Source organism: Homalodisca vitripennis, chromosome 1 (genome assembly GCF_021130785.1).
Source record: "Homalodisca vitripennis isolate AUS2020 chromosome 1, UT_GWSS_2.1, whole genome shotgun sequence".
Lineage (NCBI taxonomy): Eukaryota > Metazoa > Arthropoda > Insecta > Hemiptera > Cicadellidae > Homalodisca > Homalodisca vitripennis.
Window position 1 is genome coordinate 24,381,095 of NC_060207.1, and position 107,933 is coordinate 24,489,027.

The 107,933-nt window shown below is 32.1% G+C and overlaps 2 protein-coding genes and 1 pseudogene across 3 annotated transcripts; 2 read left to right on the forward strand and 1 right to left on the reverse strand.

Annotated features, from left to right (window-relative positions):
- Nucleotides 1–26,602: 26,602 nt before the first annotated feature.
- Nucleotides 26,603–30,262, reverse strand: LOC124355695 (annotated as a pseudogene).
- Nucleotides 30,263–41,211: 10,949 nt separating this feature from the next.
- Nucleotides 41,212–68,676, forward strand: LOC124358432 (calcium homeostasis endoplasmic reticulum protein-like). Its single transcript, XM_046810732.1, has 18 exons — nt 41,212–41,232; nt 44,911–45,087; nt 46,305–46,465; nt 49,446–49,681; nt 51,463–51,537; nt 51,855–51,917; nt 54,329–54,446; nt 56,221–56,436; nt 56,552–56,654; nt 57,258–57,461; nt 58,367–58,519; nt 59,352–59,512; nt 63,116–63,249; nt 63,402–63,575; nt 63,667–63,867; nt 64,055–64,193; nt 64,697–64,848; nt 68,598–68,676. Exons 2-17 carry the CDS (start codon nt 45,072–45,074, stop codon nt 64,829–64,831), a joined length of 2,289 nt encoding a protein of 762 aa, XP_046666688.1. The 5' UTR covers nt 41,212–41,232; nt 44,911–45,071; the 3' UTR covers nt 64,832–64,848; nt 68,598–68,676.
- A 16,757-nt stretch (nt 68,677–85,433) lies between these two features.
- LOC124358443 (tubulin alpha-1 chain) lies at nt 85,434–95,920 on the forward strand. Of its 2 annotated transcripts, XM_046810748.1 has the most exons (4): nt 85,434–85,583; nt 92,481–92,703; nt 94,054–94,355; nt 94,970–95,920. In XM_046810748.1, exons 1-4 carry the CDS (start codon nt 85,581–85,583, stop codon nt 95,792–95,794), a joined length of 1,353 nt encoding a protein of 450 aa, XP_046666704.1. In that variant the 5' UTR covers nt 85,434–85,580; the 3' UTR covers nt 95,795–95,920. The 2 variants fall into 2 exon arrangements, with proteins under 2 accessions (XP_046666704.1, XP_046666698.1); XM_046810742.1 differs by lacking the exon at nt 85,434–85,583 and having other exon boundaries at nt 92,466–92,703.
- The last annotated feature ends 12,013 nt before the right edge of the window (nt 95,921–107,933 follow it).

The window sequence follows — 107,933 nt, forward strand, 5'->3', positions numbered from 1 at the left end:
TGCGTCTTATAGTGTGAGTGAAAAATATATGTTTAAAAAATGATCTTTAATAGAATTATAACTATCGAAAAGAATGTAAAAAAAAAAACATAAATAATGTATGGTTTTAGGTATACATTGCCACTCTTTCCCGTACAGGAAAGACTGTACAAGGAAAGGCTACTACTCGTTGTGGAAAGTGGCCAAAAGGTTGAAACAGCCTCAATCCCCAATCCCTGTATTTTTAATCCTGGTGGTACTTGGGCGAAAAGTGAGATGGAAAAAGCTGAGTTGTTTGAAAACCATCTTTTAAACGTATTGAACTCTATCTCTTCTTGTAGACAACTATAATGTAGCCCTTCAATTAAGAAATTCCTAGAATCACCACATCAGCTTCCAATGCTGATAAGCTCTTTCACAATAAGAGAGCTGAATACTAAATTATTCCCCGGTTATGACCGGGATATATGTTACGAGAGCTCCCCAGAAAAGGAAATATGTTCAAGACTTTAGTACATTCCATCTCAATGGAAGGTAGCCGAAATAGTTGTTATACCGAAACCTGACAAACCTCGCCATTTTTTGTACAGACCGATGTCTTCTACCAATACCTTCGAAACTTTTTGAAAGATTGCAGTCATTGATTACTGAGCTAAATATGATTCGAAATCAACAATTTAAATTCAGATGTAAACATTCTAAAATTGAACAAGTACATAGAGAAGGCAATAAAATGGCACAAACTCTTAAAAGGTTATTTATATTTTCAGCAGAGTTTTTGATGTAAGCCGGGCAATCGACAAAATCTGGCATGATGGCCTTTATCCATGATACCATTTCTACTTAATAATTTCTACAAAGTCATTAAATCTTATCTATCTGAAAGATACTTCAGAATTAAATTTTAAAACTATTATTCTAGTTTACAACAATTGAATCTAGAATCCCGCAGTGGAGTGGATTGGGCTTTTTTGTACAAACTCTTCATAGCAGGCATACCAACGAATCAAGCTGCGTTAACTGCAACCTTTGCAGATTACATTCCAGTTTTGGTTTCTCATCAAAAACCATTTGTTGTTTCCCAGACCTTGCAAGACGTTTTGAATTTAATACCTGGTTGGCTCAAACGCTGGAGAATATAATGAAATGAAAATAAATCTTATATTACGTTTACTCTTAACGCGGAAAATTGTTAACATTTTTTCTTTAACAACATTGAATTAACTCGCAAAATTATCTGAAATATTTGGGAATCCACATTCATAGGCGATTAACATGACGAACCCATATTTGAGAGAATAGACTGCAACTAAATACCAAGTTTTTGAAAAAGTATTTGGTCTTGTGAAAAAACCTCATTTTTCCCTTGAAAATATATTGTTACTGAACAAAGTTGTTTTGAAATCTATCTGGACATATACGGGATTCAACTTACCCCATCTTTTCAAAATAATTTAAATCACTTTCGGTCATCGTATCCAAAGCGTGTTTAAATCAATTTGAGCCTTGTTGCAAAAAGCATTTAATTTTCATTATTTTTTCGAGAATCACACACACCAGTATATAATTCGTATAATGATTGAAGTTTACATTTTTCGTTACTGTTCATACATCATTATAGATATACTTTGCATTTTAACGTCCTTGATGTATAATCTATACAACTTAATATACAGAAGCTGTCAAGTAGTGTCAAGAATAATAACTTGAACTGTGTGGTGTGTCAAGATTGTAGTCTGGTCTGGTCAGTTGGGGTGGATTTGTTGTGTGTAACTGTTGTTTTGGAAATAGTCATGGTTAGGTTTGTGTTGCACAGGAAGTGAAATTAAAAACTGAAACCTACTTCCTAAATATGCCGTCCTAGTTATACATATACAGCAATCAAAGTTTATTATGATGCCATCATTCCGTCAAAAAGTAGCTGGATTTATACGTCAATTATCCAACCCATCTGAAAATAGGCCATTGGAAGAACACCAACCTAGATCAACGTCAGATTGTTTTATACAAAGGTATCTAAGTGGGTAAGTTATTTTTATTTAACTACATACTTAACTATTTTTATTAATTTCACAAATATTTATGGAATTTTAAGCACATGTTTACAAGTTCCACTTCTTAGGTACAATTTAATTTTCTTAAATTGGAAAGTAGCCTACTGTATTAAAAAATGTTTTTAGTGCCAACATTAATGAAAAAGTGAGGAAAATTTCAATAAATAAGAAAAAGTTTTGCATGAGGGAGTAAATGCTTTAATGTAGGGATTTCATCATCTTCCTAGGCCTACCTTAGACCTAAGTAATTAGACTAGGCTAGTGAGATTTAAATTGACAATTATTAAACAAATATGAGAAAACAGTAAAAAAAAAATTTATTTTCTTTATGAAGCTGTCAAAAACTTACCTAGAGGTAATATAAATATCGGTATTTATTTACAATACCGTGACCATGAAAAATGGACTTTTTTTCGTTATCTTTATATGCTGCAACACTTTTTTGTTCCTACACTTCAAAACTTTCCAGTGAATGAACAAACGTTTTTACAACAAGATGGAGCTACCAGTCATACGGCAAGAGTGGTTATGAATGAACTGTCAGCTTTGTTCCCGAATCGTCTTATCAGCAGGAATGGGGACATTTCTTGGCCACCACGATCGCCAGATCTCTCCGCATGCGATTATTTCCTGTGGGGTTATTTAAAAGCAAAAGTTTTTGAAACCCGACCAGCATCTGTAATGGATCTGAAGCAACGAATTCGTGATGAAGTGAATGCTATTCCTTTGAGAATGCTCCGAGACACTATGGATAACTTTCGTTCAAGACTGGATCAATGTCTAAATTCTAATGGGCATCACTTAAGTGACACAATTTTTAAAAAGTAAACTGTAAATCACGTTTGGGTGAGTTTAAACTAAATTTCCAGTTGTGTACTTTAGATTTTTAGTATTAAATGATTTTTCCAATATGCAGGTTCAAGTCATTACACCTCATTAAAAATCGCCGGTTTGACTGGCTCACTCTGTACTTGAAGACTTCAACTTGCTGACCAGAGTTTGGATGCACTCTGAATACCTCTCAGGTCACTTTTTATTGCTCTATTCTAATTCTATCCAACCTCTTTCATCTTCAACAATTAAATAGAGTAAAAAAACAACTGTGGCAGTGCTATTGGATATTTTTCTCTTCTGCAGGTGATCTATCTGTTAATAGTGTCAACTTAGTTAGTCCTACCATCTTGGATGTAAAAATAGTATGCTCGGGTCTCAGTCAGTCAAGGAATGCAGTAAACAAACCCAAATTAAACAAAAGCGAAAAATAAGTTAAATAATATCCTATAATTATTTGGAAATCATCAAAGATTTTGTAACTTTTTTGTGTCAACCTCAGAAATTAATTATTATTCTGCTTGTTGCATAGCAACATAGTTTTGCAACTTCCTATTTTCTGTTCTAAATGTTTGTTATGACGTTAGCATTTCATTATTCTAAAGTGTTTCCTATTTCCTGTTCTAATTGTTTGTCTGATCAATTATAGTTTCTTTGTTATTTATGAGATTTTATGTGTATATTAAAACTAATTAATTTTAATTGGGAACATCATAGTTTTTAATATTGATTGATAGTCTTGCATTTGATAGACAAATTTTAATATCGATACATAATACAATGATTGTACTAGGCTTAAGTGTATGACATTAGACCGCCCCATAGAAGAAGAAGAATCCATATAAAAAAACCAGATCCGCTTATTGTACTCTGCCCTAAAATAAGTTTTCTTTAACACATCTTAGTAATTATGACAACCAATAAGCATAATGATGTTTTAAATAGCTTAGGATAGACTAATTTCCTATAACAAAAATTTGGCACTCATTTACTAGACCAACTTTGGATATTATTTTGTTTTGTTTATTTATTTACGGTAAACACCCATTTTACAAAGAGAATCCTTACTAATTTAAACATGACAAAAAATGAGAAAGAGAACAAAATTCTGATAATCATACAATAGTAAAAGGCTATCAAAATAACAATTTTAGCAACTTATAACAATATAGATAACAATACAAGGATGACATTACCAATAAATAATAACAGACAACAGTAAAAAATTAATTATAACAACAAGCAGAATAATAATTAATTTCTGAGGTTGACACAAAAAGTTTAACAAAATCTTTGATGATTTCCAAATAATTATAGGATATTATTTAACTTATTTTTCGCTTTTGTTTAATTTGGGTTTGTTTACTGCATTCCTTGACTGACTGAGACCCGAGCATACTATTTTTTACATCCAAGATGGTAGGACTAACTAAGTTGACACTATTAACAGATAGATCACCTGCAGAAGAGAAAAATATCCAATAGCACTGCACAGTTGTTTTTTACTCTATTTAATTGTTGAAGATGAAAGAGGTTTGGATAGAATTAGAATAGAGCAATAAAAAGTGACCTGAGAGGTATTCAGAGTGCATCCAAACTCTGGTCAGCAAGTTGAAGTCTTCAAGTACAGAGTGAGCCAGTCAAAACCGGCGATTTTTAATGAGGTTGTAATGACTTGACCTGCATATTGGAAAAATCATTTAATACTAAAAAATCTAAAGTAACACAACTGGAAATTTAGTTTAAACTCACCCAAACGTGATTTACAGTTTACTTTTTAAAAATTGTGTCACTTAAGTGATGCCCATTAGAATTTAGACATTGATCCAGTCTTGAACGAAAGTTATCCATAGTGTCTCGGAGCATTCTCAAAGGAATAGCATTCACTTCATCACGAATTCGTTGCTTCAGATCCATTACAGATGCTGGTCGGGTTTTCAAAAACTTTTGCTTTTTAAATAACCCCACAGGAAATAAATCGCATGCGGAGAGATCTGGCGATCGTGGTGGCCAAGAAATGTCCCCATTCCTGCTGATAAGACGATTCGGGAACAAAGCTGACAGTTCATTCATAACCACTCTTGCCGTATGACTGGTAGCTCCATCTTGTTGTTAAAAAACGTTTGTTCATTCACTGGAAAGTTTTGAAGTGTAGGAACAAAAAAGTGTTGCAGCATATAAAGATAACGCTGTGAGTTAACTGTAATTGCATTCCCATTATCGTCCTCAAAGAAATATGGGCCAATTATTCCTCTTGACGATATCGCACACCACACAGTGACCTTAGCTGAGTGGAGAGGCCTTTCATGCATGGACTGAGGATTTTCTGGTGCCTAATACCGGAAATTTTGTTTATTTACAAACCCGCTCAGATTAAAGTGCGCTTCATCACTCGTCCAAGATTATGGATGAGCTCTGGTTCATCCTCAATCAACTGTAACATTTGCTCACAAAAATGCAAACCGAACACCATAATCTTGTACGTTTAGAGCTTGCACAATTTGTAATTTGTAGGGATGATAATTCAAATCTGTATGCAAAATTCTTCTTACCGAAGTGAAGGAAATCCCTAATGCTGTGCTATGGCGTCGGGCAGATCGACGTGGACTTCTTTCCACTGCTGTGCGCACTGCATTCACATTCTCAGGTGTTCGCACTGTTTTCATTGATCCCGCCTTTTTTTTTGGTTGTTGAACCTGACGATTCAAAATTCTGAATCCAGCCTTTAATAGCGTGGGCTGATGGCACAGGAGCACGAGGAGGCAGGCGGAAATAACAGCGAAAAGCACGTTGAGCACCGACGTAACTTTCACCGCCAGTGTAAAAGGCTTTAACAGCGAACGCACGCTCTTCACCGGACCAACGCTGCATGGCGACTAAATTTTCCCAGTAGGGAGGACAAGAATAGCGGTGACCTTCCACTTCTCCCCCCTCCCATCACGCAGCCGGACTCGTCTACAAATCGCCCGTATCACTGGCGCACCCTGTATTACAATAGATCAAGTCAGGTTTAAAGTGAGCAGAGTGTCTACTGGTCTGATGGCTTTGTTGGGTGTAAGATATACAGCACTGAGAATTACGAAACAAGTATTGAATTTAATTAGTGTAAATACACATTTGATAAAACAACAGTCTGGAATAATCTCGTACGAGTTCATTCTATTATTAACATCCTCAATAATGCCTCCACTGCTCATTTTGAAAGACGATTCTTCAGTGCGGTTACAATTGGATAGTTCAGCTACTATAGAGGATAAGTTCAGCATTGTGAATATCAGGTATTAAATTGTATTCAACCAGGATAATTACACCAAAGTTAGTAGTGGATATGGAGAATTTAAGTTTACTTTAAAGACTCTTGACATTTTGAAAATAAATATTTAATTTAGTCTAGCTCTCGAAGGTTAATAATTTTTTGCCTGGATTTTAACAAATGTAGGAACTCCATGAACATATTTAATAGTCAAGAGAAGTCTCTCCTTTCCTCTTTCGGTTCTCCAGTCCATTTCTGAGTTCATTCAAATATTAATATTCTCTAAAAGTTCGATCCCTATTACTTTATCTTTAATTTATCATACTCATCACTAACTGCTGACAGCAAATCTTGTATTTATTAGTAAAAATCCTTGCGTCATTTAAAGACTCAAAAATCATCTTGAGGGAATGACTTTTGCCATGAAATGGCTTTCAAAGTCTGTAGGTTTTGGTATACCCAAGTTAGTGTTCTAAGTCTAAGGCCAAAACTATTTTTCAAGACGTGCTTCATAATCCTATCTGCTCTTAACATCCAGTAGATTCCTTCGAGTTGTATAATATAACTAGCTGTTACCCACGGCTTCGCACACCGATTTTTCTACAGAAAAATTGGGACGTAGGAGAGCATATTTTCTTTTAAACGTCGTTAATACCCTTCTGAGATAAATGATAGTCACTGACAGATTACTCCAAGCTCATGATCTATTTAAGATTTAAATGTTAAAACAGTCTCAATATGCACCTGTAAAATAACTGTAATTTTTCTCCAATAATTCTATGATTTTTGTATACAATTGAACTATATTAGACCATCGTGGACAGGAGTCAAAAAGTCGGAATTCATTAGTGCGGAATTCAATGTAATAAATGATGGCGCTCAATGTAATTTTGAAACGAAAATAGGCATATCTTAGGTACATATTATTACAGTCTAATGATTATGAGCTTCAGATGTTAAGCGAAATTTGCGTATGGTTTTTATTTTAAGCTTTGCGCGTGTATCACTTCTGGATTAAATTAGTTATATCTCCGATGCCATGATTGAGCTTGCTTTGTTGTCTCGATCGAGAGAATATGTACACACGGAGTGTTTGAGAACCATACTTCTGTCAAAAAAAAAACAACTAAAGTTGGTTTTATAACATTCTTTATATTTGTAGCCAACGTAAGATAGTAATTTTTGATATCTGCATTGCTCATCTGATCAAGCATGAGCATGGTTTATATTAGATAAATACTGCAGTTAAAGGTGAATTTTTACGTCAAATTTGATAAACAATTTTTGGCCAAAAGAAACCAAAACCGTTTTTGGTAACCAAGGGGGTTTTGTCCAAAGGCCCAAAAACAAATTTTAAAGCCTTTTCCCTTTAACCTTTATTCCTTTTAAAAAACCCATTTCCTTAAAAAAACTAGTTTCACCCAAGGTTTCCACCAACCCAAAAAAAAAAATTTAAAAAAACCAAAATTTTTAAAATGGTTAATCCCCCCCTTAAAAATAACCCCATCAAAAACTAACCAGTTTTTAAAATTTTGTTAAAACTTTTAAAAATTTGGGAAAAATAACTTATTTTCTTTCAAAAATTTCAATTTTTTTGGGGAACCCCAATAAATTTTCCTCGGGGAAAAAAAAATTTTCTTTTTCTAGTCAAAAAAGGGAAAATTTTTCCCTAATGAAATTTTAAAACAAAATCATATCAGTACTGTTAAGTCAAGGTTTTAAGGGATGAAACTTCAAATTGTTTTTTTTAAGGGGTGAACCTAAAAAGATACCCCCAACCTTTTTTAACGCGGGTTTGCCCACTTTTACCCCACGGATTTTTGAAAATTTTGAAAAAAAACAAAAATTTGGAAAAATTTTTTGGGGTAAACCAAAGGTAAATTAATTTTGAAATTTTCCAGTGAAAAATGAAGGATTTTAGTTAAATATTTTTGAAGAATTTTTGGAAAATTTGTTGGGAATTTTCGGAAAAATTTTAATTTTTTTGGTGTTAAACTTTAAAAAAATTTCCCAAGGCAATTTTTTAAAAAACCTAAAAAATTTTAAAAAGGGAAATTTTAAAAAATTTTTTAAAAAATTTTTATTAAAACCTTAAAAATTTTTTTTGTAAAATAGACATTTTTTAAAACCATTTTTTTTTAATTTTTTGTTTGGGAAAATTAAACCCCTTCAATTTAAATAAAATTTCGGGAGACAAAAACACAACCCCATATCCGGGGTGATTTTTTAAAAAACCAATTTTTATTTAAAAAAAACTTTTTAATTGGAAATTAAAAAATTTTTGTTTTCCTTAATAAATAAAAAATTCCCCTTTAAAGTTGAATTATTTTTAAAAAGTAAAAAGGGGGCCCAAAATATTTTAAAATTTAAATTTAAGATTTTAGGTTTTAAATTTTACCCATAAGTTTTTAAAATTAAAAATGATTTAAATTCAAAACCTATTTTTTTTATTTTAAAATAAAACCCATTTCTTTTTTAAATCAACTTTTTTAAATTTAAAAATGGTACCTATTAGATTTTTTTGTTTTGGGGGAATTAAAATTTAAAAAAAATTTAATTTAAAATTTTAATTGGTTTTAAAAGGCCAAAAATTTATAAATTAAAAATGTTTGATTTAAATTTTTTCTTTTGGTTTTGTGCAAAATAAAAATTAAAAGGCCAAAGTGGAAATGTTTTTACCTAAAATTTTTAAGTCCTTTAAAAAATGTTTGTCTTGATTTAAAAATTTTTTCCCTTAGGGAACCCAAGTTTTTTGTGGAATGATAAAAGGGGTGGGGGTTTTCCCAAAAGGAATGTCTAAACTTTTTTAAAACCCAAAATTTTTGAAAAAGATTTGGGGTTTGGCAAAGAAAAGGGTTTTAAAATAACCCCCAATAATTCAAGCATAAAAGGTCAAAATTATTTTAAAAAAGGGGGAAATTTTTTAGTTTTTAAAATAATTTTTTTTTGTAAAGTTTTGGAATTTTAAAGGAGGGAACAACCCCAAATAAAAGGAAAAAAAAAAAAGTATAAAAAAATTTTGGTTTTTTAAAGGGCCAAAACATTAAAAAAAAAAAAGGTTTTTAAAATTAAAAAAAATTTAAAAATATTTGGGGCCCAAAATTTAATAATAAGTAAAAAAAAGAAGGGCAAAATTTTAAAGCATTATTGAAAAGTAAAAAAAAAGGGGCTTTTTTTGGGGCCTTCCTTAGTAAAAATTTTGGTAAAAATTTCCGCCAAAACCAAAAACCCTTAAAAAGTTGGTAAAAAAACTAAAAAAAAGGGAATTAAAATTTTTTTTTTTGGGAGCAAATAAAAACCCCATTTGAAAACCAAGGCCCACCCAAAAATTTTGATCAGTTTTAAAAAATAAAAAACCAAACAATTATAATTTTGAAAATTCTTACACGAAATTTGGCCAACTCAAATTTTTGAAACTTGGTAACTAAAAAGTTATATTTGGGAAATTCAGGGAAATTTTTTTGAAACATTCTTTTCCAATTTTTTATTTTTATCCCTTTAATGTTTTTTCTTTTAATTTTTTTAACGGTTTTTAAACCAATTTTTTTAAACCAAAAAGCCATTTATAATATTATAAAAAATTTTTACAAAAATCCCCCAAAAAGGGCCCCAAAAAAATTTTAAAAAGAGAAAAATGGAAAACCAACCCCCATTTATTTAAATAAAAGGGAGACAAGAAGGGTATTTAAAGTTTAAGGGGCTCCCCAAAACCAACAAAATTTTTGGTTTCAGGTTTTGAAAAACCCAAACATGGGTTTGCTCCCCAACTTTTTTGGTATAACCCCACCCCAAAAATGTTGTCACCAGGGCCTTCCTGAAAATTTTTCTTTTCAACTTAAAAGGAAAATTTATTTAATAATTAAAATTTTTCCCAAAAAAGATTTCAAATGGGGGGCCCCAGGTCAAATTTGGGTAAAAACCAAAAGTCAAAACCCCCCCGGAAAAGGGGGGCCTATTTCCCCCAAGGAAGTCAAAAGATTAAATTTTAACAGTTTCCGAAACCTTTTAAAATTTTTTAACTTTTACAAGGAAAAATTTAAATTATAATTTTGGGGAAAAATTTTTTTTTTTTGGTTGAATCTAAAATTTGGAAATTGGGTTTTTTTAAAAATTCCGGGGAAAAAAAAATGTTGTATTTTTAAAAATTTTGGGGAAAAAAATTTTTAATTTTTTGCATTATTATTTTAAAAGGTAAAATAATAAGTTTTTAAAGTTGTTTTTGTTTTTAATTTTAAATGAAAAAATCAAAATCAAATCCCAATTTTGCTAAATTTTTTGGGTTTAACCCCTTTTATTTAAAAAAAATTTTTTTAAAAAAGGTCTTTAATGTTTTGGGGAAAAAATAACGAAAATTTTTGTTTTAAATAAAATTTTTGTTTAAAAACCCCATTTTAAAAAAGAAAATTACTCTATTTATTTTAAAAATTTCCATCCCCTTAAAATTTGAACATAAAAATTGGGAACCAAATTTTTTTTAAAGGAATAAAACCCTTTTAAGAAAATAAAACCCTTTTAGTTAAAAGGTGTTTAATTAAAAAAAAAATATGAATTAAAAACTTTGGAATTTTCCTCTTAAAATTTGCTAAAATTTAGTTCAAAGGGGAATTAAATTGGGGTTTAACTATTTTTTAAAATCCCCAAAATTTAGAATTCTTAAGCCACCGGGTTTTTTTTTAATTTTTTGGTTTTGGATATATAAATTTTTTCAAAAAGGAATTCACTTGTTTAAGCCATGGGAAAATAAAAAATTTGGAGAAGGGTTCAAAAACCCCTTTAATAATTTAATTTTTTGGAAAATTTTTGTTGTTGCCAAGGAAATGTTTAGACCAACGGGGAAGAAAAAATTTGGGAAAAAAAGGGAAAAAATGGTATTTTTTTTTTTTTTTCCCAAAAAAAAAAAATCCATGACAAGTTTTAAACCTCCAAACCCAAATTAACGAACTTTTAAAAAGTCTCACCCCAAAAAAATTTTAATAATTTTTGGGCAAGGGGGGGGTTTTTCCCTTTTGGGGTGAAAGGGAGCTTGAAAAATTACTCTGAAAAAATTTGGAAAGACCAAAAAAACCAAATTTTTGTTTTTGGTGCCCTCGGCCCAAAAAAAACAGTTTGGTTTTTGTCGGTTCCCTTTTTAAAAATTCCTTCCCCGGCCCCTCCAAAATGATCCTGGGGAAAAGGGGGAAAAATTTTTTAAAAAAATTTCGGGCCCCCCGTTTTGCGGAAAAGTTTTTTTTTGGGGTTACTTAACCAAAAAACCAATTTAAAATTTAAAAATTGCCAAACGTTGGAAAAAAAAAGCTTGGGCCCAAAATTTTAAACGGGCCCAAAAGGTATTTGTAGTGGGGGAAAGGCTCACATAAAACCCAAAAACAATGGGTAAATGGGAAAACCCCCTTTTGGGTTTTTGGGGTCCTTTTCCCCCCTTGGCCCCAGAAATCCTTTTTTGGGGTTTTAATTGAACTTGGGGGCCAAGCCAAGTAAATGGGGGATAAATTAACTTGCATCGGGACGGTTTTTCAGCAACATTTTTGCCAAAATTCATTTCCCCCCCCTGACAAAAAGCCAAACCAGGGCCAAAAATTTTTTAAAACATTTAAACTAAAGCCCCTTTTTTAAACATGTGGGAGCCGCCCTTTAAAACCCGGATTTTGTCATTTGGGAAAATGGATTAAAAAATTGGGCGGGACAAGAAAAAGAATTAGAACAATTAACGAAAACAAAATTTTACCCCCCCATGGGGTTTTTTTCCCCCCCAAATCCCCAACCAAAAAAATTTTTTAAATTTTTTAAAAATAAAAAACCAACAACAAAGCAAAACGAGGAAATTGAACCAAAACAAAAATTTTTTATATATACAACCTTCGGTGTAAAATATCGCCCTTCTTTTGGGGAAAAAAAATAAATTTTTGGGCCCATAAAAACAAAAAGGGGGGGGGTTCCCCGGGGGTAAAAAGGGGATTTCAATTTTTAAATGGAAACCGGAAAAAAACCTTTGGGGATATTTCCTAACCCCTTTAAGGAAATATAGGACAGAAGGGGGTACCCCCCCAAAATTGTTTCAAAAAAACCAAAATTTAAATTTGGTTTTTGTTGGGTTTAAATTTAAGGTGAAATTTGTGGGGCTTTTTAAAACCTTTTTACCCCGGTTTTTGGGGGTGGGAAATAATTTAAAAGGGGCCCCGAGGAGGGGAGTTAACCTTAAAATGGGAAAATTTAAAAAATGGAGGTGGGTTTTTATATATATTTTGGGGTTTTAAATTTTTTTTTCCCAAAAAATTTGGGAGTGAATTAAAATTTTTTTAAATTTTTAAACGAAAGGGAAAGAAAATTCCCCTAACCAAAATTTTTGATATTTCCCCCTTTTTCCAAAAGGTTTATTCAGGGGGGAAGGGGGTGAAAACGATTTTGAGCAGGCTCCTTAAAAACTTTCACAGAAATAAAATTTTTTGGATTTTTCCAAACGGGGGCCTCTTTTTCCCCCCACCCTTTTAAAATATACCCTAAAGAGAAAAAAGGGGTTTGTTAACTTGAGGCGCTATTTTTTCTCCAAAATAGTTTTTTCCTTAAAATTAAAAAGCTTATAAAAACAGAAAAATTTTCCCAAATCAAAAAGGGCAAAAGTTTACAATCAATACAAAACCCCCCGGGATTTTAACCCAAACCGGGGGTTTTTAACTCAAGGAAAAGAAAAGTAATATAATTTCTTAAACCACAAACAAAAGAACCCACCAAAAAACCACCCCTCCCCAAAGTTAAAGTGAAAAAACTAATGGTTAAAATAAATTTTTAAAGGGGGTTTGGGTATGGGGTTTGGGTTTTTATGTTTTTTGATATTTGTTGGTTGGGGAAAGGTTTTTTTGGGGTTTTGGTTTTAAAAAGGTGGGGGGTTTAAAGGGTGGGGGAAAGTTTTTTGGGGGAAATGGGGGGGGGGGGGGAAATTGGTGGCTGTTTTAAAGTTTTTTTTAAATTTTTTTTTTTGGGGGTTGTTTAATTTTGGGGGAAAAATTTTGTTTTAAAAGGGTGGGTGTTTATTTTTTGTGTAAAACGAGCTTGGCTTTTAAGTCAGAAAATTTTAAATTTAAATTAATAAAAGGAATTTTAAAACCTTGGGAAAATTTAAACAAAAGGGGTTTAATTCAATTTCTTTTGGGAAAAGGGGGGGTTTCCCTTTTTTTGATTTTATGAATTATTTTTACGGTGGTATAAAAATTTTGCTAATTTGGGGCATTGAAATTCAATGGTTTTGTTTGGGAAAGTTTTTTAATTATTTTTTTATTAGTGGGAAATAGCCCGGTTTTGGAAACCCCAACAAAATTTTAAACTTTTTCAAGGGAATTTTCGAGTTTTTCGGGGTTTAAAAACTTAATTTAGTATAATTGAGGATTTGGTAAGTTTGGGGGAATTTTACACAAATTTAAAAGGGGGTTAAAAAGGGAACCCTTTTGGGCCGGTCCCCCTAAAATTTGGAAACAAAGTTTTAGTTCCTTTTTTTAAAAAAGGGGGGGTTGGAACCTGGGGGGGAAATTTTTTTGGGGGTGATAAAAGTTTTTGTGGTTGTTTTTTTAGGGGGGTTAAATTTTAAAAATTTGGGAGGGGGAAAAGTGTTTGGGGTTTAAAATTTGGGTTAAAAATAATTAAGTGGTAAAAAAATTTTGGGGAAAGTTTAGTTTTAAGGGGGTTTTTAAAAAAAAGGGGGGGTAGGGGGGGGAATAGTTTTTTGGGGGGGTTTTGGGTTTAATGAGGGGGTTTGTTTGAAGTTTTTGGGGTTAGGGGAATTTTAAAGGGGGGAAAGGGGGGGTTAAGGGGGGGATATTTAAAAGTTAATGGGGATTTTTTTGGGTGTGGGGGTTACAAGGGTTTTCGGGGTTTTAGGGGGGTTTTTTTAAAAGGGTGAATTGGGTTGGAAATTTTAAAAGGGGTTGGAAAGGTTTCTAGGATTTTTAAAATTATTGAAAATAATTGTTTTTTTATTTATTGTAATTATTGTTGTAAAAAAGGGAAAATTTTTTGGTTTTTTTAGTACTTTTCTGATAGTATAGAAAAAGCTTTTTTAAGCGGAAAAAAATTTAAAGGGGTTAAGGGTTTGGAATCTTTGGGCCTTTTACGCAGCAAAAAATTTTATTTTTAAAGTAAAAACCATCTCATTTTGGGTGTCTAAAAATTTTAAAAATTTTATAAAAAATTTAAATTTATACTTAAAATTTGGTTTTTAAATCCTAAATTCTTTTTTTCTTATTTAAAGCCATTACAGTTTTTAGTAAAAAAAAAAGCAAAAGAAAATTTTCCCCTGAAAATGTTATACTAAGATAGGGGTTTAGTTTTTAACTGCTGTATTGGGGGGTAGAGCAATTTAATTTTTTTTTTATCCAAAAAAAAATTTTTCCCATTGAAAATTTGCCCCCAAAATTCCTGTTTGTAAATTTTTAAACATTGTAAAAAATATTTTAATATTTTTCCCCAAAAATTAAATTGCATTTTTTTTAAAAGATTTGGTTTTGGACCACATGGGTCAAAGCATTTTTATTTACCTTACAGGGTAATTTTTTTAATGTCCTGTTTTCAAAAATTTTTTAACCCAGTTTTTAGCCCGTGCACAATCTCAGACGGGAAAAACCTTTGGGAAAACAGGAAAAATAATATTTTCCCACAAAAAAAAAAGGAAAAAGGAAAACCGAAAATATCATTATAAATTTTAAAAATACAAAAAATTTTTTAAGTGTTTTTAAAATTTAAACTTTTAAAAACTGTTTGAAAAAATTAAAAACACAAATTTTTAGTCAAACAAAAAAAGTAAAATTTTTAAAATTAGAGAAATTTAAAAGGGAATTTAAATTAGTAGCAACATGGGTACTCACCAGATCGGGATTTCTACGTTCTGATGTTTTGGGAAAAGGCTCTGTTTTTTTTTTTTGTGAGTTCTAAATCTCTACTATTTTTAAAAATATAGGTTTGCAATCCTTTAAAAAAAGTTTTTTAACATTTTTCACGCACTAGTGAGAGTGGCTTTGCCCTAACCCCTGGTTTAACCAAATTATTGGGGGTTTTTTAAAATCCCCTTTGAGAATAGGGGTCCCCCCGGGCCCAATAAAATGTGGACCAAAATTTTTGACATTTAAACATAACGTAGTGTCGGGGTTTCCCCCATTCATTCAAATTTTTATTGTGTAAACCTAGGATAGATTCTAAATTCTCCGTACACGGGGTTGTGCAAGTTTATACACCCTCTGGGTGGAACAAGTTTAAAAGATTTTCACTTTAAGTTTTTATTAAAATCGACTTTCCACACTTCATCTTACGAGAATTTTTTTTTTTACATTCCAAAAAAATCTATAACATTTTTTAAAAGTTAAAAGTTTTTTCACGTGGGATATTTCATTAAGTACAAAAATCCCAAACATGAAAATTATTATTTAAAGTGAAAAACTTAAAAATACCCAGAATGTAAAAAAAAGTAGAGATTGCGTTTTCAAATTTTTGGGTGAAATTTGACATTTTATTTATTTTAAAATGTGCAAAAAAACTGAAAACCAAACCGTAAAATTAAAACTATTTCTAGATTATTAGCATAAAAAACCCAACTTAAATTTAAAGGATAGTTTTGTAGTCCTATTTTTTGTAGTAAAAAAAGATAAAGCTACATAGAAATATAGGAATTTATTTTATTTTTTAATATAAATTGATTTTAAAGCTATTTTAATTTTGTTTCCTTTTGTTAAAGACATGACCACAAAAAAAAATTTTCCCCTATTTGAAAAAAAAAAAAAATGTAAAGCTCCTCTATTAAAAAATGAAATTCCCCTTTAAAAGATAAATTGGGTAAATTTTTATGCCCTATTGGAAAAATTTAAATTCTCTTTAAAAAAAATTGGGTCAATTTAAATTCTATTTTTAAAATGAAATTATTTTTTAAAGAAAAATTTGGTAAATTTTTTAAGCCCAAATTGGGAAAAATAAATTCTCCTTAAAGATAAATTGATCATTTTTTTATGTCTATTGGTAAAATGAAATTCCCCCTTTAAAAGGGAAAAATTTGGGTCAATTTTATGTCATTGGTAAAATAAAATTTCTCTTTAGAGAAAATTTGGAATAAATTTTATTTATTCCATTAAAAATTTAAAAAATTTTATATTTTAAATTACTGTCTAATGTCACAGTGGGGCTATATTTTTGTAAAAAGTTTTTTTATTGTATAAATAATATTTCTACATAGTATAAAATATAAAATTTTTAAAGATTTTATAACTAAATTTTTTTAAAAATGGAGGCAAAGAACGACATGAAACAACTGCTTTAAAACAAAGTGAATATACTAAAACATTCATTAATAATGTTTCCCCCTAAAAATTAAAAAAAAAAACTTTTGATTGATATTTATAATACTCAATATTTTGAAATTAATTATGTCCAGGAATATATAGCTTTTAATTTTAACTTACTTTTTGGGACATTAAAAACAAAATTTCATATCTCCACATTTTATTTAGTTTGTGTTTATTTACTTGGGGGAAAAAAATTTATATTTAATTTTTAAAATTATAAAAAAATAAGGATTCCTTATGTTATTTTTGAGATGTTGCTAGACTTAATTTTAAATTTTACCCTTTTTTTGTTTTAATTTTTCAAAAGATTTCTTTATGTTTTTTTTTGCTTTTTTATATTTGATGCAAGAAAAATATTTAATCTTTCCTTTTACGTAGAAAACAAAAGGGCGCACAGCCCTTGTTAATGATACAAATTTTTTTGGTGCTATTATCTCAAATTGCTGAATGTCTTTCTAATTTTATTTTGTAAATTTTAACACAAATGTTATTTTTTTTAGTATCAAAAGGGATATTGTTTGAAAAAATTTTTTTAACAGATTTTTAAAATTTTTGGCCATAAATAGGGAAAATTTGGTTTTATCATTTACAAAATTAAACGGTTTTTTTTTAAAATATTTTCTTTATTCAAAACTTAAAAATTTTTAAAGGGCCTAATTGAGAGAAAAGAATTTGCTAGCACTAAAAAAGGGATCCTGGTTTTTTAAAACCTGATAGTAAAACACAATATATCGGGGGTTCCAAAATATTATTTTTTTGAGAAATGAACTTCCCTTTAAAAAAAATTGCTTTGCCAAAAAAAATTTTAAAAAGATGTTCCAGAATTGATGTCGGGAAAACTTTAGTGCATTTTCCCAAAGGGGACCCCAAAAAAGGGGCTTCAAAAAATAGATACAAATTTGCTAAATACACAACTGAGGGGCAAAAGCCTCTAAAATTTGGGCAAAAACTATTCTTGCCATTGCATTCCAAAATTATAAATTTTTTCCCATTTCCCAGATAAAAAAGATTTATTTTTAGAAAAAATTAAATAAATGCTGAGGGTTTTTTGGGGGGGGAATTTTCCTTGGAAAAAAAAAAATCAATTTTCCTTTTAAAAATTTTAAAGGGGTACAGCCCTTCATTGTTCCCGTAAAAATTTTTTGGTATGGGGAAATTGTTCTATTAAGAGCAACAAAAAAAAAGGTCTTTTGGAACTTAGCTTGAATGTGTTTTTATTCAAAAATTCAATAAACACCATGTCAAATTTGTCAAGTTTTAAAAACGTTTAAAGCCCAAAATTAGAGTTTTAAGGTTTGAGTGTTTGACCTAGTAGATCAAAAAGGTAATTTTGGTTCAGTGACTGAAAACATCTTGCAATGGCAGTTTTTCAAAAATTTTTTTGGAAAATAGAACTTGATTTTACATTTAACACTGTTAAAAGCCTTTAATAAAATTATTTGAAAACGGGCAATCAACCTCCTGCATGGGTTTCTGCCCTGGGGTTTCTCTTAAAGAGGTCATTTGTTTTTTAAAAATTAAAAATAAAATTACTTTGCTTTTATTTTACCCTTAAAAATAAAAAAAAAATAATTTTCAGTTTAAATTAAAATTTTTGTATGTATAATATATTTATGCTCACAACCTTGTAACCCAAAGGATACTGTACCACAACAGTTAAAAAACGCGTAAAAGGGTTTCCCTTTAATTTCATTCATCCTGCAGGAAAATTATTTAATCAGTGCATTAAAAAGGGAAACCAGTTTGTATCTTCAACATATAAACACAGTTGGGAGGTAGCCCTTTAAAATTTTTTAAAGCTATGTACCGAGGGAGATCCCCCGATTCAAAAATTTAAACTTTTTCCTTAAAACCCATGGGGGCTCCAAAAAAAATCTTCCCCCCCAAAAAAAAACATCTTTCATTACGGGCCTGTTTTTAAGCAATTTTTTCAAATTTTTGGAAGTAAAATTTTTTTCTGAAAATTTCCCTTTTTTTTTTTTTGGGTTGATTAACATTTTTCCTTGATAAGGGTTTTAGAAAAATTAGAAAACTTTACAAAATCATCAAAGTCCAAACAAAACAACCCCAAATTTAAATTTTCATTTAAAATAAATAGGATTTGATATCCGGGTTCTCAGGGGGTTTTGCGACCATTAAAAAAAATTTAAAAATCTTTCAACATTTTCTCACACTTCATAAAATCGCTAACACAATTAAAAAATTACTGAAGTTTTTTTAAATTTAAAGTTAAAAGCCAAAGACACTGATGATTAGAAAAACTTGGTAATACATTAGTTAACATTATGGAAAAATATTTTTCCAGAAAGGGTTCAAAATAAAATTTAAATAACAAAATAAATCCTATGTTTGAAAAAACCCCCCAAGGCTTTGAGCATTTCTTTTTATTTCGCATCCCCTTTCCGAATTGATTTTTTTAGAAATAGACGGGTATCACCACCTATTCGATAGGGCAACTGACACTATTTTCCCATCTTTACTTAATATATTTTTACTCAACTGTTTTTATTTTGGGGTCATTTAAATATTCCAAAAAACTTTCAAAATCGAAAGGGCATTCCTACGAAAAGGGGCATACTTTTAACAGCATTTTATGGCCCGGGAGGGGGGGAAAGACCCCCCCAAAATTATATGGAAAATCTGGGGTTCCGATTTTTTTTTTTTTTAAAAGGGATGAAACTGTTTTTAGAAAGCTGAAAACTTTTGGGGGTTTTCCCATTTCCAGCCCACCCGCGGCTAAAGTTTTTTTTTCAACCCTTAAAATTTGCTCTAAAACTCCTTTTGATCAATTTTTGGAACTCCCTATATACCCCTTTTATCGATAAACAGGCAAACAAAGGCTTTTGAAACAGAATTTTAAATTTAAATCTTTTCGAAATTTTTGTAAAAACATCTATAACCGTCACAAATTCTTGATTCTGGGGAGACAAAATTTATTGGACCCCAAAGGCTTTCTGCCCCAACACCATGTCTTCTTTTTAAAAGTTTTAAAATTTTTAGAACCTTTTTTTTCCTTTTTTAGTGTCATCCTAGACTAAAAAAAAATTAACAGCTGAGCATTCGGGTTTTTAGTTAGGAAACATAAAAGGGGCTTTAAATGTAACTTTACTAAAGTAAAATTTTTTAAATAAAACTGAATTTTCCCATTCGGGTTTTAATATTATGAAAATACAATTTTGTTGTTTGAAAATAAACCCTTAGTCCTTTTTGGGGTTTAAAAAATTAAGAAATTTCCTTTTTTAAACTTGCATTTATAATATTTACTACAAACAAATTTTTAATAAAAATCTAAAAAAGTTTTTTTAAAAGTGGTTTGTTTTTAAAAACTAAAAATTTTCGTTCACATTAAAATCATAATCAAAAGCACATCGCGAAAATTATTTCCCTGTTAGGTTTGGTTTTTATAAAAATTGCACTTAGTTTTTTGTAGTAAACTGCAGTTTTAAAGGGAATTACAAAATAAAACTCTTTTCTTTCCCATTTATAAACTAATTTTAATTCAATTTGTAAAAAATAACTACCCAAAGTAAATAGAAAAAATCAAAATAGTTTTTAATTCGGGAAAAAACGAATTAATTACTAAAAGGGTAAAAGAAAAAAAATTTTGGTTACTTTTTTTAAATTTTATTAAAATTTTACCGGGCAAGAACCAATCTGTCCCCTTAAACAGCAGAAAGAAAACCCTTTAAAAATTTTGGGTTAAACACTTGGACAGTGTAGGGAAAATAAATTTAAATTCCCAAATTTTTATATGGGAAATACTTTGTTTAAATTTTTCTATACTAAAAAAATTGGGGCTAAAAAATTTTAAATGGCCTCAGAGGGTATTTAATCGGGTTTTATTTAAAGAAATTGGGATTTTTTAATTTTTTGGCACTTAGGGAAATTTGGGATGTGTCGCCCAGTTTTGTTTTGGTCATTTTTTTGCATACTCATAAAAATTTTTAATAAATATTTTTCAAAAAAATTTGTTGAACATACGGGATTTTATTTTTTTCCAAAAACACCTGTTCCCATTTTTTCTTTTTCAGAAATTTTCCACCTAAAGTGAATAACAAAACACTGCGGGCCCTTTTTGGGACATTTTTCCCAAAAAAGGCCGGGTGGGACTTTAAAACCCAATTTTTTTAACTTCTCTTAAATTTTAAAATATTTAAAACACATTTGACTTTTTTAAATTTTCCCCTTAAAATTTTCCCCTGACCTTAGTTTTTTTTTGAATCTTTCCCAAAAAAGGGTTTGAGAGAAAACATTTTAAAAAATAAACAGTGAAGCGATAAAAAAGTAAAGTAAAAAATTCTTTTTGTCCCCCCAGCAAAGTTTGGGGCTAAGAAGCCCTCTCGACACAAACCTAGGGACCAAGGGTTTAAAAGGGTTGACTTTCCGAACCACTAACCCAAAGGCCGAGCAGGTGGGCTGTTTGGGCAGGGACAATCACGATCATTTCAGGGGTTTTCACCCTTAAAGGGGGAAAGCCTTTGTTCACATTATTTGACTCATTTAATCTTGCAAAAAAACCACCATCCCCTCTAAAACAGCGCCATTGAAAAAGCGTCAAACAATAAATTTTTAAATTTTTTTAATAAAATGGGGTTTTTTAAAGAATTTTTTAAACAATAACCCTTTTTGAAAATTATTTAAAAAATCCCTTTTAAATAATAAAAATAAAAAAATTTAAACTATAAAAAAATCCCTTTGATAATTTTGGGAAAAATTTTTGAAAAAAATTGCTGATGTTTAAACTTTTAGAGATTTTTTTTAATGAAATTTTTTCACATACAGTTTTTAAAAAGCAGTCTTTTGACCAAAGTGAATTAAAATATAATTAATTTAGATAAATATGTAAAACAGTTGAAGGAAATAAAGAAAATTAAATTTTTTTTAAATTTTTTAAAAAAGGGGGAAAATGAAAAATTAAATTGTAAAAGAAGGGGAAATTTTAAAAAAATAAAAATGACCTTCTAAAGAATTAAAAAAATAAATTCTTAGAAGATAAAAAATTTTAAATTAAAAACAAGTTGAATGGTGAACTTTTAAAAACTACAAAAAAAAAAAAATAATGTTACAAACACTTTCTAACAACAAATATGAACGGGAAAAAATCTACAAGAACGGAGCTGACATTTTGATGACAAAAACCTTATTGTTTAAATATATTTGACATTTCCCCTCATTTTTTGGAACAGAATTTTCGGGAATTTTACCTTATCACGGGGCAATACAAAATTATCCGCTTATTTTTTTTCACAAAACTAAAATCAAAACAAAACCCCAATGACAAACAAAAAACTGAAAAAATAAATTGCACCACTGTCGTATAAATTTGTCTCTGCAAAATCTTATTTTTTCCCCCCTTGAAGATTTTCAAAAAAAAAAATTCCCACCATCTAAAAACAAATTGGATAAACCAAAGATTAAAATTTTTCAAAAATACAAATACGATTTAAAAAAGGGGGAACCTGTTTCCCCTTAAAACTGAGAAGGTATTACGGTTTAAATCCTAGGCCAAATAAAAAAATAAAAGAAAGGGTTTTATTGGGGGCACCCATACAAAAAGGGGCAGTAATAATGCAAGAAATTTTATTTTAAATTAAATTGGTACTTTATAACCAAATGCGGAATAAAAACTTAAGAATGATTTTTTTATTTTACACATAGTGCCTGGAAAAAGGGAAGGTGCCCAAAATATACAATTTTAGGTAAAGGGTTGACCGTTTCACCAACATTGTGGTCAAAAAAGGATTGCAACGCAGTGATACCTTCTTAAAAAAGCCCAATTTAAAATGGGGGGGGAATATTTTTTTCCGTTCATTTTTTTTTAAATTTTTCCCCCAATGAAAATTGAATTTTTAAACCCCAAACAAAAACATTTTGAAATTAAGGGTTTTTTCCTGCTTTTTAAAATTTTCGAAATGTTTTTTTTGGAACCGGGGGCTTGAAATTTGTTTAAAAAATTGAAATCCTTTTTTAAAAGCAAATTTTTCTGGGACGTTTAGATGCGAGAGTTCCAAGTGTTAACAAAACAATTCCCCTTCAGCAGCTCACATAGAAATTTTTTTTTAAAGCCGTTTTTTTACCCCCAAAGGTCTTTTAAAAATTTACAAATAAAAATTAAATTACAATCCCTTTTTCAGAATTTTATCAAAAAAGCATTGCGGGTATGCATGAAGAATGCCCAAACTGTTAGCTAAATAAAAATTTAAACAAACTGGATACAAAAATTTGTAGGGTTTTTTTTACACAAAGTATAAAACCCGGTTTTTTAGAAATTTGGGCCCAATTTCCCAAAAGGGCCGTTTGGTTACCGTTCCCGTTAAACATGTTCCAATCCCTTAAAAACATATAATTTGGTAAATTTAAAAAGTGAAATTTTACTCATGAAACCCCCTTTTTTTTTTGGGGACCTTTTCTATAATTTTTCCCTTAACCCAAAACGGGGCCCGTGTTTTGAAACCTAAGTACTCACCTCGGATTGGATATTTTTGGGGTTTAAAAACTTACCCCGCCTGATATAATTATTTTTAAATTGGTTTACAGAAAATTTTTCCCCCTTCACTACCCCCTTTAAATCAAAAAACTTTTAAATTCTTTTCCCAAACCTTACTTTTACGGGGGGGATTTTTAATTTTAAGGGGGTATTTTCCCTTCACATTTTGCCGGCAAAAAAAAGGGGATAAACATTTTTGTTTTAAGATGACCCGTATTTAAGCATCATTGGTTTTTTTCTTGTTACTTAGAAAAGTAATCATTTAGTAGGGAATTTTTCCTCCATATATTTTCCCAAAAATTTTTTTCTATTTTTTCCAAAAATTTTTTTCTCTTAGGAAATTTTTTAAAATTTAAAAAAAATTTCTTGGTTAAAATTCCCTCTTTCCTTTTTTTTTACCTTTTTTACCCAAAACCTTTTGGGTTTTTTTTTTCATTTTTATTTTTGGAAAAACCCATAATAGAACGACAGAAAAATTTTTTTTTTCCCAAAATAAAATCAATATGCCCTTACTAAAAGAAAAAAGAAAATTTGCCTCTTAAAAATTGAACACTGGTCCCTTTAGATCATGGGGTTTTTTCCACGGGATAGGTGCCAAATTATCTAAACCCCCTATAAAAAATGATAGATTTTAAACCTTTTTTTTTTAACGTTAAAAGACTTGCAAAAAAATTTGTCCATTTCACTTTTGGAAAATTAAAAATTTTTTTAACAGGGGTTCTTTTTTAAAAAAACGGCCAGTTGTTTCCCTTAGTAAAAACGTTACATATGGTTATCCCGTCTTAACAAAAAAAAATGCATTTTGGAAAAAACCTTTTAAAACTAATTAACTTTAAAATATTATATTAGAAAGTTCACTTTTTTTTAAAATATTTGTAACACTTCAAAAAATTTAACAATGTTTCACAGCCCCGTTCTAAAAATTAAAGTAACAAATCCCCTTATACCTTTTTTCATTACATAGTTTAAATTACTTTCTAAAATTTTGGTATTATTATTCACTACATATTGAAATTTCCCCGAAAAAATTAAATTTCCCCAAATTTTCTTTTGCTAAAATTCTAAAATGAAATTAGGGTTTAAAAAAAAAATTCTGATAAAATCTTGCTAAATATCTTGTAAACACAGCATCTACTGTTTTTTTCCTGAAATTTTGTAAAAAAATTTATATCGTTTGGGGTTTTTGACATTTCTTTAGAAAAATGTGTAAAAAAAATCTTTTTTTTTTACCAAATTTTTTTTTAAAACCAAACAAATAACCCAAATGTAATCGATTTAAAAAAAAACCTTTTTTTCCCCGGGTTTTAAAATTACACTACAGTTTTGTTACTAGAAAAAAATCAAATTTAAAGTTTATTTTAAATCTCGTAAAGAAAAAACCCTATAGTGAACGAGATAGGAATTTAACCTTGCTGAAATTCTTTTTAAAAACTGATAAACATACTTTAAGCCCGAAAAAAAAAATTATTTCACTTCAATAAAGCCACACACGGGTTAAAAATCCTCTTTTTAAAACCCCAAAAAACCCTTTAACGGCAATACAAAGTTTTTTTATCCCAAAAGGGTTTTCACATAGTACGGGGGAAATTCCCGCTAAATCCAACCCCGTGAATCCAACCCGGTTAATCCGAACGGGGTCCAGGGGGAATTTATTTATAACGATAATAACAATTATAGGAACAAATTTAAATTTTAAAAAAAAAAATTGGTGCATCGTTTCGAAACCATAAACAAAAAAAACTTTAATTAAAAAAGCCCTTCAGTTTTTTATTAAGAAAAATTTTGGTGTACTTTCAATACAAAAATTTAAAGAATTTAAATACATCCCAAAAATTGAAATTTAAGGGGTTAATTTATGAGTTAAATTACTGTTTTAAGAAGTGAAAAAAAAAAAAAAATGGACGTACGGGTACTGATATTATTATTGAGTAAAATTTTAAATTTTGTTAAAAACCCATAAGTTTTTTTTAATTGTCTTCTTCGCATTGAAGAAAGTTTTTTGGGATGAACTCACATTGCTTAACAATAAAAACCTCACACACTAAATACGGTAAAGGGTCCCTTATTTTCGCAAAAAAACGTTTTTTGGCAAGAAATACAATGGGAACAGTCAGAAAAAAATGTTTTTTAATAAAAAAAGGGTTTATAATTTTATAACAAAATAAAACCCATTCTCAATTTTTAAAAACCCATTTTCTTAATTTTGGCTAAAACCAACAAACACATAATCCGAATAGGGGTTTGGGCCCCCCAAATTTGGTTTGGGTTAACGGACTCTACTGTATATAAAGTTTGACAAGATATTTCTCTTTTTTCAAAGAATCGAGAAACATTATGGGATCTGGATTATTTTTATACAATTAACACAAATGATATCTTAAAATACATGTACACAGCATGTATTTTTATAAAATTCTCAATCTTTATTCAAAATAGAATGTAATCAAGACATTATATTCTACCATTGGGTAATGGGTAGAACTGCCCCATTCGTTGGCACCCAGTTTGGTACAGACCAGTCACCAGTGTCTCCCACCTAAAACAGAAAATAATAATTTCCAGCTTCTGAATAAGTTAAACCCTGGTAAATAGAAAATTCATAATAATAAGTTTTTTTTTTAGAGTTTGTCTTTTTTAAAAAATATAATCAAACCGTACCAGTTTTTTAATATTAACAAAAAGAAAAAAGGAATAAGTTCAATTTACATATGATCAAATTCACCTTTGTCTTTTTTATTTTTTCGAGGTACTTATCTCAAAGATTTGAGTTTGGTGGATTTCTAGATTTTGTTACCTATTGGTATGCTAGTTTCTATTTCTTAACAGTGTCCGCCCCTCCACTCCTTTCTAGCAGGCTAACAGTTTTTCCCGTATAAGATATTTAATATAGTACTCAATAGATTGTCACCAGTTTTAAAGTGATAAAAGTGAATTGGCAACAATTGACTCGCAACCCAAAAATGAAGAGACAACTAGAATGTTCGCTACTCGTTGAGAAAAATTGCACTGAAATCCAAAAATATCCAATATATTGTAATTTTATGGTGTACTTTCAATCAGTGGGACCCTATATATATAAGATTGTTTTTCAATTAGGAAGCAATCCCTGGCTTTAAGCCCTAAAATTCAAACGTAACAAGAAAAATTGCTAATTCGATTTAAAAAGTAAATTTCAGATCTTAATCCAAAGCTAAACTACTTAATAATAGGATAAAACTGACAAAAATAATCATTGTTACAGCAGAATATATATTGTTTTAATACATCAAGTAATTTAATTACTGTAACTTCTAACTGTTTTTTTTAAAACACATAAGTTTTTATGTAAAGCTCACTATTTAAAAACTGAGACAAACCCTAATACTGATTGTTTGTTTAGGGATAGAAATCTTTGACAGTGTTGTTCTCTCTTTAAAATAACAAAATATTTTGAAGCGAGTGCCTACACTATGAATGATAGAACCAACAAAACATGGTGTACTTCACAACAGTAATGTATAACAGGGTATCAAAACCTGAGCAGGCCATTCCTCAGTGGCGGGGAAAGTGGTGGGCCTGCAGCAGGCTGAGTAGGGGGAACTACATCGTCAGCCCAGTTGGTATGTCCAGTGGCAGGCACAGGTCACCTCAGCAGTTTTCTGGTCCATGGTCTCGGCTCGGACTCACGTACTCAGTTTCTGCCTTAGGCACGACCACAGGAGCCACTACCTTCCTTGGTGCATGCTCCCTCTTTCTTTCTCTTCTCAGCCTGAAATAAAAACAGCTTGCTCATAGTCAAACTTAAAACATTAAGCAATTCTATCTCTTCAATTTTAAGCATCTCTCTAAAAAATTGCTGACAAACTGTTGTCATAACCTGGTCAAGAGTTTATACAAGTAAGTGTATAATTTATAAACATAGACACAGATAACTCAAATAAATAGCCTATAGTGGTGTAATATGGCATTATTTTCAAATTATTTATGAGTGAAAAAAACCAATTTTTGTGAATATTTTAAAATTAAATGTTTATATAGTAATTTTGTTTCAATTTGTACTGTAAAATTGTCTTCATTGGGTTAAACAACTAACTTATTCTAAACAAATACAATAATCTTGCTAATATTTCTTTGTTTACATTTCAAAAACACCGTTGGATTCAGTAATAAAGCTTGTCATATCTGGCATAAAGCGGTGATAGGGTAGGACAGATGTCATTAACCCTTCCCAACGCATATTACAGCAATCTCATGTGATTAAATTTGCTCAACGTGTATGACAGGAATCGTATTATAAGTTTTTGATGTGAATTGTAAGGTGTAAAACCCTATATAAAAATGCACTAATATGTAGACTGAGCGTCAGACAACTGTGCTTCCGTTTCATTGTTACTTGTTTACTGTTTAACGATCCCAAAGATGGTTTTTGCAGCTACCAAAACCACCATTTTGAATATATACCTGGCGGGGTGTTTTTGACAGGTTTTTTAAACCGTATGAGAAGAGTTGCCAGTGCAACTCTTTGAGACCGTAAACTTTGTTCCTGTGTTTGGAATTGTGTGTTAAAAGGGTTCTCAAATTGATTACATTTAGTTGTAGGTGACTAATGTGTTTTTATTTTCTTTTAACTGTGATTGTTTCTATAGTCTGACATAGTACTTAAAACTCAGAGAACCTTTTTAAATTTGGCTATTCCCATTGTTTTGTATTGTCATGCATTTTTTTCTGTCTAAAATATATATACAAATATAACATTTTTTTACTATATATTTGTCCAAAAATAAATTTTGACCTAAATTTAAATAGAACTTTAACAAAATAATTGTATTAGCAAGCTAGGAGGAAATAAAAAAAAATTATATTAAGCTTTTTAAGGGGTTTAGAATCGTAATGTTCAGCATGGAAGCTACTTTCCAGCAAATGCACCCTGGATGTTTTTGTTTTGAAGGGGCCAAACACAAGTATTAAAATGTTGAATACTACGCTAAAACAGTTTGTACAAATGAATTGTTTGTCGTTATGATCAGGAATTGTTTGTTGCATTTGAAACTTTACAACAAACTACTGCAATGGATATTTTTAGTTTTTTGCATCGGTTATGTACAATAAATCAGAATTTGAGATTATATAGAATACAAATTTATTTGTAGAAAAGTACGTATTTAAAACTTGGATTTGATCTTATTGAAAATTAAAAGAAAACTATCACGCTTAATGTACTTGAAAGCTAAATAGCATTAGTATCAGTTTTTGCCAAATATAATAGCATGAACAGGGCCCACCATATAAGGGGGAAAAAATGCGCTTTCCCACCCCAGTCCTTTGCCCAATCTGTTTGAGAAAATATAAGAGCTGACCTGTATGGCATTCCCTGCTTGCAAAGTTTATGTTATATGATGTCTAATTGTTTTATCACGCAGCCTCAGACTACAGGATGTGCCGGATACAGCTCGTTTGAATGCAATACGGTGATGATATTGGTCCTGAGACTACTTTATGGTAAACCAAATATAACCTCTTCAGGATCCCTGTAGAAGAAGAGATACAACCACAACATTCCATTCTTGTTCTCGGGGTTCAGAACCACCGGAAGTAAAGCACTTCCTCGAGCAAGCAGCCACCACATAAGTCCAATGGAGTGAGGAGACTGAAAAATCATTAAAATTACGATTTATTTTAGGGTCCATGTTGGTATTAGTTAAAATAATGAAAAAAGTCATTTACAATCATATGTGTACAGGAATAACTATTTGCTAATAAATTCTAAATTTCTAAAATATAAGGGAAATTTAATATTTCCCTATTTAAATTCTATAAAAAATTCCTCTAATTGCAATGTAGCTAATTTATTTTAAGTTTAGAACAAGATTTATGGTAAATTTTTTCTTAAACAAGCATTTTACTCAATTGTACTGAGTTTGTATCTTGGACTGAAGAAGACTTCTTGTCATAAATCCCAATGTTGCCCTATTATTGTGACTTGCCTTATACATTTGTAATGAAATATATCTTTGGTGAATAAAGTATCCTATTCTATTGTAAAACCTCATTTTGGACAAATAATTGGTTTAGTAGCCAATATAAACCAGTTGTCATTCTTTCTCTGCTTTTACCTTATTGCTGCAAGGGATTGCAATGTCAACAAAGCGAAGTGGAGAGTCAAGTGTTACAGAATGCGATGACTGGAATGTTGACATATGAAGCTTTCAGTGATGGGCTGATGGTCAGTAGCCCTGGTCGGTCACACCAACCAAGAGGCGAGGTTCCCTGAAGGCAGCCCTGTAACACAAAGTATTGACATTGTACACTTTGAACTGATTAATTACATATCAGTGTACAAATTTACTGTTTGGTCGTTACTCGTTTTTTATGCTGACCTGGATCTGGTTAGTGAAAGCCCCTGGAGTGAAACGGTCCAGCAATGTGGTGGTGGCGCCTGTGTGAGCTGCAAACTTGAGCACAGTCCCTGGCCCTCTGTCCGGGTGGGCCTGGAGGAGATGACGAAACACCTCACTGTGGGTGCTCAATAGCAACAATGGCTCGGGCAGCCAACAACAGCTTCTCCCAAGGTGCGCCGCAATTTGATCACATGGATACCTATCAATGAGATTCATAAAGACTTTTTAAAAACACTAGCTTACTTTTTAGTGGTAAACACAAGCAATTCATGAATAATTAAAATATACCTTAACAACAAAAAATAAATTGAAGTGGCTCAGAGAGATTTACTTTTGTATCTAACATAGAGAGCACACAAATTCTATATTAAACATTCAGAATCATACAATGTAGTAAAAAAGATACAAAGTACTTCTAAAGCTTATATTATTCCCTACTTCCTCATAAGCTTGACTTGACTACTTTTTAAAAATCAAAGTTGAGACCAAAAGCTTTAAAAAATCATCTTACCTTGAATAAGTTACAAGATAGCAAACGTTTAATTTCCTCTACAATAGTGAAGACTAATATATAAAAAACCAACCATCAACTTGACTACACAGAAATATTATATTTACTTGAAAATATTATTTATGGTTATCAATCAAAATCAGATCACAAGAACGAGTAACTTACACTTTTATTTATGGCGAATCCCATATTAAGGTGTAGCTTTTACGACAGCTTGAAACATTATAACCTAATTATAGTATTAAATTTAAATACAAAATTTGTCACTACATGAAAAATGATATACTTAATAATTTGATAAACCAAAAAAATACCAACCATCAGCACGCCTCTTGTAGACATACCTGCTCCATCAGATAATCCACATTTTCCCAGTGCCAACGTGGGTACCCACACATAACATTTTGGTTACAACCTCCTCATTCAAACTCAAAACGTCTAGACCTCCAGACATCTTAAACGCTTTATTACAGTAATTTGGAAAGCCTGAAAAAAGAAAATAAAATATCAATTTAAACTACCAAAACTTAGCTCTCATTAAAAAATGTTTCACATTCACAATATTGTATTTCATTGTATCTGTATGATCTAATTTTGTTTATACAATTCTGAATTGATTACATTTTTATCGCATAGTTAATTTCAAGAGACGAACACTGTCGTCTCTCTTTCATTAATGACATTTTGGTGCTAGTGAAAATGGTTTTCTACATATTCTGGTTCCTTTGTACGATTTTCAGAAGTTTGATGTTCAGAGTGCACTTTTAGAAGTAGAGTAATCACATTTTGTGTGTTCCAATGCACACAAAAAAACCCTTTTTTTAATTCTTTGTGGTGGCAAGCCATTGTTGCCACAACTCTATCTAAGACGAGTAGCATAATACGGTTTGAAAAAGAGTTAAAAAAATTACTTTTTTAACTCAAGAATTTATATCAAACTCTACAAATTTATATATCTTTTCACATATCCTGCTCAAAACGGGCCACCCAAATCTTCAACTGTCCTATCTAATGGAATGTCTTAACCCTTAAAAACTTAGTTTTCTTAGTGAATGAAGATAGTAAGCAGAGTCCTGTGTCTTTTACAACTCTAAAGCACTTCCATTGGATAGTTACATTTAATGAAAGCAAATAAAAATACATTCCTCATGATAGTACCTAAATTCAGCTCAGATCACGTGAGTGTTTGTTGGTATATTTTAAATGTTGTATGTATAATACCTACTTGGATAGCCTAATAACATATAGTAAACAGGACAGATTGATCTTCTCACCAACAAAACCGATCGTCATAATGACGTGTTAAAAATTTTCACAATAAGACAGATAATAGTCAGTTCTTTCTAATAATGTAGTTTTTTTGGATTCTCTGTAAGAATATCTCTACCAAAAATAACTGACTTCGGATAATACCAAAGTTTCAAATTTAGATATTAACTTAGTACTTGCCGTCTCCACAACAATACTAACAAAGCACTGTTCTAATTTTTTACAAGTTAACGGTGAACTTCAGCTGAAAGTATCAATGATGGCTTGTTTAGTGTCAGTTTAAAAGGAATATAAATATTACTATCATTTCCCCAAAATTATGAAAAATATTACAGAAAACTTTTCCAACCTTTCTCTCTGTATAAAACTTCCTCGAATTCCAAGAAATATTTAATTTTTAAAAATTAACTAAACTTTTAAATTGGTGCCAGCTATTTCTCGATGATAAGCACTTAACAAACAGAATACGTGGGACACAACACTGCGTTGAGTAAAATTTGTGTATTATTCCACTTGAACTATATTTGTGTAAGTTAACACAATATTGGATTTAAAAAATCCTTACAATATTTTTATAGTCATAAATTTATACTTATAATAAGGGTTTTTTTCTGTAAAAAAATTTGATCGTTTAATGTTTTGAATAAACTCTTATAAACGTGTTTATTATTTTTTTTCACCCGATATCCATAAATATTATATGTACCGGTACTTCTTCAAGACAAAATATACAAAAGTACATCTTCCCAAATGATATTGCTGATTCCATTGAGACAAAATTCTTGCTATTCGCTTATGATAAAGGTTTTTAATTGTTTTGTAAATAGCTTGGAGGGATTGTCCATCCCTTAACTCAACATGTGCGGAACAATATGGAAACAAGTGGTGCAATAGGTGTATACAAAATGAGGATTAACGGAAAAGTGTCAGAATTACCTTTTGTCCAAAATAAAAACATATTTACTATGCTCAGTTTACAAGGACCCAACAATTTGGTGAAAAAAGTGATGAATATGAAATTACAATGATGCTTTTCCATCTAGGCCTTCAGGTAAAAAAGTACCTGTGAATGGTAACGATGACATTGTTATTTAAACATGACTTTTTAACTAACTAGGCCTGCTCCAAGAACGAGATTATCCAAGGATGGCCCTACTGAACCTAATAATGAATCATTGGCTCAGGAGTTAGGGCAAGGGGACACCATGTAAACAGAGATTTATCATTTAGGCCTTATATAGGCTTAACTCTAGAAATGAGGACAATGCTTCAAAGATTACCTCACCAAATCAAAAACTCTCAGATAGCCTAATAATTGGCATGATGCACATGAAACAAATTTTTACAATAAACTAAACTATTATGCATTCATTAAGTATTTTTTAAGAAAAAAAATCATGAGTGTTTGACCAAATTTAGCTAAGATATTGCATTGTTTAACTAAAAACTAAGTTATACCAAATCAGTTCAAAAAAAGGTGCTGCCCAGGCATATGATAAAGTGTCATAGGGATAAGTAATAGTTCATAGAAGTAAGTTATACTAATTTTTTATGTTAACTACTATATTAACATTATCCCCCAATAATTACTAGAAAATTTACACTTAAATTATTATTTGACTAATTATATGGTATTCGCCACGTGGGAATTAACCTAACTCCAAATATTTCAGGAGAATTTAGCTTTGTAAAGGATATTTACCCTACTTTCACGTTGGAAAAGCAATTAATTCACTCTTTTTAAAACATTATGTTTAATTTAGTGTAGAAATATTTGCAACAAATTAAATAAAAAGCCCCAACACTTACGTTAGATAATGCCACTAAGGAGTTTCCCTTTCCAGATAGAAATAAAGTGGACGAAATGGGTGTGAAATGGTACTAATCGAAGAAGAAGAAGAAAACAGGTATACACCAACAGGAAGTATTGTGTTGCGTATCAAGAGACAAAATTTTGTACAAGTTAAATAATCGTTCGTCTGTAAAGTTATATAGTCTCATTGTATGCTTTTCTATTTTTGTATTATTTAATTTTCAAAACGGTTTTCACAATTTATACATAAATAACAACAAATTCTCAAATTTAAAATATTTAAGACATATTTATAATAAGATTAGACATTTCAAGAAAAATATAAAATTAAATCTATACTATTTTACAAAATGCTACTCTCTTTTGCGATAAAATATGCATAAAAGACATTTTTAAATTTATTGAAACATGTGTATTTTTGAAAACGACTTTTTGCTATGAATGTGAAGACGGGAAGAATAAAATTAGAGAAACTCATGTCATCTTATTTATTTTTTTATTTATTTATTATTCCACTGCATAATCACTACTTTCTGTAAATTTAATTAGTTGTTATTTTTATATTAGTTTTTTTTGTGTGATGTTATATTTAAGTTGCATGAAAATGTTGTGAAATTATTGTATATTTGGGCGGATGCCGTTGAAATAATAAAAATAAATAAATCTGACAGAATAAAGAAATAATATTGAACTTGTTCTACCAACCATGGTGGTGTTGCCCTTGGTAGTCTGGCGGTTTGTGCGCTTAAACTAGCATATACCCCGGCCGTGGTTAAGTTAACAAGGCGTTGTTTAATTAAATGTGTGTTTAAAAATTAACCATTTTAAATAGTGTTGTTTACAAAATTACACGCCTAAGAACAAAGGTTTCAAGAACTCCATTTAATGTGATCTATGCCGACTTTTGTAACCAGCCGGTGAAGAATAAAAGTAAGATGATAGTTTAAACAACAACTTTTTAATATACAATAGAATTTTATAATCACATACTCAAAAATATGCTCTGTACTTATCCTTTGATAGTATTTGATAGTATTTGAGAACAAATTATTGAGAAAAAATCTATGGGCCAAACCCTTGAAGATAGAGAGTGAGAGGATAAAAAACATAATGTAGAGTTTGAGGGCAACTATAATATGGACTCCAGACATAGTGGGGCCGAGGTGCGAAGTAGGAGAATGAGATTGGGCTATGGGCTGGCCATTTACTAAGGAAGGAGGACAACTCCTTAGTCAAGAAACGTCCTGGTAAACAAATCCGGAGGGCCAGAGCAGAAGACCGTCAGGAAGGTCCAAGTTGAGATGGCGAAGGACCAGATCAGAAGAGACATAAGAAAAACTGGGAGAAGAAGGGAAGAAGAGGCAATGGATAGAGTAGATCTGGACCCGGCAGTGTGTTGGCGAGGCAAAGACGTGTACCACCTTGGGTACCAAGAGCCACGGCAGTAACAGTAGTAGTAGTAGTACTTATCCTATTACAAAAAATGTGGTTTTAATGAGATCTTTAAAATGTCCCCAGTTATGAAATTTTTCAAAGTTTCTGTTTATCTGAAGTTTATTAATTTTGCTTTAATGTGTTCTAAACAGGGGATATAAACAATTCTGATATTGAATATAACTCCAGTTATTGCAGCTTTGCTATTTAGTCTATTGGGTTAACATCCATAACCATGTATCTATTTTTTATCACCTCGAGTAAAGGCATTCGCGTTGAGACTGGCGAAACTACGCGTAAATAGTTGTTGATGCAACGATTGAACTTTGTATATTTTTGCCGCCCCTACAATTCCCTGCCTGCCCGTTGGCATAGCATCCCCTCTGCCCCACTGTAGCTGCGGCTCTCTGACAACAATGATCGTTTTCTTGTATATGGATTCTGACCATATTTCGACATAACCATGATGCTGAGTATATTTTCTAATTAACAAAGCACTTCCCCAGTGATTTATGTTATCAGAGTGATTTGTGGATAAATTAACAACTCAGAGGAACTTTGCTAATAATTGAGAAATCTGTAAAACGAGTTTCTCAGAATGCATTAATATCCACTTACTACAAGCATATACCCCCCATTATTTATGAGTGGATTATTTATAAAAACCTGAATATATTAGTTATGTTGATCCAAGCTATTAGCGGTTCAAAAGACTAATTCCGAAGAAGAAATACCTTATGTCAACTTAGATAACAGTTATGTTAATAAGTTTATCATTGTACTTATTTGCTAAGCTAGCTGTGATATTAAGTTTCTCAATTTTACAAAAAGCTCGGGTCAACAATTTTTTGTCCCACTGACATTTTTGTTAAAAAGTGCATTTTTAGCTGCAACGTCAGCATAAAGTAGAGGGCCGGGGTTCCGATATTAAAGCTGAAGATTCAATAATTCTAGTAGTTCGCTCGATTTGTTCGGTTCCAGATGTCATTTTTGGTAGATTGAGACTATAGTTGAAACGTGGTCCGTGTGTTGGATGTTTTTTCTAAGATTTGTGTTTTATTTTTCCCTATACAAACACAGCACAATCTTTAATAACTCACAATGGTGCTTCCCTCCGCATAACACACACTTAAGAAGAGTGTTCTTAGATTTTTAGCTAGAACTGGTGTTAAATAGCTTGCATTTAAAACATCGGGTAGGATACCAGCAGTAAGCGTTTAGTATGTATATTCCATACCTTTGACACCTTTTGCACTGGAACCAATATAATTTGTCTTACATGGAAGTTGAATTATAATTTTAGCGTTTCAACATGAATTCAGCTTTAAAAAATATTTTTGTTTTTATGTGCAGGTTCTAAATGTACAAAGTATATGGATAATGGATTCTTAGTTTTTTTTTGTTCTCTTTTTTTAAGCCTCAGCTACACAGCTATGTAGGCTTCGATGTTCACTGGTTTTATCTCGTGTCTATACATGGTTGGCCCTCCCTGGGATTTGAACCCGTGATCTCTCAGTTAGAGAGCCGAGACCTATAACCATTAGTCTACCGGAGGAGAGGACATGGATTCTTAGTTTCAAAACTCCGTAAGTTAGCAAACATTTTGAACTGAGCATCCGTTAGATTTCTATAGCGGTTTTAATTTCAGCAGGATAAATTGAAAAATACATATTTTAAACACAAATGTATAAGTCCTGTCCCTTTTTTATGTGATATGTATGGAGAGCTTACATTTTGTTCAGTTAATTACCTATTAAATGACATGTATAACTCTCCTAAAACTAAATTAAACATATAAACTTCCATGGCTGGCGTGTTTTAATTTTATTTTTGTTTCTACTAAATCCATTAAAAAAATGAAATGTTCGTTTTCGAAAATACACAACTCGATGGATGTGACCATACTTCTTGTATCAGATATGCTGGATTCGACATACAAATTTTCTATTTTTCTTTCTCTCGGAGACGGTTTCTCTTCTATTGTATCTTTTTTTATTACAATCTTCATTCATGATATTTGGTTGTTGCAAGCACCTTAAAACTAAATTTCTTGTCACTAGCTTAGTCACTTTCAGTGTAGGGTTTCCTTAATGTAAAAATTACTTGCATTTCCTTTTTAACTACCTCAATTCTCTTTGACACTGATTGCCATGGATTTGTTATTAACATCCTCTGCGGTCACACAATCTGGATAAAAACGGGAAATGTTTGCACTAATTGAATTTAAACAATAGATGTGATCCTTTCAAAGAACGTAGTGTTAGGTTTGGGCAATTAAAGGCTTAGTCCTGTGGGAGGGTGCGTCGTTTTAAAAACAAAAGTACTTGCACAAATATCTTTACACGAGAGTATTATTAAACAAAGACCTGTTACTAACTTATATTACTTATAAAGGGTTTTCCCTGCACTTTATAAAATAAAATTGCATAAAATGATGTACAATTTCGAGAGCAAATATAATCTTTTCCTGTTGTATTTATAAACATAGATTATAAGGCGAAATTCAACCTACTACCTATATGTTTCTACAAATGTCCGCACTATGTTTGCTACTGTCTCCTTGATTAATGGATTCTACCTTATAGGATACTGGGCAGAATAGGATGAGTAGTCAGAGAAACAAATGCGGTCATCTCCCCTAAAGAATAAGTTTATTCTACAGTGGGCAAAGTTTTTAAATGGAGGAACAAATTTTCAGACCAGGAATTTGAAAAAAAAGGCAACTTTAAATTTACCAAATTACACTTTCGACTTTGTTTATGTATCAGTATTTTAAAATATATCACATACAGTGTTCAAATCCGTTGTCACTTGAAACGTTGTAGTTGTGTGCAATCTATCTATCTAGATTGCATCTAGTGGTAAATAACGTAAACGGTGATTATAAATATATTTAAAAACTCAATGTACAGAATGTATTATTTATTCACTCTAACACTTAAACTGGGGGATCAACGGCTTAAAGGCCACCACTACTGGCTGGGTTGCGCGGATTGCTTGCAAAGACATGGATCGCTTCAGCGTTCACCCATCCAAGCAGCAACCACGCTCATAGGAAAACTAGGTTATATTGAGTAAACTCTGAAAATAGTAACATAATCTAAACATTTAAAATGTAATTCATAACAATCACGTATTTCCTATAATATTACAAACTCACAATAAAATATGTAGTATAGTAGCAGCTTTTTATGCTTTTTAAAAACAAAAACTAGCTTTAACCGAACATATTTTGTCACACAACCCCCATAAATGAAACATCTATATTCGGATAGTCAATGCTTTCCTTTTCAGAAATCCAAGCGGTTCATCATTACTACAAAATACTTGTAAAAACAAGTTATCCCCCCTTATTCAAGGCGACAGTTCCATTATCGGATTGAATTGGGTGTATCAAAACGTATTGTCTCACACTAATACTGCAACTGAGAATGTCACTTCTGATAATGGTACAAAGAAGGCTGAAAAGCCAATCTGGAAAACCAGGAAGAAATTGATTCAGAACAAGACGTAGAAGATGAACGAATGTTGAACATTTCTGCCTTTGTTTAATACCTTTAACTTTTATTAAAAATTGAAAATGTATTAATTTTTAAATAGTGTAATAACTCTTAGTTACCCAACTCAGAAAAGCAAAAGTATATTTTTTATTTTAATAGTAATTAGTCAAACTATGAAAATGTGTATAGTAAACAAAATGTTACAGCATTTATTACTTAATGACCTGTGTTGTAATAGTCATAATTCAACATGTGCATATGAAAAGTCTTGTCCTTGACCGGTTGTTCAAAATATAGTCTTGGTTCAAAAACAGTTTTCAGGATAAGGCTTACCCAACATATTTTGGTTAATACAATTTCCCCCCAACCATAACCCAATACATATGTTGTTTTAGTAATGTGATTAAATCACAATATAATGTCAGTTTAAGTTGTACCGATTTTATAGTGTCTTCTTAATTTCTTTTTTCTCTTATTTATTTAAATTTTAAGAATGTGTACAAGTTCTTTTGGATCTGTGCTGAAGTGTTCAAGTGATTCAATCTATTTTTCCATCTTGATTGTTTATTGTAACTCATACAAAAACAGTTTGAATAAATAAATATATTGTTTATTCCATATTTATGCTGTTTTAGGGAGCCATTATTTAGCCAGTATTTATTATATCTTAAACTAATTTCCAACACTGATTGTATATACCAGTTATGGTAGATTATATCATTTTAATGTATGTTTTATTACTGTAAGTTATTTGTAATTTTTGCTAAATTTATCCATATTGTTGAATTGGTTAAAAAGATTAATGAAGAAAGGAGTTATATAAACTTATAAATGAAGTAATAACATAATAGTAACTCGTGAGTGAATCCAATTTTGTTGAAACTTTATATTTAATGATAGTATGTATAAATGTCATACCGCATTCAGACTGCAAGGCGTAAGCTAATTCCCCTGCCGGCTACCGCCCTGCCATGCCGATCCGAAGCCATCGGTCAGTTTTTCTAAAATGATTCGTCTTGGAAGTTGTATGGTAGTTGGTTGTATTTGTTGGTTTGTTAATGTGATTTGTTTACGATCTGTCATTTAGCTCAGTCCTTGATATAACACTTTTCTTATGATCTATATTAAATCAAATAAGTTCTGTAGCCTAATAAAGAGATTTGTGTGTGTGTAATTTCTACTTTAAATACAACATGTTCGATTGAAAGTTGAAAAAGTAATCAGTAGGTTAGGTGTTAGATTTACTTGTGACTCAGGTGCCTACCATGGATATGCCAAAAACCACCTCAAGGTAACTAACCATCGTATTTATTGAATTAGAAAATTGTTCACAGTTAATAAAATGTATCTATTACACTTTTAAGTTGGACTATTGTTGTGTACTAGGGCTATGTTCTTAGTGTATACCCTACTCCTGTTATTTGATAAAAAAATATTGTAGACTAGGCTATGCATTTATATTGGAATGTGTATAAAATAGTAACTATTGCAGTATAAGCATCAAAACTCTTGAATGGTTGATAATATTGAATCATCAATTACAATGATTGGGTAGAGTACATGATAAGCGGACCACCGGTTTTTATGTTTGATTAGTACAATCATCAATACTCATTATAATATTGATTTATCGAATACTCATTTATAAATCATATCAACATAGCCATAATAACAATCATATCTTTTAATTAAAATAATATAATGCACAAAGTGATAATCTTATAAAATAATAAATGACCTCTAACGATTAAAAAAACTATTAGAACTTGAAATATAAAATAATCATAAATAATAATGAAATGATAACAACATAAGAAACATTTATAATAATACAAAGTATGTATAATTATTTTTTATGTTTTCTCCTGGGTAGCAATGATTAATCACTTTTTATTTATCAATAGACACATGCTCTATATTTAAATGTTGTTTTGACAATGGAAGGGTTGTGAGGGCGACAGGTTTTTTTTAGACATTAAATTTTTCATTGTTTAGTGATACAAGTAATCATTAACACTACATTTTGAGATCTTTAATCTGAATTATTCCTCAGAATTTAACCAAATACATAACTACAATTTAGAGGAAAATAAACAATTCACACCAGAGCATTGTGGCATCCTAGTCAGAATTCACAAAAAAATGTTATATGTGTTAACTCAATGTATACAGTGTCTGTAGAACATGTATTTATTTAAAACAATCACTAATAATTAAAACTCAACTGAAGAATACAGGCCACAATAGATCTGTATTGATTGACCAACTTCACATTCTGTTATGCGTATGTTAGTTTTTTATTTCATATATTTCAGTTATGTGTGAATATGTTACAGATATTGAGCTAAGAAATATAATTGACAAACTGGCAAAGTTTGTCGCAAGAAATGGACCAGACTTTGAACAGATGACAAAAAATAAACAAAAAGGAAATGCAAAGTTTAGCTTTCTTTTTGGAGGTGAACACTTTAATTATTATCAGTACAAAGTCACTACGGAACAAGCAAGTAAGTAGTTTTTTTTTGTAGGGGTATGTAGAATCGTTGATAAATATTGTGAACTTTATATTATAAGCATCGTAAAAGAGTTAAATCATGTAAAAAGTAAGAAAAGTTGACCATTATAATTTTTATAAGTAGGCTACTTCAATGAGATACATTTGTACAAGCCTATGAGGATGTAAAAATTAAGGTGTGTTATATATTTAAAATTAATTAAAATTATTTTTATTTATGTAGACTACAATATTAGTTAATAAACTATATTACAAAACGTGCGTTGCGAAAATGTTAGTCCAACATTTATGTTTATTAAAATATGCTTACAGTACTTTGATCTGATTCTCTTATTGAAATTGTTAACAACTAAAATGGGCTTACATATATAAAATTAAGTATAAATTTAAAAAAAGGAAAAATGTAAGATTTCATTGTTGTTATTTTATTTTTCTTGTAATATAGAAATTTTGGAGTATATTTGTGTTAATATGCACATTTTTATAAAAAAATATAAACATTAGCCAATGATAATAAGAAAGTTATGACATTTTATAATAATTATATGGAAATTGCTAAAAATGGCATGGCATTTTTGGATAACACCTGTAAAAACACATGGCATTGTTGACTAATATTCCCCAAAAAAAATGTATGACACTGCAGACGTCACGTTTTTTAACGTGTTAAAAGTAAACCCTACTGTCATGGAGCACAGTTCAGCTTTCGGTTTACGTTTTGGATTTGGATGTTTAAAATCATTTTGAACAGTGTTAGTTAAATGCTGGCAATAACCTAATTATCTGTTACAGTATTGAAGCAGAAAACTGTAAATTCAAATGTGGGTACCGGTCCTCAGTCATTAAATCTGATGCTCTCTCGAGCCCTGGCCAACCTGCACTTACCATAGGAGGTAAATTTGCTACATGATATAGTATTCATATCTCATAGATTCATCCCATTAATTACTTTATTGGTTACCTTTTAAAATTTGGAAAATATTAACAATTGTTAAAAACAATTGATAATACTGAATTTCTTTGAATTTTTACAAAGAAATTTATTGACACAGGTTGTATTGAATAAGTTGTATAAAGGTTTTTCTATAACAATTTTGTTATTTACAGAGGTTAGGAGATAATTTACCTAATGGTATGAAAAGAATAAAACTGTTTACAGACTTAGAACATTTCAACTTTAAAAAAAGCAAATACTTTGATTTTTTGTAATTTAATTTTTGTTATGTATTATGTTTTGTAAACACTCGTTGACAGCATAAAAAACTATATTCCAAAAGATATTGTTTTAAATTAATAGTTCTCAAAATGAAGCAAAGGGGAAGTAAAATCCTGATAATGTTCACAGTTTATTTAAAAGATGATTTGTTATTTTATCTATGAAATATTCAGATAATACGTATTTTACCGTGCTTTGACTGTATTTTTATTGTTTACGAGGATAGTTATTGCTAAAGTGTTGATATTCTTTAAGTTCACAGTTCGAAAATCTTTATTCATGCAACGTATTATATATATTTTTATAGTTAGACAATATAAAATATTCTTTATTTTTGCTATTTCTTAAAAAATGCAATGGTCTCATTAAAATTTGAATTTTTCTTTCTTTACATTGTTTTGACCTAATTAATTTTAGGATTTATTGTTTGATTTTTAGTTGGTTGAAGAACTCGTTTATTGAATATACACTAGTCATACCACTAACCAATCCCAAAGCTGTTTTTTCAGTCTAATCCCAGTAGTATCCTTGAGGCTGTTTGGGAGCGAGTTTAGGAGTTTTGATGGGGAAGACTAATCAGTTGCCCTTCATGTACTGTAAGAATAAAAATCTATATTTCTGGGAAGCTTCAGACTTTTTGTGTACATGACAACTATATGGATGTAGAGTACTGTGACTGTTAGAAGCTTTAGGTATTTGAAAGCTTCCTTGCAGCTGTCTGTAGGGCAAGGCTTATGAATGCCCTAGTAATCTTTTACTGGAGCACTTAGATTTTTCTAAGGTTTGCTTCAGATGCTCTTCCCCACGAGATCAGTCCATACCTTATATGATATGTAATTCTATCACCACATAGTATGCTGTCTTAGCTGTTTCCAGACCTGTCCACTTCATCCTCCTTACTTCATAAATGCAGAATGAAAGCTTTTTGGTCAGGTTTATGTATGTGATCATTCTAAGAGAGATCAGCATCAATTGTTGTTTAGTAGTTTAGCACGTTTTTACAGGGATTTCAAGATTTTGCTCATGTTTTCTGCTGCTCTTTATCTGTGTTTTTGATGGATTTATGGCCAAATTATTCTGAAGACAGTATTGGAGTGCTTTATCTGTTAATAAAATATCTTTAATAATGCTTTGTTTTGTATCATGCGTAATGTATTCAGATATCATCTGCATAGATTATGGTTTTGATATTGTCATCCCTGATGAAGCTGGAGAAATCATTAGTAAACGGATTGAAAAAGGAGGGGCCCAGGACTGAGCCCTGGGGTATTACTCTGCTGACACCTGTCTGGACCTGTATATATGAGTTTTTTCCTGAGTATTTGTGTTTTGTAGAATTTCAACTATTTGTTTGCATCCCTTAAAATAGCTGGTCATCCAGTCTTTAGCCAGTCCCTCACATTCCCTGAGTTCACATTAAATCAAATCTTGTATTACCATTGGTCACATTTGGATGCATGAAATAGGCATTGTCATAAAATGATAAAATATAAAAGCATAGTAATAAACTACATTGTTATAATTTAAAAGTGATAAAATATAAAAGTATAATATTATGCAATAATCATATAAGAGCTCTACATAAGAGGTAGAGGTCCAAGGTAGATTCAACTCAGAAACCAGTAAATCTACTTCACAGTTGAGAAATTCAGCTACTGTATAACATGGATTACTCAACATCTAGGTCAACACCTTAATTTTAAACACAGTAAGAGATACATTGTACCAACTTCTTTCTAATTAAATTAGATTTCATAATTTAAGAACAAACACTCCAATAATAGTTGAACTTTATTTCTATTATGTCTTTTGTTTTCAAAGAAAACATCATTAGACCCATATAACTAAAATGAAAGTAATTTTTTTGTATTGTGTCAAAGCCTTTTGTGGTTTAGGATATATTTTTACTAATGTGAAAGCTGAGTGGAACTGACTCAGACAGAATGATTTTTTATTATACTCACAAGTAGAGCAGCTAGTTCTTTAGCACATTGTTTTAAAGCTTTTGATGGAATTTGATACAACTCGACAAACTTTACATGATAACTTTGTGTTTCTGTGTTGATTATCTTCTAAATAGTTTTTAGCTGTTCTGAAGTTAATGTATATTTCCTTTGCTTTGAATTTTTCCACTGCATAACTTTTTGTATCTTGTGGGAATTTAGCTGGGACTTTTCTTGTTGTCAGCAATGGTGTTTTGTCTTGTGGGAAAGCAACATTTTTAACGATTCCATTATACTCGAGTCCTGTGGTGTTACAGAACAAATGTGAAACACTTTTGGAGTTCACAGCTACTATACTGACAATTCTATTCCCCACAGGTCATATTTCTTTTATCTCCTGGTTATTATCATCGCTTATTGGAAAATCGTATAGATCTTCTTCACATGATTTATATGCGATTTAATTCTTTTCTCTCAAGTAGCGACAATTAATTCTACCTTGTGTTCTTGGATTTGGCTAGTTATGTCTATTAACAGTTCTTTTGGTAGGGTTTGGTTGGTTTCCTTGATCAAAACTTGAGATAGTTTTTATTGGTGAGGTTTGGCTGGTTCCCCTGGTTAAGCTGTGAGGTAGTTTTAGTGGTGAGGTTTGGCTGGTTTCTCCAATCACACATTCTGAGAGTGTTTGTGGTGGGTTATGGCTGGTTCCCCTGGTTAAGCTGAGAGGTAGTTTTAGTGGTGAGGTTTGGCTGGTTTCTCCAATCACACATTCTGAGAGTGCGTGAGGATTGATTTCCTCAATCCTGCCATCTGAATTGCAGTAAGCACATACAAAATTGTTACATTTACTGTATCAACTTTTCAAATATGTCTTCCTGATTATAAAATTATTTGAATAAAATTTTATTATTTACCTAAAGAAAATCATACACCACCAGTTATAAGTGATTTTATCATTGCAAACAATTTGTCTCCTGACTGTTCGTGATGGTTTGGAAGGCTCCTGTCGGTACACTTGTGTGTAGTGTTAGTGTCAGAGAGGGCGGGATTGCTGTCATCATTCTATTACGATTAAATAGGTCTTATTATTGAATCAGTTCAGTTTTAACCCCCTTTAGCTTGTTGAAAGAAACCAAAGTTGCTAATGATTTTTTATTCATTGTTTAGTCGTAACATGAATGAATTGTGTTATGGCTAGTATAAATTAATTAATATATTATTTATCTATTATTTTTCACTCTCAAATTTAAAAATATTAAAATGTCTTTTTTAATTTTGATAAAACATGAAACATGTTCTCAGTTTAAACATTACAGTTAAACATGGGAACAAGTAAGTATTGAAACATGTTCATTGTTTTCTTTTTTAGTGATAAATCATTAAATCCTGTCTTATTTTTTCCATTATTACAGGAAAAGAGTCAGTTAAATATTCAAATTCAGTCTCAATCAATCCTTCATCCATTCCACTGCCAAGTGATCATGACCCATTTACCTCCAATCCTGCCTACCAGCTATATTACGCATTTGCAAAAAGCGTGTTAAATAAAGTTGGTTTATCGTCCTTGGCTGCCATGTCCAACTTATCAGGTACATCTTAGTTTCTTAGGGTAATGCAACAGGTGTCATAACTAGCATATAAGTTTTCCTGTACATGCCGCGACAAAACATTGCTTACACAAGTATATTCTTGAAATATTTCGGCCTTGCTGTCAAGAACCTTTTTCAGTTTCGGTTAAACAGCTACTGACTGAAAATGGCTTTCCATAGTGAGGTTAAAATAATACAAGACTTTAATTGTATAGCAAATGTATCAACCGGATGTGAAATCCGGAAAATTAATATATTAGTTAGTCATCAGGCATACTTTTTTACTTGACCTTTGTAAAATATTTATATTGAACATTTTATTTAGAAATTTTATTTCACCACTATGCTTAGATTTGTCTCACATGTTCAGTGTTTGACTTGCTACTACTTTTTTTTAGTAGTAATCTAAATTATATGTGTACTTGCAAACTAAGTATGTCATCCTAATAATAAATGTGTAAAACAAGAAATGTTAATGTTTTTAGCAAGTAGTTTTGAAGTGTCATGTTTATTTGGTTTGGTTAATTGTTTCCCAATTGCTTAAGAATTTAACAATGGGACCCTCAACAAATATTCCAATTGTTTCGATCACAGGAAATAATACTAACAGGAGTAACACAAGATGTATGTAAATATATACTTTTATAAATGTAATGAGAAAAGATAGCAACTGCAGTGATAATAACAACTAAGCGACAAAACTGGATAATTATTGAACTTCGAAATATGAATAATGTAACATGTGTACTGTGAAGCAATATGATGAGTGTGTGTGTTTGCAAGTATGTGTGTGTGTGAGGAATATGTGGGAGTGTTAAGAGGGTGTCAGTGATGATTTCTTTTTTAAGAAAAGGGTTCTACACAAAACGTGTCATTGGTGGAATGGGTTGATTCAATATGAATGTTGAGTTAAGCTCCATTTCATCTTCCGCATAGTGCAGTGTCTGAAGTTTGTTGCTGTCACAGATTTGACTCCTTGAATAGATTCTGACATGATGCAAAAAGTTTCGTTTTGAGCTTCTTCATCACCGACTTTTTTTATCTCTTCAGGCAGAAATTGACTCCAGATTCCAGGAGACAGATCTGTGACAGCAACAGATTTCAAAAGGAATCCGTCAGTAAATAACTATTTTTAGAGCAGTAGATTTTGGAATTACTAAATACTTAAAAAAATGGGGTGTAAAGTATTATCCTGGATGAGAAAGAACATTGCACAGGTCAGTCGCTAGTACAGTGGTTAGCTGCAGCTCAGCAATCCCAGCAAGCTCATGCTCAGTCATCTCCCAGCGTGACCACCACAGAGTCTCTGACGGCCCAGCAGGCGATGCTGCATGAGCAGATCCTGGAGAGTGAGCAGAACCTCAATGCCCAGCACACTGTCAGTATACCCTTGTCAATATCCACAAATTGGCTGATTGTAACTGTTTCAATTATAATTATTCAGGTTTTTATCCCATTATTGTAGTGTAGATTTATATTTTCTGTGCTGTTGTTGCTTCAGTTCTTATAGCCTATTTATTATATTTTATTTCTTGAGGGTTTAACCCTTGGTGCCGGGGTCAATTTGCTGTATGATATGCATAGTATGTTGAGCCAAAATGCCTGATCCTACAAGGCTTTTGTTTTAAAATCACTCACGTACGTCTTTGGCTCCTATGTACAACATCCACAATTTGATATGCTCCATCTATAGTGTTGGGTGTTGGGTAGATATTGTTACAACATAGTTCGTGACTTGATTCCGATCAGTGACTCATCGATGGGGATCTGTTGTTGAGCAGAATAATGGAAATTGAATAAAATATTGGCATGATCTATTACAAGTTGAAATTTAGTACATAGATCATATTGATTTCTGGAAATACTTTTATTGTCTACCAAGTGAAAAATCTTTTAAAACTAATTGAAACTGGGTACGAGAAACATTTGCTTGAATCAAAGTTGACTTGTAAAAGAGCGTTTTGACTAATAGCAATGGCAATCAAACTAAACCTAAACCCATCTAAAATTAGTAATAACAAAAGCTTTCGTCTCGTCAATAGTCATTGGCAACCATTCCCCAACTGTTAAATTATCTTTTATTGAGGCTGAATTTTTTTTAATGAAATGGTTTGCATAACTGTTTGTTTCTCTCATCAAACTTCTAAACAATAATTCAGTAATTAAAACAAACAACAGGTCTAGATTCAAGATGAGGCAGGTGTTTTAGTCCAGGCAGTTTGTTGTATGTAGTTGGGATCTGAGGGAACTCTTCATCAGGGTCAGCTTCAATCCAGTCAGGAGGGGAGACAGGTAGTTGGACGTTAACAGACGGCCCGTCATCGTTTGGTATTTCTGGGTCATCAAAGTCAGAGGAAAATATATAGTTCTTTAGTAACCTAAAGTAGGCCACTAAAGAGAGTCGCAAATCACAGTCAAACCATTGTTATAATTAAACACAGACAAGAACAACATACACAAACCAAACTGATATGTAGACACTAACACAACAAAGATACTTACACTTTAAAACTATCAATATTTACAATTACATGTGAAGTAAACAACTGACATACATTTCACACCACATTCTACCAGCTTACAGCTCTAACCGAGACTAACGCGTTCTGTTTCCGAAGTTGCAAAAATCAGAATCTACCCAGAATTTAACATAACCTTCACCAATAGTTTCTTTGAAACCTAATGTAGGTAAATACTATAAAAAATAAAAGCGATACCAAGAGAGTCGGAAATAGTGGTCTCTGCATTTCTTGCATATAATGCCAGATGGCAAATAGCGATGCCGCGGCACTCAAAGGGTTAAACTGAAATATCAAACTTTTCATTATTATTTTCTGATTTGTTATTGTGAAATAAAATACATATATATACAATTTTATATTATGGTGATTTTGTGGTTGGAAGGTCATGAATTATGGAAATTCAAATCTTTAAGAAATTCAGTCAATAGTAGAGATAAAATATTAAAACTAATTTTCCTTTTTACGTAATTAGACTCTAAAGAAAAAGTATTATTAGTTAACGATATGCAAGTAATTGTAATGAAATAATTTATTCTGTTAACCCATTGCCCTTGTATCACGGAACGCTTCCGTGACAGCTAGTCTGGGCTCAAAATTTATATCGCGGAACCGTTCCGTGACAAGTACAGCGCCATCTAAATATTTTTTTTTTAAACTCCTTTTTAACCAAATGTTAGTATAAATTAGACTAATATTGTTGTAACACATAAGAAAAACTGCAATACTACAATTAATTGAAATTTAAATGAATAATAAGTTATTATAAGAATATTAGTGTACTACAAGAGAAAAAAAATCAATATTCTTGGAATTTTCAGTATTTAGAAAAAACATTTTATTCTGACAAACTATGCATATATATATATATATATATATATATATATATATATATATATATATATATATATATATACACACACACATATTCTAGTATTACTAGGTAGAGAAATACATTTAAAATAAAATAAAAGCAACAATGGGGTATTTAATTTTATATTATTTGAGTAAAAAAAAAATCTTTTTCAATTTAAAAAATTCCAAAACTTTTTAGTTTGTATAGCATTATTATTTTTCAATTATGACTAAATATATCACTATCTATTTATTATTAAAGCCCATTTTATAAGCCAATGGGTTAATAGTACTTTCCAAAATTACCAGATATTACCTTATGAATCGCTGTATTTTTATACTGAATGTCATTGAACTAAGTGTCTCCAACATCATTCAGGTCTTTCATAGTTAATGGTAGAAATAATTTCCACACTCCAGTAAGTCTTGAAGCTCTTAAAGGAGTTTTGAATGGTCTTACCAAGGCGTCACGTACTGAATACTGACACAAACATAAACTTATCCTTTCATTACTAAAGATTAATCATATCTAAAGGGAATATACGTCATATCAACAACCTATCTTGTATTTTTGCTCAAGGACTGGTTCTATAAGTCTGCTACAGGCTGGTTAGCTGGAACCCAACGTGCACTTTGATTTTGAACATCTGATAATAACTTTACAGAAACATAAAATGAATGAAATTTTACCCACCATATAAAATGTTTTTTTCCTTTAAAATCTTAAAAATGTATAAAATGCTTAATTTCAGCAAAACAGTCATCAAGTGTAATGAGTCAAAATAAAAACTTAATTTTGAGTTAGTTTTTGAATAGTTTATTAATTAAAATGTAGCTATTTTCCCATTGATATGTATATTTTTTATTTTCCCCTTTCATTGCCAATGTCTGGATAATAGTATTTTTTAAGAACATGCATAAAGTTCTGACACCCAGGTGACTGTTTTAATAATCTTTTCTCTCGCTAATTATATTTTATTACAGGTTTTGATGCAACAACAACAAGCTGCTATTGATGAAACAATAGCAAAAACGCAGAAAGAAAACATGAATGCTGAAGCAGCAGAATGTCACCTGAACTTTGCGGAGCTGGATGCAGTGTTACAGCCTATAATAGATTCTTGCACTAAAGACTCGATATCATCTGGAAAGGCGTGGATATTGCAAAGGGCAACTCATAAGAAAGTCGACAATCTCATTGCTTCATACCTTTTATCCAAGTAATCATAAAATACAATCAGTTTATTAGTATAAAATATTTTTTGTTGTTGGTATATGCACATTTTTAGAAATATACTTATTTTTCTCCAAAAGGCAACTTTATCCTAGGTTCTATATTAAATCCAAAGTAGGATTAAACAAAACTTTTGAATGTCACTTATGTTAGGATTATCCAAATTTAATTTCCCTTGTCCATTGTTTTTCACCAATTATTTTACAATAATAGATAAATTCATCTAAGGTTATATTTTTAATAGTTTCTTCTGACTCTTTATGGTTGATTAACAAGCGATAGTGTTTCACATCACTACCAGTTTTCCTATTATAGATATATGCAGGTTAACCCATTGCGGATCACTGACGAGCTGGGCTCGTCATGCAGTGGCCGGGCCTAACGACGATGACGAGCTCAGGTCACAAAAGCGGTCTGCGTTTAAGTTTCCCTCCAAATAGTTCTATTAATGTCTGACAGATCGGGCGATCGTCTTCACTTGTCAACTAAGAGTGTTTAACAACGGTCTACATTTAGAGTTTTTAAAAGTTTTATAAATATCCTACAGATTGCAGTTGTATGTCGAAGTTGAAAAATCATTCATACGAGTTTACTCTTTGCTTTTTAGCGCTTCTGATTGGGTGTTTTCCTCAGTTGTTATTATAATACTTTTGAGGTTCGTGACACAGAACTAAACGACACAGACGTACATGTTGGCGGGTTTAGTCTAGACAATGGCCCGGATGTTGTAATCGGTTCGCCCGAGCCGCTTTATTTAGACTATGATTCAGACATCATCCCTGCCACCCCGGAACCTTGCTCGCGTGTTATCGTTCCTAAATCACGGATACCCCAGCAGGCCCATGTTCCATCTGAACGAATACCTTCACAGCTGAATTTTTTAGTATACAATAGCGAACGATACGATGTGGCGCACCATTGCTATTCGTGCGGCCGCTGACCGTAAATTAATTCGTGCCCGCTGGTGCCCGCATGCCAAAACAATACGGATCCGCAATGGGTTAAATGTGGACATTACTTACTTACTTACTTGATACTTGTTATCTGCATCCCTGACCAGGTAGCTGGATCAATGGCGTCAAAAATTTAGCCATGTACAAGACATTTTGTTAAAATATTAGCTCAAATGGTACTTGATATGTAATGTAGACAGGATATTCTTTCAATTTGCATATTTTACAGAAACTTATTTGACCTTGTTTTGTATTTTTTTATCATCAGTCATTTCAGCTGAGGCCTAATTACCCCTAAAATATGCCAGTCGTGAAAAGGCTGTAGTCCTAGTCCTGATTTTACTGATTGCAAGCTTTATTTAGAATAATCACAATATTTGTGCTGTTTATCATGTTTACAAGGTTTGAAGGCTACAGTTAAGAAAAAAGTACTTGTGATAATAACTTTGTGCTTTCCTTGTCAGAATGAAAAATATTGAAGTTTTCTTAGAAAAATACTATCAAATTAATATTAAAAAAAAAATAATAAGATGTTGAGATTGGCCAATTTTAGATTCACAAAATTGGTGCTGTCTTTCTGTTAATAAGACTTCATGAAATAAACAGTAGTATTGGTATTTTGTAATGTTTATATTACAAAATAAACCAGCAATATAAACTCAATTTTCAATATCTAAAATATAATTTTTCATCACGACAAAAACTAATTTCAACATGTCTGTTTTAGCGTAGAAAGAGTATATTAGAAAGAGTAACATGTCTAAAGAAGTGTCCTCTGCAAAGTGTATAAAACAGCTTGTTTTGAATTTTTCAGAGTTTTAGAAGAAAGGAGGACATTTAATCACAAACTGCACATCATCTATCTAGTCAATGACATATTACATCATTGGTTAGTATTTTTATGTGAATCATTCTGTTTAAGTACTTATTAAGTTCTGTTTTAACGATTATCTCATTTTGCGCACATCCACAGTAAAACTTTGCTCCATTTCTTCTTATGATCTTTATTTCCTAGTTTTACAGATCCTCCAACCCTGTTCATCAGTTGTTTTAAATATATGTAAAAAAAAATATTCTCATATTTTGTTTTTGTTAAAAAATAACACAAGGTTACATATACTGTATGGATGGTCAGTACTTTCCGCTATTTTATTTTCAATTGATTACGAAATTTGACAAGAAATGTAAGTTCTTCTTTTTCTTCAGTTACAGAGTGCAGACTGAGTGTCAAGTAAATACTTGTGATTTTAATGAAAGTGAAAATATCAGGTATGTAGTGAAAATTAAAGATAAAAACTCAGAAAGGAGGAATCGGATATTAAACTTTAGATTGAGACATAATCAGATTTGTTCAAGTCAATCAGTGTTCACATTTGAATACTTTTAACAACTAACTAGGAACCTCAAACACCTTGTTATCTAGTAAACCAATAAATAATTATCAATAATTGACTAACTTTTTATGTAATTTGGTATAAAAGTATAAACATGATACCTTGCAAAACCTAAAATGGACATAACAGTTTATAAGTAAATATATATTCAACAACAAAACATGAATACAGATATGGATTTTCATATTTATGCTTCATATAGTAAAAATTGTTGTTGATGTATTAGGAACGTTGAAAATAACTATTTTATAAATATTGCATTATTTATAATTGTTTTAAACAGACATTATCACTAACCTTTTTACTGAATTATTAAAATTAAATAAATGTATAGAAAATTCTTATGACAACATATTAATTTTAATATCAAAGACATTTTGATTTCTTTTACAATTTAACATTAAAATTAATAAATTACATTGTGAAAGAAATAGAAATGTCTTTTATATTAAAACCTGATGACTTCCACCAAACATACAAAGAAGAACATGTTAATTTCCAATTGTTTAACTAAAACTGTTTTTAGTTTACATCTTTTGGAACAAAAGTTTTAATAAGTATAACATACTTTAAGGGTTTCATAAAATAAACATTATCTTTTTAATTATAATTTTTTTACTTTTAAATGATCATAAAACAAAATATGTACCTTGGTAAAAATTTGGCAAATTGAAAATTATTGTTCATTAACTTCAATTTTGTTTATCATTTATAAAATGATATTTTATTATATTTAAAACAATAAGATGTCAGACACCATATGCGTAATAGCGATATCAGCTGTCAAATGCAACAATTTGCAGTGCTGTGCGAATGTAAATGTAGAAACTCATTTGCAAGCTAAATATTATTTATCAAATCATATCAGTTTGTCAGTTAGGTTATCTAGTTACGGTTTTTTAAAACACAGTGTACAGCAAAAACATGTTTTAACGGTCAGTAATTTGTGTACTGCTGATTAGCCGATAACCAGTGATGTGGTAGATATTAGGAAATTCCTGTGTTGCATATCTCACCCATCGATTCTCGACTCTAAATCTTTGTCTAAGATTCGGTAGATTTGAGATTTGGCTTTGACACATCACTAGTATATAAATTGTCAATTTTTTACAACTTAACTACTGAAGAAAACATTCCTACACATTAAAGACAGGGTGGAAGTATGTTAGTATTAGATAGTACTTTTTCAAAACTATTAAGCATATCTACTTTACATTTTGCAAATCATCACTTCAAATTATGGTAAGTAATTTCATTCAGTTTTGTCAAATACTTTTTGGGCTTAGTAAAAAAAAGCTTTAGTAATAGAAATGTCATGTAAATATGCACAAAGTTATGTTGAACATATGTAAATTTTGTAAACCAATAGCTCTATTACTTTTTATTATTATAACGGTACCTACATGTAGTGTCTCCAGGAATATCAACGAGACAACAAGTTTTCCTTACACATGGTTAAGTTAGTTTAAGATGTACTCGAATACCTGTGATACCCTCATTAACTCTAGCTACCAAGCAGTGCATTAGTTTGTATTGCAGTTACAGATATGGTAGCATTCATTATAAACATACAACTTAAAATTTATAATAAAAATAATTAATTTTAGTGAATGTTTTTTGTACAGTTAAGATACAATGGAAAAGAAATTTAAGAAGGTTCCTTATATTATCTCATTTTATATTTAACACTTCCACAATTATTAATTATTCATCATTAATTATTAATTCGTCAGGAATTGATATTGCGTGTGCACCAATTAACAATCCTGATAATTATTATGGACTAGTGATGTTTAGTTCATGCTTAATTAAATACTGCAAGTTTGCTTTAAGCTAGTTCATTTTATTTAAACGGTCAACACCATTTTATACATACCACACGATACATAACAAGTAAATTATGCAAGACACAGCACACAATTCTGCAATAGAAAGAATAATCAAAATACTTTCATTATCCAACAATAATAAAAAAATTTTATATATATTTCTAATATTAATATTAATGTCATAAAATATGTAATTAATAACATACAAATGCATCCCACCAGTACAGGCACATACAAAAAACAAAGAAGAAAAATATTGTTACTTGAATCAAACCATGAGTCAAAAAATTGTTGGTTTCCCTTATCCTTAATAATATAATCTAAGTTATGTATTTTGATAGTTTATAAAAAGTAATATTTTTAATTTGTTTGTGAATAGTGTTAAAAATATGTGTGCCTGTGAACGTTAATGATGTCTTTTTCTTTTTTTACAAAACTCTTCTATTGATTACCGCAGTGCAAGGAAGAACAGTGGTGAGGAACTGAAGAAATCATTGGAAGGAGTTGTTGTTCCGATGTTTTGTAACGCAGCGTCAATGAATGCAACAGAAGAACAAAAAGCCAAACTAAACAAGGTAATTTATTATGGATCATTGTTATTTCATTATTAAATTGGTTATTAGTAATGATATAACAGAGGCGTAGAATTAACAAGAATGGTATTCTAATGTTATAGGTATGTGTACAGAAGTATATGAACCCATACAACTAATTTTGTGTGTGTATTCTAATAATGTTAACGAAGAAGGATAATTTCCGTACTCTTTTGTATGCCTTAAAATTCTTTAATAATAATGGCAAAAACTGTAATAGATTATTTTTAGTTAAATGTCTAAGTATAATGATTAAGTATGCAGGTTTCCCAATTTTGCTTCAAAAGAATTACTTCATTACGTTTTTTTCAATGTTTCTATGTGTACCCTAAGGGGTATCTAAAAGATTAATGTACCTATGTAAAAAATTGAGCCTGACAAGGTACACGATAGTCTGAAGTATTTATTTAAGTGTGGGATAAAATTTAAGACAAGCAAACAATAAAAATGCAATAAGGAAATGCATAGCAATGTGTACCCCATTGGGTGCATGACGACCTTACGAAAGATTGTGTGTACCTGGGTACACGTTAAAGAAAGAATTTATTTTCCTTCTTAAAGAATATATCAAAGGTAGCTTTCAGCTGTTTTATTAGCCAACATAAATGGCGTTAACTGTTTTGATCCATGTACTTAATTATTACAATGCACAGTTATAGTCCATGTGATATATTCATTATCAAAATATCAGAAAGTTACTGAATCCAGTGCCATTTAGAAATACCTGGTGAATTCAAACCTCAAGGTATCTATGAAAAAATTAAAATATGAACAATTTTAAATCAAGCTAGTAGTTTCAGAAAGGTTGAAAAATATCTTTTAAACTTCATGATGTATAAAAGACAAAAATCCTTTACTTCAGAGATTTTAGTTGAGTACTGTTTGTATAACATATTAGATGTATAATACCGTAAAAAAAAACTAAAATTTACGGTCTCATATAACAAGAAAATTACAATACGAATCTCATAAGGATTCATCTTGACTAATGTGTCGTAACAGTGATGGCAACACAAATTGCTAAAATCTGCAACTCCAACAAACGCCATGAAATTACATGTGTGTTTTAAGCATTATATAACAGTCTGAGTCTACTCAGTACGGGTCCTGAACCGTATGTACTCTTGTAGTGAGTAACTGTAAGACAAGGTATTTCAATGTTGCCTCATTTGTTTTTAGGAATAATATATAGGAAATAATGTACAATGGATATAAAGGTTATGAGTTAATGAAAGCTAACTCGAAAATAACCACACTAATTTAACAATATAATGTCAGGGGGCATATAGACAGCTTTTAGTAATTCTTTGTTGAAGAACAGTTGATTGCTGTTACATATTGTATTCATAGACTTTAACATGGCCATGCCAGTTTAAAATTTAGATTGGATCTCATAATGGCTTCAGACCAATTTATTGAGGATGAGTGCCTATTTCAAAGTTTTGAGGAAGGAAATTAAAAAATATAACCATCTATGATTAGGAGCATCCATTATAGAAGCTTTTAATAGTAGTACCAATAAGACATTAGAGCAAAAGAGGGATACCTTCTTTAACAAAAATGTTGAACAGGAACAAGAATTTTGTAACTAGTAATGATAACAAGTTTTTCAAATAATTATTTTTATTCTTTGTAAAGCCTTTCGAAATCAACAATTTTATTTTATAATTGCTCCAAGAATTTTCAGTAACAAGATTAATATCTTTTACATTGTATAGAATCTGGATGGATTAATTTACATTTTGTGTTACGTCAGCTCTTGAACCTGTGGGAGACAAAACACCACTACTGCTCGGCTGAGACTGTAGCCAAGCTGAAGCAACCGCTGGAGTCGTGGCAGGAGTACCAAGCTGGCCTTGTCTCAAGCCATAGCGACGTGCTACAGTCCCTTACTGCCACCACCAAGACCACCTTCCAGAACTACCAAAGTCAACACCAGGCCTTCGTCACACACGCACTGCAGCAGATACAGGTCTTACATTACATCTTGTGTACTTCATTAATGCAATAAGTGATTAGTGTTTCTTTGTGTGTTATTGAATGAATAATCTTGTTCCTACGACTTACTGTTAACCCGAATGTTGCAGAGTTTAGAACAACAGAAGCAGACGCTGGAGAGCCAGAATCAGGTGGCGGCAGCAATGGTCACAACAGCTCCTCTACCCTCCTCTACACCTCCTGTCCCCCTGGGTATAACTTGTTTAATTAGCCAAATCTTAGTTCAGACTTCTTTGTAATTACTTCCTTATTCGTTTTCTTAATTTTTATTGTAAGATTTATTAGTTATGTTGGCAAATGATTATTTTCAAGTAGGAATTAGCCAATTCAAAATATTTTGATCCCCCACACATTCTTTTTTTATTCTGTATTATTGTAATAATTTTTTAATAATTAACTAAGTATATAATTAAATCAATAATATTGATTTCAAATTTTGATTTATAGTGTTCAGATTTTTGAATTTGATCATCATACAATAATCAAATATCATATCAATACAATAGTGTAAACTTATATTTTGTGTTTTTGTTATGTATGAAATATGTATAAAGGTAAGTTCAGATTTTCATTCCATCAAGCTACTAAAAAGCCCTTTGAAAGTATTAAAGGCATTAAAGCATAAACTAATTGGACCTCTAATGTTATGTCCCATCTGAATAACTTTGATCCTACTAAGAATTGAGAATGGAATTGGTTTATCCGTAATATCAGTCGTCCACGTATATTTCATAAAATCAGAATTGAAATGTACAATTTACAAAAGAATTGTATTCTAATGATTTTCCAAAATAGAGGTAGGTAGTGGAGGTTCTCAGGCGGCGGACCACCAGCTGCTCCACCAGACCCAACAGTTGATGCAGCAGACTCAGCAGGCACAGCCGCATTTGTTACCTCAACAGCAGAGTCAGCAGCAACTGCTACAGCTGCAGCAGCAGGCCCTCAGCCAAATGAATGCTGAGCAGCAGCAGATCATGGCTCCTTCCAATCATATTCAAGGTGTGGAAATCTCAGTAGTTACACTAATCCACACTTGAATAGATGATGAACTTTATGGCACTTTCAAGATGTGCAAAGCAAGCACAAGCTCTATTCATTCTCATAATTTTTCATGTTCATTTCTGTTAATTTTTTTCATTTGAATATCTCCAGTTAGACTGATACAGTATTTATTAGTTATTAGGCTCAAATACTTATCACAGTTAATGAAGTATTACTTGTATTTATTTTAGTTCAGTTCTGGATTCATTTTTAAACAACAATTGGTAGTTCTTGGTTCTCTTATTTTTACCTACAATACTTGTTTTTTAATTATTGAAACAGAAAGATCCTATCCACTTTGTTGCTGTGTGTTTTTTTTTTTAATTTATAAAGGTTTGTATCTCAAAATGTAGGTTGTTTATTCAATGTTAAAATGTGTTGTTTTCCTTATGAAAATTGTTAAGCTTATTACTTAATATTAAGTAATTAATGTATTATATGAAATCACTATTTGTATGTCCACGTAATGACAGTATCTATAAGTTTTCTTGGAATATTTAAGGTTATGTGCAGGTTCAAATTTAAATTTAACAATAGCTTAGAAATAGAAGATACTGGAACATTGAGATGGTGTGCTAAAATTCGTAACCATAACAGTTTTCTCTACGGTTTATGATTAAAAACAGATTTTAAATTTCCAAATTTCAAGAAAATAAGTGTTTTTAATTCCAAACATAATAGGTTGTTCATCTGAGAATCTTTGTTTTATACTTTACAAATTAAATGCAGTAACTGTAAAAATAATACATGAATTGTAAAAAAATGTATTAATGATCTATGGATTCCTGAGGAATATCTGAAAGTATTTCTGTTCCAAGTTTTCATGGTGACATTTTGTTGTTAAACTTGGTGTATGTTGGCAGCACCTGATCACGTGATGCCTCCTGGCTACAATGCAGGAGATTCACAGTCTGGGATGACCCAAGATGGGATGCAGCCTTTCCCACCCCCACCTCCAGATATGGGTGTCCAGTTTACTCAACCACCTCCTGGCTTTTTGCCTTCATTCCCACCCCGTGAGTTTCTTGTTATTAATTAGTTTTAGATTTTTAAGGATCAAGAATCAAGAACTTTATAAGTCATTAGACATACAATTCTGCATTAGACTTCATCATACCTAAATTAGGCTCAAGACAGATCCTTTAGGAACACCTGTTTTTATTAATTAAAAGTTGGAATTGTAATTTTTCTGATGAACAATATGTTTCTTGTTACACAAGTAAGAAGTTATTAAACTGAGTTCTTTGTCTTTTAGACCACAATATTGAAGTTTTTTTAGTAAAGTTTGTATGAAATACAATCAAAAGCTTTGGTCAAATGAATTAGTGTAGCACAAGTCATCATTTTGTCTTCAAAGTCTTTTGAAACAAAATGAAATACAATTTCCACTACTTTATTTGTACTTAAACTGCTTATGGACCCAAACTGTTCAACTCAAAGTAATTTATTATCAACTACAAAAAAATTATACAGTTGATCTTATATACAAGCTTCAAAAATCTTGTTTATTATAGGGACTACTGATACAGGCCTATAACTTGATGGATCAGACTTTGTTCCTTTCTTCCTTTGTATTGAAACATACATTATTTATATGTTGGTGGAATTACAATTTACAGTAGTTTTAAGTTTTTTTAACTCTGAGTGCTGCACACCAAAATGTTGTGAACACACACCACATGGGAAAAATCATTCCTTACCTATGAACTTCATTGAAATTTCAGTTCACAATATGACAACTATACAAATTGGATCTAATTACTTTAATGTGACTATTCAGTAGAACACAACTTTCCTCATTCATACTATACACCTAATGCCATAATGGTTACTGGTTCTGTGTTTTAGCTGCAACTGGTATAGAACTGCCTGACCTGTCGAGACCTCCTCCTGGGTTTCATTTGCCACCTCCACCTCCGCTGATGCAACCTGAAGTGATGCCAGACGACTTGTTACCATCTCTCCCCTACTACGATCTCCCGGCTGGTCTCATGGTTCCTCTTATAAAAGTAAGTTGAGGCTATTTGATACAGACATACACACTCTGTTGAGGTATGCTCCTTTACCTGAAGTGATGCCAGTCGACTTGTTACCATCTCTCCCCTACTACGATCTCCCGGCTGGTCTCATGGTTCCTCTTATAAAAGTAAGTTGAGGCTACTTGATACAGACATACACACTCTGTTGTGGTATGCTCCTTTACCTGAAGTGATGCCAAATGACTTGTTACCATCCCTCCTGTACTACGATCTCCTGGCTGGTCTCATGGTTCCTCTTATAAAAGTAAGTTGAGGCTACTTGATACAGACATACACACTCTGTTGTGGTATGATCCTTTACCTGAAGTGATACCAGATGACTTGTTACCATCCCTCCTGTACTACGATCTCCCGGCTGGTCTCATGGTTCCTCTTGATACAGACATACACACTCTGTTGTGGTATGATCCTTTACCTGAAGTGATACCAGATGACTTGTTACCATCCCTCCTGTACTACGATCTCCCGGCTGGTCTCATGGTTCCTCTTGATACAGACATACACACTCTGTTGTGGTATGATCCTTTACCTGAAGTGATACCAGATGACTTGTTACCATCCCTCCTGTACTACGATCTCCCGGCTGGTCTCATGGTTCCTCTTGATACAGACATACACACTCTGTTGTGGTATGATCCTTTACCTGAAGTGATACCAGATGACTTGTTACCATCCCTCCTGTACTACGATCTCCTGGCTGGTCTCATGGTTCCTCTTATAAAAGTAAGTTGAGGCTACTTGATACAGACATACACACTCTGTTGTGGTATGATCCTTTACCTGAAGTGATACCAGATGACTTGTTACCATCCCTCCTGTACTACGATCTCCTGGCTGGTCTAATGGTTCTTCTTATAAAAGTAAGTTGAGGCTACTTGATACAGACATACACACTCTGTTGTGGTATGCTCCTTTACCTGAAGTGATACCAGATGACTTGTTACCATCCCTCCTGTACTACGATCTCCTGGCTGGTCTAATGGTTCTTCTTATAAAAGTAAGTTGAGGCTACTTGATACAGACATACACACTCTGTTGTGGTATGATCCTTTACCTGAAGTGATACCAGATGACTTGTTACCATCCCTCCTGTACTACGATCTCCTGGCTGGTCTAATGGTTCTTCTTATAAAAGTAAGTTGAGGCTACTTGATACAGACATACACACTCTGTTGTGGTATGATCCTTTACCTGAAGTGATACCAGATGACTTGTTACCATCCCTCCTGTACTACGATCTCCCGGCTGGTCTCATGGTTCCTCTTGATACAGACATACACACTCTGTTGTGGTATGATTCTTTATGTGAAACGACGCCAGACAACCGTTCATATCTCTTTCCTACTACAATCTTCCGGCTGGTCTCATGGATTTAATCAAGTTAAATTAAGGCCATTTGATAACAGCTCACATTACAAATTAATAGTTTATGAAGTGGTTTATTACAGTACTCATATAAATTTTTCTTTGTTTGTATTTATTGTCGTATTTGAACATATTTATGTTTAGTTCAATTTTATTTTTATATTTAAATACGAGGGCTGTTCAGAAAGTAACCTCCGGTCGATTGAAAAAAATACACTAAGTTAAGTAAAAATATTTTAATATATACATCTTACAACTACATCTTTGCACTATTTTTCGACATAGTCTCCGTCACGATTGAGGCACTTATCGTATCTCTTCACAAGCTTTGAAATTCCTTCTGCATAAAAATCACCCGCCTGTGCCTTGAGCCAGCCTGTGACCGCATCTTTGAGCTCTTCGTCGTCATCAAACCGCTGGGACCCGAGCCATTTCTTCATATGCATGAAGAGGTGATAGTCGCTTGGCGCCAGATCTGGGCTGTAAGGTGGATGGTTGAAAACGTCCCACTTGAAGGACTTAAGAAGGGCTGTTGTTCTGCAAGCAGAGTGAGGACGGGCGTTATCGTGCAAAAAAAACGATACCGGAAGTCAGCATACCACGGCGTTTGTTCTGTATAGCCCGTCGTAATGTTTTTAGTGTTTCACAGTACACGTCTTGATTAATGGTCGTCCCACGTTCCATGAATTCAACCAACAACACCCCTTTGGCATCCCAAAACACCGTTGCCATCAGTTTTCTGGCAGAAAAATCTTGCCGGGCTTTTTTTGGTTTGGTAGGCGAATCTGAATGTGCCCACATCTTTGATTGTTCTTTTGTCTCAGGGTTTACGTACTTAATCCAGGTTTCGTCACCGGTCACGATTCTGTTTAACAATGGTTCTCCTTCGTCCGCATAACGTGACAGAAAGTCTAATGCAGAGGCCATTCTTTGAGTTTTGTGGTGGTCGGTAAGAATTTTGGGCACTCATCGTGCACATAACTTACGGTAACCCAATCTTGCTGTCACTATCTCGTACAAAAGAGTCTTAGAAATCTGTGGAAAATCAGTAGACAACTCCGCCATTGTGAAACGTCGATTTTCACGAACTTTTGCATCAACTGTCTGAACGAGTTCGTCAGTCACCAAGGATGGTCTACCACTCCTCTCTTCATCATGAACGTTTTCTCGTCCACTTTTAAATAAACGTACCCATTCACGGACAACTCCTTCACTCATAACTTGTGGTCCGTACACGGCACAAAGCTCACGATGAATAGCTGCTGCAGAGTATCCTTTGGCTGTAAAAAACCGTATAACAGCACGCACTTCACATTTGGCGGTATTTTCTATTGCAGCAAACATTTCAAACTGCCACAAAAACTAAACTAGCGCAGGTACGATGTTCACTCGACTACAGCTTGATGCCGACTGACCTGCTTAGTGCGTGAATGCACAGATGGCGCGCTACTCCCCTCCACTACCCCCACTGTGACCAACCGGAGGTTACTTTCTGAACAGCCCTCGTATGTAAAAGCCAAGTATCTGTAACTAATGCATCGCAATATCTCAGAAACCGCATAACAGATTTACATGGAACTTTGTAAACATGTTTGCTGGATCTGTTAGGTGCTCGCTAAAAAACAGTTAGAAAATGTTGCAGCCAATCACATTTAGAATTGTTAAAAATTACAATAATCAATTGAATTTTACACGATTCTATAGATAAGCTCAAGACAGGTTTTTTGGTGTCATTTCATAACCAGTCATGAGAAATTGTGGAAAACAATGATATCACTTGTGTAAATACATTATCCTTTATAAATATTAGATACCTTGACTTCAAATATGAATTGAAAATAAAATGATGAACATTATGGTGCTCGTTAATATCCATATTTGATCCCATGAGATTAAGGGCATAGTACAGTGGGGAGAGTATGTTTTGAAAACAGTGACAATAACTATCACAGATTTTAGTTAGGTTTGGGAACAGTTCAACATCAACATGAAGATTCCTTCGAATCCTACAGTTGGAATCTTAACGTTTCTGTACTAAAAAAAAGTACTTTGTTAAACTTATGGGTTGAATGTTTGCATTTTTTTAAAATGTGAAATAAACTAAAGCGTTATTCCAACCTCTACATTAAGCTACAAAACTTTATTACATATGGTTTCTCCGTATTATACTCTGTATCACTTTGTGATTAACTTAAATTAAAATTTCAGTTAGAAGACTGCAACTACAAAGCCCTAGATCCAGATTCTATAAGACTGCCACCCCCGGCTCCTCCCAGTGAACGCTTGTTGGCAGCTGTCAAGGCTTATTATGCTCCTCCAGGTCACGATCACCCTAGAGACAGGTAATTTTGGGTTTAGGATTGATGTTTAAATCAACATGAAATAAAGAGTTATTACTTTAGATGTTATAAAATCACAATCTTTACATACATTGCTAATCAATCTTTTTTAATCGAAAAGTATAATTAAGCATGTAAATTGTTGTCTGTTACAGCGATGGCTGGGAGAAGCTTGGTCTTTATGAATATTATCGTGCTAAGAATTCTGCCAAGAAAAGGAAAGAGGACGATATAGCTGCAGGTATTAGAGAGAGATCGAGGTCACCATCTCCCATTACGAGGCCAAGATCACGAAGTAGAACACCTCCCACAAAGAAAAGATATCGCAGGTAGCATTCATGAACTGTTCAGTTGAGTTAAGAAACATAATGAATGATATTTAATGTTCTATTACTAACACTAATTCAAATTATTCTTCAGCCGAAGCCGATCAAAGTCTAGAGGGAGAGAGTCCAGAAGTCCGTCGAGGCGCACCAACAACAGAAACAGTGTTGCCAGGAGAAAATCCGGGCGGAGGGATAGGTCTAGATCCAGATCGAGGTCTCGATCTCGAACTCCACCTCCTCCCACTACTCCTAGCAACAAGGATCGCAGCCCCACCCCACCCCCTGCGTCATTCTTGTAAGTTAAATCTGATCCCCAAAAACACTCTTAATCACACAGTGTAGTACTAAATCATTACTGTATTTATCAAACTTGATATATAAAATATATCTGTTATTTTGTATAGACTCCTATTTCTACAATCAATATATACTACACTCAGTTTACACGGAGAAATAACGATAATTATTTTAAACTATTGCAGACAGCCCTACATGAAGCCAGTAACAGAGAAGATAGATGAAAGCAACAAAGGACATCAAATGCTCCGCAAAATGGGTTGGGGAGGGGCCGGCCTCGGAGCTAAGGAGCAGGGAATTGAGCAACCAATTTCAGGAGGCGAGGTATCTTTACTTAACAACTTTCTCAATTATTAGGTTTCTTGCACGTTGTTGTCCTAAAACATAAGCATAGAAAATTGTATAACTTTACCATTCAAGAATCACATTGTCAATTGTTTTTGAGTATTGTCTATTCCATATGAGAAATACCATCTAATTTTTTACATTTTTGATGTTGTGAGTTGGTTCAATATACATAAAGTTTTAAGGCAATTTAAGAACTAGAGGATTTTGGTCCTCAACCCTCTCGTTCAAAACTAGGAACAAAATTATGTACATTATTTAAAGTGCATCAATTTGTCCTAAAAAAGTCAAATTTAAATGATTATGTATTAACATTCTTCCCCCATTGTTTCTGAAGATTTTCCTATTTTTACATAGGTTCTAATCAAAGTAATTTTGGTCTTTTAGTAGCTTTAGTAAATTGGTGTTACTATTTTATTTTTATATCCAACATATTGTTTTTAGTTTTATTTCTTTTTATAATTCCATACTATTTTTTTCAGATTCGAGATCGCGTAGATCAATACAAAGGAGTAGGGATAAATTTGAATGATCCTTATGAGAACTTTAGAAAAAGTAAAGGGCAAGCATTTATCACAAGGATGAAGGCGAGAGCTGAAGAAAGATCGGATAGATAATTGAAGGGAATATAAATGTAAGATAGTTTGTACTTTTCACTCTTATGTGTGAACAAATTTAGTTCTTAGACTTATGCGGCCAGTGTGATGTGTAACATCTAAGTTTTTTGGGTTTTATTATTTGGAACATGGCTAGCACAAAAAAAATTCGTAAAATATTCCTGCACACCTGTGGAGAGCTATCTTCAGTTAAATAGCCTATAATACATACCTGCTTCCATAGTTGTCAAAATCTTATTTGATCACTGTGGTCATACTGGTTCTTGACTAGTTAAACTTCTGCCAATCATCATACTCCACCCCCATCAATTCACCTTTATGGTCTGATAAAGGAGTTTGTAGCAACTAAATAATATTTACAATATTAAGAAAGTTGCTAGGATACAGTCCCAAAAATATTTAACAAAAAATAAAACTGAAGCAAATCAAATTACAAACTATCCAATTTGTTGAAGCGTACTTTAATTTTTATACTGTATGATGTAAAGATGTTATTTTATTGGCATTATATCACTGCCAGGTCATCAAAGGGTTAAATAGTTTTATCATGCTGATGATAAGTTACCTGCCTTCCCTATGGGCATATATTATTAAAGACATTGGTTGAGCATTTTATTGCTATTCCAATCATTATTACTGAAATGAGAATTATGTATTTTCATTTAATATTAAGTTTGACTAAAAAATATGAAATGTTTCAAATAAATGTTTTATTCTATTGGAATATTTAGTTAATTTTTAATACTGCATGGTATTTCCTATAAGGAACACATGCCAAATTACATATCTTATAAAAAAAATTAATCGTTAAATATGTTGGTTGCTAATCTCAAGAACGGATAGACCAATTCGGTTAATTATTTTTGTAAAATGTCCATTGAAATCCGAGGAAGGTTTTTACGAAGCAAAATATAAGGAAAGTTACCTAGAATATTTTTAAATTCAGAAAAAATGTAGTTTTTACGTTTCATAATCCAAATTAAACTGGCACTAAATAGGTGTTCACACCTTCAGTTTTATATCAAAAAATTGGCTGAAACATCTGTTTACATTTAAATTTGATCAAATATTAAGTAAACCGTGCTTGATCAGTAGAGTAATGCAGATAGTAAATAAAAATTGAATATCTAAATGTTACTCCTGATCGCGCCAGTGATTAATTTAAATCATCTAATGCAATTTATATATTATTTAAACACTGTTATAAAACCAACCTTAATGAACAAATTCATGAATGTTTTCACATACGTTACTTTACGGTGGGCTTCCTTGACATTGTGATATGGCATTGTCCCTGGAAATATTTGAGACGGAAAGTATATTACAGAAGCCCATAGTAGATGATTTTGACTAAAGTAGATTTCCAAGAACTGGATAATCAAACTATATAGTATTTTGATCGTGGCAATACGGCAAGCTAAATTGTGACATAGTAAGTAAATTTAAACGGTCTGCAGTAGGTACTTTTAAATCGAAGTAGGGTTTTTGGCCCTATACGTAAGTATACTTTTTTTCTTCAACAGGGCAAAGCAAACTCTAATATGGTACTGGAAATATCTTAGACCTGAAATATGTGATAAATGCTAGAAATAGACGCTTTTTGACCAAAGTAAGTTTTGAGACCTGTGTATTGTATTTTCTTGATCAGGATAACAATGCAGGCTCAGCTGTAACGTTGGAAATACAATTAATTTGAACCAGAAATGCCCTTCCACGTGCAAAACATGATATATTAATTAAATTAAACTCTGATACTATTTACCATAAACTTAAATAATATCTACTTGATGTATTCCTACTTACGTTTTTAAATTTTCATAGAACTCCATCATATTTCATCATAAGTGCTTTTACTAAGTAATATAAGGACTTCGGTTCTAAAGATTGCATGCGAAGCCGCGAGTAACAGCTAGTTTAATAATAAAACTCACAGTAATTTTTAACTTGCCAATCTTTTTACAGTTTACTTAAAATTCTGTCAACCAAAGAGTGCAATACAGACTCAAATTGATATTATTTCAATCTGAATATTGATACAGCTTGCTGATCGCGATACTATTCTTCAGTATTCAGATATGTGTGAATAATCAGCTGTTTGTATCAATTATTTAATTTTGTGCAGAGTAATTGATCAATATTTTGACCTATTATTAATGTGGAGTCATGCTTTTTTTCATAATACAATGGGTACCCGAAAAATTGTAGAATGCTTTTTAAAGCTATGTTTCATTCAGTATCATTTTTATTGCCAAATCACAATTTATATAATAAACAACAAAAGAAACGTCATATCAAAATTAGGCCTGACCTATTTAAATATGTGGCCTAAGTATTAGCAACACTGTCGCTTATAATACTAAATTTTTTAATTCAGTAATGTTTTGGCTTTTTAGCCTTAAAACTTAACATTAACACACATAATTAAGAAAGACTTGACCAAAAGCTATTTGATAATTTAAAACTCAGAGCAACTAAAGTAATTTTGTCTCAATATCACAGTTTAAACAATTAAGGTCAAAATTAAAATCAAGATAGAGTTTCAAATTTAATATTACAGAAGATCAGCAAGGGTAAAATAGGCCTAAATAATATTTAAAATATTTCATCTTGTAATTTATAAAAAGGATTTTTTACTAACCAGATACTACTGTATGTAACACAGCCCTAAAAGTTCACATCTACGATCCAGGTAGCTTATTACACATTTTAATTGCTGAGGGTTACAAACTATTTTGGGTTGTACTTAACCTACATTGAGGTTGGGCAATCTTATGGCTGTTTCTTGTAGAATGAGCATGAACAGAACTTCTTAACTGATAACTGTGAATGTCTTGTTTTACTTTAATTAGATTAAATAAATGAATTGATTGAAAACAGTGAGTATCCCTTCACTACTAAATGAAGTTCTACAGTGTGCTAAAAAGGGTGAACTTGTTTAATTCTAATTGTCTTTTTATGTAACAATAATACCCTATTAAAATCCTTGGCCATTTCCCTACAAAGTTATACCATGTGATAAAATGGTATGGAAAAAGTAAAATAGGCTATTTCTTTTATATAACAACCTTATCCCCTTCAAAGATCTCTCTATTACACTTTATACATTTGTCCAATCAGAGATTCCACTATTCAAAACATGTTTTGTACTCATCTTCAGTAATGGCTTCTTCTTCAATTATTTTCTTGATGTCTATTTATTAGAATCTGAGTCTTTTCATGTTCCTTGACATGTGAAGAAATAAAAAAGTCACATGGAGTTTGGTCTGATTAGTAAGGTGCGTGGGGGCAGAGGAATCATGCCATTTTTTGTCAAAAAAAGGTTAACAGAGATAGATGGTTGTGTGTTGTCAGATGGTAAACCCAATCTCCAATCTGCCACAAATCTGGTCTTTATTTGACAAACAGTTCATCGTAATTTTCTTAAAACTATGATTAAAAATAAAAAACCTGATGAACAGTCTGGCCTAGAGGAACAAACTCTGAATGAACTACCTCTCTCACGTAAAAAAAACAAATGAGCATTGTCTTAATGTTTGATTTGACTTGACGTCTATTTTGGACGAATCTGTTGGGCAGTTGATGGACGTCCAGAATGAGGCTTGTCATCAATGGACATGTTGCCATTTTTTAAGCCAAGAAAACCACTCATACACTTGAGTTTTTGCTACAGCAACATGTATTACATTTTAAGTTAGCCAATTTTAATGATTTAATAAATAAGTGCAGTATATTTGCTAAGAAAATACAATGTCTGTTTTTGTTACAGGTTTACCTTGCACGAAGTACGCTACGAGATCAGATTATATTAGTCAGTTAATTTTTAATAAACGTGTAAAGAAAGTCAACTTATAACATTTATTTTGCAGTGTGAGTCGCTATTAATTTTCCAAGTGTTAATTAAACCCTTTTAATGTGCTGGTAGGCTATTTTGAAACATATTAGGTGTTTTCTTTAACCCTTCAACGTGGGAGTTTTTGCGATCTCGTCTAAGAGCCACAAGAGTTGCTCAGCATACATTCAATGACACCGAAATTCATCTACCTGGTCATTGATATTTTTTATATTTGGGGTTACTTTTTAAAGTGTATATATTTTTTAAAATTACTCATATAAATTATAAGAACACTCATTACATTACATTTTATACACAAATTTCATAAATACCCTAGGCATACAAAACCTACCCAAGCATGCTAATTTGTATTTATTATAGTTACCATTAGCAGTACACCAGACCACTTATCACTTAAAACAGGCTTTGCTGAGATCCATGCAGAATTTCAAGTATATGAGTCAGTTCGTTCTCGAGGTATCATGCAAACAGATACACACAAATTAAATTTTTTCCACCCCTCAAGTGATAGGCTTTTTGACGCCCATTCAATAAAATATATACATTGTTTAAAATTTAATTTTAAAATAAAACAGTTACATAACAGCGTTTAGAACAAACTAAAACTGAAATGACAAACAGAATAGCTAAATTCCATTGGCCAAAATTTACAAATAATGTAATCTACATCAAGAAGTACTTGGACAATGGACATTGCTTTAAGGTAAACAATTTTCAAACTGTCTTTATCCCAATATGAGCACACTTTGCTAAATATATGTTACAATATGAAATGTGTTTTGAAAGAACAAAGCAAGAAAATTATATTGTATAAATATTTATATTTGACTATTTAACCATATTCTGAAGTCTGCACTCTTCTCTTCCCTCTTTCTCCCTCTGCTGGCCTACATTTACTCCTAATAGAACTAAATAAACGATAAAATCCCGGGTTTCCATCGTGCAGCAAGTGCGGGAATTGTGCTTAAATTTACTGTGTATGGGGAAAATGCAGGATATGTACATAAATGTTGAGAAAAATATGTAAAAAGTTCAAAATAAAGAGCCCATCTAACGCTAATTATTTTGTGATCAAGTCCAAGAATAGTTGACAGGGACGTCTTGTGAAAGTGAGGGTAGAGGGTTGTTAGGTGAGTTGACAGTTCAACGGCACTCGGCACCAGTAAAGGTGTCATGGCGTTGCGCCGGCCTGCCGGCCGATCAGTTTAGTCCGTTTGTGTTTATAGGAGTGTGGAAGAAAGTTAGAGAATTAGGGGGAACGATAGACCGTGATAGTTGTCGATTATTTTTGCAGGGTATCCACCGGTCATGGAAGTCCCGGAAAAGTTACGGATTTTAACGAGTGTTTGCGGAAATCGCCCAAAAACCACGGATTATGACTTTGCTATAGACATTTTTGCTTTTGGTGTATAACAATCTTTGCTTAAAATATCTATCTATGGTATTGTGATAATAACTGGTAATGTGTCGAGGCCAAATCTTCAATGTACAAAATCTTAAAGAAAGTTTCAGGCCCGAAAATCGATCGACGGGATTCGACAATATAATCTGGGAAGACTCGCCGCGTCATTAATACTCGCCTGATCGTCACTATACAACAAATAACCCATTACAATAACATTTTTATCGTATTTTGTGTTTGCAAATTTTTAGATAGATAATCTTATTAATGAATAGTCCGAGTTTTTAAGATAGTATTTTGCTTGCAGGTAGTATTATATTTACGTTCATAGACTGCCGTGAGTCTGCTGCGAATCTTCCCGGTCGACAGGTGATCAGCATTACGTAAATTTTCGATCGCGAAAATATGATTTTGTACTTTGTGTATGGACAACCGTACATATATAACCTAATCAACAAATTATCCTAGTTCAGTAAACCATAAAATTGTACAAACTTTCATTTGTGTTTTGTGTTTCCTCCACCAAGCATCTTTCAAAGAAAGTAGCTTCTGTCAGTCTTTCTTATTTAAACTGGTTTAGGTGTTGAATAATGTGTACTTGAGTGGTGTCTGTTATGTCAGTGTAACTGCTAGAGACTCTGCAATGAGCTAATATATGTTTAACCCATTTTGGCTGATTTACAAGGGGGGAGGATAATTTACTTTTATGCAGGTATATGCACAGGTACATGTACGGTTATATATTTTGCCAAAATATGTGAAAGTGGAATATAGAACTGGAAAAAATATTACCATTACTATCAAAATGACGTGTTAAATTTTGTTTCCATTTGTTATCAACTGTGTAAAAAATAAAATATCCATGGAGACGTAACAAAATTAAATATTTATTATATGCTGATAAAAACAAACAATAACACTTTTTAATGGAGTTTTCATATTGTAAAAGAATATTATATAAAAATTTAACACATTTTTGTATTGCTTTAGACATTTTATAAACCTGATAATTGGTTAGTTACGTATCCAGGATGTATAATACAAATCTTGAGTTTCTCATTGCTCAATTGTTACAGTTTCCATCAATCTAAAAAAAACTGTTTCTTCTGTGTGTGTAATGAAACTAGAATACAAGACTAGATATGTTGTTGTAGGCAGATTAATAAAACCACTTGGGTGCAACAGTATATGTAACAACAATACAGGTCTCCAAAACGTGAATACCATATTGAAAACACAAGAATCAAGATTATTGTTACATTAATGGTGCATGGTAACTGGTCGAATTGGATTGAACTACAAAAGAATTGTGTTTAATTGGTTCCTTGAAATATTCCTTACTACTCAAGACGCACTAACAATAAAAATAGCTGTTCAACATCTTGCATGCCATTGGGAAATTTGGTAAACCATAAGTTTTTATAATATTATAATGGTTTATCAAGGGTTGAATCATAGTTAATAGTTTTCTTTCATGATCAACTGCACTGATATAAATATTGTACTGTGTCAAACTAAAAGCATTAATGTGAATTCAGAGTTACCTTGTAAATTGAACCCAGTCTATTGAAATAAAAACAACTGACCAATGAGTCCCAAAATATCACATATAGCCAAATGGTTATGGCCAGAGGTGTACCACAATGATTTACTTTGGAGCTAATTCTTTTCATAATATATGTGTGACATTACAAGCTGTGTTAGGGGATACTGCACATTAATAATGTTTGCGGTGTCACTATGCTCCTACTCCAGAACAAGACACTCTAAACACTTGAGATAATCGTACATTGCAGTGAATATCGCCCAACATCACTGTATTGGAAATGACCCGGTTCTAAAAATTGGCTAGATTTCCTTTGGAAGAATAAAATATGAGACAGTTGAAATACATGAACCGACCAGAGTGCACTAGGCAAAATATCTTGGAACAGTGATAGATCACCAACTACCCTGGAACTCATGTAGATCAGCTTTATTAAAAACTAAACCCTCTCTACATTGTATATCTTAAGGAGACAATGTAGGCTTGTACCTGCCCACTACAGGCCTTTTGGGGAGATGGGCAGTCCCATAGCTTACTATGCTTTGTGCGAATCCCACTTGAAATATGGTCTTGCTGCTTGTGAAAACTCCTTCAAAGGAAAACTCCATAATAGTCTTGGTACTCCAGAAAAAGGCAATTCACATTCTCTGTGCTTTGAGCCCACTGGATTCTTGCAAGGACTCATTTAAATATCTCACTATCCTAACTATTACTAGACTTCATCCAGTAGATAGTCACTTTCGTCAGCAAGCAAAATCTGACAGGAGAAGACGATATACAATTAATTATCAAACAAGGTAAGCCAACAGTTAATATACACTTCCTATCCACTACCTATCTATATTTGAGAAGCAACCATCATTCATTGGTGCCAAATACTGGCATTATCCTCCCTGATGAAATCCTTATGTGGGAAAAGCTTTTTCCACAACCAGTAAGACCATTTCCAATGGTTGCTGAACCAGCTATACTAAGGTCTGCAGGAGTTTATATATGGCTACTATAGATTTTACTCTTAATTGTATGTGTATGACATATTTTCAACATTGTACTACCTCATGACTAAACCAAACATACTATTAGGTTTAGCTAACTCATTTTGGTCTCATTAAATATGTAAATAAAGATCTGTGGCTAATAGATAAATATGTGTTCGACGACCTATGAACCTCATTCCACTTCTTCTTCGTGTTTCTGCTTGAGCTTTTTCTGTGAGATTTGGAGTGTCAGATTCTACTACACACACTAGTTAACTAACACAAAAATACTAAAGGTGGCCAATTAACTCTTGTCACATTGAAATGTATGATTGTATATAAGTGTATATATATATATATATATATATATATATATATATATATTTGATAATGTATATATTTGTATATGTAAATAACGTGTAGGATAATAAATTATCTCATTAAAATAATACAACTTTATTAGTTGAACTAATAAAGTCTTTGAATGCTAAACTATGAGTAAATAAATTCTGGGATCACAACTAACAATAATGACATAATTTTCCACTGATGGATATATGGGGATTGTTGATTCATTCAGTTTGGGTTAACAATCCCATTTTCTTGTCTTAATAAAGGTGTTAATGTATGTATTTTAAAAGATGACCTGTAAAATCCACCTTTCTTCGGACTAAACCGGAATGGAGATTACTTTTAATTTTTTATTACTAGCAATTTGTCCCCATATAAGGCTCAACAAGAACGTCTATGAAACATAATTATGTAATAGCAAATAGTATCAATTAAAGCCATGCATTTTTGCTAAAAAAATCAATGTGAGTGCCAGAAAAACAACAATGTCCAGGAAATTCAAGAAGAAATGCTTGAGTGTTTCAAGGACTACCATTGTCCCGGACTCCAGACTCCAGTGGCCTCAAGCCTTTTTGTTCCAGCTGATATTGCTTAGTGGTGTTGGTGAGTGAGAAGTCATAGATGGTGTTTGTTGTCTTTTATGTAAGTGCAGCCTCCCATATGTTGTTCATACTTAGCAATCTAGCTCATAGTTGTACTGCATCACTTTGATAACCCATCTAAGTGTTTTTCATTTCCCCCCCCCCCAAAAAAAAAGTGACGGCGCCATCGCAGCTTGAGGATTTTCTCCACATTTATCAAGCTCTTCAGGTAAATATGTGGTGAGGATATCCTGTTGTCCATAATATTGGAAGAAACCAACAACGGAATGCCCAGAGTAGTAGTGGTAATAACCCAATTTACCATGACTGGTGTATTAGAATCTACATAAGGGTGAAAGATATACTAACATTTATTTGTTGTTTTAAACATTTTTGCATGCATATAACATCAGATAAAAAGTAATCTCATCAACTTAACACAGAATAATAATCTAAAACATGTACAGCCAAATATCAATTATTTCTATTTATAACAATAGGTTTGCCACATATAAAATTGAAAACTATTACAAAGAAAACGATTTCCTATGTTAACGTTTGTTACATTTTCATCTCATTAAGATTTATTTAAAACTAATCATTTTCTAACTATATTTCGTAAATCAAACCAGAGAGTTTTTATAATTATGTATTTAAATACCTGCGACTTGGCATGCAATTTCATTTTGAAAAATAGGGGCACCGTGAACATATATTATACCACATTCAGTATTAGTCATTCATAATTCAGTATTACTGACATGTAGCCTACTGCTGAAAGATCGTTCTCAACATTGAAGTGGGTCAAAAACGTTTTAAGGAACAAAATAGGGAATAAGCGGTTGACTGCACCTGTCTTACTTTCTGTCCACTACGGGAAAATATCAGTCTTGAACCTCCGAAAAATTTTTCCTCTCTACGTTTTTGACAAGGATCAGTACAGTACGGGGGGTGTTACAATCCCAATATAGCCGTTAATTAACATTGATTCTATAATACAATTAATTAAGAAGAATAAAAATTAATTATCATTATTTCTACTAATTAGAATAATTTGACGGACCCCGGATAAGGTTCTTTATTTTCAGAGGTTGAAACTGTTTGAAACTAGTGTGTCGTGCGGCCAATACCTTTTTAATTCGAATGGGTCAGTCATGCGAATGAGTGATCCTGATCAGTGTTTAAAAACCTTGTTCACCCTTAACGTCGCGTTTCCTGTTTTCCGCCAACTAAATAAATTTGATATTTTCATCCAAATTTTATATAATATAATGAGTACAGGGGGGAAATGTTTGTCAACTTTTTTTTCTTATCAGGTTTTTACTGATTGTTGGTCTTTGAAACTCCTTAGTTGATCTAAACTAATTATCAGGGGAAGAATGTACTATGTCACAGATATATTATTTTTAGTTTTGGCACTGGGGAAAAATGTACTTTGTCCAAACAACTAGGGAAATATGTACTTTGTTTATTTAACATTATCATTGGTAGCCTACAGATGATTTAGTCATTCAGCAGTTTCATACAAAAGTTGTGTTTTGGGGTTATGTTTGAATAACATTGCAAGTTATGTTCTATAGTGTGTAGTGACTTCTTACGTTGTGGAAAGTGCCTTGGGACTCACAAGCATACCTTTCTGGATTGATTACGGTTCTACCTGTTAACATGCGTAGGTCCGGAGCAGTTAATATTGAAGATAGCCGAAACTCATTTCTGGTTTTGCCTATAAAGTTAGGGCTACAGGAGAATGCAAAAACTCTGATGTCCAAGTTTGCAAGAAGGCATTTATGCTTTGCATGGATTGATCAAAAGACGATTAGACACCATACAGCATTCACTTATATGTTATGGTGTATTGCCAAAAGATCGAAAACAAATCGTCCACGTAAACTAACTAAGCGCCAAATAGAAAATGTATGTAATCACATTAGGTCATTTAAAGAGCGTCTAAGCCATTATTCTGGTAATAAAACAGAGAAGATATACTTTACAGAGGAACTATCTGTTAAAAAATGCACACAGTGTACAAAGATACATGTACTGAAACCAACAATGTTGGGAAAATTATATCATACGAGTCGTACAAAAGTATTTTTAATAGAAAATTCAATGTGTCAGTTGAATATCCACGCTCCGACACTTGTTCAATGTGTGATACTATTGTTTAAAAAAAAATTTCAATGTCAAATGTACTGAGTAGATTTAATACACAATAAATAATAAAATAAAATGATATTTGTCCCTAATTGTTTCCCTTATAACCATTATGGCATTCGTAGCGCTTTCAAACTTCAAACTGTTGTCCTGTAAAATAAAAAAATGGACAAAGTAAATTTCCCCCCTGGGTTCTTTATATATAACAGTCCTGGGGAAGTAGTACTCGTCCTTTGGAGGCCACACGGATTTGGATTGCCATCCTCTTAACCTTAATAAATAAATGGCTTACAACATTTAAGCGTAACTAATCAAAATAATTTATAACCTGGTGATCGGTTAGTTGATTTCCTCCAGTTATAGCATTATTTGTGTTGACTATTTCTTTGGATATCTCTAAAACTCTTATTTACATACATTTTCTTAATGCAAGTATTCATACATAATGCGTATTTAACACTGTTTATAATAGTGTCAGTTTTATTAGCGTTTTTTTTTTTTTTTTTTTTTTTTTTTTTTTTTTTTTGGTACAGTTTTTATAATGGTAATATTCATTCTGAGTTTTAATTTATTCTCTTTCGTCTTACCTAATGTTAAGCTAAAAATACAATAAAACCTAATTCAAGGTATATAAAGTATTGAAACGCAACGTATTGTTAGACCTGAAAGATTCAGTGTCAATCCTAACGGCAAAAATATTAAATAAGAATGGAAACATTTTTTTGAAACATTCAAAATTTTAATTATACCTAATACCTTAGTCGAACCTAGCTAACAAACTTTATTTCGTCCACTGTTTTTAAATATATCAGTGAATGAATATCATGTTTACTCTGATGCAATAAATCTCCCCATTTGTATTCAACCAGTCAATAAGGTGTTTGCCCGTCATAAACTCAAAACTCGACTCCAAGAAAGCTGGAAAGACAAATTATAAACACGTGGCAGCCCTCAAACATTCATCAAAAAGAAGTAATTATAAAGCCGTTACTCCTGAAATTAATAAAGATTAGTTCATTCGAGATACCTTAATAAGATTGTTTACATTCAACACAAATTCGTCAGACTATTAGAAAATCACTCTCTATCCTTGGAAGAGCTAGAGCTCTTGAATCCGCTCAGTATCAAGCTCAATACAACAACACAACATCAATTTGATGTTAATGCCACTATAAAAATGAAACATCACATTTAACACAAAAATCCGGAACCAAAGTGCGTACCAGAAACTAATGTTGCTTCTTAGTCATCAAAACATCAAAATATTGTACTTTTATGATCAACAGAAGCATCGTAGAATTTAATGTCCTGCTAAAGGTTCTACTGTAGAGGATGCGGCATTTTATATATATATATATCACCATCTATGTATGTCAACAGAAGGCTTATAATTTAACAAAGATGTCACTAGATAAGTTAGAATAAAATTGGCCATCGGTTGAAGTTTAAATGTTAATACCAATTCGTAGTCTCAGCAGTTTTGGCCCTAGTGTGCAATTCAGGAGAGGGTGTTGCTACAGCTAATTGGTTTAAACATTAAATATGGTATTAATTATTACGGTATGTATTTTAACCAAAATGAAATGTTTTATCCAGAATACAGGGTGATTCATGAAGTTCTCCCCCCACTTCTACAGCACATTGTACTAGTAAAAATAATGAAAAAATGTTATATAAACATAGGTCCGAAAACGCTTCGTTAGCGAGTTACAGCTAGCGAAAGATTTCGCCTGAATTCCTGGGTAAAGAGTAAAATAAAGCCATACTGAACTTTTGGAAAGGTTAATTAAGTAAGAAATATCGTGGATTCTTATGTATTTTTACCTGATAAAGCTAATAAAATAGGTTTCAGAACTGTACCTGTAGTAGTTTTTGAGGGATTCAGGGTTAAATGAAAAAAATCGGGGCACGAAACAATGTTTTTTAAGTTTGATGTACAATAACTTTGTTAAATTGGTAATAAATACATAAAATCGACAAACATTAATTGTAGAGAATTTAATTCTGAGAAAATTGATATAATCAAAGTCTAAAATAAAACAGAAATAAGTACCAAAAAATCGATTTTATTCAGTATAATACATTACTAGTTTTAAGCAAAATTAATCAGGTTGGGCCAACCGTACGCACCTTTTTATAATATATGTTCGAAAATGAAGCCATCATTATCAATAAATTTTGCAGCACGTTTGTGTATTGCTTTTGTTGCGTTTCTTAACTTTTCAGGACTTCCCTGTATCTGCACAGCCGAATCCATAATACGGGCAATTAATTCATGACGAGAATTCACTTTTGTCTTGTATACAATGTCTTTCATCCATCCCCAGATGCAATAATCCAATGGAGATAGATCTGGTGATCTTGGTGGCCAAGGGTGAGGCCCTCCACGACCAATCCAGTGTCCAGGAAATTGATGATTTAAGTAAGCAGAAACGGCACGTGAATAGTGGGGAGGTGCTCCGTCATGCTGGAAGTACAAATTTTGTCTGAGATGTAAAGGAACATTCTCTAACAGCTGCGGCAACTCTTCTTGAAGGAAATGCAAATAGAACTCAGCATTTAGGCGTCCAGGTAATATGAAAGGTCCAATCAGCCGATTGTGCAAAAGGCCACACCAGACATTGACGCTAAATCGGTGTTGAAAGTTCTGTTCCACTACCTCATGTGGATTTTCTTCTGCCCATGAGTGTTCATTGTGCAAGTTATTGACACCATCCCGAGTGAATTGTGCCTCATCCGTAAACAAAATACGCTTGTAGAGTTGATTATTAATATTCAAAAAGTTGCAAAACTCCAAGCGAAGCGGACCATCCCCTAGCTGTAGATGTTGAACCTTTTGTTTATGAAACGGATAAAATTTGTTTCGATTAAGTGACCTCCACACCGTTGACTACGAAACCCCTATCCGCCTAGAAATACGTCGTGTACTTACACCTGGACTGCGATGAACAGCATTAATAACAATATCATCATCAAGTTGGACAGCTCGTTCATAATTGGTTCTAGTACTTGGTAGTGATCCTGTTTCCCGAAGAGTACGAAAAGTTCCTGAAATTGTTTTGGTATCTGGAATCCTCCTATTAGGGTAACGTAGTTCATATTCTTCTACAGCAGCTCTAGCATTACCATTAGAGTAACCCAAAATAAAAACCATATCAGCGTATTCCTCTGATGTAAATAAGTAAGGCATTTTTTCGCTGAATAAACAATCGAATTATAACTCACAGAAAAATTGCATTTAATAACAAGATTCACAGAACCCGATCTCCTGCTGTAGCTTGCAAAACACCACTAATACACAGTTCTAACGTAACAGTACAGAATACCATTGTTGATCAGCTGTTATTCGTGCGTTACCAACTTAGAAATTAATAAAACAAAAAACTGCATTTCGATGATTAGTAAACAATAATGGGAAAATGTTTGCTTCATTTATTTTCGAACATTTGATGTAAATTTTTATAAAAAAAAAAAAAAAATACAATGTAATAAAACATGATATTTTTATTTACAAACAAATTTATTTAACAGTTAATCTTGTTTTCTCAATTTATCTCATCATTAAAGAACAAACATTTTGTTTTTGTTTTATTTTAACTAAATACCGTACGGTATTTCTTTACAGCTAGTAATGTATTATACTGAATAAAATCGATTTTTTGGTAGTTATTTCTGTTTTATTTTAGACTTTGATTATATCAATTTTCTCAGAATTAAATTCTCTACAATTAATGTTTGTCGATTTTATGTATTTATTACCAATTTAACAAAGTTATTGTACATCAAACTTAAAAAAACATTGTTTCGTGCCCCAATCTTTTTCATTTAACCCTGAATCCCTCAAAAACTACTACAGGTACAGTTCTGAAACCTATTTTATTAGCTTTATCAGGTAAAAATACATAAGAATCCACGATATTTCTTACTTAATTAACCTTTCCAAAAGTTCAGTATGGCTTTATTTTACTCTTTACCCAGGAATTCAGGCGAAATCTTTCGCTAGCTGTAACTCGCTAACGAAGCGTTTTCGGACCTATGTTTATATAACATTTTTTCATTATTTTTACTAGTACAATGTGCTGTAGAAGTGGGGGGAGAACTTCATGAATCACCCTGTATATTACACTCAAACAGAGGTAAAGGAGTACCTGCAATTCACTAGCCCTTCTCTTGAATCTGCTTCTTACTGTATCCGAGGATGATGCTATTTCAATAAATTGATATAGGCTAATTTTATAAATTTAAGAACGTAACAACAACAATTTTATTAATATATAACAGCATTACGTCGAGGTACCAATGTTAATACTATAATACATTTTTTTAATTTACACGTTTTCTGCTAATATATAAATAAATAAAGTATGTATAACCTTGGAGATATCCAAGTAATTTTAGATAAAAAACTATTAAATTGTATAAAATGTTAATCTTACTGTATATTCAGTGTTGAGTTATTTACTTAAATTTATTTTCCATAAATTCCTTGTTATGTTTCAGAGCACTTGTAAATTAAGTGTTTACTCCTGAAACATAGTTATGCGATTATTATGTACATAACTTCTGCACTGCTATCTTTTCAAAAATAAATACAATTATTAAAAATATGTAATTACATTAAAATTTATTTATATGTTATTTAAATTCAACTTTTCGTGGCCATCATGAGTTTAAAAAATTAAAATAAGATGGATAAAGCATCATTTTGTGGGTTATTCACCTTCACATTGATTCTTGACGTTGCATGTCAGGCAGCAATTTGATACTATCTTGGCAAGGCAGGCGATGCCGACATGATTGATAATACATTTATCACAGTTATGTTAAATGAGCTAGTGATCGATACTAACCATTTCTTTTGATTGTGTATTAATATTGTATTAAATATTAAAAGCATAATAGTATCCATTCATAGTTGCATCCATTATGGTAATGATATCTCCAACGTAATATGTAGTTTTATTAATGTTCTTTAATAAACTATTCTGTTGTTAGATTAATGTTGCATAATGACCATACGCAACTATTTGATAAACTAGAATTTCATGGAATCAGAGGTATGTTTCTTCAGTGGTTTAGCTCATTTCTAAGCCATAGAACACAAATTGTTCAAATATTAAATACATTTCTGAACCAATACACTTGAGTTTTTGTAGTTCTACAGGGATCAATACTAAGTCCTATTCTTTTAGTATCTATGTAAATGACAGGATCATCATTACTGCAGGAAGAACTTGTACCATACGCTGATGAAACAATAATATTTTCTGCTACAATTGAACAGTTCTGGAACAAAACTTTTGTAGACATTGAACATTTTCCCAGGATTTAAACAACCTCAACCCGACAGTAAACTTTTCAAAATCAAATGTCCTGACTTTTCCACTCCGATCAAGAAATTCCATTAACGAGCCATTCGTCTTAATGGATGATACTACGTTAGATGAAGTTGACTGTTTCAAATCCCTTGCAATACTCCTGGATTAGGGATTGACATGGATGATTATTACTAATCATGTTTGCTTCAGACTGTTCACGGGCATTTACGTTTAGGCGTCTTTCGCCAAATACTGCCCTATTCTGGTTCTAATAACGGCAAATTACAACTTGGTGTACCCACACATCACCCCCGTTTTAGTATTTTGCGGAACCAGCGTAAATAGCCAGTTCTTCAAGCTTTTTAAAATGCAAAAGCGAGCGGTTTGGATCACCGCTCCTAACATTAACCGCATTCTTGCACAATTGAAGTTCAGAGAATATTGCAAAAAGGCCTTTCATTTTTTTCTACATTACAAATACAATGACATCAAAACATGGTTATTTTTTATTGTATCAGTCTCAGGAACTTATCTAAGGTATACACCGGATTGTTCAAAAAGTATTTTTGTAGTTCTTTCTTGAGGGTTTTTCTTTTAAACCTTGAAGATGCCTGCTAGCAGATTCTTTACTTTACGTCCGATGTACGAGGAAGTTTATTTTCTAAAAGGACTATCCGGTATGAGGGGTGGATGTATCTTGCTACATGCGTTTTATTTTAAGTGTGAACATCCTGGTTTGTTTCAAGGTTGAGGTTGCCAACATGAAGAACTACTTGAAGGATTTAGAGGCTAGAAACTGTCAGAATGCCAAGTGTTTTGATTGCCTTTCTATAACTTTCTCCATGATGAAGGTCAGCTAGCGCTCTTAAAGTCTTTTTTAGTTATTAGTGATTAGTTTTTTCTTTTTTAGTGAAAGTCTTTTTTCGACATTATTAGATGATGATCCACCCCATGCTACAATCCTATATCTCAAGTGGGAGTTAACTAGAGCATAGTACGCAATATTGACAGTCTCTAAATTACTGATCCATTTTATTCATCTCACTACGTATACTTTTCAGTGCTCATCTTTTTACACACTATATACACTATTGTCGTATAAATGCCAAGTGAAATTTTGGTCTAGACCGACTCCTAGGAACTATGTATTTGGAAAGTGTCATTTACATTATTTATGTCCTAATTTGGGTGTTCCGGACTGCATCCCTTGTTGGGAATAGGGCTAGATCTATATCTTTCTAGCTGTTCAGTATGAGCGTTGTTTCCTCAGCATGTGACTCCTTCTACCAAAATTAGTTTCATTTTTGCGATGTTGTCTATATGTTTTTGATTTTCTGAAACAGTGTCACTTAATTCTTGGCTAACATGTCTTTTGACACCAACAGTCTATTATTGATTGGACTGGTTGGTGCGGCCTTTTATTTGTCATGTCTTTCCTTGACCAGCTCCACAGTCTGTAAACAATTCAAATCTATCTGGGGAGGTTTCCCTAGTTCCTAAAGTAACAGGTAATTTCCAGTGTTGAGATCTATAACGGAGTATTTTTCTTGACATGCCACCAAGGTGCTACCAAAATTAGGATTAGGTCTGTACAGGTCTTTAAGGTTGTATTTACTTCAAGTTTGAACTCAGGTGGTGCTCCTCATCTTTGCCTGATACTGTAATAAAACTGTCATTACGGGGAAATTCTGTCAATTTTCCTCATAGAAGCAGTTTTTACTTGTTTTTCTAAAGCTTTTTATTCTTTTTGACTTGAGTATAAATCCGAGAACAATTTAAATACGCGTTTCATGCAAACTGGAAAATACTTGGAGTATTTCCGACTGATTGCTTCCCCCAAGGCCACTGTAGAAGGAATTGTTTCTAAATTTAAATCTAAGAGTACAAGTAGAGAAAATTTAATTTAGTCGTTAATGAGTTTCAGATGTTTATAGTGTAGCCTCCTGTTGATATTTTATGAGTGGAAAATAATGAAAAGTGATTTTTGGTTGTTATCTTTTATTAACGATTTGTAATTTGGGAGTCAGTGAGAGATGGCATCTTATCAATCTCAAGAAGTTACAACAGTTGACTCTGCCTAGTCTATTTTTTGAGGTAACCCTATTTTATATATTTAATGTTCCCTGAAAAAGGAGTGAGACAAAAATGGCAAATGAATATGAGACGAGATAAGGTTTGAAGAAACCTACCGGATGGGATATACAGGGTGATTCCTAAAGGTGTTCCAATATTTTGGTATTTGGTTCTAGACGTGAAAATGAGCAAAAAACTACATATGGAGGTATGTCCTAAAACGTTTAGTTTTCTGTCTATCTGTCTGTATGTGATTTTCACCAAAAAAGTTATATCTTTTATACCAGTAAAGATAAAGTTATGTAACTTTGCAGTTGTGTTGGCCTTTTTTATGCCCATTTGAGAAAAAAATAGGAACAAATTATCTTTACCTCTTTCAAAATGGCAGCCAATCATAAATTTTGATTTTAAATTCCGCAAAACCGATACCCTGTATGAAAATTTTACAAGAATATTAAAATGTTGTAACCTTTATTCTAAATCTAACAGTGGTTGTTTCATTAAAATGGGATAAAAAACAACTGATTAGTACTATTAAACATAATACCATGTTTTACACACTACACATAAGGAAGTATAGTTTTCTAAACCGTTTTACTCTGAACAGCTGATTTAAAGTCAATGAGCTGATTAATGTGAACAGTTGTTTATTTCTTCTGTAATGTAAAAGTTGTTTTGTCTCCATTCCAATTACTTTAGTATAATGTATTGTTTGTTTCTTTTCATTAGCAACAGGAATGGCAAACAATGACTTTACCAATTTTACCAACTCAGAATTAAACAACTTTTAATAGCTTAAATAAACAGCTGTTCAAATTAATCAGCTCATTGACTTTAAATCAGCTGTTCAGAGTAAAACAGTTTACAAAACTATACTTCCTGTTGTGTAGTGTGTAAAACATGGTATTATGTTTAATAGCACTAATCAGTTGTTTTTTATCCGATTTTAATGAAACTACCACTGTTAGATTTATAATAAAGTTTACATTTTAATATTCTTGTAAAATTTTCATACAGGGTATCGATTTTGCGGAATTTAACATAAAAATTTATGATTGGCTGCCACTTTGAAACGGGTAAAGATAATTTGTTCATATTTTTTTCTCAAATGGGCATAAAAAAGGCCAACACAACTTCAAAGTTACATAACTTTATCTTTACTGGTATAAAAGATATAACTTTTTTGGTAAAAATCACATATAGACAGATAGACGGTGAACTAAACGTTTTAGGACATACCTCCATATGTAGTTTTTTGCTATTTTCACGTCTAGAACAAAATACCAAAATATTGGAACACCTTTAGGAAACACTCTGTACAGGACGGGGGTTTACGCTGGGGAAGGGACGGTACTTTCACAGCCAAGGATTCGTTTCATTCCTCAACCAGTTACCAAATTCAATGTAGAATGTTCCAACGCCTAAGGTTTTAAAAACTTTATAATAAAAGCTTGCTTCAATTTTTGTGACAACTTAATCCAATGTCTTCTAAATTGATCGATTTCCATCGAATGTGTATGTCTGTATCAAGATACCCCATCTCCCCAGAGTAGACAGCAGATTAAAATTTTTATATAATTTATAGTAGTTCAATAAAAAAATAACATGCTATTAAATCAAATGGGTTGATTTAAGTTTTTAGCGTGCTACTATAGGAAACTTAATGTACGTTGATTTTATACTAAAGCATGAAAATGTCGTTAACGGTTTGTTACGGTGTTTAATTTCATTTCTATGGTAACCTATATCTCCCCTCCATCCTTTTGACAGTAGTTATGGTAACGGCTTCAATAAAAAGTTTATTTAAAATCACTTTCTGAATGCACTGTAGAAGTTGTTGGGCCTTGCGTATTTCCTGTTGTGAAGTGATTAATTTTAAACTAAAATAAACACTAAAGAGCGCGCATATAATTTTAATTTACTTGTTCGTGAAGGTTTATCATAAAATTTATAGGGGCCTAAATGCGCGGCAACCCCTAGACGCTATAACCTTGTCATTGTCAATGCAGTATAAACTTTGCTGTTGATGAAAATGTTGAGTCATCGACCGCATTGCGGCACAGGGCGGTTAAACAACGAAGGCGTAAGAAAAAGAAATAGTTCTCAAAGGGATGTGGGTTTGTCATAAGAATATTATACTTTAAACACTATGAATGTTTATATAATCATAAATGTATACTTTACGAATCTACAACTAAATATTTCAGTTTGAAATAAAATCCATAGCAATGAATAACAATATTAAATTGCAAGTTATCAGGCGGTTAGTTCTATTGATTTAGTGAGAAGAACCAATAAGAAGACAGTATTTTGAGATGGCTGAAGATACTGTCGTAGTGCGCATGTCCCGCCAATTTTTTTCCTTTTATGGAGTGATATTTCCGTTGGACGCCGGGTAATCGTGAAAACGCCATTCTCAAGTCTCCGCCGTTTGAGGAAGGGTCATTATACTCCTGTACCTTAATCGGTTGAATTTCATCTCAAATTACTAACCATGGTGAGTAAATGTATTATGTTATTTAATTTTAAATACTTGTTTATTGAATTCGTTTAGATTTAACAAATGGTAAACTTAAAATACCGAATATCTCAATTTGGTTAACCCCGCTTGCTGTAAATTACTAGCAACTTAGAACTAGGTCCCTAATTTATTTTACAGGTAATAGGCTACGAATAAAGACTTCAGTGAAATATGGGTAAGTTGTTGAGTTCAGATGCAGTATTTATCCTTATAATTAGCCAATCATTCAAGTTGTTGCACATACTGGTATTGATTTTTGTGGTTGGGTGTGGCACCTGCAGTAGACAAGGAAGCCATGGATCAACTGCCAAAGTTTGAAGGTGGTTTTGAGCTTCACTCTGTTTTACTAGTTTTAAATGTTGAATTACATATCTAATCTTCTAGTGTTAGGAAAACATTGCTGGTGAATACATGAAGTGGTAAATAATTGATTGTAACTTAACCTGATCTAGTACATCAAATAGTATCTTGCTTAATATTTACCCTGTATTTTAATTAGGTGAAAAAAATACTTTCAATCCATTCTTAGAAAACCAGCATTATAATTTTAGGAGGTCTAGGCTAGTTTTAGTTATAATTGTGATTAACTTATGGTCTAATTTTGGAAAATAGAGTTAACATGTATTGGGCCATTTCATTAGAAATCACAAAAAATATCATTAGGCTACATTACGTGGCTGCTGTGTAATGAGCAGCCACCAACACAATTGGCTGATGATTATCATCGAAAAGATTCAAATCATCGATATTCATGACCATCCAAAGGACTGAAAGCAAGATGGGGTAGGGTACGATAAGCGGACCCGGTTTTTTATATAGAAGAATGTAATCATCGATACCTAATATTCGTATCTTAACTCTTTGAGTGCTGTGTGCAGCGTTTTGCTATATGGTATGCATAAAATGTTGAACGAAAATGCCTGATTCTGCAAGGGTCAGAAATTAGCAAACAATATAACTTAATCATAACCATCGATATAATCAATCAATACTGATTAATTATTTTTAACAACTAACTTTTAAAAATAACCTACTACAACAGCTGTAAACACTTTCAAATAACACACGTAATGTAATATTTAAATTTTACATAAATATCATTTGATGGGTAGGGTACGATAAGCGGACCCGGTTTTTTATATCGAAGAATGTAATCATCGATACCTAATATTAGCATCTCAAATCCTAGACTATAAATCATACGTTTTAAATTAAAATATGAATCTAATATTCACAATGATCAAACAAATTATTATAACCAAAATTAGGAAAACTGAAGACGACCATATTTGCTCCTCTCACAGTTAAAGTTGTTTCTTTCCCACAAATTTTACATAATGGGGTGTGATAGTCATGAAAAACACGTCTTATCATCTTCCAAAGCAATGTCGTGTAGTTTTCTAAAATTGACTCATTTTTAATAATCAAGGTTACTTAAGTGTTTACAGCTATTGATATAGATTATTTAATTAATCGTTAAAAATAATTAATCAGTATCGATTGATTATATCGATGGTTATGATTAAGTAATATCGTTTGCCAATTTTGATATAAAAAACCGGGTCCGCTTATCGTACCCTACCCCATTTGATTATTAAAAATGGCAGTCAATTTTAGAAAACTATACGACATTGCCTTGAAAGATGATAAGACATGTTTTACGTGGCTTCAACATAACAGACTTACCGAAAAACCCATTATGTGAAATTTGTGGGAAAGAAACAACTGTAGCTGTGAGAGGAGCAAATATGGTCGTCTTCAGTTTTCCTAATTTTGGTTATAATTGTTTCACCACTGTAAGTATTAAATTCATATTTTTATTTAAAATATATGATTGTTATTGACATATGATAGATACTTTTATATCGATTGATAGTCTAGGATTTGAGATGCGAATATTAGGTATCGATGATTACATTCTTTGATATAAAAAACCGGGTCTGCTTATCGTACCCTACCCTTAACCCTGCAACTGGCTTTAAGCGATTATCGACGCATTAACACAGTTTCAAAATGGCACTAAGCTATTTTCGATGCATTAACCATGTCGTAATATGATCTCTCACATCAAGTCTATTTTTACTTTGTTTGAAGTAAAACATATGTAAATCTAAAGATAAAGATCCAAGGTTTCATATTATATCATAAAACGTTCTAAAGTTACGTTAAATCTTTCATTATAAAATTCGGTACTTTGGGATTATACCGACCACACCAGTATGAAGAACACAAAAATAGAAATTTATAGAAACAAACATGATAGAACGAAAAAACAACTCTTCAATTACAAAATTACAAACTTACAAGCATTTCCAGGTATTGTGATCGGTATTGTTGTCGCTGTTATCTTATCTTTCTCGAGAATCCTGATTACGGCAGGCCGCGCGGCATCACGTGATTTGCACGGTACATAATTACCTTTCCATTACAATTCAATTTATATTTCTGATTAGCCCCTCTAGAATTTGATATTTTACTGATAGGTACTATCTCGAGGGATGTTTTTCTTTCGTCGACATCAGCGCGGGCTTCGGAAGTGCTGCCGAAGCCCGCGCTGATGGCCGGAGGCACTCGCATTTTGGGTGGCGGAATGTGATCAAGAATAAAAACAAGTTTTGAGTGTTTTTTAAATAAAGAGTTTAGTTTGGTAAATGTTTGTTTTTGTTGAATTTTTGTGTTTGGAGAAATGTAGAGGTAAAACACGGAAGTACAACAAAGCGATGCACCAGCTGAACGGGCGGCGAGACTCTGCAATCACGTTATCTACTAGACGCTCGACTTTGACCTCTGTCTGAGGATGGGGAGGGGTTTGCGATAAGACAATTCCTGTTTTATATTGACGAAATATTGTTCTACGCTAATCTAGTAATCAGTAGAAACGAAATGTGAAATAACGATTCATGTCTGGGTGTGGTCGGTATAATCCCAAAGTACCTAAAATTCTAAACTTGGATGTTGACATTTCTGATTGCCATTTGTTTGCGTAATTTCCGAACACGCTAAAATTACCACATGTTTGTCAAAATTCCCCATCTTGAGTTTACGTTCTACACGATCGTAAGTGTCGTCATTGAAAACAGTGTATTCTTGGCTTTCAGAAACATCTTTTCAATAGCCAGTAGGAAAATAAATGTTTATAAAATAAGCTTTTGAAAAGCTTGTGTTTTGTAAAATTCCAAAATGCCTAATGCGTCGAAAATAGCTTAATTAAATTTTATTATTTTTGTTACTTTATCGTTGTCTGGCAATAGTGAAAATCATATCAAAACATAGAAGACGAATTGCTCTAAGCAACAGTATCGTCAACGAAGACTATGAACTAGTATTTTATTTTTGTTCTGTTGCACAATCACCGACTCAGCCAGTAGATAAGAACAACGCTTCGCTTGGTTGTCATGTTGATTTCTCTGTTGTTATTACGCCATTGCCGTATTAGTGTATTGCTTGCTATTTATTTGGATATTTTAGACTTCGTTATTTAGTGTGTATAAATAAAAGTTTGTTTAGTGTTTTTTTTAATTAGTGAAGTGAAAGATGTAGAGGTTAGGTTAAGTTTTAGTGAATAGGTTAGATTTTTGTGAAACTGAAAGTAAGCGTGTTATATGCTTCAGGTTCAGTGTTTTATTATTTTGTAGACAAGTTATTTCATAATGAGTGTTAATTTAAACATAATGTATTTATTATAAAACCATATTCATGTATTTTAGACAGTAATTTTTTTTACTTTTTCTGAAGGTATTTAGCGTTTTATTTCTATGACCATCGCTTGTTTTATTTTTTTAACAAAAAAATAATAGAGATAAAAATAAATTGTTGTACATTTTTGTAAACTTCAATAAATGTACTAGCTATATAAATAATTTTTGGATGAAAAGAAAATTGTTAGCTAAAAATGTTAGGCATTTATTTCACAATTTTTACTTTTGTAAAAATTAAAAAAAAATTGTTGCCATATAAAAGTATCTTGTGCAATGTAAACTTCTATAAATATCATATTTTTCACTTCTACATATATTTATTATAAAAGCATATTCATGTATTTTAGACAGTAATTCTTTTTTACTTTTTCAGAAAGTATTAGCGTTTTATTTCTATAGTGCTATACAAACTTTTTTCAGATTTTTTAGTTTTCAGAGATATATTATTCAAAAGTACCAATAAAATTCTTTTACCTAAATATTTTTTTGTAATTTGTAATTCAGATATATAAGCAAACTTGTATATTTTAGAATTATTCTAAAAAATTTCATATTACCTGAGAGGGTGCTATACATTTGAGAAACATTTATTCTTTACTAATATTTTTATCTTAATCACTAAAAAAATAAAAATACATTGAAATGATTCAATATTTAATATTTTTTTGGGAAACTACATTTATTTCTAAAGACATTGATGCTTTTAAAATGTTTCTATCAATAAAAAATATATGAGCAGTGATTAAAACACAAAACCCTTACAAAATCACCAAAATGTGCCTGTCATTTTGGGAAAAATGATGGCCAGTTCCAGGGTTAATGTTGAACGATAATGTTTAAATGATTTAAGTTTTATGCTTTTAACATTGTATTATAGTGAAGTTATACTTTTATATGTAAAATAAATGTATTTGTTTACATAAAATAACTAAACTTTATACAAACCACGTTTGAGGAGCGTTGTACTTACGGAAGTCTTGGTCATACATTGCTAAGTACCCGTTCGTGTTTGTTCATACTTTTCTTGCAGCGAATACTGTTTCATTTCCACATTTAATTCAAGTTTTCATCTCGTAAATACAAACTGGACAATTTCGGATTTAAAGGAGCAAGGTTATCTTGTAACAGTTTAAAACATTGCTCAGTGGTAATAAAAACATTTTGTTTGAGGCAATATCTGCATATTCATCTCCATTGTTCTTGTAGTTGTCGTTAGTTTTCTCCTACATAAACTAAATAACAAGAGCTGGTAATGACATCACTTGTCTAAATAAAGAAAGCTGGCAATTATTAATTTATGAATATCTATAGGTCAAATGTTGTATTTGATAGTATCGATATTTAAAATCAATAAACATAATCCGGTTGTGTTGGTGGCCGCTTATTATACTGTAGTCGTTTACGCTGCATATCAGTTTAATTTAACTAATGTGTTTCAACAGACTACTGAGTATAGAATACTAGATGCAACCATGCAGTTTTCCAAGTCCTGTGCTGTTTCTGTTGTATAAAAATAGATAATAAAACATATCTGATTTAACTAATGGGAGTCAGATCACTGTTTTAGTGGAATAAAATAAATTTTTAAACATTTACTATTGTTCCTGTTGAGTGCTTTCCTGTTTCAAATATCCTGAACAGCCTGCTGCCATAATTCATTATCTATTGCGACTGCCATCATCGAGCAGCAGTTTCACGGCGCAACAGTTTATCAATTTGTTTAAAAAAAACTGTTGAGGGTTCATTGGGCCAGCCCTAGCTACAAGCCCTTTTTAAATGATCCATACAAATACTGAATCTATTTACTAAATGAATTGTAGCTCATAATTGTTTCATTAATCTTTTCTCAAAATGTAGTTTTAGAAACAGTTAAGCCTACTGTAATTTATATATGTTATGTTTTACAGTAGGTTGTAATGAGAAGAACGAGAACCAGGAAAAATATTTTTACTACAGTTACCTAAACTCTAGCACTAAAAATATAAGAAATTTCCTTACAGCCAAGATGTGAAAATATTATGAAAAAAGTGCTTGGTTTTTTTTAGTAAAAATAAAAATTGTAATTTTTGCAATAGCCTATCTCAAGTAAAATAGGAGTTACAACATTAAGTAGACTTTGTTTTTTTGTATACCTTAGTGTAGTGTAATATTAAAAAAAGTTATATTGTGAAAACCATATCTTATTTGAAAGTAAAAATATATGTACCTATATAAATGGATATATTTGTAGAGGTAAAAAAGATAATATAAACACAATAGAAACGAATATTTTTAGTGAAAATTCAGAAAACAAGCTGGAAATTAGGCCATGTAACTTACTGATTGTATTGAAAATAAATTCCACATAGGAAAATAATTAGAACATCTATGATTAATAACATAAATATAACATAACATATAACAGCCTCTCGTTGACATATCTTCACTAAAAATATTGTATAGGTTTTGTATAACTAAATTATAAAATAAATTGTTTATTTTTTTCTCTAGCATATTTTGTTAGAAAATATAGGCTACGTGAAATATGGATAAAATAAAAAAAGATACATTGATGTAATATAAAATCTAAACATAAGTCTTTTTTTTGGAAAGATGAAAAGCAGTTTATAAACTGATGAAATAAGGACCATTGCTATTCTACGGAATAATTTTAAAAAGCAATAAAATATAATCCAAATTGTAAGGAACATGTGTTACTTGTTTGTGGACACAAATTTAAGTAAGGGAGGCACAAAGGTCCTTTTAGGACTAAGCACGGGGGCAAACCGTCCTTATTCCTCAGGACAAAAAAGATGTGTTGATAAAAAAATTACTTGATATTCATAAATATTTATAGCCAAAAGAATATTTATCAAGAATAAAGTCTTTTGCACACAATAATGCAGGTTAGACCTTTACAATTCTACGAATAATTTTGAAAAAGCATAAAATATAATCCAAATTAGGCTATAAGAAACAAAAACAAATCAGTATAAAATTATGATTTTATTTAAATAATATAGTACATAAATATTCCATTTTGGAAGAGATGTGCCTAGAATCCACAAAGAAATATGAACTTTGTTGTTCAAGTAAATAATGGCATAAACACTAAAATCTACCTTTTAAGTTTGAAAATTGCTGATTGTTTGGGCTAATTGATCAAATGACTCAATACAAAATGTTTTTTTCTCAGCGTGAGTGCATTTCCATCCACGTCGGTCAGGCCGGAGTCCAAATTGGCAATGCCTGTTGGGAGTTGTACTGCTTGGAACATGGCATCCAGCCTGATGGTCAGATGCCTTCTGACAAAACTGTTGGTGGTGGGGATGACAGTTTCAACACCTTCTTCAGTGAAACGGGAGCAGGGAAACATGTTCCACGAGCCGTTTTTGTGGATCTCGAGCCAACAGTAGTAGGTGAGATAAATGTTGTAATAAAGAAAGGTTTATATCATTGGTTTTAATAATATAACTGATAGTTACAATAGAGGTTATGAGTTGTTATCATTATGATTTGTTAACAAATCTGGTTAATTAAATGTGGTTAGTTAATTAAGTGTTTAAATGTAAGTATCAAAAGAGTCTGAAAACTAGTTTATTCGTGAGGAGGAAGAGATTCGACAACTGTCAAGGGTTTAAAGAGTGAATTTACTAAGGGTTTGAGAAACTGATATTTTGCTATTTACGAGGCATGTTTTTTTAAGTAAGGTTCGTTTGAACATAAGTGCACTATGCTTCTGCATTGATAGTGGTTCATCGTTGCATGACATCGACCAATAAAAAATCATTCCGTTCCCAAAACACCTAAACTATGATTTTGCACGGGGATAGTGTCTGCTTTGCCTTCACCTTTACAGGCACGTATGTGTTTTAATTCTATTATCTGTTGTTTTGATTTGGGTGCGATATGCAAAGTCCATGTTTTGTCTCCAGCTATGATCTTACTTAAGAATCTGTCTGTGAGGAAGCATTTTCACAGAGTCGTCATCCTTCAGAAAACTGTATCACTTAGCAAACCTCTCATGCAGCGGGCGAGTTGTCTTGAAAGCATTGAATAGAATAAACAAATTTTGAAAGCTCAGAATAGAACTGTACAGGTTAGCTATAGAGCTCAAACTGAGCACAGTTGTTCCCGAGGTATGGTGGTACATGAGGCATGAGCTCGTTGCGGTATACGCACGAACTACTAGTCTCTGCATCAAAACGGACCTTACTTACAAATCACGCTTCGTAAGATAACTTTTTAAACATCAGTTCTCATTATTTAAAATTAACTCTCGTACTGGCTAGTGACATATTTTAGTTCCCCTAGTTCTGAGAGTTACTCTTGTGGTAAGCGGCTCATTTTGTCACTGTTTATCTCCATTTTTGTGTCTTAATATGTGCTATTATCTATAATGACTTAAAACAAGAATTATTTCTTACACTGCAGTGAATACAATATAAATTTAGCCATTCCAAGTAGTAGTGAACATGCATTCTATTATGTTGAAATAAACAAAATATTTTAGCAATAACAAAAATGTACGATTTGTCCTGTAGTGAGGCAAATAACTGCTAGAAATGCTTCTGATTGCCTCTGATGGATTGTATCACTCGGTTAATGTTGTGTGAAGGGTAATCATTATTATTATAGTTTGTTATGACCTCTAACAAAGCAAGTAGTTATACTGTTAGTATGTATTTAAAAATATGGAAATGAAGTGTTGAAGGATAAGCCTATTCAGTTGGATAGCCTATTTATGTATCCCTACATTTTGTTCTCAGATGAGGTTCGAACCGGCACATACCGGCAACTGTTCCACCCAGAACAGCTGATTACGGGAAAAGAAGATGCTGCCAACAACTACGCTCGAGGACACTACACCATTGGGAAAGAGATCGTCGATGTTGTCTTGGATAGGATCAGGAAGCTTTCTGACCAGTGTACTGGACTTCAAGGCTTTTTGATCTTTCATTCGTTTGGTGGAGGAACTGGCTCTGGGTTTACTTCTCTTTTAATGGAAAGGCTGTCCGTGGACTATGGAAAGAAAAGCAAACTGGAGTTCGCCATCTACCCTGCACCCCAGGTAGGGAAATGCTACATAAAATCAGTAAAACATTTTTGTAATTATGTGTTATGTGTAATCCCATGTGTATTTTCATTTGGGATAGTAAATTCACTCCTCCCATGTAGCATTTAATCATTAATTTGTATATTTGATATGCATTAAAATTAAATTAAAAATATTTTCCCAACAGAGTGGGGTTTAAGAATTTGAATTAACATAACACCCTTTAATTAATGAACCTTCAAGCCTTGTCGAACAAAAATGTTTGAATTTAAATCGGTTAATGTGTATGAGTCATATAGGTTAATAATAACAAATAAGCTTCTAAATTAATACATTTTAATAAAAATTTTGCTACTCACATTTCTATGGGGTTGTCGGTTTCTCCTAACACGCTTTTTGAAATTATCAAACACTCACATATCCTGAAATAATGAGTAATCTTTTAATATCAAGTTATCAAGTTTGTAAAATTCTGGGATTGACAAAAAACTCATAATGGAATTAAAAAATTTCAAATCATGTAGAACTTGATAGGTGTAATTTTAGTTATACATTTTAAACTTGAAATTAAATAGAAATTAATAAATAAATTGGTTGCATGTTTCTAATCTTTATTGTTTTATTTTTAGGTTTCCACAGCTGTAGTAGAGCCATACAACTCAATCCTAACCACCCACACGACACTGGAACATTCTGACTGCGCTTTTATGGTTGACAACGAAGCTATCTATGACATTTGCCGACGCAACTTGGACATTGAGAGGCCCACCTACACTAACTTGAACAGACTTATTGGTCAGATTGTTTCTTCCATCACAGCCTCTCTTAGATTCGACGGTGCACTGAACGTAGATCTCACAGAGTTCCAAACCAACTTGGTTCCCTATCCTCGTATCCATTTCCCTCTGGTTACATACGCACCAGTCATTTCGGCAGAGAAGGCTTACCACGAGCAGCTGTCCGTAATGGAAATTACCAATGCCTGTTTTGAGCCCGCCAACCAGATGGTGAAGTGTGACCCTCGTCACGGAAAGTACATGGCATGCTGCATGCTTTACAGAGGAGACGTTGTCCCCAAGGATGTAAATGCTGCAATCGCTACCATCAAAACCAAACGCACCATCCAGTTTGTGGATTGGTGTCCTACCGGTTTCAAAGTTGGCATCAACTACCAGCCTCCGACAGTGGTTCCCGGAGGAGATCTCGCGAAGGTGCAGCGTGCTGTATGCATGTTGTCTAACACCACCGCAATCGCAGAGGCATGGGCTCGCCTGGACCACAAGTTTGATCTCATGTATGCCAAACGGGCTTTTGTCCACTGGTATGTAGGTGAAGGTATGGAAGAAGGAGAGTTCAGCGAAGCGCGTGAAGACTTGGCTGCCCTGGAGAAAGACTATGAAGAAGTGGGAATGGATTCTGTTGAAGGTGAAGGAGAGGGCGCCGAGGAATATTAATTGAAGTATTCCCTGCATACAACATTACCTTCTTTAGCTTTTCCTATATATTTTATCAAACTTTTGTTAAAATGCATTCCTTTTATACAAGTTATACTATACAGAACTAAAGCATTCTGAAACATATTCTGTGTATAATTTATACTCCATTCCACAGTCAAAAGTATTATTCCATGGGATAACAAAGGATATTTGTATAGTAAAGTAAATTCAATTCTTTTTATCACCAAAGCTGCTTAGGTGGTCAATTTAAATATTTAAACTAGTTGGGCATTTTTATATGATTTGGACTTAAAACAGAGTTTTAAAACTTACATTAAATTTTATTTTACTGATAAAGTAACCTTTAGGTTCTAGATTTAAAAAATATGAGTTTGAAATCTTGCACATTTTTACTACTTGAAATTATTGATGTACAAATTATAGAAATTTTATAAAGGTATTTTAACACTAAACAAATTTTAAATGGATCAGAAGTTAGTGTATCTCAAATCCTGTTTTTGGTGTATCATCCTTGTATTATCGACACAGTGATGACCATTGGGTGACAGCAATGACTAAGCTGGCAATAGTGAGCTTGGGTTTGTAGATGCAACCTCTCAGAGTGTTAGGGATGACATATACCTCTAAAGTAGCCTCCTCCCATTATAGAAAATTAATCGGAGCTACATTGAGACTGCCTTGTCCACGGGATCATGAAACGGTCTCAATAACAATTCTACTTGTAAAGAATTCAAAGCAACTTTTAATAGAATTCTCTTGCATATAAGTCTGTCTCAGGAAACGCATTAGACTTGATAAAACTGTCTAATGTGAGTAGGTATACTATTGTCTTTGCCTCTTTGGTTTATTTGCAAGAAAGGGGAAAAGACATTCTAGTAATTGACTAATATAAGATTATCCAATATAAGATGACATTAAAGCTTCCATCCAGCAAAGATTTCATTGTTGACTCCATAGGTGCGGTGAGTATTGAAGTACATACAAGAGATGAATAAATATATTTTATAATAATATAAAACTATAAATATACAATATATTTATAAAAAAAAAGGACAGCAGTCGTGGGACTGCCGATAGAAGTGAAAACGGAACTATTAAGTTGAGAGTAATTAAAACTATATGCAAAAATTATATGAAATTTTTTATGTTTTATTTATTAAATACATATGATGGGTTAAACAAATCATGAACAAAATATAAATACAAAGTGGTTGAAAAAATAATTAATATACAATTATCTTAATTATACATAGTATTTATATTTACACGAATTTCAATGAATTCAAGTTTGAACATTATTTTCATTATTTACATCATTGTCATCATTAATTTCGACAACACTTAGATTATCTGTTCGTTCAATCATTTCATTGTATTCTAAAAAAGATACAATAGGTTTATGGTAACTGAAATAAGAAATAAAAATGTTTGATTGAAATTTATCTAAATATCGTATAAAAACAGCATCGATAGTCGTTTTATACTTTGTTGTACTGACTTTTCGATCATTAGACATAGTCAAACCTAATGTTTCATTCAAAAATTCAATTAATGATAAATTTTTGTCATCTGCGAAGTTAATATTAAAGTCTCCGCTTAATATCAATGTTTAAAAATATATTCGTTGTTTTCATTATTCATTTATCTGTATAAAAATATTAATATGTTTCATACTCACTTTTATACTGAAGTCAATGAATTTAAATTCAATAAATAAACAGTAATCCTTCAATTAAATAATTACAATAATAGTCACATTAAAAATTCACTTAAATAAACAAAGTCCAGTACACACAAGTTGAACTTCCCACGTGGTCAATTTAACTTTACTTATGTATTCTACACTCTTAATACTTAATGTACAACGCGTCACATTTACAATTACAGATGTACTGCTACTATAACGTATTGTTGACGTGACTCACAAAATTATACTTATCCAAAAAGCGTCCAACGCGCACATAATACAGTCAGAAATAGTCGATGTATTAGTGTATACGTGTACACAGGCTACTGCGCGTGCGCTAGTCTGGCTCTCCATAGCTATAGATATACTATTATCATTAGCATATTACATTGCGTAGATTTAGTATTAGGCGTTTAATATATCATAAATAGCACAAAGTGACTAAAATAGAATAAACAAATTTTCCAAAGATTATTATCGTTTCCATGGAAACCACTTTAGCATGTCGGTGACGCGAACCGAGGATTTTACCCTCTACCAAAACGCTCAACGCGCCTAAAGAAGTTTTCACTTCAAAAACAATAATTTAATTTCAAATTAATATCACAAAATTATACATGGTATAACAAAGTGAAAACAAAAAATAAACAACAGTTACTCATATAGTAAGATAAATAAAAATAACATTATTCAATACAAAAAATATACAATTCATTTCAGATATCAACTAGCGAACAATATTATATTTATTTAATATAAAACAATATGAATGAACAGAATAACATTACCAACATTGAAGTATAATGTAATTTTAAATCCTTACTGTTAACAAAATTATATAAAATAAATATAAAAAGAAACAAAACAGTTACCCGTATGCCAGTATGGTTATCCAGGATAAGAAAACATTATTCAATAAATACACAATTCATTACAAGAATCCTACCAAACTATATTATAATAACAATATGAAATATATGAATGAACACAATAACATTATCAACATTCAACTATGATCGAATTTTAAATTCCTACTATTTACAGAATTATAAAAAATAAATTATAAAAAAAAAAAACAAAGAAAGAAAACAGTTACCCATATGCTAGTACAGTTATCTAGGATAAAAACATCACTATTCAATAATTAATAATATCAACATTCAGCATAATGTTATCTTAAGCTCCCTTTTAATAACAACAGAAGATTAAATTTTTTAAGTTCTGATATCCTAAACTTTAAATTATTTGGTTATATACTATACATGTATATAAATCATGAAAACAGTCTAATAAAAAATATTTTATTTATAAACTGCATGTTCGGCCGTATTGCATTAAACATTTAGATGTACCTATTGAGCTTTAATAATTTGAGCAGATTCTCTTTTTGGCATACTTTGCCTACGTTGTGAATCTATTATTTCAGGAAGTAAACAATCAAAATAAATTTTTCTTAGTTTTGAAATAAATTCTTCAACCTTTATCATGTACACAATTATTAATATCCAGCTTTTAAGCATTTGGCCCGTAATTCTTGTCATTTGGTGACGTGGGCGCAGATAGCTGCAGTGACCTTTAAACTTCTGTTGTTTGGTTTGTCTATTGCAATCACGTTCAGCTTTCCTTTTCACAGGCGACTTTTTTTGCATACGTACCAGGACTTGAGATCATCACGACTTTATGGAGTTTGTAGAATGGAGTACCAGTGTTGTGGCTAACAATAGCTGCGGCACATCTTATTTTATATGCATTCTTTTGAATAAGATTTGTTCTTTTCCTACCAGTAAACATAGCGACACATGAATTGTAGTGTTCTACCACATAGCTGTCGACGTCTTCAATGAGAGGTGAGCATAAACTCATGAGACCATCTATTGCTTCCATAATTTTGAGATAAAGTCCAGTTCTCATCTTGGGTACATGATTTATTTCTCTTTTTGGCATTATGATACAAAAATACGGCTCACAGTTTCCATGTTTACCAAATACATGGCTTGGTCTGTTGACTATGTCCTCTCTTAGGAATGCAATTTTTTCTGTTTTTACAAAATTTTGTTCTCTTTTGTATGAGATGATAGCTTTGGTTATGGAAATTCTACACCTCATCAACCTACTACCAAGAACTTATAGTAACATGAGCTTGACTGTCAAAATCATTGTTTGGGTGTCGAATACTTGTAGTTGCTATTTCTCCAAGGTTTGTACAGTAATTCCGTAGAAGATGATTTCAACAATCCACTTTAACCACAGTCAAGTCCATGTATGGATGGTTCTTAATTATTTTACAGTAAACGCTGCTGTCACCATCAGCAATAAGTCTTGCATACTTCACTCCATACATTTCTACACTTTGCATGAATCCCTCGACTGCCGATTCCATGCTACTACGGCTACATTGCTGTCTGTCCAATTCTTTAAACATGTATGAGCCGGTGATATATCTCCCTCGTTTGATGAGCGTGCGCAGGTTACACAGTATTTGTTGTTTATTCCAAAGTAGAGTACTTTCTTTGTATGATAACGAACAATGGCCATCTAAAGTGAAATAAATAAATAGCATGAACACCTGTGCTAAACCATTCTAGAGTTCAGAATGAGTCATTCAAGAGTGGTGCGGTGGGGGGGGGGGGGGGGCGGGTGTGATTTTGGGAGAACCCCCAACCACTACCGCTCCGTGCCCCGTGGTTATCAACCCCAGCATGTGTGCGTACCTCCCATGCTTCTTTCATGTAAAAAGCAGTTGAATGCGGAGTACCACACTTCAATCTCTTATTGAGGCCCATTGGGAGTCTCAATTTCTATCTCAAAAAATGGCTAGTTGCATTTGGTCTTATGATGGTAAGGAGGAAAAACGCAGAATAAACCAAAGCAGAAGATATTGTGAGGGTTAAGTCCATGATATTTTTCAATAATAAAATTTATCAATACATGTGATGAGGTTGCTTTGTTGGGTTATTCTAAGTTTAAACATTTCATTCCTGCAATGTCATTTTCATCGCAAGGTGAGTGGTAAAGGGCTTTTTTACAGTGTTATGTTGACTGAGATTACAGATTAGAAATGGAAAGAACAGAGCATGTATACTAATTTATAAGTTTCTTCTACCTCTTTTTCTTGTCTCTCTGTTAAGTTAAAATAATTTATTGATTTTAATCTGATTTTGTGATTATCTAGTGTTTTGAAATTTAAAACAAAGCTCAGAACTGGAAGGCAGCACTGTAATGCATTATTATAGTTGACATAAATGATACTCTTATATACCCATATGAATGTTACATATGCCTGGGATAGAGCCCTTGGAACAGAGGATAAAGCACTTGTAGGGTTGGTTCGATTATGAGTTATAAAAAGCCTATGCACTTATATTGTGCTGTCCCAGAATTTGATGCCACATCTAAGGTAGAAATATTACACAAAATGTGCTGCTAAAGGTATTTTTATACTCGCTATACTTACTTACTTACTGCCGGGGCGTAACAAATCTCAGTCGATTCTTTGCCTCGTCTATGAGCCTCTTCCACGCCACCCTGTCTTCCGCCAGATCCACAGACCCTCCACACCAGGTCACATCTTCGACCACTTGATCGCACCATCTTATCTTTGGCCTACCCAAAGGGCGCCTTCCTGTCTGTACCGCCTGGTAGACCTCTTTTAACCTTGTGCCCTCCTGTCTCCGATGTACATGTCCTAGCCAGCTAATTCTCTTTGCCTTCACCAAAGCCACAATATCAGGATCTTGGTATACATTGCGTAATTCTCTATTTTTTCTTATTCGCCACACCCCCATCACATATTGGTCCAAATATTTTTCGGAGAACTTTATTCTCAAAAACAATCAACCGCCCCTCATTTTTCTTCGTTAATGTCCATGTTTCACTTCCATACATTAGGACTGGTTGAATGATTGTTTTATAAATTCTTATTTTGGAGCATTGTGACAACAATCTTGACGTAAAGAGTCTTGTATACGCCCCAAGACACCTATTTGCATTAGCTAATTTGCTTTGTATCTCTATATCCTCCACGTTTTTGCTGTTTATTGTTACACCCAAATATTTAAAACTTTCTACACAGTCAATCGAGTAGTTGTCAATGCTTAAGTTTGTTCTCACATTTCCAGCATGTCTTCCAAAATGAATAATTTTAGTTTTATCTTCATTTAGCTCTAAGCCTACTGTTTGACATTCTTTAATAAAACTTTTTGTTAGTGTGGAGAGGTCATCCAAACTTTCTGACAAGATCACTACATCATCCGCAAATGCCATTATGTTCAGGTCCACTCCTAATTTAACCCCTCTTTGTAGTCTTTTAACTTTTTGTAATGCCTCTTCCACAGCCAGGTTGAAGAGAGTGGGAGAAATCCCATCTCCCTGTCTTATACTCACTATAAAAGATAGAAAAGGCTGGTCCACTTTTTGTTTAAACATCACACAGAAATGTTAAATAAATATTCAGATCCGAAAAACATTAAGAGCGTACAGTATTTGAAGTTATCAAAATTTTAGCTTTTAATATTGGTCTTATGGGTGGTTAAAAAAAATGTAACCACTAATAATCTAAACAACCATTCTAACTTATAACAGCTGTGGAGCCTTTTGGTTCTACCAAACCAATATAAGCAAAACAGTACTGTAATTAGTGGAAGTATTAGACTTGCAAAACGTATGATATTACAACCAACTACTAATATCAGCTAAGTAAGACTCATTTTTCCAGTAATTGCATGACAACATACTTTTCAGGACCAATGTAGTAATCAGCATAATTTCAAAAAATGAAAAAAGAAGGAAAAGAAAATGGGTCAAACATACCTGGAAACTGCTTCGTCCAGACTGGAAAAAATGAACTCAAACGTGTCGCTGCATAGGATGCAAGTTAAGAGCACTATCAGATGTCCCACCCGTACAAGTCACACCTACACATTTTGCCTCTTTCTCTTATTTTTATCTTTCTTTTCTTTCCTTTTTAATGTACTGCCTTCCCACCTGATTAAGAGGATAGATTTCAATGCTTGAAATGTGTTTTACAATTTGCAACTATAACAGTGACAAATAAATGTTAAAAATACTTTTATCCTTTCAGTTTTTTAATAGTTAGTATTAGAGTCCTTGACTTGCTACTATCAGCATTAGAAGTGAAGAATTATGGATAGGTAGGAAATCAAGAATAATTTTTTGGAGAATTGAAATACTTTTGATTTGGATTGAACAGATATGGTCTGAATATGATCATTAGAACAAATATGTTACTTGTGATATTGATCTTTTTACATCATGAATGTTTAAGCAGCGAGAGGTGCATGAAGGATCTCTCTTAATGACTCATTGATCACAAGGCTACATGAGGACATCTAGTTGTAAAGGTTTTTTTTATAATAATCATGATTGGAAAGTTTTACTCAAAAGCTCAAGAAGCAATAATTATTAGTCTCGATAATTGTTGTTGACATCTGGTATGCTTGCTGATACCTCATTATTCAACCACTAGTCATGACAATTGTCATTGGCATCTGGCATTCTTGCTGATAGCTGTTCATTCAATCATTAGTTCTGACAATCGTCTTTGGCATCTGGTACGCTTGCTGGTTCACCATTAAATCACTTCATAGAAGTGATGCTGGAGGCTGCAATTTCTGGGCTAGGTGCAGTGAATTGGAATTAACTGCAAATATGATTTTCACAATGCCCACCTAGGAGTTCGGTGATGTTTCAGGACGTTTTGTATCCAGGTAACTGTTCCTAATAGGGATGACTACTGATGTAGCAAACACTGTAATCAGTATTGAATTGGTGAGAACGAAATAACAACGAATGTGTCAAGGCCACACAACAAGCAGACAGTCTCTAAATGATGTTCCCAAACTTTGTAACTTGGGACAAATAAAAAAATCAGTTCCTATCAACATTTACGTACCGAAATACTCTGCTTCCTACCAGTCTTACTGTTTCCATTGAAAAGTCAATTGACAGATTCTAAAAACTGAGAAAATGCTTTTGTACTTTTTTTGTATTGATTGTATATGTTTGGAAAATTTAAAGAAACAAGAATTTTATTGCCATAGATCTTTATAAGATATAGGCACTATCAATAATTTTAAAACTACAAATATACTACTACTTAGTAATACTTAAATTGACAGTTAAACATTACATTACTTAAGGGGACCAGATAGGTGAAAAATAGAAAAATGACTTTTTTTATTTGCTTTTCTTACAGATGAGTATCTTCTGAATATTTTGACATGTAACACATGACCATTTGAGCATTAAATTATGAAGAAATAAATATTTTATTACATAATACACAACTGAAATTTACAAAATCATCACTCCAATTCTGAGGCCACTACAGCTTAAGCTGATTTTGTTATAGTAACCCCATTATACTTGACGTGATGTTATGTTTTGTTTTGATAGTATGAGAAATGCCATTGAAGATGGTAGCCATAAATGAAAGAGTAGGGGACATTCCTGTAGCTAATGATGGAATATCTATTGCAGAAATGGCAACTAGTTTTGATACTAGCCTCGTTATCGACATTGCCATACTTTCCAAATATTGTACTTGCCCAAATAAGAGCTCTAATAATCACCTTTCTTCCTATACATCTTTATTAACTTGATAGATTTAATAAAATGTATCAGGTGGAACTGGTCTTTTGCCTATGATATCACAGTTATTGGTGATAGGAATTTTCTCACTCGACTCCTTTATAGAGTCAACAAAATAATTGTTTACTAGATTGTCTTTTGTATGGGATGATTGCCATTATTGAGAAATACATCTCAAGGAGCATTACATTTGTTAGAAGTCCAAATCACAAAGCTACTTTTCACAAGCTACTTTTTGCCTGTACACAATTTTTCAAAATATTTTTTATAGTCCAGATGTATATTGTAAACAACTTGACACTGCTCATGTCTGTGCTTAGTCATATCCTTAAAAATTAAAAAAAAATAGCATAAACTCCTGTTAGGTAGATCATATGTATACCAGTTAACTTTCTTTTTATTGACCTTATGTTCATTAAATTGTTTACATACTAAAGGAGAAGAAAAATGCCATAAATTTACGTATTGTTAAAAAAATTGTCAAATAGTGATTCAACACAAACTGTGCCAGCCTCAAATTCATCAACAATTTTCTATTTCTCATTTTTTAAGTATGTAACAAATATCTGAATTGTATCTTCAGACTGCGTCCATGTAAACTGATTTTAGCGTGCTTAATTTGGCCAAGTTGTTTAGTGTTGTAAAAATTAACTTTCACACAGTTTGATTTACAGAAATTGTCCAATATATTGTTAATACAAGACTTAACTTTTGTTGGTACCAATTAGGAACAGGAAAGGTCCAATGACCTGAGCAGATTTAAGACCAAAGTCGAGTCGAAGTTTTGTATCAATTCAATATTGAAAGCATCAAATACTGATATTCCAGCACCTTTACATTGGGCTATTTTTAAAAGTAATTAAAAAAATTGTTTAGACATAATTTTATTTCACCTAGTGGAGATCTACAAACAGAAATATCAACTAAATATTTAACTAATTACTCTTAAACAACTAATTTACAATTAAATTTATCAACAATAATGACAATGTAATCAATTCATTCTTTAATGTAAATACCTGATACTCATTACAAAAAATTCAGCAATATAAACTATCACAATCAAATCCATGGGGAATAATGAAATCAACTTCATCTGATTCAATCCAATGCTCAGAAACAGCAACGACGTAATGTTATTTACTGCATGAAAATGTTCAACCTCTAAATTTTATTGCCTATACAATGGGCATTTATCTGAAGCAGATTTATAGTGCATAAAGATTTTAAATTATTTTTATTTATAAAATATTACTTTGTTCATTTCATTTCATAGATTGTGTGTAATTTATACTACTTTCAGTAGAAATGCCCTTCTTATTTGAATTAACTCTATTTTGTATTGGTTAAGTCTAAATTTCTTTCGTATCTTCTTGGCAAAGGAGCGCAATATTTGACTTTCATCGTACATTTCATGTGGTTGTCAACTGGCTGCATCATTTCATATCTCAGAATGGTAGAAATTGGTTGTTTCATATGGGTTACTTAATCACGATGATCCGCTGCTTCCCTTGCTGTCTATAACCACAGAATATAGTGTTGAATCTGCACTTGTGTCAGCTGCAGTACAACACTTTCAATTCCGTTTGCGTTTCTTCATAACCAGGTTCGTATACCATCTCATTGACAGAGTATTTTAATTACTACCACTTTATACCTCAAGAATACTACTATTTATGTTTCCACAACAAACCATCATTCAAAGGATAGTTTCTGTAATCATTTTTAAGGAAATTTAGATATGGTTTATGTTTATATCAATATTAAAATATAATTATTAGTTATTACTCATCAAATCATAACCAATGAGTAAATAAACATTTGATCTTGTTACAAGCTAGGTTTTGAATGTTGAATATTTTTTGTTCTTGTATCGTTAGTTGTGAATTATAGCATTATCATTTTAAAATGGCTCATATTTTTATTTGGATAAACTATAACATATTTTCTAGATAAAATCCTCTGTTAGTCGGTAGTACTTCAGATCTGGCAGTATTTGTAAATCCTTTTGGTATGTTTTATTTTTACCATTTGGCTTCGTCCCTTAAAATAGCTTGCTTGTTTAGTTTAGTTTAAAGTTGCTTTTAAAGCCTTGCTTAGTTTAAGATACAGGCTGGTGATAGTGTTGCCAGCTTCTCAACAGTGTACTCAATAAGATCTATTAATGTTTTTGTTGTTGAATTTCCAGTAACAAACCCATGTTGGCTATTTATCAACGATTGGTTTTGACTAAGATGTTATTAGAGTCTTATTTTTATTATTTTTCAATAATTTTGGAGACATTTGATAGCAGTCAGATAGTCTGTAGTTAGAAATGTTTTGTGAGTCCCCTTGTTTGTGTTTGGGCTACTTTCAGTTGGGATGGAAAAGTGCCTTCTACTATAGATATGTCTACAATCTTCACTAGGGGTGTTATTAGCTCATTTACACATGTTTCAGGATCTTGGAAGATATTTCGTCAGTACACAAGGCTGTGGAGTTCTTTAGTGATTGGATAGTTCTGCCTATCTTGTCAGTAGTTGTTGGGCGTAAAGAAGAAAGAATATTTATTTTAGTAACTGTGAGGTTTTGAACTATTGGTAGTGTGTTGTTTATCCTGTTCTGTTTTGATGTTTCCTCAGCTATGTTTACAAAGAAATAATTAAAACTGTTTGCTCATCTATAAGGACAGTAAGTTTCTTTCTGTTGTCATTTAATTCTATTGCAGAATTGTTGTATTCCAGATGGCCTTGGCTTTGTTTTCTTCTCGATTAATGTATACAGCACTTGTTTCCTGTGTTCCATTTTTTTTTTTTAGATTTAGTCATGATTTCTTCTTATTTATGGCTTTCTTCTTTTCATCAGGATGGTCAGTTAGGAGAAATTTGTTTTGTGCGTTTTAAAAATTCTTAAGTGTCATAACTTCTTCGTCATATATCAGGCTTTTACTCCTTTTTTGTGTAGCCTGAGATCTTTTTTTGGGTATGCAATGTGATGTGCAAACTGGAGTGTTTGGTTGAAGTAGACCTCTTCCACATTATTTGCTCCAAAAACTTTCTCCCAGATTACCATAGATTGTTCATTTCTTAGTCAGCAAGTTGTTGTGATTAAAATTATGTCTACATGTGTATGTTGGTTCTACTTTCATTTTCGGGAAGTCCAGTGTGCAGTATTGTCCAATGTGAGCGACCACCACTTCTATCTTGTCTTTGTGAAGGTTTGAACACACTACACCAATTGAGGACACTGAGGTCTCTGAGATTCTTGTGGCTGGGAGATCTGTCTTTTTATATTGTATCCTGCCAACAGCGCATTTAAAGCAATGCATTCTCTAGAGGCCTCTTCAAAATTATCAATGTTAATAATATCCCCCATGATAAGTCTGTCAGTTCTTTGAGTAAGGAGACTGTCTAGGACATCTGACAGAACTTGTAGAGCTGTGTATGTAAGATGGGGTGGTCTGTACACTACAAGTAGGCACAGGCTCTTCCTCTTGTTTGTGTTTCTTTTTACTGCTGTTACTTCAAACACCACTTCCATGCTGTACCCCACTATCACCAAACTTTCGGTTTTGTTGATTATTCTGCTGTGCCTATAAATAACAACCCATTCTTTGATATGCCCTTTCCTTCCATCACACTGATCAGTGTGTAGTCAGCCAATTTAGCATTGTTTATTACATTACTTTTCAGTCCATGTTCTGTAAGGATTGAAAAGTCCGGGTTAGTGCTACGTAAAAAGTATTCCAGTCTTTGAATGTTGCCTGTCATTCTGTCTATGTTTTTGATGGAAGAAGATAAGTTGATTTGTAGGCTTATTCTTTGATTTTATCTTAACTTGATGTTTATCATGCAGTTGTGG

Excerpts from the sequence above, each read along its gene's own strand:
- LOC124358432 (XM_046810732.1), top strand. Across the intron at positions 51,538-51,854 it reads AATGACATATTACATCATTG|TTACAGAGTGCAGACTGAGT; the intron begins GTTAGTATTTTT and ends CTTTTTCTTCAG. Across the intron at positions 63,868-64,054 it reads CCACCCCCTGCGTCATTCTT|ACAGCCCTACATGAAGCCAG; the intron begins GTAAGTTAAATC and ends AAACTATTGCAG.
- LOC124358443 (XM_046810742.1), top strand. The coding sequence starts at position 92,466 with ATGTTTTTTTCTCAGCGTGAGTGCATTTCCATCCACGTCGGTCAGGCC. Across the intron at positions 92,704-94,053 it reads TCTCGAGCCAACAGTAGTAG|ATGAGGTTCGAACCGGCACA; the intron begins GTGAGATAAATG and ends TTTTGTTCTCAG. Across the intron at positions 94,356-94,969 it reads CCATCTACCCTGCACCCCAG|GTTTCCACAGCTGTAGTAGA; the intron begins GTAGGGAAATGC and ends TTTTATTTTTAG.